The 110720-nt window shown below is 50.7% G+C and overlaps 3 protein-coding genes across 4 annotated transcripts; 2 read left to right on the top strand and 1 right to left on the bottom strand.

The window, feature by feature from the left end:
• Positions 1–5143: 5143 nt before the first annotated feature.
• Positions 5144–75813, bottom strand: ZBTB16 (zinc finger and BTB domain containing 16). 2 transcript variants are annotated; one of them, XM_065738443.1, is made up of 7 exons: positions 75698–75813; positions 73798–75115; positions 40615–40712; positions 29738–29824; positions 10310–10480; positions 6750–6917; positions 5144–6451 (listed from the first exon to the last, which is right to left on the bottom strand). In XM_065738443.1, exons 2-7 carry the CDS (start codon positions 75039–75041, stop codon positions 6222–6224), a joined length of 1998 nt encoding a protein of 665 aa, XP_065594515.1. In that variant the 5' UTR covers positions 75042–75115; positions 75698–75813; the 3' UTR covers positions 5144–6221. The 2 variants fall into 2 exon arrangements, with proteins under 2 accessions (XP_065594515.1, XP_065594514.1); XM_065738442.1 differs by having other exon boundaries at positions 73798–75111.
• Positions 75814–76203: 390 nt separating this feature from the next.
• Positions 76204–101236, top strand: RBM7 (RNA binding motif protein 7). The gene is made up of 6 exons (XM_065738302.1): positions 76204–76351; positions 97931–98046; positions 98636–98798; positions 99360–99453; positions 99934–100027; positions 100452–101236. The coding sequence occupies exons 1-6, from the start codon at positions 76204–76206 to the stop codon at positions 100842–100844; spliced, it is 1008 nt and encodes a 335-aa protein (XP_065594374.1). The 3' UTR covers positions 100845–101236.
• A 354-nt stretch (positions 101237–101590) lies between these two features.
• Positions 101591–107414, top strand: REXO2 (RNA exonuclease 2). The gene is made up of 7 exons (XM_065738441.1): positions 101591–101731; positions 101816–101899; positions 101993–102070; positions 104154–104265; positions 105017–105125; positions 105487–105540; positions 106983–107414. The coding sequence occupies exons 1-7, from the start codon at positions 101612–101614 to the stop codon at positions 107110–107112; spliced, it is 687 nt and encodes a 228-aa protein (XP_065594513.1). The 5' UTR covers positions 101591–101611; the 3' UTR covers positions 107113–107414.
• The last annotated feature ends 3306 nt before the right edge of the window (positions 107415–110720 follow it).

Genomic DNA, 110720 nt, shown 5'->3' with positions numbered 1-110720 from the left:
CTGGGATTTGAGCCAAAGTTGTAAAGAGCTGCTCTGCCCAACACGATACCTGCACGGAGTGTTTGCAAACTGGGGGTAGCGTGTCAGGCAGCTGTGATGTCTGCCAGGAGAGAAAGCCAAACCGATGGCATTTTCAGGGCGGTTCCTGAATCCCTGTGCAGGTACAGACGTGCGCTTCACACTGGTTATTACCTGAGCATCCAGCACAGGCACCATCCTCCAAAGTGCTGGAGATGAAAGCAGGCCCCATGCTGTTGGCTCTGGTAGCTCCTTGGCAGGAACACAGATTTTGCAGTTTCTGGCACCTCTGTGTCCACTCCTGAGCCCACCAACCCCGATCCACAGGCCTGACACCTTCCCAGGCCTTCACATGCAGGAAAACTCCCTGCTAAGTGACAGGAGGGCTGCTGGCCGGGTGGTGTGGGCTCCTGGCAGCCCCGACCGGTGCTAATGTGCTGATGGTCTGTAAGTGGCTGGCTATTGATGAGGTGTCCAGTTAAAGAGTTTGTGAGACACTAAATCAGCCCATTGATCCTACCGAGATCGATGGTGCTACAGACCTGATCACTGCAGCGGGCAATTAACACCCTCTGGAATGAGCTGCCTTCATGTAACATCAAACGCTCCAACAGACAAATCCAATGGGCCCATTGAACCGGGCCTGCCATGCCTCCCCTCCTGCACGAGACCCGGGCTGAGGCCGGTGGGATCTCCACATCGCCTTCCTCAGCCATGCCCCATGGACACCCTCTGTCCCCATGGCTCACCCGTGAGCACTGCAGCTCCCACAGATCCCATGGACAACGCTGAGCTCCGTTCTCTGGCCATGCTGGTCCCAATGCAGCTTGATCCCAGCGCAGAGCTGCCAACTCACCTGCTGCACAGCTCACCACAGGAAAGGAGTTAGCCAGAGGAAGCCTCCAGGTTTTCTCCCTTTCAGATCAGTGCTTTTCCCTCGCACCGCTTTGGGAAGTGTTGCATGCAGGAAAAGTTACAGGCACCTCTCCGAGACGAGCCTGGATTTTTCTCTAAACAACAACAACAAAAAAATCAATAAATCTGAATCTAATCTACTAATAAAGGTTTAATGAGGACATAATGTTGATGGAACAGAACATTGTTGCAGCATAATCACTCCCAGCTGCTGTGTGAATGTGCAGACAAAGGCCCAGTCCTATGACAATTTCCCTGTTATAATAACTCCTTTGTATGAGGCCAAACGCTGCAGCGGGATCTTATCCCTTCCTCCACGAGGAATGGTGCAGACAGCAGGTTGCTGCAGGCAGGACGCCTCGACCAGGGGTGCCCAACACACCTCCAGGAGGGGATGTGCCAAGGGGCAAGCACCCAAGGGCTGCTGCCTCTTGGAGGCTCATCCATCACCTCCACGGGCCGGGAGTCACCGGCGCTGGCTCTGTCCTGCAGCAGAACCCACAGAGCATGGGATGAGGCGCAGCTGTGCTGGGTGAGCTGGAGCCTGTGGGAGCCTTGGGGTGGGCATCACGGGAAGAGCCCACACTCACACCAGTGCATTGCATCCATCACCTGAAAAAATAAATGACACGTTACGTGGAGAGACTGCACCAAGAGTGTGATGGACACGGAACCGCATCCCAACCCCATGGGGGGGCACTAAGGGTGGGAGGGGGCGGCTCGCAGCGCGCCGGGCTGAGTGCTGCATGCCGTACAGCGACATAAAAGGAGTGCAGACTTTGCTGTTAATGTAGTCAGTAAATAAATAAAGGAGGGCTTAAGCTTAGTGTACAGCAATCAGTTTAGAACTACAGGATAATTAACACAGCGGGGGGCCAGACTACTCTGCAGTCAGGTTTAAATGAACGAGTTCACTTTCATTGAGGCAAACTCCCTCCGCTCCACTTTGAGCTGTGCGTGCAGCAGCAGTGCCCGTGCCAGCAGCAGCAAGCGGGGCCGAGGGCTGCACCCCATGCACCCCACAGCAGCAGGGAGCACCCGTGTGGGCTTCCTGCTGTGAATCCTTCTCTTGCTGTTTGCTCCTACATCACCCAGGCAGCTTGCAACCAGCCCTGCCCCTTTGCATTCCCTCCCAAGCAATGCAAATGCACCTGTGCTCACACCACCCTAGTAAGGCAGAACCAACCTTGGGTGGGAATGGCATCCACGTGGGGTGGGAGCAGCCCCTTCTGGCTTCAGAACCCAAGCTGCAGAGCTGTACATGCTGCCGCTTCTCTCCTCAAACAGGAAAAATAAAGGACAGCAGCAAATCACCCTGTCAAGCATCGCACGGCACACGATGAAACGGCCTCCAGGGATGCCAAGGGACTTTAAAACAGGAGGCATGTTTCGTTTTCTGCCACTGTAAGGGCCCTCTCCTATGCCAAAGCACGAAGGGAGCGCTGCATAAATAAGAAGCAAGCTTTTTAGGAGCTCGTGGCTCTTAATGAAAAAGAAATTCTGGAGAGCCATGATCACATACCTCCATTTTCCCTGGAAAAGCACCTTCCAGGCTGCGTGTGCATCCGAAGAAAAGCAGCAGCTCCTGTTTGCTGTGCTACACCCCCAATCCTCCAGGAGTGAAGCGGTGGCAATTGCTCCCCACAGCCCCCTGAGATGGTACCTGGGTCACGGGGTGCACAGGGCCGGGGTCCCCCCATCCACCCACACCTCCAGCAGCGGTCAGGATGCTTGTAAGGATGGGACCAGCACCATGGGAACACCCAATACCACCAGCAGAGCAGCTGGAGGGCTCTGCTGCCAACACATCCTCCTCTTCCTCCTCCCAGGGACGGTGTCTGAGCACAGAACAGTGACAGGAGACGGCAGGCTGAGACAACTGAATTAACTTTATTGTTTCTTCTAACTGCAGATTCAAGGTATACAACTGAACATTGCTATTTTCCTTATGAGACTTATAAATAAAAATACAAAAAATGTCCACTACAAAAAAATCTACTGTTAGTAGGATGTAAAAAATATTCTCTTTGCTATAGAAGGCACGAACTTCACTTAGTGACACATGGAGAGAAAAAAACCTGCAGCAGTATATTCCTTTTTTTTTTTTCCTTTTTTTTTCCTTTTTTTTTTCTCTGTCAGAAACACTGAAGTTTTACAAAGAAATGCATCTGAATCTACACAGAATGAAGGCAGATGCGGAGAGCTGCAACTAGGAGACACCACAACTCGGGACTGTATATATATTTTTTTCTTATTTTATTCATTTTTCAGGAAATTTTAGCTAACTGCATCTGTGGCCAGAGAACAGATAGGACTTGCAAGCAGTACTGCAAAGGAACAAACAGCGAAGAAACAGAATTGTACAAAACAAAACAAAAAATAGTAACCCATACTCTGAAGAAACGAAAACAAAAAATTGGGCACCTTCTAAAATGAGGCTACCAGGAGGTGCTGAGGTAGACGGAACTATAACATCAATTAATTCAAAACACTAGTTTTAATACAGAGCAATCAGACTGGCACTTGGGCTGTCACGACATAAAAGACAAGCGATGAAAGAAAGCCTTAGTTTGCTTGGTCCAGCAGGGCAGTTGGTCCTCAGTGCTATAATATACATATATATACTTATATATATATGGATAGGTGTCATGGAGCTTTACCATGGCTTCGCAGCCTTAGAAGTTCATGCATACGTAACACTATGTGAAACAAATACCAGGATGTGCACTCAAACACTGGTACTGGGCACGGGAGAGGCACGGTGCTGTGCTGCACTGCCCAACACAGGGATGTGCTGGCACGGCACACAGCTCAGCATGGCACGGGCCAGATGCTCACCATGAGCACGGCAGAGGGAAGCTGGGCAACCCATCATCAGGCACAGCCTTGCAGTGACGCTGCTCACGCTGTTTGGGCGCCAATGGGAACCACAGCTCCCACTCTGCACCGTGCTGAGCTCTGAAGCCAAACGATGCCAATGTCTGCACTCAGGGAGGAAGGGGACGGTGAGAGGGAACACTAAAGCAACAAAAACCACGTGAGCTCAGCTGAGCACTCAGCAGTACCATGACACCCACGACCGGCAGTACCAATTCACTGCACAAAGGTACCATATACTCGTGAGGAATTGCAGCAACTGTTTATGCGAAAGAACCGGTGCGTTGTTGTTCTGTTGTTGGATTTGTGTGTGTGTGTGTGTGTGTGTTTTGCTTTTTAGGCACAAAGATTAAACAAGCCATTCTCCAAAGTTACATCCTGGATTGTACTACATCAGCATCCGCCCCGCTTCTCCTCCTCGGCGCGGAGCAGCGCAGGCGCACACGGGGCACTGCTGTAGGGTGCTCCGCGTGGTCAGAACCCCCAGCAGCAGCACCAGGGCTCAGGGCCCCCATCACAGCCCTCTGCCCCCATGAACACCCCCCAGCAAGCCCTGTGCACGGCCAGGGGGCGACGCCCTGCACACGAACCCACCCTGCACGGTGCTCAGACGGAGCTGCACAGCACCCCAGAGCTCATGGAGTCGGTGCCAGCCCTGCAGTGCACCCCAGGCTTTCACATTACGGACGGCGCTCAGCTGCTCCGCTCTCCTATTCAAGTTTCACGCTCCCCTCCCCGCAGCACGGCCGCGCCGTGCCCTGCCCCGCTGTCACACGGCAGCGAATACCCCACATTAAGGCCTTCACGTTTCCGACAGTGAGGGAGCAAGGGGACAGCAGTACAGACACCCTGCTCTCTTCCCTTTACTCCCATCTACGAAACCTTTCCCCAACTCTTCCCCCCACCCCCCCTCCCCAGTTTAATACAAACTCAGCTAAATTACAAAATAATACACTATTGCAAGTAAAGCATGAGATGAAAACCCAAATGGCATCACAAAGCAAACACAAATATTGCAAACTGTGCTTCTGTTCACTGCAAAAAAAAAAAAAAAGAAAAAAAAAAGAAATAAAAATCCAAACACAACAAAAACGAACACAAGAGGTAGCTTTCCGAACCGGCGAGCCAGGCTCCGTCAGGCTGCTCCAAAAAATACCATTTTGGTAAAGAATAATGCACGAGAGGTGGCCAACGGGGCCCGGCACGCGATCCCCTCCCTGGCATCTCTGCATCACCAGCCCCAGCGCGGCCCTCACCCGGCCCCATCACTTCAACACCACCCCATCCCCCCCCAACCCCCCCCCTCCCCCACCCCCAAACCAATAAAAGCTCATGAGGTCACAAAAAAACGAGGTAATTTCAAGTAAAATGTGCTAAACACTGAAAGAGTCAAAACACTTTTAAAAACAAAACAAAAGCGAAATAATAATAATTAAAAAAAAAAAATACACCAACAAACCCAAACCGAACCAGAGCAAAGCCATTCGTTACCGTCCGCTCCACCGCAGACTCCGGGAGTTGAGGGCTGGGCAAAAAAAAATAAGTGTTGGCACGTTCCAAGCACCCGAAAACACAAAGGAATAAAGAGAGAATCTCCTGGCCTAGCATTGCTGGGCCAGGGGCACTGTGGGACAGGAGCTGCGGCCCCAAATGGGGGCAGGGAGCAGCACGCAGCCCCCAGCTTCATCCTCCCACTGAAGGCTTCGTCCTCCCCTCCCGAATCAAAAGAAAAGGAAAAAGAAATGCATAGAAAGGTCTTTGGTCAGGAGGAGGGTCGCGGCCTCACGCAGCCCCTGCAGACTGAAGGTCTTTGCTCCAGGTTTTTTGCCAAAACTGTGGGAGCACCAGCAGCACCCCAGTAGTTCCCAGTAGGGCCCAATGAGTGAGCGTGGCCCCAGGGTGCTGACCCCCGACTGAATGTGGGGCTGAGCCCGAGGGTCACTGCTTCGCCGCAGAGGGGCCCGCGACAGCTCCTCCAAAGGGGTCACCGATGGTGATAGAGGGGAGAAAAAGAAATTAAAGCCTTCCCAAATCGCTGCTCACACGCATGACATCAGGGTGAGGCATGAACCATGCTGTTCATGACCCAGTGCCACCTCTGTGGGGTGGGAAAGCTGCTGGTGATGGGAGCAGGGTCAGGGGACACACATCCCATAGGGTGCCAAGGGGCTGGGGAGGGGAAGGGGCCGTGGGTGGGAAGGGCAGATGGCAGCCCTCCAGCGTTCCCAGCACTTGCCCCCCACACTGTGAGCTCCACTCCAAGCTCCCACACCTCCCCATCCTCAACCCCAGCGAGGGATCCTTCCAGCAACAGCGACAAAGGAAAAGTGGAAACAAAAGGCCATGGACGATGCATTTTTTTTTTTTTGCCCAGTCCTCCACGACTCAGCCCCGCGTCCCCTCCGTGTCCCTCAGACGTAGCAGAGGTAGAGATAGGTCTTCTCTATCCTCCAGTCGGTGGGGATCTCCTCCGGCTTGTGGCCCTTCATGTGCTTCTGCATGGTGGAGAGGCTGGGGCAGTACTCCAGGCAGATGGTGCACTGGTACGGGGAAGCGCCGTTGTGGGTCCGAAGGTGTTTGATCATGGCCGAGTAATCCCGGGAGCGCTGGTGGCACAGCTTGCACTCAAAGGGCTTCTCACCTGCAGGAAACAGGGCGGAGGGATAGGGTCAGTGGGATAGGGTCAGTGGGATAGGGTCAGCATGGCACAGGCTTTCAGCACCGTGCGAGGTAGCGTGGCCCCGCTCGAGCACGGTAATTAACTGCCCAGCGCGCCCAATATCGATACTCACTCCGTGCACAGACACAGCGAATAATGAAGTAATGAACAGCAAAAGTGATCTAACTATTGATCCACTATTTACAATAGCTCCACGCTGACGCATTCAACGATTCCCTCTCCCCAGCAGCCAGCCCGGGCTCTGCTGCCCGGCACCTACCCGTGTGCACGCGGTAGTGGGTCTCCAGCTGGTGCTTCAGGCTGAACTTCTTGCCACAGCCGTTGCACTCGTAGGGTTTCTCCCCGGTGTGGATGCGCTTGTGGCCCTTCAGCGTGCTCTCGTCTCGGAAGCAGCTGCCGCAGAACTCGCACTCGTAGGGGTGGTCACCTGAAAACACGTGTGGGTCAGCCCCACGGTGGGGACGTGGGCAGGGGCACAGCTCAGGACTGCACACCCTCCGCCCACATCAGTCTGCTCAGCACCCTGATAAATGAGCTCGGGTTCAGCACCAAACCCAGAATTATTTGAATGAAAGGTGAGGGCTCCAGCTACTTATTTATTACAGCAGTGAAGGCAAGGACAATAAAGATAGATTGATCGTCCAAGACTTTGTTCATGAATATTTAAATATTACTGATTTGTCTTGTCACTGTAATTACAATTTCTCTGTGCTGCATATCCTACAACCACAGTTTATGGTAAAGAATGGCCAACTGTATTTCACTTGTCCTCCTGCAGATGTGCAGAGCTGCCAAGCGTGTAATGTTCCTCGCATTTCATACATTTTCTTCAGCTGTGAAGGCTTAAGTCATCCACAATGACCTACGTTTTTTCATTATCCCCATGTCAAACTGCACTCGTGCCTGGGCATAAATTGTCCTTCTAGTTATATACTCACATGCCTGTGCTTTCACTTCCTCTTTGCAATGATATTTTACTCTCTGCCTGTTCTTTCCCCAGCCCTGCAGAGAGGTCTGCTGCTCCGTGCACAGCATTGTTTCCCAATGGCTGCAAACCAGCAGCAACCCCACAGGGTGCAAACACCTCCCAGTATGCAACACCCCCCTAAACCAGCACACCCCATGCAGGCTGGAAGTCTGTGTCCATTTTCCACTGGGCTCCTCGTTCCTACAATCAAAGGGACCCACAGAACTGCACGATCCCTTCCAACCCAACCACTCTGTGCTGCAACAGCCAGGTGCCCATTTCGGCACTCCCATTTGCTCAGTAGTTAAGGGAACACCTGCAGATGGGAGCCAGGTGAAGGATTCTCTTGTTTAGCCTCAGCCACCCATGGGAACAGTGATTTTTTTTCCTCCTGCTGCTTCTTTATAGCGCCCTGGTACTTTAAGTGAAGTGTTAAACTCGGGAGCTGGTTTGACAGGATCCGCATGAATTTAATTATCAACCTGATCATGTGGTAAATGAGTTTAAATATGGCATCTCGAGGGCCAGACCCACACCCTCCATACACACACGGTGCCAACATGGGGACACTAATGGGACCCACATCCCTGCAGCAGCTCTGTTCTGGCCGCAGAAGCAGGGGGAAAAAAAAAATGAAATCCAATTTGTGGCATGCTGATTAACTTTGCAGAACCCTTAATGAGCCTAACATTAAATTCAGGACAAAGGGGACTAATTAGATCCCCTCCAGCACCTGTGACCCGCTTCTGCACCACTACCTGGTGCCCTGTGCCATGGAGGCAGAGCAATGGATCCACTGGCTCTGAGGATATCAGTGCAAGGCTTTGGTTTAGAGATAAGCAGCAGAGAAGCCCCAGTGTAACTCTCCTGGTGCAACATCAGCATCTCCTCCTTTCTCTTCTTACCCTGACCCGCCCAGCAGAAAGGGGGAGCTGGCAAAACTGGGATACCCGCAAGGGCTGCAGCCTTTGTCCTTTCCATAGTGAAAAGAGACCCCTCCAATTCCTGCTGCTGTGTTCTCCCAGCTCTGGGACACTGCCATGCAGGGACAGCACAGAGCTGGGCACTGCGTCACGAGCTCTCTGCGGACTCAGCATTGTGCTCCCACTCCGAGAATAACCACGAAGCACAACTAACTACTCAAAGCTCTGAGGATCCTGGTTTATTTTTAAAGCCAAGAGCTAATAAGTTGTCAGGGGCTGGGGGCAGAACCCACGCAGCGTGACCCGCAGCCCAGGTCACTGGATTACTTGCTATGAATAGCTGCTCCACTCAGCATTAATGGGATCGTAAGCACTGAGTGATTCTGGGTTCCCTGGTTGGGAGCACAGATGCAGGACCAACAGGCAGTGGTGATGCAGACCTTCCCGTGATGCTGCCCCTAGCCCCCAAGCACCTGGCACATATGCATGCAGGAAGCTGGTTAAAAAGAGGAAGGAAAAGAGATGCAAACAATCTGCATCTGCCTCCCCCAGCAATCACGCTGCCGTTGGAGCACGAGCCCCACGACTGCTGTAGGAAAAGATGAGAGAGGAGCATTCCCTCCACCCACCTGCAAACCATCCCCGCCTCCCCTCCGCTGCAAAAAGCAATTTCAGTCGCTCTGATTCATAGCTGGGCTGCAAATTACAGAGCAGCCCTCTGCTGCGCGGAGCGGCACAATCCCGCTAATCACTGAGCTGGGCAGGGTCAGCTCCCCACGCTGCTGCACGTGTTGGGTGCTGCGAGGCCCTGGATCCGACCTCACTGCCACGAGTGAGGGGAGAAGCAGCTCCTTCCTGGGGACAGAAGCACAGGAGGACTGCGGGAGGCCATCCCTCATCAGAAGCTTGCAGGGCCATTTCTCCACAGCAAAAAAAATGGTGGAAAACCCTATGGTGTTGCTTGGCTTTCCCAAATGGATACTAAACCTGCTAGGGATCTTGCACTCTCTGCCTTGGAAGGGATGCAATCACACCTCTTTCCTACATATGACCAATAAGAGAGTCATTAAGGTTGGAAAAGTTGACTAGACCCCCAACCCATCTCACCGTGTCCCTCAGTGCCACATCCCCACATTTCCTGAATGCCTCCAGGGACGGTGACCCCACCACCTCAATGGGCAGCTGTGCCAGTTCCCAACCTCACTTTGGGAGTCCTTAACATCCAACCTGAACTTCCCTGGGCACAAAGCGGGGCAGCCTTAGGTTTCGAGGGCTGCTTTCCCTGCACTGCAGCCACACCAGTCACACTGGGAGTGAAGTGCAGTGGGACAGAGCTGCTGTCACACAGGTGGTTTGAGGACACCAAGTAATGCGGTCCAATCCTCGGTTTCATACCCAGCTCTCCTCCAACCCAAAAGCACCTCGGTGGGCGTGCAGTGTAAATACCATATACACGTAGCCCAGGTCACTGTAATCCCATTAGAGCCGAGCACCCTCTGATTATGTGCATCTACTGCATTTAAGCTGATGAAGTGGGGTAAGATCGCACATCCCCTAAGAAGGTCACATGTCACGTTATACCGGATCAACTTATTACACGCAGGGCTTCCCCCCCCCCCGCCTTGTTTTCTTGTTTTTCCTCAGTTGTTGATGGTACCTTCATCGATTATCTTGAGGTTTTTAAGATTAAAAAACGTGATAAAGTGAAGCTTAGCAAAAAGCAGCCCTGTCCCAGCCCTCCTCATGGCTGGAACTCCAGCAAACAACGCTCCCCCAGCTCCCTCCACGGCTCAGCATCAGCCGCCGGGTGCCACCAAGCTGCAAGCCCCAAGCTCTCCTGCACAGAGCTCAGGACCCCAACGGGGGCTCCTTGGACACCAACAGCACCAGGACCTCCCACCCCACAGCTCTCAGTGGCCTCAGCTGTACCTGTGTGGGAGCGCAGGTGCCTCTTGAGGGCAGTGTGGCTGGGGAAGGTGCGGTTGCACTCGCTGCAGATGTAGCTGCGCACCCCGGCGTGCACCTCCATGTGCTGCTGCAGGGCAGTCTGCGTCTGGAAGCGCTTGCCACAAAGCAGGCAGAAGACGGCCATGTCCGTACCTGCAGGAGGGGAGACAGAGAGCTGAGGCAGCGCCCAGGGGTGGTCCTGAGGAAGGGGAACGTAAGGCCCAGTGACCACTCACAGCCTCCAGCTCTCTCGTTACAGACAGCAGCCTGCTCTCTGCACCTGTCCCATGCACCCTGTGTGCTCAGCTGCACGCAGAGCAACCCTGGGTGGAAAGAACCCACAGCCCCCTCCTAGGGGGCAGCAGCAGGGCTGGCACTGGGACTACAGCAACCCCAGCCCTTCCGCGTGGAGGAGGAGTGCAAGAAGAGAGCAGGGGGATTTTATTGCATTGGGCGCAGCTGGCAATCCCTGGTAGGCTTGCATCTCCACACCCCCAACCCAAATGCAAAGCACCTGTTAGGTAACTCCCCACATTCTGGTGGGTGGCTGCATGTGCCCGTACGAGGCAGAGCCCAGAGCTCCCAATGCCAGGTGGAAACAGGACCCAAAGAAATGACAGCTGGATGCCTGAGCACCACGAAAAGCTGCTCTGGGTAGCAGAGGCTGATTGCACGAGGGCCACGTGCACATCCCCAGCATTGCTTGTGACCCTTACCACCAGAAACTTAATCCTATGAGCCACATGCACAATTATAAAATTGGCTGCATCAACAGAAGAGTACATTAAAAAAAAAAAGAAAAAAACCCAACAAACCAGACCAACACAAAGATAGAGATACTTACACGCAGTCAATAAAAATATAAGACTTTTCTGTTATTAAACAATTTGTTTTAGTTTATGCATAGCTGATTGTTCAGAACCTATGAGTCAGTGCAAATTGTATTACGCTGGGAGATTAAGCAAATAAATGCTAGCTTTTTGGAGACATTAAAATGTGAGGACTATGGAAATAAAATTATCTAGAAAATTGTATTAGCAATTCATTAGCGGCAGCAAGATGTTCAAGGTAACCAATACGCAGCACCTTTAAGAAGCAGTGGGGAAAGGGAGGGGTGCTCTTGGCTGTGCCAAAATTAAGCTGAGAGGTGGTGAGCACACGCACACCGGCCATCGGATGCTCCTCCTTGGGCAGGCTGTGATCGATGCTGGCCATCCCCTGGGTGAGGTGTGCACCGTGCGAGCGATGCCAAGAACGTGAAAAGAAACCCAAGCAAAACGGGCATAAATCCACACAGCAGCAAGGCGGCCCCGGTGGCGATGCTGCTGCGGATTTATCCGGGGGGGGACGCGCGCTCGCTCGCAGCTGCAGACAAAACTCTCCCAAGAGCCCAGGAGACACAAAGCCCGTCCGAGCGGGTGGTGCGGAGCAAATCCCGCGCGGTATGCAGCTCGGCCGCGCTCTCACGGTGACAGCAGGACGGGTCAGAGGTCGGCGGGGCCGAGCCCCTGTGCCGCGGCCAGCTGTGCCGTGGGGGCCCCGGCCGGCGGGACGCCAGCCCCCATCAATCCGCCGGGAGCAGCCCCGCTGGGGCCGGGGACAATGGGCTCCTGCGGGGGTGGGGGCAGGACAATGCGGCCGGGCCAGTGCGCAGGCCCGGAACAAATCCTCCCTGGCACCATAGGGCCCTCATTTGTGAAACTAATTGGCCCCCGCTTGAAAAATTGGGCTAAGATGGTCCGCCGTGCTGGAGAGGAGCTGCCTCGTGCGGGGAGCCCGCTGCCCAGTGGGATGTGGCTGTAGGGCTGGGGATGGTTGGATGGGGATGGGTGGCCAAGGATAAGGCAACACGGATGGGGATGAGTGGCGGGGGACAAGCTGCAGCCCACGGCCCATCGCACGCCCAACTGCACTGGGATGGGAACACGTGGGGTTCGTGCAGTGGGTGGCACAGCTCTGCAGCCTCCGTGCACCGTGCCGTCACACAGCACACGGGGACCTCCAAGCGGGACGAGCGAGCAGAGCCCATCACCCGACCATCCCCATCCCCAAAAGCACAGCTGGCAAGGCAGGACCCGGTCGGCACAAGAAAAAAAAGGGTGATGCTGGAAAAGCCCCACCTCCCCACGGCAGCACCCCGTTGGCTTCGGAGCTGTGGGGACGTTTCAATGCGCGGACGTTGAAAGAAAAATCACCCCCGATAAACAAACACCGCCGCCGCCACGTAGGCACAAAAAGGGGAAGACGGATTTATTCATTTCGCTGACGTTTTAATGGTTTCTCTCCTTTTTTTCGGGAAGATGATTACAAATTAAGCAGCATTTAAACGCTTTTTACTGTCAACAATTAAAAGGGGAGAATATGGAACAGAAAGTGCGGTGACCATTCATTTCCAGGGAAACGCGGCTATCAGCGAACACCACGGGGCCTTCCCTGTACTGTACACCGCACAATGGCAAAAAGTATACCATTAATTTTGTAGGACATTCAAAAGCAAATTAAAATATAAAAAGCTCTAGGCACAAAGATAGATACCAAGAGAGAGGGCAGAATAGGTCAAGCTTGTGGAATTAAAGTCTTAGCAACAGTGGAGGTTTAAGCACAGCCCTATTACGCCGCATTCAATAGCCACCTTCTCCCATCTTCCCTTTTTTCTCCTCTAAGAGCCGATGTGCTGTTTGCCTCCAGCCTGCAGCAGTAAACAATTAATACCGCGTGCAGCAGTGCTGCGGGTTTCCAAGGCAGGAGCGACAGGCAGCCATGTGGATGAGATGCTGGATGCAGCATTCACTATCTGGAAGAGAGCACCGCCCGGCCTGCGTGAGGCAGGTTTAAGTAACAGGTGATGGGAGATGTGATTTTTTGCAGGACTGATGTTTGCTCGAGGGAGGAAAAGCCTCAAGAGCTCTGCCGTGCGTGTGGATATCCACGCTTCGCTTTCCAGGCTCCCAAACGAGTGCTTTTCCCGGCGTATTTAAAGGCAAGGGAGATGCATTTCCCACCATTCAGGGACTTTTCTTCCCTTTTCAAACTTCAGGTGAGGAATGCTAAAACTGCCACAGTATGAAACGCAACGCTTCCTGCACACCCCGACTCCGCTCTGGACGGAATTAAAATGAAATCTGCTCGGAGACACGTCGGCATATGGCGGGGAACGTGGGTTTGTTTTGCCTCTTATTTTTAAAAGGCGCCCGGTGCATTTCCGTACCACGAAGTTTAACATGCAGGAGGTACGCCGGAGAAATAAAAGAGACACGTCCCCTTTAAAAGGAAATATAATTTACAGTGTGCAGCCAGGCGGTCCATAGTTTCAATCTCGTTTACTATAGAGAAAACTCTGCTAGCTGTTCTCTATCCCACAAATCCGATTTAATCAGACAAGCCAGCCAGCGTGGCTTGAAGTAAAAACGGATAATTAGTAAACAGAGAGCTACTTCAGTGCTTCATTGGCATTCGAGCCGGGCTAGTGTGTCGCATTTAAAATGCAGTCTGATGAAGTTTACAAAATCAAACCATTTGTTACTCCTATTGAAGAGGCTTCAGGCCACTTGCAATTAAATTGGAATTAGTGCTCAGAATGAGATACAGCAAATTCATACTAAAAAGGGATCTGACTTTGAGACGTTTGACTTCAAGTTTTCCCCTCTGCGTGTGTGTGCGTGTGCAAGAGATGTGGCCACTCCGTCCCAGCTCTCATGTCCAGCCTGCTCCTGCAGCCCCAGCACTGGGACCCGGGTGCAGGACGGTGTCGGTGCTTTGGTGCCCACACGATGACCCCTTGGTGCTTCTGAGCACCTGGAGGAGGCACCTGGACTGCAGAACCAAAATCTCCTCTTCTTGCTGCACCCTAAGTCTGAACCATCCATCGCATTTTCATTGCTTCTGCTGCTTGGCCGTTCTGTCCATCCATCACAGTCATAATTAATAGCATTATAAACCTTTAATCAAAGGCTCCAGCACAACAATGGGCTCTAAGGTGCAAATGCACAGTGAAGGCTACCAGTGGGGCCAGGCATTCCCTGCTGCTTTCATGGTAACACCTCCAGCACTCCCACGATTGTGGAGCATCCCTACAGCCAGCCACGACATCCTACACTGAACAACACCAGCACGATGACGTCAGCATTAACCAGGAGCCACGCAACTAAAAGATGCATTTATATAGATCTACATATGTGCACACAAACACACCAATTCCACCCGGTCAGTGCCTCCAACAAGCCTCAGCCTTCACTCGATCTTCACACTGAACCTCTTAAATTATGTACACGCAATAGAGGCATGCAAGAAAAAAATCATTGTCGCAATCGTCAAGAGTGAAGTGGAAGGCTCCAAAAAATTCTTGGTACGCAAAACAAGAGTCCGGGGATTGTTGGCTCTTGCAAGATTAGATTTCAGAGATGTTTGGAATTTTTTTGTCACTGTCAATGGCTCCTTCACAGCCACCAGCTGCCGGACAATGCAGGCAATGCTGAGTGTGCCTGCATGGAAGCAGAGCTAGTTGTATCAGCCTTGGTATCGGGGTGCTGTGGGTAACCTTCATTCCCAAAGGGCTTTGACTTATGTTGGCCAAGAGCATATGTCCTAGGGGAAGCGAGGTGGACAAGTGACCATAAAATCATAGAATCATTATGGTTGGAAAAGATCTCCAAGATCACCAAGTCCAACCACAACCCATCCCCATTGTGCCCACGTGTCCCCAAGTGCCACCTCTACACATTTCCTCCTCCAGGATGGTGACTCGCCCACCTCCCTGGGCAGCTGTGCCAGTGCCCGAGTGCTCTTACTGAGAATAAATTTTTCCTGACATCCAATGATATTTCCTAAAGATCAACTGCTTCTCAGAACAGCATCAAAGCACAGGACTGAAAGCTACCAGAGCAGAGGGACTTTGACATGTCCCTAAGAGTTCTTCGGCACAGGGATCCTCAGAGATGTGCTGGAGGAGTGCACATCCTGCTGGGATGAGGTGGAGAAAAGGGGAAGGTGATGCAGACATGTACACTGCTGGCCAAGGCAGCAGTGCCCTGGGATTGTGCTTTGTCCCATCTCAGTGTTAGACATGTGCTACTGGTGTAAGGAGATTAACCTAGTTTCGGTATCTCTTTTCCTGATTATGAAAGGAAAAACAACATTTGTAGTTGGCAGCACCGAAGCAAGCCCATACAGAAGAGCCCCACGATGACAGCTCTTTCCTGGAAACCACCTCCTACATACGGAATGCACTGCACGCACAGATACACGCGCTGTGTAGGATGCTGTGCCAACCCATCGTGCCCTCCTCACTGCCCTTCTGCAGGAAACAAAGGCATCACCAACCTGGGAATGCCAACAAGAGATGCCCACCTGGCTACCCCAAAGACAGCGAGGGGAAAACCCATTCTGATAAAGAAATGAGACACTCATTTGGAGCTGGAATCACCAAATCACCCCAGTTTCAACGGCTGCCTCTGGCCTCCACAACTGAGCTTTTGTGCTAATTAACATCTTTATGGAAGGGAAACTCTCTCAAGGGGGCATTTGTTTGATTATTATTATTTACTCAGAGATACTACTGCTTTCTTCCCAAGTTTAACTGACTGAAGGAAATCCATTCTTACAGAGCACAGCCAGCTCCTGTGCTGCTCGCTTCTCCTCCGGGTTGTGTGGCAGGGAGGGATGCCCTGGCACGGAGGATGGGGATACTGCTTTCCATGAGCACGTGCGCCCATTCTCTCTTCTTTCATCCAGCACTGGTTCATCAGACCTGAAGAAGCTCAAAGCGGGCAACGGCTGCGCGGGTGACGTCTTTGTCGGTGCCGTTCTCGCAGCCGGAGAGTGCCGAACAAACGCTGCTACCCGGGAAGCTCGCGCCCGCCGGAGGTGATTTATTCCGAGGGCCATCTGGACAGGGGAACAATGTGGTCCCATATCTGAATGACCCGGCGCATTAGTCACACCCTCCTCGCTCGACCTCTCCGTCCCTAATCTTCACACTTGCTCTCATTCTCCTTTAGTGAGGCAAAATGACCGGATCCGCTTCTCACCTCTCTTTTGGCTAGCGAAGTTCACAGGGCTGGGGGAGACAAAAGGCCCCGCGCCTCGCTGCGTGCCGTGGTCAGCAGCCCGCGTGGAAACCGTGCCAGGGCTCACACCCCATGCCCGTGGGGTCCAGCATTGCCCTGTGTCTGTGCTGGGTACCGGGGCACCTCAGGACATCAGGACCCCCATTTCTGAGCCCTTCATTCCCCATTGGGAAGGTCTACACCAGCACCTCTCCCTCCCCTGCTGCCCTTCATCCTCCCCCTTGGTTTACCTCTTTATTATGCTTCTCTGCGATCTCTCTACCAGGAATTATTACACGGGAGAAAAAAAACAAACAAACAAACCAAAACCAACACCAAGTGACTATTAGCGGCGGTAGCTTTATTGCAACAGGCACAGAACTCATTCGTTTCATGTTTTGCAGAATATAAAAGCACTGAAACATTTTAATTTTAAATTCTTATCATTGAATTTACTGCTTTTCTCTCGCAATGATTTGTGTTGCTTTTTAATTTTTACAGTCTCTACAGAAGCCAGATGCTACTGCCTAGGGCCAAAATAATAAAAACCTACTGCAGTCATGAGTTACAGAACAAAAAAGAAACACACAGTTGACAGAAGTTAATATCTCAATTTAACAGTGCTGCTTTGCTAATGATCCTTTGATATGTGTTTATTTAGAAAGGTCTGATCTTGACCTTGAAAGCAAACTAAACCACAAAGTCTTTATGAGACGAGAGAAAGACTTTATTTATAGAATGGCTTTATGTCAATCACGGCGGCAGCTGGACTCGAGGTGAAAAATTGCTCAGAAGTGAGCGGGTTCGTACCCAAAGAAGGAGCTCATTGCAGTGCGAGTATCTGGGAGGGGGCACTCATTCCAGATGAGGACTATGGCACACCACACTCCCCAAATTATGACACAAAGCCCATAGGGGGGTACACCCCACTGAGCACTGCGTACACCGGGCGCACCGGCACCGCCGAGACAGGTTTTCCTCCTGAGGAAATCCAGGATTGCACAAAGCTTGTGTCTTGACATGAAAATAAGAACGGCTTCGTTATGGGCCAATTACATTTTACTGCACAGTTAAAGATGCTGAGATTTCCCAGTTCCTACTGCTGCATGGGGCTGGGAGTGCACTGGGGAGATTTCACACCAACAGCGCTCTGCGCGTTCAAGCGTAACTCCATGTCTGAGGTCAAACAGTGATTTGAAGACATTTACCAATGCTGAGCCCTCAGCACTGCCTCCTTGTCCTTGCAAAGCCTCGGTGCCCAGACCCTTTTCATCAAGTCTACATCAATGCCATTCAGGTGGCCAAAACTGAGTGCATCAAAGGAGTCAACCTCCACTGTTCAGCACTGAACGCACTCATGAGGCACTGCGGGGCCCATTAGCTTACAGTCACCAAAGGAACTGTAATAACAGGAATATAATCTGCTCCACAGAGACTGGACGGAAGGGCACGAGATGGTGATGTTTCCTTCTGCTGCTAAACAATGCAAATTCGGGGCTGAGGCAGTTACAAAAGACCTCTTTGCATGTTGACTAGAGAAATAAATGCTGCTGTAGAGTCCCATCTGGCCCAGCAGCTGAATGGGGAAAGCTCAGTGAGACAAACGGGTCTACATTTAGACCCAGGCAAGAGACAGCAAAGATATTTCAGCCTTAAACCAGGTGCGAAAGATGGCAAGTACAGCCGTAGCCAAAGCCCAGGGAAACTTTGCCCTGGCTTGGTCTGCTCAATTCCTGGCCCCTATTTTCCAAGGAAAGAAACTTCACTTGATCAAGACACACCCGCCTGCTCTCAGCATCGCACTCAGAGCGGGCATTTCCCCACTGAAGGAGCATTGCTGTGGTGTTTTCTGCCACCACATCGCCGGGGAAGCTGTCATCTTGCTGCTTACTCATCACCACAGCTAAAGCTGCCTGCATTTCTCTTTCCCAAAAGGAATTTCAAATGGAACCAGCTGAAAAAATAACTTGATTCACTGCCGAAAACACATTTTCCCATTGCTTGCTGAATGATGGTTCAATTAATTTGTTCAAAACCACTTGGAGGTCTCCATCCTTACACAAAGAGCCTCAAGGAGGAGATGAAATCCCCACCAGTTAAATGTTGGCCCCTGATGTCTTTCTGGCTGGAGAATCTCTACCTCAAGCATCTTCCAGCTGGAAGTTGTATTTCCACAATCTTGTCTCTTTTTTTCCCTCATTTCTGCTGGAAATGTGTCCTAACTCAGTGACACCTCCGAACCAACACAGGATTCCCATCCCACCCAGCAGCACAGAGCATCCTTCATACATTTCCATGGGACAAGCTGCATTTGTCCGGGCTGTCACCGAGGGGCAGCGAGGAAACACGGGGCAGCCCTGGCTGCCAAACCAGCAAATAAAATTGTCCTTAGGACGCTGTACAGAGGGCTGCTGAGAGACACAAAGCAACGTTTCCTAACGTCCGCTTATTACTCCCAGGGCTCTGTTATTTAATAAAGAAAAAAAACCCAAGTAAAAATGAAAAAGACCTCTCAGTGAACGCTCAAAGATGTGAAATGGGAATGGAAAGAAACACCTCCTCCATTTTTTGTTTTTATATATATTTTTTAAGTGGGGAGGACATGAATCCTGGGACACAAAAGTAACTGTTAAGGTAAGTTAAACCTTGTCAAGATGAACTTTCCTGCTACTTTTAATTAAAAGTTCTTTAGAATTAAAAAGGACACTATTCAGAAAAGACTGAAAAAAAAAATTCATTGACACCAGCCCGCCCCCCTCCCCTTTTTCCCAAGGAAAAGAAAAAGCTGTTTTTGTGTGTCTGCTCACCCAGCCCTCACTGTACAAAAGGAAGCGGATTTGCAGCAAGACACATGAGATGACCCTTTGACCCTAAACTGCTGAAAAGTCCTCAATGGCATAAATACCAGATAATCAATCACATACCAGGAGGGCTGGTCCCCCTGCCCTTACCCCAGTGGCCGAGTTTATGAGAGATGCACTGTAAATGGACACCAGCTTTTTAAGGGAGGCCCCTCTCTGCATTCCTCCGCGGAGCTGGAATATTTTCCTCAGGCTGGGAGACCCTGACCACCTAGTTTTACACATTTCATCACTATCTGATGCAGCCCCGCAGTGCTCCTCGCCGGCACATCCGGCAGCACCAGCACTCACGAGTGCTGCAGCCTCACCCTGTGTGCAGGGGATGAAAAACGTTCACCTCAAATGGATGGGATGCACAACGCTCATCCTGTATGGAGGCAGTGCAAAATACTCACTCCAAACAGAGGGGATGCAAAATGCTCAACCCATATGGAGGCAATGCAAAATGCTTAGCCAATATGGAGGGCAATGTAAAATACCCCATATGGAGGTGATGCAGAGTGCTCACTCCAAATGGAGAGGATGCAAAACGCTCAACCAGTATGGAGGCAACACAAAACCCTCATGCCATATGGAGATGCAAAAAGCTCACCCTAACCGGAGGAGACACAACATGCTCAACCCATATGGAGGCAATGCAAAATGCTCCACCCTGCACGGATTGGAGGTGGTGCAAAATGGTCACCCCAAAAGGAGGCAGTGCAGAACACACCTCGAGGCACACAGCAGCACACTGCAGGCTGTGGGTGCCCTAGCTGCACGTATGGGGAAACTGAGATTAAGAGAGCAGAGAGTGCTCTTTTGTTTCCTGCTCTGGGAGAGTGCAGCACAGGCACCGAAGCTGTGGTGAACAAACCTTAGTGCAGGGCCAGGGCATCACCAGCAGCAGGGCGGGTGCAGGAAGATGTAGGTGTAAATGGCCTCACCTAGAGAGGCCACCACAAGCACTGTTTGTTTGGGGCGGTTTCATTTGGGGTTTTTTTAAATGTGTTTTTGTGTTTTAAACCCTTCATGAGTTCGACACCAACTGTACAGAGTTGTTTTCCCTTATCAGCACTCTGACGACCATCTCCAGCCCGAACAGAGCAGTGTGAACCCTCTGAATGTTCTGAGGGCAACAATAGATTTTTAAAGCTTTAAAGGAAAAGAGGGAAAAAAAATTGCTGAGATACTGAACTGGTTCAGTTAAATGGGGAACCACTTGGCAACTAAATTTGATAATGCTTTTGTTTGAGGGTCAGAGGTTAAATATGTTCACACTAATCCCCTTCATCTAGAATTAAAGGACAAGAAAGATTTTTCTGTAGCTTAGCAAGAGGGCTTTTCTCATTGCAGTTTAAATAGTATTTGCACAGGAAAATTAAACGTAGACCATTGGGCGCTCATTTTAAAGACGAGAGCATAGGTCCACTACCTTTTTTATTTGTTGATTTTAGGCAAACGCGTCCGATCGCAGCAACGCCGCTCTCGTTCCTGCCCGATCTGATCTCCTGACTATAAATTCTCTCGGAAGGGCAGGGAATTTTTGTTTTCGTTTAATTTAAAGGTTAAGAAAAGAAGCGGGTTTGAAAGGCAGCGCGATTCCCGGTTTCAGGAATGTGTGCTCAGACTCAGATTTCAAGCACTGTCACAGAACATTACTGTCAGACAAAGAGGCTCTGTGCTGCGGATCCGTGCAGCTCCACATTGCCACCGCCACAGGTCCGGGCTGGGAGTTGGGTCCCTGATGCATGGAGCAAACCCACAGCACCCAGAGATGCTGCAGGAGCACGGGGTAACGCACCAGCCCTGCATCACCCCTCCAGTGAGAGCTCCCAGCACCCACAGCCTGCAAGCAGGGAACTGTGAATCAAAACGTTGAATGCAGCTGATAGATGCCTTGCCCCAAATAGGGCTGGATGCATTCAGCACCACCAGACTCCAGGTGAGATGGGGATGGAGAAGCATGACAAGGACAGGAGGCCGCCAGTGCTGCATGGAGCTGGAGCACCACGAGGATCCCAAGTTCAAGTCAGGTAACAGCAGCCTGCCACCGTCACGTGGTGCCGCCGAGATATATTTGGATTAGAGGAGCTGCGTCCCAAACCAACCACTACTTTTTTCCAAATGCCTTTTGATGTCCTTCCCAAAGCTAAAAACGCACAAGGCGGCTTTCAGGGAGCGCGTGGTGCTCTGCACAAAGGTCTCTTTCCTTTAACCCTGACTGCTCTGTCAGCAGAGGCTGTTGCAGGGTGTGAGGACCGACACAGCGATGTCTGCGCCCAATTTCACTCAGTTCCCATTATAAACATCGGTGTGTGGCACCAATTAAAAATCTAAAGGGGCTTTTGGAGAGATCTGGGGTATTTCAGGGTGTTGTAACTCCTCTGCCTCCTCAAAAGGGTCCATCCAGATGAAAACTCACTATGCTGAGCCCTGGAAATGGCTCTTGGTGAGCAGGGTCAGAGGGTTACACTGAACCTCCCCAGCTCCACGCACTGATACGCTCAGCTGACACAAGATATCACAACTCCAAAGCAAGCTCCTATCAACATCCAGCAGGGAACGTCCCTTCCAAACAGCAGCATCCGACCCACTGCTGCTGCTGAGCACTGCCCCAAGGCAACAGCAAGAAACAAACTTTTCTGTTTCTTTCTGTGCTAGCAAACATCAGCTCCGGAGCTCTGCAAGGAAGAGGAGACACAGGCAACCTCCAGCACACGGAGAACTTTTGGCTTTGTTGCATTCAACATAATACACATCTCTCTTTTATCGAATGCTTTGCTGGCCAGGGCAGCTCCAGGAGACGTGGGACCTGTTTGCATGGTGAGAATGTCAGGAATGGCATTGCAAGGAGGGAGCCAAGACACACAGCAAAGCGTTTGGGCTGCAAACCCCACAGCTCGGGTTGCAGCAGGACCCTGGGGAGGTGAGCTGAGGACACACTGTTCTCCAGCACCTCTGTCGGGCTGTGGGTGATGGGGACACTCCTTCGGGTACATGGCAGCCCAGTGGCAGCTCCGTGCTCACAGCCGTGGGCCTCTGGGGCTGTTCTGCTGCCACCAGACCCCATGGAAGGAGTGATCACCCCATGCTTATCTGTAAGAGCTGCCTGTTTGTTAAAACTGTCACTGTGAATTACGCTCCTAAATGAAGAAGGCCTTCCAATGGACGTTTCTCTGTCACAGTTGTAGTTTTTGTCGAGTGAACGTTTGCAAAGACACCCCTGTTCCTTGGAAGGCATCAGCTTCCACACACAGAGCTCCTGGGCCAGCAGCAGGGAAGCACAGGAAAAAGCCTTCAGCTGAATGCTGGTGCTCACCCTGCCCTCTGTTTGCACAGTGTTCAGTCCCTTTTGCAAACAAACTTGGGAAGGGCTCTCGCAGCCCTGCATCGCTCAGCAGAAAGCAGAAAGGGGACAAATGCACACCAGGGGAAGGTGCAGAAAGGTAAAGGGGGGACCCTCTGAGGCTGCAGCTTTTGAAAAGGGACACAACTTTCTGCTGTGTTAAAGAGGAGCTCAGGCTGGTGGCAGCTCCCAGCCCCAGGGCAGTGCCTCTGCTCCAGGGCCATGGTTGCTTGCCAAAAGCAGCTCGGGGTTAATAAGATATCAGCCCATCATGATCTGATTAAGACAGATGCTTTGCCTCTTTACGCTCTCGCAGCTGCCATTTTTAGTTTGGAAAGTGTTCTGAAACAAAGCTGCTATTTTTTATTTACGAAACTGGGGAGTTTGCATTTTGGGTGCTACCATCCTATTTCAAACCGTGTTTTTGTCCTCTCTTGGGTCACCTTTTCCATCCCATTCTGCCCCACTCAAACATTTGAGCTAACACATCCCTCCCCCAAGAAACACCCAGGATTGAGCATGGTTGGTATCCCCAACCTGCACTGAAGCACTGCAAGCCTTTCCCTTTTGCTAGAACACCTAAACCCAGTCCAAACACGAGCACGCAGCCCCAAACTCAGCTTTCGGTTTGGTTACCAACATTTCAGAGCCTGAATGTCCACTCGATCCAATCAACTCATCAGAAGACATCACTGTGAGCTTTTGATGTGGATATTGATGGAAGAGTGGAAACAGATGCTGAAGGGAAAAGACAGAGTGGCACAGAGGGCAAAAACATCCACCCAGACACAGCTATGCATTTATCTTCCCCTCCTCCTTAAGCTGTAGGATCGCAGAATCATTAAGATTGAAAAAGACCACTAAGTTCACCAATTCCAACTGTCGACCCATCCCCACCAACCACGTCCCTCAGTTCCACATCTGCACGTTCCTTGAACACCTCCACTGTACTTCCACAGCTGCCTGGATTACTGAAACAGCAAACCCCACGACAGAAGATGGTTTCCCAGCCTGCAATCACTCTCGTTTCATCTCCTGGGCACGTTGGATGCCAGGAGCATCTTCACACCCTCCACACGTGGCAGCTAAAACCTGGGCAAGGAAGGCAGCGTTTTGAGGGATTAATTTGGCAAGCTCAGGGTTTGCAGTTCACCTCCAGAAACGAGCACCCCCATCTCTGCTCCCATCTGTTCCTTAGATGGGGCTGTGTGATGCTCACACCTGGACCAAAGCCCATGTGCCCCCAGCCCAGCCCCATGCACAAAGTCTCCTCAGCACTGCCATACCTGAGTGCTCCAAGCTCTGAAAGAAATATTCCAGCTGTGAAATGCAACAACACCTTTGGAGCCGATGTTTTCTTGCATATTTACAGTTTTTCTCTCTGCGATCCTTTCGGATGTGTTCATAGGACTCCAGGTCCGTGAAGCACTCCAAGAGCTGCCAAAATATCTCAAGACTTGGCAGCGGTGCCTGAAACATTCTTTGCTGGCACACATGGAGCTGCAGAGCAAAACTTGGTTACACTGTGGAAAAATCCACAATTTGTGCACTCTCCAACTTCACTGCTCGGCCTCTCCTCCACCCAATCTTGTCTCACTTGTTATTGGGATCACAGCTGGGGCTCAGCCTCTAGCAGCAGGCTGGAAGACATCACCTCCTGGGCAGTGAGGATGGTTTTCCACCTGTGAAGATCTACATGTGGTCAGAGAGCTCAATTATGATGATGAGTAACACCTTTCCTCTCTTCCTAACAGCTTGGCTCTCACACAGGCCCCTGTCCATGTTCCCAGAAGCTCCTGTGCACGTTCCTAAAGACTCCTGTCCATGTTCCCAAAGGCTCCTACTTACATTCCCCAAGGCTCCTGTCTGTATTCCCAAAAGCTTCTACCCACATTTCCAAAGGCTCCTGTCCCCATTCCCAATGGCTCCTGCCCACATTCCCTTTCCTCACAGCCCGCTCACCCCATTGCAGCACCACGTCCCATCCTCAGCACCCCATGCTGAAGGAAGGAAGCAGCACAATGCTCAGCAGACTCCAGTGTTCACGGAAGTTTTCTCTTCCTGATGAAAAAACAAAGCACTGATCGTTCCCTTGCCTGTACTTGCATCTGAAATTGGAGCTCTTATAGGGCAGGTATGCCAAAGCTTCGCTCAGCCAGGCATCGTACACCAAAGCCTGCAGCATGATTTTAAGTCTGTTTGTTTGCTAGTAGCTAATGCAACACCAGCAATGAAATAAAGAAATGGGACAGCCCCGATCTGAACGGCTCTGGCTGGGCACAGAGGACATGGGGTGGGGGCTGGTGATGCAGCCCCTCTCCTGCACGGACCCCACACAGCCCAACAGGAGCTCCCCAACGCTCTCCTGCTGATGTCTGTGGTGCTGCAGCATCCCCAGAGCACGGAGCTCACTGGGGTCAGTCACCCACCTGCACCCTCACCCATGCCTGCTGCATCCTCTGCTCTCTTCCACTTGGGTTCACACAGCTGAGTACAGGAGGGATAATTATGTGTAAACATACTTAATACTACCGTACGTTATCTCTATCTATGGAGAAAAATGCTATCTGATGGTATTTCCCCCATAAGCCCAATCAAGCAGCTCTGTTAAAACCCTCCAGAGTACCGTGAAACAGTAATAGAAAGCTGCAAGCACGATGGGAGATGCTGCACACGTTGGGCTGGGGAGAGGAGCGGAGCTGCTGGTGGGCCTGGGGGCTGCACCGAGCCCCCCCACCATCTCTGTCTCCTCCCAGTTCCCTGGGACAGGAGCATCCCTCTGCTGGGAGCATCCTGGGGCAGTGCCGGCCCCTCCAGCTCCTCCTCGCCCCATACTCCACTCTCGCACTCAGGGTTTTTTTTCTCTTTGTACCTCCACTTACCACGTTACTGTTTTGAATCTCTAAAATAATGTGACAAGTTAATGATGGCACAATTATCTAAATGTTTAACAGACATGTTATCTAAGTGAATCGGATTGAGATTCCATCCCGCTGACAATAAACATCAATGGGAGAGCAGAAAGTGATAGGCAAATTATCGCAAACCCTGCAATTTCAATGCTATTAAATTTGGAGGAATAACAGCCCTGAGGCCTGTAAACTCTGAATAAAATAGACCCTTGTGTTTGTCCAACTATTAAATCAAAATGCTACCAACATCCCAGGAAAAAAAAAAAAAGAAGGGAGATTTATAGCTTTTCAATTTTCAGTTACACATTGGTTTTATTAACTCCTTTCTGCTGTTCGTGTTTGAAGCGTCTGCTGTGGGTGTGAGAAGAGAGCGACGGCTCCAGCGCTCTGGGAAAGCAGCAGAGAGGAGGAGGAGGGATGGGATGAAGCCTCCTGCTTTTAGGAAACACTATACAAATCACCTCTGATATTTCTGAAAGTCCCTGGCACACCAGCTGAGCCCCAACTCCACTAGTGCCAACACCAGCGACGAGCTACCCGAGCCCCGTGGATGCATGCATTGCTTGGTGCTAGTTGGTTTCCTCCTGAATACATTTACTTTTTCCTCTACATTTGAAGAGCGCAGTAAGTAATTTTCCACACTCTCCCTCCGGCATGGCGCTGGGCTTACGCTGCTATGAAGATGAGCCAGAACAGTTGCTGCTTTTCCTATTGCTGTAGGATGGAGGCCAAAGAAAGTGAACACCCAGAAAGAACCTCTCAGCCCAGAGCCGGCCGGGCCGCAGGGGTAAACATAGGACCATCCCTATGTTTACAAGCAGAAGTGACTCTGTCTTTGAATATGATTTACGCTGCAGCTGAAAGAAGGGCTTAATTTTTTCACCATAAGGGACAGAGACTGTTTTACAGCAGTAACCAGGCAGTAAATTTACACCAAATTGGAATCACAGAATATCCCGAGTTGGAAGGGTCCCATAAGGATTACCGAGTCCGACTCCTCCTGGGTTAATATTTTGCATTGCATTTGGGAAAGGGCACTGAGGACAATGGAAAAACGTGAGAAAAATGGGGTTCCTACACCTGAGCTGTTCACCTAAGAAACATCTCCCCACGTGGAGAAGAAACCAAGAGTCCTTACTCATCCATTTCAGAAAACATCCCGAGCTTCAGAGGACCCAGAAAACCAATGATGGTCAGTTGGCTTTTTGCAAACTGGAGCTGCACCCTCCAATAAAAGCTGCATTTTAGAACAAACCAGGTCTGTTTGGTACATTTGTGCCAAACCAGTCCTCTACGAAGCTTATTTTTTGAACCTCTCCCTGAGAAACATCTGAGCCACCCCTGAAGCCGTCCACCCCAACATCAACCAAAAAAGGGCAGGTTTTTTTTCATATTCTGACAAAGTGTGAACTTCTTCCACTGAGTTGGCCAAGGACGAGAGGACGACGCTCCAAAACCTTTTCTGGGAGATGTCATTATTTAGAAAGCGAGCTAATTATAGCACTGTATTGGAGGAATGTTTCTCATGCCACAGGCAGCGCTATTTGAGTGCCGCCCAACAACAGGAAGCTATTAATTTCAGAGAGTGTGGGCTCCTCTGGCCATGGAGCCCATTTCTGATGTGTAACTGAGATGTGTGTGTTTACAGCTCGTGGAGGTGATGATAAACCTGTTTAACCTGGGTCGCCATGTTCCGCCGGGCTAAGTTTTCATGTCACCCTTTGAGCCTTGGCACGCACACAGCCCACAGCGGTCTGGCCCCGAAGTTTCCCATCAGACCAACGCCGACTCATGCTGAATTGTCAAGGTCACCAGTGACAGCCCATCTCCATGCTGCTCTGCGTGGTTTTCCGGATGGGTTTGGACCAGGCCATTGCCTGTAGGGGTTGCGGAGCCCTGGGAGTGTGATGTTTGGTGGTACCCTTGGATAGTGACACCACATTTGGCCACCAGCAAACCCATGGTCCAGACCGTGCCTCACCAGCCCAGCATGGGGCACGCACCAAAGCCAGCTCCCGTCCGCTCTTCTCCCCTCCCTAACCTACAGCATATACAGTTGCTAAAAAGATTACGGTTTGTAAAGTTCAGCCTCAAGTAGCATGACTTTGAATACAGAGGGCAATCACTTTAAAATTTATTACCTGCTGCTTGGCCAGCAAAGTTTCCAGATCAAATGACATGCTGAGCCTATTCCTGCTCAGTGACGCAGCAATTTATATTACTGATCGGTCATTAAAACCTCTGGCATATAACCAGTCATGTTTTGCATGCCAACATAGCGTCCACACATCGGATTTCAACCTTTGAGTATAAACACAGCCATTAGTGGCATTTATCAGTTTTTTCAGCACTGAAAGGCTAGCTTGCTCTAATTTAAACTGCTCTTAATATAGCACAGAGGGGAGCGGGCTCCTCTCTGCAGTTTTGATTTCAGGAGTTGCTGAAAGACTCCACTTGGGACTGCCTGCTGCAAACTCCTCCATGCCCCATAGCAAACCTACTGTGGGTTGGAAGGGCAGCGTTTACAGTGTGTATCTGTCACCTGGTATCAGGCAGAAGGAGCTCCTCGTGCTCACCCACGGCCAGCTGCATCCAACCCAAAGAGCTAGAAAGCACAATAACAGAAACGTGGCAAAAGCCAACTGTTGATAGCTCTTTGGAAAGGAGCAAGGTTTTCCTCGCACTGGGAGCAGTCGTATTAGGCTGTATTTGCTGCATGATGGTTTCCTACATGCATACTTAAGTGCTTAAGCTATAAAAGCAACAGTGCTTCTGTGAATCACTGCCTCGTGTCTGTGCTGTGCTGGAAGAAGAGCTCGAGCTATCTCACTCTTACAAACCATGAAAGCTAAGACAGTGCTGCAGTGCAAGCTGCCTTGTTTATCACACAATGATTTGCAGGAGGGAATCACGGTGCACTGATGGCTCTTTATCTGCCTGAATGCTATGTGATGTTGGGATAGCAGGTGGGGCTCTGCTTCTGCACAGCTCTGTGCCAAGAAAGGGACCCCAGGGCCCTCCAGGACCTGCTCTCCTCCCACTGAGCATCTCAGCATCCCGCAAGAAGAGACACACAGACCTCATGGCTGCAAGGCAAAACCCGCACAGAGCCCCAGATACAGTGCAATTATTTGTAGAGATGCTTGAAAGCAGGAAGAGAACCATCAGTGTAGGCTGGGATTCTCGGATGATTTATAATGCATCACTCTCAGGCTCCTGACCATCAAAACAATCTTGACAACGTTATTTATCTCTTCGAAAGCTTCTCTTAAAATCTGAAATGGTGGCCAAGTGCCATCGCACTGGTCAAACTCAGTAAAAGTTTGATGAGTGTTACACCTGAACTTTAGAGCAGTGTTCCCAGCATCAGGAGAGCAACAAACCAAGTGTGTGGAAGGAACCTGCAACCCCGTTAGCAACTGCTGCCAACAGCAACACTTCCATACTTCCATATCTCTGCTTCTGGGGACGGGGCAAGAGCAGGGCTGGTTCCATGCTCCCAGCACCTCTTAAAGCCAATATCCTCTGGAAATGGGCGAGTTTGCACTGTGGCCAGTCCTCTGGTGTACAGAGCAAGGGTGGCCATCCAGCAGCACAAAGACACTCTGAGCTGAGCCACAGGGACAGGCTGTGCTGCTCCTTCCACCAGTACCCACCAGGAACTCCACTGGGGACATTTCCCTTTTGAGAGTCCCAAATTTTAATGCAAATAGAAAAGTATTTCCAAGGGGTCAACAAAAACCAGGCCAACTTACCTTCATAGGATTAATTTCAAGATTGAAAATGGACTTGGGGAGGTCAGAAGGCAGAACTGCCGAGGGTTAATGTTGGGGTTTGGGAAGAACTTGCAAGGGAAGCCTGAATACCTGACTTCGTTCTAAGTGGTGTTTGATAATGAGGAGCTTAGAGAAAGTGCCATTCCCCAACAAACAAACCAACCCCACTGGGCTGAAACCAGCACCACAACCTCACCTGGAGCACAGCAATGCACTCCCCAGGACAGCCTGACTCTGAGCATCCCTGAAGGAAATGGCTGCAAGGGTCACTGCTTAGGGACAGAATGGGGCAAGATGAAGCAGGGCAGTGGAACACAGGATCCCTCCATCGGACATAAGGGCTCAATGGGGAGAGGTAACAGAGCTGGGAGAGGGCTCCCCTAGAAAGAGTGTCTGCCTGGGGCGGAGGCAGCACACACAGTGCTTCCTTCTGCACTGTTTGTTTGGAGAAGGAGTTAAGCAAAAAAAAAAAAAGAAAAGTCAACATACCAGTATGTGTCTGCCTGTGTGTCTCCAGGGCATCTTCTTTTGAGAACTGCGCACCGCACTGATCACAGACAAATGCTTTGGCACCCGCTGGAAAGACAAAGAGGAGAAGGAGCATTATTCAGAGAGCACGCACAGCGAAGAGCTACAGCAGAAAGAGAGGTTGGAAATCATTGTGGCAAAGAGTACTGTGGAGGGGATGGGGTGGGCACAGCTGGGCACCCCCAGCACTGAAGCCATGCACGGGGACAGGGCTTGGATGGAGCAACTCAACAACAGGCATCCAAAATCAAAGCTCCTACATCAAAGCTCCTAACCTGTGCCTGATGGGAGGATTTATCCATTCCAACACACGCGGGCAGAGTGAAGGCGATACGAAGAGGACTCCTCTAGGAGCACGTGTGTTTTTAAGGCCATTCACTTCTTAAAACAGAATCTGTTCGATAGAGGGACGTGCTATTTTATAGCCCACAAAGAGCAGCAAAAAGCAGCCACCCTCCTCTGTCCCATTGCTCCACGAGTTCCAAATTACAGCACCATGCACAGATACTATCGACGCTGCACTGGTCTTTCACTGTAAGGAGTTGCTTGCCAAGAAGAAATTAAATATTTGTTTTCAAAAAATCACTAAACATCAATGAGTTTCATTAGAGTGGCAGCTGATCTAACTTTAATTGGTTTCCTGCCCCTTCCTATTGTAGCGTCGTTACCCGTATCAGAGGATGGGAGGGAAGCGAAGGCAGAACCATCTGATAAGCGACACGGCAGAAACAACACCATTCAGTGAGAAGCACAGATACCCCTTTGGCTGTGAGAGAGATGTGGTGTTTGGGGGAATTCTGAGAAAATCACTATCAACATGAGCCGCGTGCGGCGGGTCAGAGGTGCTGGTGAGAACAAGGAAAAAAAACAGGATGTCTAACAGCAGATAAGTCACTTCCAGATAAAACCAGATTAACAATGCACACTATCTCCAGTGCATACGCTGCCAGGACAAAGCTGTGAACAATGCACACTATCTCCAGTGCATACGCTGCCAGGACAAAGCTGTGAACGCGGCCGTGAGATCGTGAAGCAGAGCTGCAGGGACCCACGCGTGGGGTGGAGCGTGGAGGGGCAGCTCAGACAGGGGCACAGAGCTGCTCCCCATGCCCGCATCCACACTCAGGAACCAACCCTGGGACACACGGGGCAAGGAAACAAAAGGAGAGACGGAGGTACCACCAAATCCATTACCAGGAGAATTCCTTTGCCTTTAAATTGTCTTAGTAACGGCTGGCTCACAGGCAGAAATATTTGGCAGCAGTGAAATTAAAAGTGATAAATTTTCTCGCCAAGCTTTGATCGATAATAGAGGTCTCATCTGTTAATCAATAAGACAGTCTGCCTGTTTACTGTGCATATGTTGTTCTCTGCTGCCTTCCCTATGATGTCAAGTTTGCATTCAAAACAACTCAAGTGTGCATAAACCACATGGCTGCTTGCAAAGAAATAAATAGGAAGGTGCATTTCGGTGACATCACGGCGCGGCCGCAGCCCCGCTCCCCTGTGCTGGGGGACATAGGGACGTGGGGACACAGCCCAGTGCCAGCTGCCCCCTCCCTTTGCCCAAGGACGACTTTAATAACGAGCTGGGCTCTATTACCAGCATAATTAGAGAGGTCACTGCTGCTCAGGAGCCATCATGCCGGAGCCTGCTTGGGATGTTTTGTTCCCAGATCAGTGACCCAAAAGGCCAGCGGGGCCCTGCCATGGTTTCTCTGTTGGGTTTGTTGTTTTTTTTTCCCCCTGTAATTTCATTTCTCCCCAGAAGCACATGCTGCATGTGACACCCAGGGCTGAATGACACGGGGGGCATGGGGCATTGTCCACGTGGGGACGACACTGCATCCACCCACTGGTAAATGATGGGCACTTGGAAGCACACAAGCCATCCCGCCGAGCCAAACCACGCACAGGAGCAATGTGGTGAGGTGCAGAGGGGCAGCTCCCTGCCTGGCAGCAGGGACAGGCACTGGGAGTGCAGCACTGGGGCAGCCTTCCCAGGCACCCATGGGACCCTGATCAATAGGGCAGCGCCGCCTGCCCCCTCCCCATCAGCCTCCAGCGCAGCTGATGTACAGCAGGCAGTTGCCAAGGCAATGCCTCTCCATCACCACTTCGAGCTCTCCGAGACCCACTGCTGTGAAGCGTAATCCACGAGGTTACATCAACCTGATGCAGCAACAAGTTGGCCCCACATCAAGGGGGCAAACTGCGTGGGGCCGGGACCCCCCCAGCATCACCACCACTGCAGCAGGGACGTAGGGGGGGACAGCACAGAGCTGCAACCCCCAGCTCTGACACGGTCCCCAGCTCTGACACGGTCCCCAGCTCTGACACGGTCCTCAGCTCCAGCACAGTGCTGTCCCATGCAGAGGGGAAGGTGGGCACAAGCACGGGGTGCAGGTGGGGGGAGACGAGGAGGCACAGAGACCACTGCACAGCCCAGAGAAAAGCAAAGCACGAGGCACCCGCCAGCAGCTGAGCGGGGTGGAGGGGGGGAAGGGGGAGGAGGGCAGGGGGACAGCAAAATTCCTTGAGATTTTAAAATAAACAGGGTGAATGTTCTGATGAGATATGCATGCCGGGTTACATAAGGAAGTACAGAGTGTACCAAAACAGCATACCCAAAAAAAGCATAAGCTGTCAGAACAATGAGTACAGACACGGGGCATTTTACAACAGGCTATGCTGTACAGTTTTATTTACAGTACCTCTTATCAGTCAGGGAACAGCACGCTGCCTGCCAATTTCCAAAGGCCAGGACTGTGTGTTCTTTCACTCAAGTAGATGTGTACTCCAGGCAGGGAATTTTTATTTTTTTTTAATCAACAAAACAAAAACTGATCCGGAGCCAGAATTCCTGTAATGTACACACGCTCAGAGGAGAAGGGGGGAGGAGAGAGTACGGCGATTGAATATGTAAATAGTTCAAGGTTAATTTTACTATGTGAGTCACCAGGAAAAATGTCATCCAACATCTGAGCTTATTATAACAGGGCTTAGAAAAAAACAGTTAGATGTTTATTAGAGGGAGCATGACATATTTGAAAGCAGTACATTGGGAGGCTGTGTCAGGGCTTTTTTTTTTTGTTTTTTTTTTTGTTGGTGTTGGCTTTTTCTCCCCCTCCCCCCCCCCTACTGTTTTATTTTTATTTATTTATTTATTCCATTTTTCTTCTTTTAAATAACACCCATAGAAACCATTAGCCCATTAAAATGTAAACAGAAGTTTTTGGGAGGGTATTTTTAGCGAGCGGCTTGTGTTGCCTACAGTACATAGATATCTTCAGATGATCTTCCCAAGGGGATGGGACTTAACGTGCTGCCAAGTATCGGCTGTGTTTTGGAGCATGCCTTGTAATTGGCACACAAGCCTCCACCGAACATTTATATCTGTACGAGCAAATTTATAGCTGCTGCCTAATAAAGGTCCTCACGGCAGCAGGTTGGCAAAAACACGGCGAGGAGCGGCTCGCTCAGTGCCCGGCACGCAGCGGGATGGGGTCAGCATGCGCTTTTTGTGCTTTTTGGCCCTTTTCTTCCTTGCTGGACAGGTTTTTTTTTCCTCCCTGCGGGGCTAAGGCTGCTCGTGCCGTGACATGGGGATGAATGATGCTTGCTTTAATGACACGGCGTGAGCGATGTGCTCGGCTTCTTGGAAATTAGATCCCACAAACGGCAAGCTCGAGCATTGGTCCCGAGTGGGATGGATGTGGAGCCTGGGGCTCCCAGCTCAGGGTTCTGCCACCACTGACTACTTACTGGGCAGCTGCAGATGCCACTCATGCAGTGCTGCCATTCGACCCCATTTCCACACCTTTTTCCCCCCGAATTCCCAGGCTGCACAGCTGCCCTAGCACTAGGACCAAGCATCACCTCCTTGGCCACGCCAAGCCACTGTGAGAAGGTGGAGGGCACCCCCACCACTGTGCCAAGGGCACCTGGAGCCACCGACATCAATTTTAACTCATTTAAAAGAAAGAACAGTTTCCTTTCAGACTCCCACAGGCATCTACTCTGTGAAACGTGGGGACAACTGATCAACTTTTCCCATGGACTACAGCAAATTATGAGCTGTAGTGCTGGACTGCATCTCCTGCAAAGCATCCCGCGTCTCAACAGCTCATCCTGGCACAGGAGTGCCTTGGGATGGCTCTGACCTGTAAGGAAAGGGCTCTCTGGATCTGAAAACAGAGCTTTCCTATTTTTAGTCCCTATCAGCCCTAATAATACTTCCCAACGCCCATTCAGCTTAATTACTTTATTGAGGACAAGGAGTAGGCTCTCTAGGTTTAACGCTTGTGATGTTAGGAAGTAGTAAAATGTTCTAACTGGTTAAAAATGACACTCGTCCGCCTGCCTTTGGTGTTCCCAAGCCCATAATTGCAGCACAGGCAGCAGGTCTGAAGCTGCTGGGCTGCTCCAAAGCTTTGATTTCCCCCTCCTGCACCGTAATTGCAGTGTTGCATTACAAAAAGTGCAGCGGTGGTCTTTCCAGAGTTAGGATAAAAACGAACAGATAGGGATAGACAGACCTTGTGAGGGTCACAGAGGTGGCAGTGGGGACACCTTCGCAAGATGCTCTGCTACCTCCACAAACCTGCTCTCCTCCAGCAGATGAGCCATGCCTCGTTAACCTTCCCAACTAATTTTACAATTTACTAAACCACTGTTTTCCTGTGCCCATTTAACTGTCCCTGACTGTGATAAACTTTTATGGGGCCGGTGTCCACGAGAAAGCTGAAAGGAGGCTGAGGCAATAAGGGGAAGAGGTACTTAAAAATATAAATGGTAACTCATGTGCCTCAAAAAGACAGAAGGAAAAAGAATCACAGAATCATAAGATGGGTTGGAAGGGAACTTAAAGACCATGGAACCGTAGAACTGTAGAATGGGTTGGGTTGGAAGGGACCTTACAGAGCACGGAGCCACAGACAGTGGGAAGGGACCTCAAAGACCATCCCGTTCCAACCCCAGCCCTTGGCTGGCTGCCACCCACCAGATCAGGCTGCCCAGGGCCCCAACCATAGCAGGGAGCAGCCAGCAGGACCAGGGCCATCGTGGGACATCTGCTCATGGCCTCATCCTTCTGCCCAGCCTTGCGACAGCCTCACTCGAAATGCATGACACAGCCAAAAGATGGGCACAAAGGGGCTCTCAACCCACACAGACGCAAACGGGCTGCTATTTTGAGGTAGAAAAAGCAGTTTTTTGCCTGTGCTGCGTCCTGAGGAGGGTCCTGAGGCAGGGCTACATGCCAACAGAATGCCCAGACCCTGCCTAACTGCAACGTGTGCTCCAAAGTGACGGCCCTGCGAGCGTGATACCACACTGACTTCAGTCCCCTCCCTCAAGCACAAGGGATTAATAAAAATTTGGGATTATATATTATTAAAATGCTGTAATCGGCAAGAAGGTGGAGAGAGGGAAAAATATGGATTAAAAAGAAGTGCCAAGTAAATTTATGCACTGTCGTCGCTTTACTACCCTAATTAATTCAGTAATTTCAAAAACAATTTTATTTATGTTCCATTTACCACATCAAAAGTGCAAAGTAAAAAAAAAGAGAAAAAAAAAACAAACCACAGTGATGCTAAAATAATACCTCAAGGCATCTATTTTTAATCAGTAAAAAAAAAAAAGAGAAAGAAAGAAAGAAAGAAAGAAAAAATCCGAGCCCTGGTTTCTATACAATCTCTCTTGGGCAGACCACCAACTCTAAGAGAGAGAAAACAGCCGAGCCCTCTGTGAGTGCCTTCCTGGCTGCCGAAAACAGAGCTTGTCAAAAAAAAAAACAAATCCATAATGGCCTGAGGCTCCTCTCCAATCTATTTTCTGCTCAGCTGGTTTTAAATGAAGTTATTATGAGTCATTAAAACACCCGCAAGCCTGTGGAAGTCAGCCAATTACAATTTTAAATTTAGCCTGTTCTCTACCCCATTCTCTTGTTTTCTTCTTTTGCTCACATAAAGCTGCTTTTTATTATTATTATTATTGTTATTATTATTATTATTATTATTATTTCCCTTCTCCCCTATTTCACCCAAGTGGAAGAGACAGTTAGGAAAATCTCCAGTACTTTCCACTAAAAGCATAAAAGACACCTAAGAAGAGCCTGAAAATATCAAGCTGCAAACCAGGCTTGGATTTAGAGAGAGACATGAAAAGGGTTTTCTTTTCATCCTCCTCTCTAAACTGTCGTAAAAATGCAATAATTAAATATAAAAATAATATCAAAAAAGAAACAAAACAAAACATGGAAAGTGTGGGTTTTATAAAAGCTAAAGGCTTCTGAACTGAGCGTGAACCTCGGCCCCAAAGGATCAGCTCACCCTCAGTGCTATCAGGGTACTTTGTAGTGCTGCCTTAACGGGGAAATGGCAGACAGCAGCCCCAGGAAGCACAGAAGAAAGGTGTAAACCCAAGTATTTCCTATCTGCTCTTTCCAGCTTGTCAGCAAAGAGCAACCAAATGTGCCCAAGTGGTGCTCTAATGGGATGCACAGTGCAACCCTTCCCCCACGGCTGCCTTCAAGCTGCAGAACTATGGGTCTCCACCCCAAAGAGCGGGGCATGAGTGATGTTCAAGGGGAAGCCTGCCAGCAGGGGACAAACCATGTGGGCTCTGGGGTTGCTCATTTTGGCACCCAAGCTGTTGGCTTGGCCAGGCAGCAGTGGTTGCACCACGCTGGGCACGGGGACGGGGTGAAGGCTGTCCCTCGCTGGGGACTTTGCCCACTGCTGTGCCACATCACCTGACATGGGAAGGCAGCACCTCCCTTGCACACCACCCAACAACAAGGGGCCGGGAGGGATGCACCAAAGGTGGGGAGAGCATCCACCAGCATCACCATCTCAACTTCATCAGCCAGCTATGCTAACTGGAGTGCTGCTTGGGGACAAGGGGAGAAGTAAGGGGGAGAAGGGGATACTATCAGGTTTAAAATAATAATAATAATAATTTCAGCTTAGCAACAATAAAAAAGGTTATTACATAATTTCCACTTTTCCTCCACCCTTAAAGTAATGTTCTATCTGACAGCCTCCTCTCAGAGGGGAAAAAATGACAAATCCAATCCAAAATTCAACAGCCTGTGTTCTGTTCAGAAAGCACACAGTGTACTATACAGCCCATAAAACTCCAAACAGCCTCCAGACACTTCTGCAATCGTCCTCCATCAAAACACTTTGTCTTGCATACAAAAATAAGATACAGTGCTGAACGGAATACGAAATCAGCCCATTACAGTACAGGGAGGCTGCTACTTAGCAACAAGGGGGCTTTAAAGCCGCGATGCTCTACAGGAAACAAAATCTGTCAAGCCTGTTGGGCAAATGATAAACATTAGCAGTATTAAAAAACACAAAAGCCATGTAAATGGATTGTGTGCGGCGCGGGGAGGGCCGGGCAGGCGCGGCGATGGGGCAGGGGATGGCTCCCAGCCATGGGGAGAGGTCCCAGCCCCAACCCCCCCCCCCCCCACCACCCTGGTGGCTCCAGCACAGTGCCCTGTATTGAACTTCCATAACTTTCCCATCTAGCATGCACGACCAGGAACCTGGAAGGCGACGGGCTGCGCCGCGATGATCACATATATTTCGCGGTATTAATGTAGACAGATGTGCGTAAGATTTATTTGCTACAGAGAGCACTATGGTGTAATGGGTCCTGGCATCGCGCTCCGCATAATGCGGCGCGGAACACCTTAAATAACAAAGAGCAGCCAAAAAGCGGGGAGAGAGGAGAAGCGGTGACGGGTGAAAAATAAATATATTTCATCAGGTAAGGGGGAAAAAATAAGCTGGCTCTGAATCAGCAGCCGGGTCTAGGAACGGAGCCAAAACAGGAGCTAAAAAGCAAACCATATTCTTCTGGTCTCAGCTCAGACTCCCGAGGCAGAAAGGATTGGGGGGGTGGGGGGAGGTGAGGGGGGGGGGGGGGAGAGAGAAATGTATTTTTCATCAGCCAGTGTATAATTTATAAACAGCATTAAACAGTTTTTGTTTTCTTTCTTCCTCTCTCCTGTGTGTGCGGGTTGGCCGGCAGTCAAGCCTGCATTAATTTCTGCTGTGGGTACAGTGTGTTCTTGGATGCACATCTGCGGATGATCATAAACGCAGGAATGCTGGCAGAACATCCAGACCTGCCGGCAGGCCGCTGACATCACTCGGGGACCGAGCGCGGGACGGCGGCCAGGCGGGGCGGGGGGGGCCGGGAAAAATCCCCGCCGAGCCTTCAGAGCTTCCCTTCCTGCTCCCTTCCACCGAACAATGCCGGGCAGGGAGGGAGGAGCGTGGCGAGGGGCTATCGCCTCCATCTCTGATCAAACATCTTCAGCGGGAGATAGCCACCAAGGAAGGGAAGTTCACCAGAAACACGCAATGAGGCCGTCCCGCCGGACCGTGGCAGGATGAGCCCCTCCAGTTGCCCGCCGTGGGATGCCCACCCGTGGGACTGCAGCAGGGTCGGGGCCGCATCCTGCTCCCAGCACCTTGCTGCTCCTCCGTCCCTCCGCAGCCCCTCAGGGCGGTGCAGGTGCTGCAGGAGGGCACGGTGCTGCCCACACATGGCAGCAGCCAGCACACGTGGCCTTGCCCGCTTTTGTCCCCATCTGCAGTGCTGACCAGCAGCAAGCAGCAGGGAAGGAGTGAATCCCTCTGCTTTTCCCTGGCAATGAGTTTATTCGGTCCTTCTCCGAATGCAATCTTTAAAGCTTTTGCAAGCACATCCTGGTTAGGAGCAGGCGGTGATAATGCAGCCGCGCACGCACCAACGCTTTGCACTTCATGAAGGGTAAGCCTATATTGCAATGTAAACATTTGGCAGAGTATTTATCATGCACCTGAAAGCTGCTGAGATAAGAGCGATGAATAACCCCCGCGTCACACCGCGCACCACAAAGCCCCCACAGGGATGGCTTGGACATTCATAAGGATTGGGACTATTACATTTACTTACGTTGGAATCACTTATCCACCCTCCCCCCCATCCCCCTCCAACCCCAAACCAAAATGCCTTTCCATGACACACACATGCCAACAAGCTCAGAGCACCGAGGCAACACTGATGCATGGATGGCAGTGGCCCCTTCCCACCTCCTCTCCCTATAGGACCGCTCCTCCCCTGCTCCCCTCTCCTTTATTCCGGGGCACAGGGAAGTCCTAAGGCACGGGCTCGAGCAGGTTGAGTTTGGAAGGTGATCAATAACATAAAACATGCTCCTGCAGTTTTATGCCCTTCTGTGCTGGAGCATTTCAGCTCGAGAAGAAGGTCATTGCTTCTTCAGTCCCACTATGGGAAGAGTTTGGTCAAAAAGACAAAACGGGATCACTGGGATGACAGAGGACATACACAGCACTTTGAGAACCAAAGCTCCATGACACCTCTTGTGGCTATGACCCCATGCCAGGGGATGAGGTCTGTGCCCCCTGCCCTGCAGCTCTGGGGTGATGGGGATGGGCTCCCTAAAATCTGCCCATTAGCTGCAGTGCACCTTCATTGTCAGGTGTCTCCCCAGAGCACACCCTTAGGTATGTCTGAAATGCAAACCACAACCAAACCTCACGTTCACTGCCCTCAGCCTTTGGAGGTGGCAGTGGTGGTGGAAGGGCACCCACCTCCTTTGGGGCACGTTCCCACTTCAATCATCAGCTTGTGTATGAGGCAAGCTGAACGGGAAAACAAACCGACCCCGCAGAGCCGAGCTCCATCCCAGCTGGGGGGGAGGCGAGGGGAGAGGTGCAAAGGTCTCCTGCTTTAATAAATAACAGCGCTGGAATCCGCTGCGGCTGTTTTCGAGCGCTGGGAGAGCTCGCCCTGCCCGCTTTCCCCCCCCCCCCCCCGCCTTCCTAACCCTTGCCAGATTAGAGAAAAAAATTAATCCTGTGCGATGACAAACTTGGCTCGGCGCGCACTGTACATACTGTACCCGCACGGCTGGCAGCCGGCCAGCGATGGGACGCGAGCCAGAGCGGCGCTAACAAACACGAGCTGCGCACGCCAGCGCCGCGGGAGCCGTGGGGGGGGGGGGGGACACATCCGTGCCCTGCAGCCCCTGGGTAATGCTACCCCCCCCCCCCCCCCAACCCCATGCAGAGTGGGATTTTGCTTCGTAGAGCAACCAGGCTCACCACCACCCCGGAGCATCGCTCGCCAGCATCATCCCCCCCAGAGAGACGGCAGCGTGCGGCACCGCTCCCCTTGGAGCATCCCACCACACCTCTGCTAACAGGCCCGGTGGCCACCTGCACTTTTTTCTTTTCATTTTAATTAAATAAAACCCCTAGCCGTACATGGGGATGCATGCCCAACAGGAACATCAGGCTAAATTGACTTGCAGAAGCCTCCTCACCAGCGCAGCGCTCCAGCCTTCCTATATCTATTTAATTAAAGGGCCTGCATAATTTGAACCCGATAGTTAGATTCATTAGACAGAGAATACCTAATTCTGCAACGGTTTTGCTAATGAAGCCACACCGGGTATCTGTACGTGAGGATCAGCGTGCACTGCCCAGCACGCGGGAGCAAAGACGCTGCCTGAGCCCTCTGGCAGCAGCACGGAGCACTGAGAGCTACACGGAGTTTGTTATTGCTGCTTAGCACGGAAAATATTTCCCCAATTACAGAATCGAAAACAAACTTTAAAAACAAGGTGAAAAAAAAACCCAATCAGAAAACGAAAAACACACACCAAAGATGTCCCATCTCGAGGGATGGGTGCTGGATAAAGTGTTCTCCATTTGCTGCTGCAAAGGGGATGAGGCCACACCTGGGTGCAACGCATGCAGCAGGTGGGCACTGGGTGCATCCCTGCCAGCACCCTGCTCCCGACCCACCTGAGTGTGCCAGTAAGTGCATTCGCAGCCGCAAGCTGTCCAGAAACCGCTTCCCACACAGCTCGCATCCGTACGTCTTCATACCGCTGTGCAGCTTCCTAGGGGAAAACACAGATGGGTTAGTGCTGCTGGGGGGCCTGGGGAGAAGGCACAGTGCAAGGGGGGACTGTGCTCCAAATGTTAACCCTGAGAACATCCCAAATATCGCATGAAATCTATGCGTTTTACGCAGGGGTGCAGGCAGGGGCCAGCAGAAGTTGGTTCAAGTTTAAAAGGTGCCTTAGGAAAGGTTCTCATGGGAGCTGACATGTCAGTTGTCGTCCAGAGAAGCTGTGGGCACCCCATCCTTGCAAGTGCTCAGGCAACCTGAAGGGTGGGTGCACCCAGCCCATGGCAGGGGCAGGGGGGCTGTACGGTCCGTTCCAAGCCAACCATTCGATGCTTCTATGCTCTTTAAGGACCTTCTCAACCCAATCACTTTATGGTTATATCATCTCTAAAGACCTTCCCAAGCCAACCATTCGATGCTTCTGTGCTCTCCAGGGATCTTCCCAACCCAACCATTCTGCAATTCAGTGATTCTGCAATCTTTAAGGCCCCATCCAATCCAATCCAATCCATTCCACAATTCCACGGCTCCATGATCTTTAAGGGCCTTTCCGAGCCAAGCCATGCTGTGTACGATCCCACGTTTCTCAGCATTGAATGTGGGATTTGTGAGATATGTGTTTTCATCCATCAGTCATTCCTGACATCTACATACAGTATATTTTGGTAAACTCCTTCCCATATGTTGTGCCCTTTATGACAAAGTGGTGTAACTTCAAGAGGCTCCTTGGACACATCTGTTATCAAATCTCAATTTCTACTCAGATGCAGCCTCAGTCAACAAAAAATTAACCATCAGCCAGACAACGAGAAGTGTGCCCCTCACCACTTCTTGGTGTATAAAACAACACCCACCTCTGCCCAATTGCACAACCAGAAGTGCAACCTACAACACCACGTGCCCCACACTGCACTATTGATAAGCTCATGCTTTTGCAAACGAGTCCAGCTTTGCAACTGACAGAAGCATTAAAAAATATCATCCCCAAGTAACCAACCCTTCCAGCCAAGTTTGTTGGCTTTTGCCTAAGGGACACACCTCACTTAACACAAACTTTTCATACCGATGGCACGGAAGAGTTTGTGATAGCAGCAGCAGATGCAACATTTCAAAATCAGATTCCGTAAACAGAGAAGCATTTGTGTGTGCTGGAGAAGTACCACACCAAACAGCTACACGCCGACCTCTGATCAAATCCACCATTTATCACTGCTTTGCAATAAGACAAGTATATTTTTACTGTGCTGTTGCCAGCCACAAAACAGAAATGGTCTTGTATGGGTCTGCATGGTGAATGCTGGCCACAGCCTGGCTCCGAGCAGTGTGTGTTGTGCCCAGCTTTGTCCTCACCTCCATGCCCAATGGTCTGGGTGTCAGAATTGCACCCACGGTCAAAGGCATCGGTGAAAGATTTGGGGTGGAGTCTCTCCCTGCCTCCTTGTTTTTTTTTGCTTGCTCAAAGAACTCAATCATTGCATTTGCCTGCAGAATGAAACTATTTTGCATTTCTCAATGCAAAATGATTGCATCTAAATATTTGTCAACATTACAGATGCTTAATCTGTTAAGAAGGCCAAAAGAAATTAAATATCTTAAAGCACCACTCTTAGAGAGAGGCTTTTTTTTTATCAAATCAGAACAATGTCATTGGTTTGTCTTAGAAATTAATGAAAACCACGTCACTAAGGAGCCCTGAGATGTGCTTCCCAAACTTGCACCGGGAAGGAAAGCCTGTGACTTGCTTCAAGATAACACAGCAGTGCAATGCACTCTGCAAGAAAGCCATTTCCCATCGTGGCTGTCACGGATGGCTCCTCCAGGTAGCGTGCAAGGCAGCCAGCCCCACATCTGCACCGTAACTAGGTCTGAGGATGCTGAACCGTGGCACTGGGAATGCTGAGCAGCAGAGAGACCCAGCACTGAGCAAACTCTCCCAAAGAAAGACAAGACAGCAAAAAGCTGAAGAGCAAGTTTGTTTCAACCCTCAACTTTGCTGTAGAATATAATTATTAATCAAGCTTGTCCTGAATTCACTGTGTCATAGCAGAGGATTAAGAGTCATGCACGAATTCAGGCCAAGGCACTTTAGAATCCAAAGGATTTATCTGCCTTGCAAAAATAAATAAAACACAAGCCTCCTGACAGACTTCTACTGCCAAGAAGTCAGCTAAATAAGTGACAATCTTCTAATTTTGCATTTTTAATTACGGACATGACTGTCACACTTCTGCAGTTCAGGCTAAGCAGAGTTCTGCACCTACAGCTTCAAACCTTTTTGTTGGGGAGGGCACAGCCAAAGCTGCAGCACTCACCTCTCTGGGGCGAGAAGGCACTCTCGGTAAATAAAAACGTAGTTGGTTAATTAGTTCAAGTAAAATTTTGGTGTTTGTTTGTTAGTTTTTAAGTGGGTCTTAAGAAATACATTGCCCTGGTTTGATTTTTTTAATTTTTTTTCTCAAGCCATCCTGAGAATAACAAATAAAATATTATATCTAGTGACGCTGACGGCATCCAGGCAAGTTGTTTACAGTGAGGTGAGGCACTGGCACAGTCACACAGCCAAGGTCAGGCTGGACGGGGCTCTGAGCACTGATGGAGCTGTGGGTGTCCCTGAGCACCCCAGGGAGCGGCACCACGCGGCCTTTGGGGGTCCCTTCCACCTCCAACCATTCTGTGATTCTACTTCAAGGACACAGTGTCCATTTTCTACTGTTGCTTTTCTATGGGTGTTCCTCTAGAAGTGAGGACAAACTCCTGCCAGACCTCACCGACTGTGTCTCCCCAGCCCTGCACTGTCCCCTCGCCCCCCACCATTGCCCCTGCTCATCCATAGGGGCCAACACCAGCACAGAGACACGGGCAACGTTTTCTGCTGAACGCTGCGAGAGAGAGCTCCTTATCTTCAACGTGCACAAAAGCGAGAAGCAAGAACCAACAAAAAACCAACCCAGCAAAACACCGACCAACAGAAAGAGCCATCAAACTTTTTGGTTTTTGGCCAACAGAAATATTTCCTTCTGGTTTTCTGGAACGGAAAGTCCAGATGGGAGGAGCTGCATGCGCACTGCACCAACACACAGTGGGACCCTCTTTGGAGGTGGCCACGCTCAGAGCAGGTCTGGAGGTGAGGGGACATGGGCTGAGCAGGGTGGGACAGCAGGGATGCACATGGATCCCCACAGCCTGCACTGCTCCTCCTCCATGAAGGCACCGAAGGGCGCTGCGTGGATCCCCACCGTGCTCAGCACCCATCCCACCACGGCACAGACAACAACGTCCAGGGCCAAACTCAGCCCTCACCAAGCACTCGTAACTAAGACATCCATCCCACCTCCTCCAGCAAGAGCAGAGAGAAACAGCGGGGCCAACAAAAGAGCCCATTAATCTCACGGGTGCCACAGCTCCTGGAAATCTGCATCTGCCATCGAACTTCGGCGCTGATTTTTCCCGTCGTTACATAACCTGCTTATTGTTTTAAAGCGCTCAACTTCTCGCCGAGTAATTTATTTTCAATATCTTTATCAACAAATTTCAGCGGGAACAAAAGTTTTTCATTTGGCGGCTGCTTATAGGACGATCTTATCGCTCGCAATCTCACACAGGCTCTTTTCAACAAGGTCTTAAAGCGCTTTATCTGCCGGGTTCCTGGTAGCAAAATATGATTGAAATGTTCTATTTATGCTCACTGGATTAAGGAGATGTTGCAAAACTGCACACACACACACACACAAAAAAAACCTGGCAGATGTAAGCAAGGTATTACAGCTGCTCAGGCTGTTAAGATCTGAGGGGAAAGATCAATATGTGTTTGTGCAGTTTTACTGAAGTTGTGCCTAAAAGAAGGAGGGGGGGGGTGGGGGTGGAAAGTATATTGAAGTGCACCGCTGAGAAGCGACGCCCGAACTCAAGTACAGAAAGATAAACTACACTTTATTATTGATGCCGAAATTTTATTCTGCCTGCTCCCAAGCATATTACCCAGGAGGATGCTCATGGGAATGAGAGCAACGAGAAGTGGGAAAAGCTCTTTTCTTATTTTTGTTTTTCCCCTTTAATGGAAAAGGAGCCCGGCACCTCCGCACCACCTGCCCTCGCAGGGCGTTGTTTCAAAGCTTTTCTTTCTAGGATTGCTTTCTCTTTAATTGCCGCTAAGAGAAATTGTGGAAGCTGCAGTCTGCAGGTGAGGAGGTGACGCTGGATGATGCAGGGGATGGCAGGAGGCAGTGGGGCCGCCCCACGCGCAGCCGCGTGCCAAGGGGCAGCGGGACCTCCCCCCCCCGGGGAGCGCGGCCGGACAAAAGCTGGGATGCAGGCAGGTCCCTCGCAAGCTGCAGGCAATTAAAAAGGCCCGTAAATGCCCCGCAAAAAGCACTTCAAAGGGACAGTAATTCCAGGCTCGGTCAGTCGAGACCGTGCGGTGTAAAAATTATGAGTTTTCCCCACGGGGTGCTTTGTGTGAAAAGGATGGGGCTGGTGGCAAAGGGAACACGGGGCAGCCTGCGTCCCCATCCCACCATGGCACCGCTACATAAAACCCATCCCCTTCCATTTCGCTTTGATAACATCCCTTCCCCAGCACCCCCGCCCTCCAGCTCCCCCAAAAGCTGCCCCCTCCCCACAAAACCCAATCCAGGGAAAGCTCTCCCACACCCCACAGCTCCCTCCCCTCCCTCTCGGAGCAAGATGCATGGATTTGGGACATTTGATTACTTTTAAGTATATATTTTTCCCTCAAATAGACTGAATACAATGGTTAGGAAATTTGACAGAAAACTATTCTGAGCCATTTACTGCCTTAATACGCACCTTTGTCCAACAGGCAGTTTTGACAAGAGCGATAAATTCCAAATTTATGTCAACAGAGCATATGTTGAACACCTCATTTCTGAGCTAAAGCGGCATGCTGCCCCATAAATCACAGTTCTGTTTGAAATGAAAGTAGATTACAGGCCTGTGTTATTGAGCAGTTAGAGCTATAGTCATATAAATCAGAACTTTTAACTCTAGGCGATCCGTTGTGCAATTAACTAAAGGGTACTTTGTCATTTCAAGGCTTGTGCACAGACTTGGCAGGACGCGTGGCTACTGGGGAAAGGCAGGGAAGAAGGGGGAAAGGAAAAAAAAAGCCTCGTTGGCAAGGAAAGGCTGTACCAGTGTGGAGTTCTGCTCAATACCTGTTGAACGGAGAGCAAAGCTCCAGCCCCAACCTGGTGACACGCAGCCAGGGCTCCTGGGGTCACCTCCAGGATGGAAATAGACACACGCACCCAGCGGCACAAACACAGCTCTGGCACGGGGCTCTGCGGAGCGCCAGGAAATGCTGCTGGAGCCTGGCTAATAAATAAAGGCGAGGTGACACGCACAGCAAGGTTAAGCGCTCGCTTCCCATTCTGCAGGGTGCACAGCCTTGCCCCGACCTGCTGCCAGAAGGAGCAGCCCCAGTGGCCGTGCGTCCCCTCTGCTATCTGTGCGCGGAGCTTTCCATCACGCCTGACTCTCCATGAGGAAAACCAGCATGGAATGAGGGCAAAACCCTTGGTTTGGGGTCTTCTTGATTCTAGGGCTGCACCTGGAGACTTCCCCGGTAAAACCCGTGGTCCAGGATTGATTGCTCCAGCAACCTTGCCAGCGTCCCTCTGCAATGAAAAGCTGCATCGGTTTCCTCCATCCCGGCCACGGCAGAGGTCAACTGGCAACAATAACTTCTCAGCAATAAACACTGCGCCAGGCGCACGCGCTCTGCAGGAGCAGGTTGGCTGCTGTGCCTTGTGCTGGGCAGAGAAGGTAGAAAATGGGGAAAAACAGAAGGAGACGGCAGCATCTGGCAGCTTCTCCCCATTCATGTTCCTGGGCTGAGCAAAACACACGTGATGCTGTGCACAGAGCCCCTGATGGGGCGGCTAGCTCATTGAAAATCGTATGAACTCTATGAAATCATGGGATCACAGAACTGCAGGAGTCGGAAGGGACCTACAGAGATCGTCGAGTCCAACCCCCCTGCCAAAGCAGCTCCCTACACCAGGTTGCACAGGTAGGCTCACGAAGGTAGGAGAAGACCTCTCAGATCACCCAGTCCAACCATCCCCAGTACCGTCACTGAACCATGTCCCCCAGTGACACACCTCCACGGTTCCTGAACGCCTCTAGGGATGGTGACCCAACCTGTCCCAACGACCACTCTTGCAGAGAAGTTTTCCCTAATATCCCACCCGAACCTCCCCTTGGTGCAACTTGAGGCCATTCCCTCTCATCTCGTTGCTGTAAACACAACGGGGGAAATCAGGATGCATCAGTGAGATCTCAGAGCCCTACTACATTAAAAGCAAGATAAAAATACACATTAACACAGCGTTAAGAGTCTTGCACTAACTTGAAAGAAAAAAAAAAAAAACACTGAAAGAAATCCATCCTTCTGCAATTCACAGATGCTCCTTACGCTTCCGCTGTGCAACAGCCAGAAATCCCGGTGTCGTGCCCAAAGCACTGAACCTCAGCACCCCGTGCATTTCCCTGGTGCTCAGTGCACGTGTCCAGACCAGAGCACAGCAGCAGCATCTCGTGGCCCCGTGCACGGCACTGTGAGAGGCGGAGGAGCTGCTGCAATTGCGCGTGAGAGCTGGAAGGTTACCACCCTTGTAAGTAGCAGCACTATAAAAAGATTCAGACACTAAGTATTTCCTTTCCTATAAAATATTCATTGCCGTATGTGAGAGCCAAGCAGCAGAAACCTCAAGCATTTCTAACTTTGTACTGCAGTAATAACAGAGTTTTATAGGAACCTTCTGATTTTATTTATACCAGGCTATAAATACGTTGTTCCATCAGATGCGGAACCGTCGGCTGCTGTGTTCCCCCCGTGCTGCAAACAGCACGCATAAAGCACAAGGTGGACCGACCAGGACCGGCACAGCTCCGCATCCCAAACGAAACCAGCTTAAATCATTCGGAGGGGGAAAAAAAAAACACCCACCCAACCAACAAAAGCTGCCAATTCCATAACAGGTTCACTCGCGTTCCTCCGCGCTCCTCGCCGACAGCACCAGCAATATCTGTGCGGGGTGAGCTCACTTATCCTAATAACACCAATCACCTGTCAGCGTGCACGCAGCTGAGCGCGCAGCGTGCCGGCGCCAGATGCGCCTCCTGGCCCCAAATTCCCCCTTTGCTTCTGAGCACTGATCCTGCCCCACAGCCCCATCGCATCCCCGCGAGCACCAGGCGATGGCATCGGCGCACGGTGCCATTAGGGGACGCTCGGCTTTCACCCACACCCCCTTCTCGCCCCGGCAAATCAATATGAAAATCAATTAATCTGCTGATATATTTTATCAAGGTACACGCGGCGATGCCACATCTCATTTACAGCGGGGACCTCGTGGAGAACCAAGGTCACCAGGTGGAAAGCGGGCGACAAAACCCACGTTCTATATTGGCTGCAAATAGAAAAGTGGAATTGGGAGCAGAGATAAGGAAGGAGCCTGGGGATGCAACAATTACCGCGTGGGGAAAGCATGGCGCCAGCTCGGCTCGCCAAGCTTGCCTAAATAGAAAGCAATTTGGGGAGGACGGGGGCACCCAGCATTGCCCCCAGCCCAGGGGCACCCACCCATGGGCAGGAGCGATGCAGAAGAGGAGGCAGCACCCAATGGCTGCTTGCAGCTGGTGATGAGGAGAAAGCAAGTGCATGCAACTTAGATCAGAGTGTTATATCTGCAGCTCATCTCAATGACATCCAACCGCGTGCTGGCTGGAGCCGATGGCACCGCTGCAGCACTGCCAGGGCCTTCGTCGCCAAACACAGCAGACTAAAATAGCAGGAAGAGCTATTAAGGGTGTAAGGGAAAGGGGGGAAGGGAGCAGAGCCCTTCCTTTTGGTTTAACAGATTTAAAAAGGAAAAAAAAAAAAAAGTTGCCCTCAAACCGCCACTGCACTTCGAAATAAAACCTCGTAGGAGCGGGAAATAAAGATTTCTGAATTAAAAAGAGAAAAAGAAAGGGAGGCAGAGGGGATAGCTATCAATGCAGGGCACTAAAACCCAGTGCCCATGTGATATCTGTGATGAAGAAGCTCATCATTGCAGCTTCAAGAGGATGCTGACATCATTACACCAAGACGCTGACACTTCCCCTTCTTTTTAAAGAAGTTGAGAAACGGATCCCTCCTGTTTTGCCTCATCTTACATGAAAAAAAAAACCAGCACACAACCAACCGAACAAACCAAAAGACACTAAAAGCATGCTGCCTGCCTTTGTTCTTAAATCCTGCACGAACGAAAGTGCTGCGAAAGAGAAGTGACCGTCCCAGCTGTGCGCCCGAGGACAGCACACGCAGCAGCACCTTCGTTCAGCCCGCTGCCTCCTGGGGACCGTCAGCTTCCAGGCCTACGGACACACACCAGAGGACAAAGAAAAACTGGCAGGAGCGTGGAGGGCTGAAGAGATGTCAGGTGTTTTCTGCCGTGCTCTGGAACGACGCTTTGGATGTGACTCTTGTGCGTCATCGAGGGTCTGAAAGCTACATAGAATCATAGGATCGCTCCGGTTGGAAAAGACCTTCAAGACCATCGAGTCCAGCCAGGACCTAACCACACTGCCTGAACTCTAACAGCCCTCCACATCCCTGAGCACCACATCCAAACAGTCTTTAAACACATCCAGGGATGGTGGCTCCACCACCTCCCTGCAGAGCCCATTCCAGTCCCTAACAACCCTTTCTGTACAGAAGTGTTTCCTGATATCCAACCTAAACTTACCCTGTCACAACTTAAGGCAGTTTCTCCTCATCCTGTCACTGTCAGCAGTGAGAAGAGACCAACCTTGCTCTCACTGTGAGCACCTTTCAGATATTGGAAGAGAGCAATAACCGAGCAACACCACCTGCAGGGACGTGCTTAGTGGGCATGGTGGGAATGGGGTGGGGTTAGACGTGATGATCTTAGAGGTGTTTTCCAACCATAATGACTGAATGATCTCTGTTGTGCCACTCTGACAGCACTTCAGAGCAACGCCAACATCTTAGAAAACCAAGTCTCCATCCAACTGCTGAAGGATTCTGAAATTGGAGATCAACCCCACTTGAGCTCTCAGTACTTTTCCATGCTCGCGTTAGCTGTACTTGGCACTTCGTAATATTCACCTTGAAAATCCAATACCTCCCCGCTCCTGGGTTTTACAAACTGATGGAATTATACCAACACCAGCAGCTCTGTGCAGAGAACTGCTGTGGGACATCCACGGCCAGGCCCACCACCTGCCCACGGCCACCACAGCCAAGCCCTGGGCTGCGGACATCAGGCAGTGCCTCAGCACCACTGGGTCATGTCACGAGACCGAATGTGCAAGCACCAAGGGGTTAATGCATTCTGATTCACGCAGCCCTGCTTAGAATAGCCAGCACTAATTTGGCACTCCAGAATCATCGTCCATATTCTTCGGGCATCTAGTGACACTGATGTATTGAAAAATAAAAGAATAGTGTTTGCTTTCATGGGTTACACTGACCCTGCAGCGCTGCGCTTGGCATAACACTTGTTTTGACTAGGAAGTTGAGCAAACATGACATGGATGTCAGAGATGTCAAAGAGAGAAGCAGAGGAACTTATTTTGAAAAATACAAAATTTCAACAAAAAAGCAAAGTGACCTTAAAGCCGAATACATCTGCTGCAGCAATGGAGTGATTATTCATGTGTTTTGATTCCTAATTCAGAAATAATAAGTGGTTCATGGATTCCAAGTTTAAAAATATATTCATCATCTGGTTTCCCTAGCAGCACAGATCCCATTGGAGCAGTCCACAAATTGTGAAGTGCTAGGTTTGTCCTTTCATTACTTTCAACCACGAGTGGTGGGGCACAGGGACACGCTGAGCAAGGCCACTCCAAGGGGTGCTGCCCTTTGGGGCCAGGCTGCAGCTGACACAAGCGCTGGAGGTGCTGCACCATGTTGTCAAGGCACTAATGACCCCACTGAGCTAATGAGCTGCCCACTGTTGGCACTCAGCTCTGCTCTGCTCTCTCCCTTTGCCCCACAAACTGCCTTTCCCCACTGGCCAGGGGGGAAGCTCTGGACATTTGGAGGCAGAGGCTGGAAGCCCAGCTCGTACGCGAAGGCTGCACGTACTTCAGAATTTGGCAAAGCGGTCAGGAGAGCGCAGGGCTCCTTACATAAAAACCCCGCAGCTCCTAATTGCCCAGATGTCCCACTTCGGAGGCAGAAGGTAATGGTTCTGGCATGACTTCAGATGCTTAGTGCCATTAATTATACACAAGAGCTTGTCCTGCTTGTGCGATGCACACAGACCGGTCCTGGGATGCCCAAAGGCACAGAGCTGGGATCCTCCTCCCAACTGATGCCGAAGGGATCCCCTGGGATCCATCCACCCCAGTGCCCAGGGATGAGATGGCCCAACTCCATAGAGAACCAAAAACAGGACGGAAAGGGAGAGTGGAGAAAACAAGAGGATGCTGAGCATGGCCAAAACAAAGGGCAGACTTAACCCAAGAGTGGGATGTGAGGGGCGGGGGATGTTTCTTATGGCTCCATTCCCCGTGCAGATGGCACAGTCACCAGACCTGACCCATGGGGACACGGTTGGCAGCATATCAGCACTGGGGGTACCCCACTTCTTGCCCCATCTCCCACCCCATCAGCCCACGGCAGCGCTCGTGGCCCCTTCCCCACTGCCAGCTCCTCTGGGTCAATCGTGCTGGATGAAATAAATCCATCACAAGCTCAGCTGTTCCAGTGCGACAGGGAGATGCGCGTTTCCCAGCAGCTCGCCTCGGTGCAAAGATGCTGATGTCCTCCCGAGCCTCCGTCCCTCCCCAGTGCATCCCATGTAATTGTTTTGTGCCCCCTGCTCCCCTCCCTCGGCAGCAGCCAGGCTGCTAACCTCACACATTTACTGTAGACACACAGAAATTACAGGGAAACGCGTTCTTTCAAACGCATGGCCCAGATCCTGGGGATTTTTATAAGGTAATCAAATATGCAATAGATTCAACAAACTAATTTCAAGAACACACCTGGGGTCCTCTGATAATGTCAGTTGTGTCTATACAGCGCAAGGATTAAAATTTCATAGAGTCATGATTTCATCAGTCACTAAACTACAAAGGATTAATTAACAGCAAGGGAAGAGCTCATGGGTTGAAAATACAGTCTTAAGGAAAATATCTATCTCTGCTCTCCAGATGTCAGCACATATACGAACAAAGCACTTTGATGAAAACACTTTGTTATTATTAGGGACTCCAAAACCATTTTTTTTTAAATTTCTGCAGCCAGAAGGAAAGATGCTGAAATTTCCTTCCTTTAAAACACTCTTCAGCCACCCACCCAAGCACTTGTGGGTGCACATCAAACCTTTCCCCCACGGGGGAGTTGCTTCTGCAAAGAAGCAGATCCCTCCATTTATTTACAGGGCTGTTTCACAGGTGCAGGGGCCAATGTGTAACACTCGAGTCTGTGGAAAACCACCCGAAGCACAGGGGCTAAACTTCAAAAACAAACCCATCCACTCAGCCACACAGCACCGAGCACGGCAATTGCTGAAGTTCTGCAGCAATAGATAGCAGCAGGTTCCCCCCCCCCCCCCCCTTCCCTAGGAAGATGAATTAGCGAGCTGTCAGCAAAGGACAGCCAAAGCAGTTGTGTTTCTGTAAAGGGGCAGTGGAAGTGTCTTTGATTAATGAAACCTTAATACTTGGCTGTTATACAGCCTTTCTTCAGACAGTCCCGAAGAGATAGATACCTTCAGACAGACTTAAAACACAGAGACCTGCAAGGATTCCCCAGCACGGCTCCTCTCAACCGCAGTTCGGGATGAATTAATTTTTTCTTCCCTGTTCTTTTGTGGCGTGCCTTCGAACAAGAGGAGGGAGGTGACACCACAATTCCTGCCAGAAGAAGGAGGGCTGGTAGCATCCCTCTGCAGAGCGCTCACTGGTGCTGAGTCCAGGCATGGTGGGGGGGGGGAACCCAAAGCTTTCGGAGTTCTTGCTCGTGTTCCTCTTGCTCCATAGAGATCCACGTTTTCCAGCAGATCGGTTATGCAGACTCTGAAGTGGGGAACGCTGCACTGTGTGTCCATGCAAGAAAACCCCACAGCCCAACCGCAACGCACTGAACTTAACTTTCCACATCTGCTTAAGGAATCTGGGCTGGAAATACTCTGTCTGCACAGTCCAACAGAAGCGGGATCACAAATTGTTCCAAAATGCCACAAAACCGGAACCACAATTCCCAGTCCTTATTTAAATGATCAGAGCAAAGTTGATCTATGAAGCAACCAGAGTTACTCCTGTATGAAAAAAGCCAGAGTTCATACTTATATGGGAAATAAGTAGTCAAGATCTGCTGACCTTGCCTGACAGATCCTGGAGCAGGAAGGCAAAAAGCAAAAGGGAGGCACACCGGGGCATGGGCAGCCCCATGGGACAGCACAGCCCCCTGCTGCCCTCCCCACTGCTGCCTTCACCTGTGTCCCCTTCATCACCTCACAAGTTCGAAAGGCTGACAAAGAGCTAATTATGTCCAATTAGAAGCCAGGCGATGAGCTAGTAAATTAATGCTCCTGAACTGCGCTTGGCTGGCGAGAGCCTGAACTGCCCGGAGCAAGGGGGGAGCAGCAGGAGGGGCCAAGAGGCGACGTGGGGCACCACCCTGGCTGGCATGGTGCACTGGGTGCCCACCTATGGCCAAGTACATCGCTGCCCTACACAACCCCCAGTCACCCAACCCAAATCCCAGTGACACTGCCCCAACTCCAGGCCACCCAAGCCAACTCCCAGCCACGACTGGGAGAAGCCCAAGCCCCGCATGCAGCTTGCAGCCAGCTTTGTATCCTTAGCTCCTTCTGTTTGAAGGAGATATCAGCTGTTCTCCACGCGTGAGAGCATAAGCTAGAAACATATTCCAACATTTTCGGGACCAGATGCCCGAAACAGAAGTGCTGTGCAGAAATTTGCTCCATCCCTCCTCTTTAAAACGCCGAGGGTCCCCCCAGGTAGCAGCCAGTGAGCGCTCCAAGACAGCAAACACGAGGATGGCCAGGAGCGCCAGGCTGGAGAGAGAACGGAGAACAACGCGCACTTTTATCGGGGCTGTTTGGGCAAGATCTGCGGCCACGAACCTCACGTTTTTCCAAACCAGCTCCCGGGGTGGAAGAACAAAATGCGTATTATCAGCATTTCGTAAGCGTGATTTCTGAAAATATTTTTCCTACGGTGGAAAGAAAAAAAAAAATAGAAGAGAGGCGCGTGCGGCGCGGGAGAGAAAGGCGCATTGTTGGTGCAGGGCAGCGGCCGTGACTGACAGCGGGGATGAATGGGAACGCGAGTGCTTGGAACGAGTCCATCAGAGTCCATCTGATAGCGAAACTCTCCTAAGGAAAACATACTTTTTGGGTACGACTATCAAATCCGGAGGTGTCGGAAGAGCTCGTATAAACCAAGCCCCGGAGGAGCCGTCAATGTTGCGTGGCACACGGTGGTCTCTGTATCTCATTCATAATGTTTGGTTTGGCCCCGGTTCCAAAACCACAGAAACATCTGTACAGAAGGAAGCGAGCGATCCAGTGAAATCATTCTGGAAACTTTTAGCATATTTCGAGTAATCTCACGGAGGAGCAATGCGGGCAGATGTCACTCACTGGAAGAACACTGCGGTCAGCAGCTCACGCCAGGGCAGTGCACGTGGGGATGGGGACAGCGAAGAGGGGGACAAGAACAAGTCAGCGATTCTTCCTTTTTTCCCCCCAATTTTTGGGTGGAACTGGAGGAACCTCCTCTCCCCGCATCCTGGCACCAGTTCTACCCCTGCTACTCCAGCACCGACAGCATCGCCTTCAGCTCTCGGTGTAATGAGTTTTACTTAGCTGAAAAGATGTTCCGCTTAAAAATAAACACATATCTTCCACGTTCGCCAGGAGATGACACAGCTCTCTGCAGCCAAGAGCACATGGTGTGCTCCGCCGGGACGGCACCGCTGCCCTTGTGCTCCGTGACCTCTCGGATGAGGCTTTCTCACCATTAATTAATTTATGAACGGTTCCCCCCCTTCCCCAACATGCACAACAGGTTCCATGCAAATTCTGGAGCTTTTAAATTATACTGTTAATGAAAGCAAATAAAGGCAGTTAAAAGGCAATTTGCTCAATTGGTGTTAATATTTAAGCACAGCGTGTGTAAAAACGAGATGGCAGGATTCAGTTTTTTTCCTACGGAAAACTTTTAGTCCCGCTTTTCCTTCAGGAAGGATGGAACGCACCCGGAGCGCTCCGTACGCCGCTCGCTTTGCTTTCACAGCCCCTCAGCACCGGGTAATGAGGCTTTTTATTAAGTAAATTTTTCACATTAGACTCATCCGTTCCTATCGCAGAGAAATTTCAATCTGTAAAACGAAATCAGCTCAGTCGCAGCGAGATCAGAACCCACGTCCTGGGGGCAGAGGGAGCAGCACGCTGCCTCCCCCCGCACACAGCCCCAGTGAGGGGACACGGGTTTTTAAAAGCCTCCCTGTCCCCACCTGGCATGCTCAGTTCTCCCTGCGTCCACGTTTGGCAAGGATGCCTCCAAGCCAGACAGAATTTCCCCAAGCCCTCTGTGCTGGGTGACAGCCCCCAGGACTACTGCTCTGCCCTTTCCCTGACGGGGTCTTGGGGTGCCCACACGCCGTGCTTTGCTCCCCACAAGCGGCACACATCCCACTGTGCTCATTTTATCCTACAGTCCCATCTCTACAAAGGAAACCAGACGGTGCCAATGCTTGCCCTTGCCACAGTCACTGAGAAACAAGGCAGAGCGCTATGCGTTTCGCTCCTCACCACGATTAAAGTGTCGGCACGAAGCCCTGAGCTCCGTCATTTTTATGCCTTCATCTCCTCTTCACTCCCCATGAGCTGCACCTATGGACAGCATCCAAGGGCACAGGAGGGATGGGCCAACATCCTGCCCACGAGCAGCCCTACAGGTAACCAACCAACGGGCCCAAATCCTTCTTGGTGCAGGGCAGAGGGATGCCAGAACCTCGGCACTGCCGCGAGCTGGGAAATGAGAAAACGCTGCTGGTGGGTTTAAGGAAAGCACGAGGTGATCCAGCACGAAAACAACACACAAAACCCACAATCCTTCTGATTTCCTTCCGTAAAACATAACACTAAGAGGGAAAGCAGAGGGGCTTGTACAACACAAAGGCAGGCAGCTAACAGAAACGCTCAAGTTTCTGGAGCACAGCAATAAACAACGAAGTACGGTGAGCATTTGCCTATTAATTAAGCCTGACTCCTGGAAACACCCCGTCCTCGAGTTATGACGCTCTTGCATAAATTCACTTTCAAAACAGGCGCTGCCAGTGAATAAGAACTTGATTTCTAATGGTTGGAAATATTTTGTACACTCTGCTGCTCCCTCTGTACCCCTTTGTCGGGGCCAAGGTCTCCGAGCTAAAGCGTGTACCAAAAGACCATCTGTAGCTACCGTCTTTACAGAGAAGTTTAAATAGAAGGATGAATGAACACAGGAATTAATGAATGATAAAGCCGTATGGTCTCAGTCAGCCTCCTACGCTTGTATGTGGTATTCAAACCCTCCCAGCCTTCTGCCACAAAGAGAGGTTTCTAAGCTACAAAAAAAAAAAAGGGGGGGGGGGGGTATGTGTGTGCGTGCAGCTTTTTAAAAACAAACCCAGCAAGTTGCTCCAAAGTTCCCACAAGATTTTTCCTTCCTGGATTCGTGGAATAAAAAAAAAGCACATGTTAATCCAAAGGAGAGGAAAAAAAAAACCCAAAAAAGCAAAACAAATGGGTGCTGCATCAAGAATTAAAAAAACACCCTTTGATATCACGAGGAGCCCAATACACGGGGGTTTATCAGTGGATGCAGCGGCCCTGGGGGGGGCAGGCAGGCTGCAGGCTCTGCTTCGGGCAGATTTCTCCTTGTGTAAGGAAACCAGGCAGTCAGAAGTGAAACGTGAATCATTCGGGAAGCAAAAATTGTCACGCACACGACGCAGGCACGTCGCCTTGAAGAGGTCTCCCCACGAAGCCTCCGTGCTAAAGAAGATCCTTTCGGATAAGGAGATCTTCAAGCAGCAGCGCTAATTCACGGACTCAAGGCACTGCTTTAATCATCTCAGAAGGCCAATGTGGATCTCATTAAGCAGCTGACCCGGCTCCTCGGAGCACAAGATGTTGCCAAGTGTCAGCCACGAGTGGGGAACCACCACCAGCCCCGGCTCCAAGTGACCCAGGGCTGTCCATAAAGCAGAATGCACGGACATGCTGCTTAAATTCAGGCTCTGCTTGGACTCATAGCCATGCAACAGCAGGGACAGCACCCAAGGATGCAGTGCAATGGCTGAAAGGTTCTGCAGCAGTTGTGGTTCAGCAGGATGCATGGACGGAGCTGCCTTCCCCATTGCCTGCCCTCCGTGCTCCCCCTCTCCCCCTGCCCCCAACCCATTTGGTACACATTAAACATGTCCATTAAAAGCTAACAAACCTTAAAAGGCCCTAATGGGTATTTTAAGCGAGGGGTCGTGGCAAGGGTGTGCTCAGGAGCGCATCCATTATAAAACAACTCCATAAGAACAACAAAATGATAACAATTAAAGATACACTGTCAGCATGGAGCAGAGGGATGCAGGCCTGAGATTTCCTCCAGGAGCTCCACAGTGGCCGGTGACACACGGCTGGAGGTTGCATTTGCTCTGCACAGTGAATGCTAACAACATCGGGCCGGCGGATCCCTTCCTCACCACGAGAGCTTGGGAGGATGCTCTCGAAGCAAGAGTTGCTCCCCAAGGGGACACTGATGGACTGCAACCCATGCACTTGTCCTCCTGCATGCCCAGGACACGGCATAGCAGCGTCAGCATTGTGAAAGCTGGGGCCGAGGTGCAAGGACTGCAATAGGGTTTCTCATCTTGCTTCCCTACCCCTCTTCCCCTCTACCCTGAGATCTTTTGTAAGCGATGCAAAAGCACTTGCTCTGGTGCTCGGGCCGCAGAAGAAAAGATGATATGGCTCATTATGCTGTTTGTGGGAGATTAAAAGGTGACATTCAGGGAAAGACAAAGAACCAGATGGAATCACCTACTGTTTGCTAAAGGGGAGCTCCTGCCAGTCCAGAAATATTAACAAGGTAAACTGAGGATCAAAAGCTCACCATCTCTCTGGTTCCTATTCAAGACCCCCTTTTGTTCCAGGGGCTGTTGGGGGGATCTCTCCTTTCTCAAATAATCTGCTGCTGCAAAGGTTAATGCGGACCCGTAAAAAGCCCGGCGCAATATCAGAACGCTACTTTTATTTTAAAAGCCATCATGTGTAAAGCATTAGCGTTTTTGAAATTGCATTCTTCAGTTAATTAAATGGACAATCTTTTATACATAAAAAGTGAAAGAAAGCAATTAAAAACTAAACGAAGAGAAACTGCCTTTTCATAGCCGCGCCGGCACTACCCCGCTCCCTTTGTATTAACTTCTCCCGAACGCACGTCTCAATGGTGCCACTGTCCAAACGTGCTGTTTATAGCACCCTTGGCGACAGTTTGAGCAGTGTTTGTCTTCCTTCTAAGTTTACCTACGAGATTTAACATAACAAAAAGCCTCACTTGGCCAGCGACAAACAAACAAGGAAGGCACTGAGCTCTGCAGCAGCTCCGGGTGGTTACTGCAGGCCATGAGCCCTGCTGGTCCTAGTGCCATGCGTCCCCATGGGTTGTCCCATGGGTGCCCAGTGCTGCCCACATGCAGCATTCCCTGTCTCCTTACGACTCCGTAGGTATCCTATCACCACCCGCAATAACGAGCTACATCCATCACGACTGCATTACAGCTATTTAGAAGCAAATCTGCGGTTCCTTTCCTTGAGGAGGGGCGACGAGATGGATAACGTATAACTTCCCCATAATAAATGACAGCAGACGAATTTCCATGCACCGCCTCTGTTTGCCAATATTTAAGTCTGACAGTATACCCGGCTGCTCTTAACTTCACAAACACTGGCTGTGCTCCAGCTCGTGCAGGCGGAGGAGCATTGCACCGCGCCGGCCCAGAGCCGACCTTCTCCCGACCAATGCCGGGAAGCACGCGGGGAGGGAAAGGAGCGATGCTTCCAGCTTCCCCTCTGCCAAATGCTGTATCCGAAATGGAGCGCAGTAAGGAATGGCCGGCAGCCAGGAGCTCTGCTTTTCAGGATTTTTTGATCGCTATTACAGCGACGGGTTCGCTAAGGAGTCTAACTCTGCATGCTGAGGACAACTGCTCGCGCTGTAAAATAACGAGAGGGCAAGAACGTCGAGAGAAGGAAGAGGCAGAAACCTTCCCTTCTGCCATCGCCCTAATTGCTCGCAGCGATGCTAACCAGAGACCTCATTTTTCCCTAGTGAGAGGAGCCACAAGTCAACTTCCAGGAGCACACAGCTCCGTTCCCCCTCCCGATACCCCAACCCCCATGGGAATCGCACACACTCATTTCATAGATTTGCTACGAAAAGAGACATTTACTGCTAGCAATGGTGGGAAAACCAGCAGTCGCTATCTTTACTGCAGTAAAAACCTGACCTTCAGTTTTAGGAAGGAGGTAAAGTTCACTATTGATTAGACCCACCGTAAGCTGTTTATAATTACTATTATCTCTGACTTAATCTTGTAAGAGGTCAACAGTTTTACAAAAATCTTGCAAGTCGTGCCTTTTACCTCCCAACTTCATATCTGGGTCAAAAGGTCAATTACTTCAGCTTGCTAACTTTAGATTAAAAAAAAAAAAAGTGAGTCATGCAGGCAGATTTCCCTCTTAATTCCTGTGTTGTTTTTTTTTTTTCTTCCTCTTTCTGCACTTCTGGCTTTTCAAATGAATGCACCAATGAGAGCGGGGGCACTGATTTTGTTCCATCACTGCTGCAATGGGTGATCGTGGGTATTCCTCATGGTGATGTTCGTGTTGGCCATTCTTCTCCCTCCAGGACTGATTTCTCACCTGGAAGGAGCCTTGCAGGAAGCATCTGGTGATGTGCAGCATCCCTGCTCAGGGCTTAAAGCCAGTCCCCAATGCTGGCTCCCATCACACATGGGAGATGCTTAGGACCTCTGAATTCAACGGAAGGAGATTCCTGCACTTCCATAGTGACGATGTAAGCCCAGAAACCTGGTAATGGCTGAGTCCCAACTGGATGGAAGGGGCTCGTGGCACGAGGCTGTCCTGCACCAAGACCCGGGGACAGATCCCCTATGAAGCTTCCTCACATCACTAGACATCAGCATCTCCCACGGTGCACCACACAGCCACCTCCCTTCCCAGGCAAGTTACAGGATCATTCAAAACCAGGAGCAGGGGCCAAGGAGCAGCCCTGGAGACAACGGAGGCCGTGTCCCAACCCCTCATCCCACACAATCCAACAGCATCACTCATGTTATTTTACCACTCGCCTCTCCCCCGTGATGGGAGGCAGCGGGTGGCTGTCAGGCAGCCCTGTTCCACGCATGTAACACCGCACTGAGGGAGCGAAAATCAATAGCTGCTGTTGCACCTTCTCCTGTAAGATCATGACTCTGTTTCAGGAGGATACGAGCCTCCGAAGCGCAGCCTTGGCAAACAGAACATTGCTCAACTGTTCTGCAGGCAGGTGTCATAAACAAGCAGGCACATGGCAAACATATTGATTTCCCGGACCTTATCGCGCAGCAACCAGTGCTCAGTTACCAGGCTACTTTAATATGTAATTTACTGCAAGAAGGGAGAGCGAGACTGAGGGTGTCTGAAATATTTACTGTAGAATCGACGGGAAGGTTGGATGCGTGCGGGCTGCAGGCAAATGGAGGCGAGGCACACGTCGCGGCCGTCAGTATTACCAACTCTCCAAAAAGCTCCTCTCCACCGCGACGAACTGTTTACACAGATGCTATTAATCTTCTTCTGCAACTGTTTACGCTATGAAAATATAGTCTCAGCTGCCCGGGCTTTCCATCTACTTCATTTAAATTCAGATGCTTAATTTCTGTCAAAACAGAACCCATCGAAATCACCGCCATCCATTTCTCGCGCTCGGCTCGCCTTGCGATCCCAGAGCTCACCCGACAAAGCAGGAGGAGACCACGGGAAGGGGGAAGGTGCTGGGTTTGGATGCCCTTTCTGACCTGTTCCAGCCTACCTTGGAAGAGCCATGAAAGCAAAGACCAAGAGCGCCCATTTTTACAGATGCTGGAGTGCTCGGTCCCCACTGTGTCCTCCTCCTCACATTTCTCCACCAGACTGGCACTAAACTTCACCACTGTACCCCAACTTGGAGAAGCTGTTCCGCTGCGGTGTCACAACCATCACCACCTGCACCATGTTAATCAGGGCTGTCACCCATCAGGGTCTGAAAGTAAAGCTCTTCAGTGCTGCCGAGCAAACACGAGAAGATAACGTAACGTGCAATGAAACCCTCGCTGCTGGAGGAGCTCATGGAATCCAGCATCAGGCGCAAGAGATCGTAACAGACGTGTGGGCACAGTAAAATTAAGAAGAATTAACATGTTTTCACAGAGCAAGGCTCTTAGTGGAAACAACCCTGTTAAAGACCTTGACCGTACTTAGCATGGCATTACACTCTGACAGGCAAACGAATACAGGACAGCCCCCACGACGTGCACTGGGCTTTGGGTCGGACCCACAGACGGCACCAATGGCTCTCTCAACATAGGGACGGAGTCAGAGCCTCCAACAGGACAGCATTACTACACCAGCAAGAGCGGGCTGCAGGAGGAGTGCACCTGGAGACAGTTACTTTCAATTAAATAAAAACACAACCGCCTGCAGATAGCTACTAGTATAGCTTTAATAGTATGAAAGCCAGCAGGGCTGCCTCCCAGCCCACAGAGCTACAGCAGGAGGAGGGATGCTTCCCTCTCTGCACCGACCTTTGGGCAATTCTGTATTTAAGAGCCATTTGCAAACGCAGTAGTGGCAGTGGATCCTTCGGTCGTGTCCATTTGATGCTGGCATTTTCATAGCACAAACTTTTAAAAGATCCGTTTTACGCAGCGTCTTTAAGTAGATCTTTTGGAATTTACAAGATAAATACTGGTAATTTGATTCTTATCTTCTTCAAATCCAATTCTAAGCCAATTCTGTGTAAAGGACACTAATTATAGCCTGCAGGGAAAGAAAAGGTAACCCATCAGTGAGAATACACTTGAAACATTTAAAAGGGTATGGGACATTGAAAAGTTAAATAGATTTCAAAGCTGCTCTTGCAAGAACAATAATTTGTTATGTGAGAATTCCTCTCCGCACGATTTCTCTCCCTCGTACAGGATTTTTTTGTGATCATCTCAGCGCTGCACTGAAAATTACTGCAGTTGGTTTTGCATCTAGTTTGGGAGCACTTTGTTTGCAGATCTTAAGACAGTCCAATCTTTCTGAGAGCAAAGTTAAGTACGGATAACAGCAAGAACAATCAAATCTTTATGCAAAGACAGACGCATTAATTTTTACCCCTCTTGGCACTCTTCAGAATAGTCTCAAATGAGGGACTATTTTGCCTTAAAGAAAAATATTTTTCAGAGCTATTGCTCCAGCAATACGTGCAGCGTTTCAGACAAATGTTTACAGCACACTGCTTAGAAAACTGCTACCATGCAATTGCAAGGTAATGTTTTACCCTGGTTGCTCTGCAATGAACGGCACAGTGCAATGCAAACAGACATCTTCAACCAGCCCAAGGAGGAATGCTTTGTGGTTACAACACTGTGCTTAAAACTCCATGCTCCTCTGCAGACCCTTTCTTCCTGATGGTATTATGCCCGTCCCCATAGTGGAACATGACACACGTGGTTAGTGGATATGGTGGCGATGGGTTGGTGGTTGGACTTGATGATCTTAGAGGTCTGTTCCAATCTTAATGATTCTATGATGGAAAGGTCTGAGTTTATGCAGGGCTCTGGGAGCTGAGCTGCTCCCCGTGCTGCTGAAGTGCACCCAGCCAAGAAGCATGCCGGAAGAGCTCATCAGCAACCTCTGCACAGTGTTATTTGACTGTTACAGCACCTATAAAATAATAAAACCCCGCCCCACAGCGCATGTCTAGGATGTGGAATATGTTGCAGGAGGAAATAAAGGGAATGGGCCGCCCAAGCAGCACGGCGCTGGGCGGTGCTGTGGCCCTAACTTCAGCCCTGCAGGCACTCAGTGACTGCACCCAGAGGTGGCAGCTCTGGGCACAAGGTCTGGTCCCCATCCTCATTGAATCATTAGTGCTGGAAAAGACCTCTAAGGTCATCAAGTCCAACCCTAACCCACCCCACCGTGCACACTGACTGTCCCTCAGTGCCACGTCTCTGTGGTTTTCTTGAACACCTCCAGGGATGGTGACCCCCCAACCCCCCCACATCCCTGGGCAGCCTGCTCCAGTGCCCAACCACTCCCTGGAGAAGAAGCTGTTGCTAACATCCAACCTGAACCTCCCTCGGTGCAGCGTGAGGCCATCACCTCCCGTGCTATCATTCAGTGCCCAAATGCTCACCGTCCAATTCTTACTTTGTTCACAGCTCTGGAAGGCTGCAGGTGGGGATGTTCCCAGTATGAGATAACAGCCTTTCCATTTCCCACCCCAGTGGAACCCCGCAGCCATCCCTGCAGCTCACGAAGCAGGTTTTTCTCTTTTCTTTCTTACTTTCTTCCCAAAATCATCTATGCAAACATCTCCCATTTCTCTGCTTCCACGATTCAGTAATTCGAGCTTAAGCAATAAGAAGTGTGGTAATCCACATATTTGTGTGAAATAATAGTAAATTCGTGCCTTCAGTGACTTTGGAGTGCTCTGTTATTAGGACATTTTCCTTTTCTCACATTGAAGGCAAAATACGGTTATTTCAAGGCAGCGAAAGAATCAGCTCATTAGTTAATAACGAGGAAAATGAAGCCTACCAAGGGAGAGCACAGTGGCTGGAGAGTCATGCAAGAACTGAGCCGACATGCGTAAAGGAAATAAAAACCAAGCCGTGTACAACATGTTGCTTGCTGCCTTTAAATACCTGAATCCAGCAGGAGGGTGGGGGGGACATGGGCACAGTTCATGCCTTCGGTTTGGATCTTTTCAAACAGCTCCATCACAGCGTTAACAGGCGCCTTCCAAAGGTAAATGTATTTGGATGGCGAGGAGATGCCAGCAGCAGCCTGGATTTATCACCAAGCTAATGGACGGAAAAGCAGCCAAAAAAGACAATACCGTGCCAATGGCTCATCAATAAGAGAACCCCAACCCCCTGGCACTGAATATCGGGTCCTTCTCTGCTCACTCCAGGTTTCATGCAGGGGATCGGACCCCCAGGCCCCAGCATTCACAGCCTGAACACAACCGAAATTTCAGCCAACCAAAGGGCAAAAAGCACAGCACGCTGAACCCGTGAGACCCATGCTACAAGCAGTGCTACGTGGGGTTTGTTTTGTTTTCTTGCTTTGTAATTCTGGCAGGAAGAAAGTCTCCATTACTCGCTTTAGGTCAGTGATTCTTATCAGTCCCCACCAACTGCATTTGTGGGTAGCACCGACCATCCAAGCAAATGAAGGTGGGGGGAGAGGGGGGAGGAGAGAAAAACAAACAGCGTTTGCCTCTTGTCCTTGGCCTGTGCTACCTGACCATTGTCACGAGGTGAGCAAACAGGCTGCGGTGCATTAATACCTGTGGCTGCACAATGAGGCATTGTGCAAGCTTTTTATGACCCCCTCCCCGACACACGGATCACTATCGGGAAGCCGGCCACGCACGGCCGTTCCGTTCACTTAGCAACCAAGGTGCTAATCAGGGAGCTGCTGGTGGAGGATGCTGCCCGTGGCAGGGCTGGATGGGGATGCTGGTACCAGGATGGAGATGTCGCTACTGGGATGCTGATACCCCCACCCTGACCATGCACTGAACCCCACGCTTCGAGCTGCCCAGCTCTGCTCTTTTGCTGTCTTCTCCTGCTTTTGCTGGATGAATCCCACCTGGAACCACGAGGTCGGGCTGGTGCCCCCATCCTGTGCAAAGCAGAGGTCCTGCAGCCCTCTCCCCACGCACATCCCAGCACCTGCTCCGGGGCAGCCCATCTCAGCTCCCACCCCGATAAATAATGCATCGGCCAACCCTAATTAACGCAAGAGAAGGATGATATACATTTCTTCGTTGCTTTAAGTTACATTCGGTTAGACACTGAGGGAAGAGCTGCCTCTAGCTAAAGGGTCAGATAAGCCAGAAATCAATACCGGCGACTGCTCCTGCATCCTTAAAATCCCACACCCCAAGCTGCAAGCACAGTGCTGGGGAGCTAAAGGTGTCCCACTCCCCACGGGGACCTCGACCCCCAAAATGCACACAAAGACTTTAAAACCAGTGAAAACACATCCGTTGTGCAAGTTCAAGTGAATCAAAATGCCTGAGGACAGCAAGGTGAAATAAAAACATGCCCTCCATCCCTGCCCTGCCAGAAGAGACAAAGAGCCCCCAAAATAGGCTCCTGTGTAAAAATAACAGCGAGTTATCACTTCTTTCTCCCAGTGAGAAAGTCCTGGAGGTAAAATCTTTCCAATAAAGATCCCTTTGGGAGGGAAGTGGAGCTCCCAAAGCCAGGAGATGACCACAGGTGGATGCTCTGCACACAGAAAGCCCCCCAGCAGCCCCTCTCCTTCACAGAAGCACTCTCTCGCCACTCTGGATATTTTCTAAGAAAAAGGAGGAAGGAAGAAAGAAAAGAGGAAGTCACTTTTCTACTGGCAAAAAAAAAAAAAAATATATATATATATTAGAAAAACCCAACAAAGCAGAGCGCCAAATAGGAAAGTAAAAAAGGGGTTTAGCTGTGAACGCTTCATCTTTTCGCAGAAAGAGGCCCCGGGGCCGGAGGATGCGCTCCGTGCCCGCACCCCAGCGCGGGGCTGGTGAGCTGAGCCCAAACCCAGCGCTGCATGGGCGCTCCCACGCACGGCCCCGGTGCTGCACGGTGCTCAGCAACCGCAGCCCGTGCCCAGCCCGAGATAAGGAGCCCGGCCCCGCTGCGAGATGCAGCTCCGCCTCACGGAGCGATCCCGGAGGTGGGGGATTGTGGCACGACTTTGCCTCGAGGTGCTGTGTGAGTGTCACCTTCCGACGCTGATAGCGGATACTGAAAGCGGGGCGATAGTGAAAGCTAGAGGGGAGCGCGAGGTTTGCAGAGCAAGACCTGCTGACAGAGACCGCAGCATCGATCCCTCAGATCCCCCGTGACCAACCCCAGCCCACCCCACCGTGCTCACCGAACGCACCCGGGGATGGTCACCCCCCCACCTCCTTGGGCAGCTGTGCCAACGATCACTCTCCCAGAGAAGAAATGTTTCCTAACATCCAACCCAAACCCTCTGTGGCACAACTTAAGGCCATCACCTCCCAACATGAAGGTAGCAGCGGTGGCACAGGGCTCACGTCCACCCTGAACTAGCACAGCCACAGAAAGCAAGGGGGAGGGGAGGGGGGGCTCCCAATGCTACCCCCTTCCACACCACGCAGAGTCCCAGCTGACCCATGAGAACCTCAGACCTGCTAACCGTGGGATGCAGTGAGATCTGGAAAGCCCTTAGCTGTTCTGAAAGCCTTTTGCTCTCGTGTGTGTGTGCTTCCAAGAAGCCCGGGTGGGTTCTGTGGCATCTGTTTTAACGTGCATTACGTGCTGTGGTTCAGTCTAATTTCTTCGATTCATGGTATTCAAGGGTTGCACGCTCCAAAATTAGTACAACCTGCCTTTAAATACCATAATAAAGAACTCATAGTAAGCACTTTGCCTTTATTCATGCCATCAATGGTTTCAAGGAGAATGAATCACGCTTCCTCCTTCACACTCCCTTCTAATATCATTTACTATAAATAATGCACAGAGAAAAGAACGAGGGATGGTAACAGAGGGCAAAGTGCACCGAGCTCACTGCTAGCATGCTGCCCCCAAACCTGGTGGCACAACATCACTTCCAATGGCAGCACTGACCCTGCAACCAGAGTGTGTGTGTTGTACAGTGTGTCAACACAGACCTTAAAACGGGATTAAATGCTAAGCCATGGTTATCTAGTTTTGTGTATGTGTGCATAAATACACATAGATGTGTATATATATACACACACACATAGATGTGTATATTGATATATATGCACACACACTGAGATATATGCGTACATAGGTACACATACCCACAAAAACTGAATTACATCACATGTCTAAAAATGACCAGAGAGGTGACTAAAAATCAAGCAGAGGCTCCAGCTTACTTCTTCTCTTTCCGTCCTTCTTGGTAAGCAGGTAATGGAAATGCTCTGGTGTTTGGGGTTTCGAGCTTTTTTAGTTTCTTTCTGTGTTTTGTTTTTTTCCACTTGTTCCATTTCTGACTGCTTTATAGGTCACCCACAGAGGTTCCTACCACGGCACAGCACCACGTCCCCTCCGAGCAGTGCTGGATGTGCACCCTAAGCCCTCCCCTCTGCCCTGGGCACCACGTGGGCACCCCACACCAGTCCCTGTGAGCAGAGCACGAGGTCATCAACTCTGTGATGCACACAGATAACCACCACTGCCGTGCTGACACAGGTAACAGGGCCCCACGTTCAACGGCGATTTACCACATGCAACTCAAATTGCAACTGCATTTGCCCCTCTTGCTTAAACAGAGAAATATTTCCTAAATTGCATATTGCTGCCTTGTTTGTTCAACATCACGCCAACAAAAACAGCGACAAGATTATGAAAGTCAATGGAAAACTAAACTAGCACAGTGGGGCACGTATCCAGCCGTAATCTACTTAAAATCAGCTAAGAACACTGCAGTGAAAATGATGGAGGCTGTGCTGGCTGCCGTCCAGAGCCCGACACCGTGGGTCCCACCACCCCACGTAGGAGCGGGGTGCAGAGCAAAGCTCCCCAGCACCCTTCAGTTGGAAAAGGGTCGGAAAGAGGAAGGAAACATCTTTATCCGTGAACAACCGGTGGTCGAGCAGCAGCTGTTATCCCTGTGAAGGTATCTCTGCACATGAGCAGCGGAAGCGATCCGAAATGCTGCCAGTGCAAACCGGTGTTCCAGAATGATAACGACTGTTTCAGAATCACCGCGGTGCTGATAAAGATTATCTGGAACGAATAACGAGGCTGTGCTTCCCAGTGCCCCCCAGCAGAGCTTTACCATCAGGCTCAGGGCTCAGAACAGAAATTGGTGTCATGAAGAGACGGAAAGTAAGCGAGCCCAAATTCGTGGTCCCCAACCTTCCCCACTGCCTTATTTGCATTGACTCATCGCTACGATGCAGAAAGCTCTCTCTGTTCCTCGGATGACACAAATCTCTTCTGTCTTAATTTCTGCTACGTGCAACGCTCTGGGAGCCCATTGCACGGACACTTCTCAATTCCTAATCTTCACTGTAGCCACGGAGAAAGCAAATCTCTGGGCAGAGCAGCGTGACCCGCCACGTGCATCCCTCAAACAAACCACCGCAGTGCTGTGTGAGATGGGGCTGTCTCATCACTCTCTTGGGCCACGCAACCCCACGAACACAACAGCCACCCAAAGCCACGCAGGGGCAGCAGGACGGTGGTGGGCTTTGTCGCAAAGGAGAAAGTTGGGGGAGAGGGGACAGACCCCAGCCCATGCATCTGGACACTGCCTCGCTGCTAAGGTGATGCCAAACGAAGAATTAAACCCACTATAAAGCACTTAGCTGCCTAACACCAGGCCGGAGAGAGAGAGAGAAAAAAAGAAAATGGCAAGAAGAATGACACAATCCAGGGCTGCCCAGAAAGAAAGAATGAATGGAATAGGCTAATTTACACAGGAAGTGAGCACTTACCAGACCCTTCATCCTAACACACAAAACCCTCTGCCATATCTGGAAGCAATTACACCCAGTTAACATGATCTGCCTGCCACTAAAATTAACTGCAAACAGAAATATTTTTCACTTTTGCAACAGGAGATGCCATGGCCCCGTGTTTGGCTGCCGGGAAATATTTAGTAATTACTCATTTAAAGTCTCTCTTGAAGACGTCAAGGGGAGAGGTTGGGGGGGGAAGTGGGGTAAAAAGAAAATTCGTGCTAATTATGAGCAAAAAAGAAAATGCTGATCTTCGTACCATGCAGATATAGGCAGCAGTGTTAGGGAACGGGCAACATCGCGGCGCAGCAGGCAAGGCTGCACAGGGATGCAAACCTGTGCCTCTCACAGCACTTCCATGCGTTCAAAGGGGGGAAAAAAAAAAACAAAAAAAGCCAACCAAAAAGATTTGCTGCTGTCACCCCGAAGCTGAGCATCCCCTCCGTGCGGCCAAAAAATGCCCTTCTAACGAACAGCGCTTGGCAAATTCTAACGAGAGCCCAAAGCTCCGTCACTCCCACGTGCCGCCCCAGCAGCCACGAGAGCTGCTGCCCATTGCTGGGCAAAGGGGGCAAAACCAACGTGGTGTTTTCTGACGGCTCCACTCGCAGAGGCACTGTCACAGCACCAAAAACAGACGCGATAATCGACCGCGCAGCGCCGAACCGCAGAGAGCCGCTCCCCCTCCGCGCTCCGAGCGGTGCATGGAAATGGTTAAGTCCCCCACCGAATAAATCAAAAGTTCAAGGCTGCAACATACCACAACGTATTCCCTCTTTCCTTATGACAAGAACCAGAGAAAGCCCGAAATCCCAAGCATCCTGCGCGGGGTCTCGGCTGGCACTCACAGGTTACACGCTCGGGGTCAGCGCCGCGGACCTCGGCTGCAACATTCATTTCCTGAGCGGGGCAGGTCCCCCTGCCCATAAAGCTAATAAGAGCTTCCTCGCATGGCAGCCCCACACTGACAGAGCTACTTGTCAGCGGCCACGCAGTGGGGGAACGCTGGTTTCCATTAGGCAGTTATGATGCCAGGTGCCACTAATAAGGCCCATCAGCGAGAAACAAGAGCTGCCAAGTTGTCTTCGAACTCTGGAAATAATCACGGGCAGAGTTTGGGGGGCTGCTTTTTTGTTATTTATTCCTTTTTTTTTTGTCTTTGCCCCTTCTTTTCCCCCCCCCCCCTATCTCCTCTTTCTTTCTGAAGTTTCGATCGCAGACGACTTTCAGCGGAACGTAAATCGCCGAATGCTTAAAATGAAATAAAAAACAACTACTGTACCCAGCTACCAAAATTAACACTAATAACATCTCGCGAAGCACTTGGGATCTGATTTATCACGTTTATTGCTTTAATGGTACACTGCATCTGTTTCTCACTGTGACATGTTGAGCGGTGCCAACGTGCCTAATGGCATTAGTATTACAACGCTCAGCTAATCCACTCGAAGACAAATGGAGGTGAGGTTGGCAAGCGGAGAGCCAAAAGCAGCAATATTTCCCTATGCAGACACTTCAGATTTGCTTCGGCACCACTGCTCCACGCAGACGGATCCGCTGGAGGTGTCCCAGCTCCTGGTGCACGCGGTGACGAGCAGAGGGTCCATTCAAACACGGGTCTTTGTTAGGGACCCGCGGATTGTTCCACCCCACTGCACTGCATCAAGGAGTGCGGGGACGGCGTAGAGTGGCTCGTGTGTTTTGGGGAGGCAGCAGAGCCCGACTGGCAAGGCACCGGGCAAAGAGCTGCTGCTCCTCTGCGCCCCAGAAGCAGAAATAGGGCGAAGGTTTGGGGTTCAAGGCAGAGCTAACCTTCAAATCATCCACCCGAGCACGTGTCTGAGAGATGGCAGCTCAGCTGTGACACGTTCCAACCCACGCAAAAAGCAGACGCGGGGATTTAAAGAGAGGTTTCCCAAAGTATGCACTAACACAGACTTAAGGGCAGAGGAGCAGGCCCCTTCCAGCCAAAACAGCACCAACGGGAGCACGCCGTGGCACCGGTTACGATTTGCCTCAGATAACTTGGGCATCAAGCAATTTCATTTTCCAGCTGGGCATCTCCATGTCACACAGGGACACGTGGGCACACAGCACTGCTCAGGGTCACCCCACAGGACCATGCTGTGGGTTTGGATGCTCTGTCCTTCAAACCCTTTCCCAGCAGAGGGGAAGGATGATGCACCAAAGAAAAAATGGAGAACTGTGCCACTCACGGTCATCATTGAATCACATCTCCCCCGACAGCTTTCTCTGCTGCTTTTGACATGAAAAAACACAGAAATGAAACACTCATTTTATAAAGTCTGAATGTACTTAACCTCATGATGACAAATTGCCCCAGATTCAGGCAGCAGCTCAGCACAGCCCTTCAGAAGCAAAGATTTTTCTTCATACAAACAAAACCGGAAAAGGGCCACTGAACTACAGCTTTTTGGTCTGCAATTAGAAGCGGCAATCAATACTAACATTAGATTAAGTTTGAACTTTGCTGATCCTAGAAGGAAATCTTTTATAAAGGGGAAAGGAAAAAAAAATAGAAAAAAAAAATTCAAGAGTCACCAATTCAATACGCACACAATCAGTCAAAATCATAAGCTTGGTCAATAAGAAAAAGGGATTGTAAACTGGCCAAGAGGCACAGGGCAGCAGTGGGGCTGCTCCTGGGGGATCGGGGACCCGATGGGGACCCACAGCACACCCAAACCACAGCCCCTCCAGGGCCTGGGGGAAGCACTGTGCTGTTTTCCCCCCTCCTTGCGTACATATTTCCCACACTAGTGAAGGTAGGAGCAACACTCAGAAGGTTCTCAGACTCTAAACATATATATTTATACGCATCTAGGCGCGTGTGTGTAAACAAACATACACACCATATGCATTCACTCGTGTAACATAAACAGGCACCGTACGTGTTGGGATGCTCTTGGCTCATTAAGTGCTCTGCTTTGGTCTCTCCTCTCCCTTCTGGGACTCCGACACACAAAAGCCACCGAACCCAGAGCTCAGGCAGCGCCAGCAGCACTGGAAGTGCTGCATCTGCCCATCGCTCCAGCACCCTGAAAGCATGGGACTGGAACAAACGGATGGGCAGAGCAACACTCATCCAGCAGGAGACAGAGCCCGGGGACGGGAGCAGCAGGCATCCAGCTGCAGCCTGGAACACAGCTGGGGACAGGGCTGCTTTTCTGCACCCAGGGCAGGGTTAAGAGCAAAACCACACCAACAGGCGCCCAGCAGAAAGAGGTCACCCAGAGCAGTGGCTCCGTGGTGACACTGCTGCTGCTTGGCACACCCTGGGAGCAAAGCAGCAGCGTGGTGCAGCTGCCACCACCTGCACAACTGCTCCAGCAGAGAGTTATAGATCCCAGCGTAGCGTGGATGCTGTTTAACAGCTCCATAAATACAATGGGATCCCACAAATCCTCTCGAAATGGTAATTTTCACCACATATCAGAAAGCAAACACCATAAAAAAGCCACATGAAACCTTGTCTACGCACAAACTGCCTTGGATTTCCATTTCCCCCCCAACCCCTCCCTCTTTTAAAGTTCATTCGACTGTTGCCCAACACCTTTCAACACAGACCATCTTACAAATCAGTTTAAAAATGGCTCAAAGGATTTGGCTCGCTCTGAAAAGTTTACCAGCACGCGGCCTGAAAGCAGGAACGCACCAAGTTCAGCACTGCCTCAAACCATCAGTCCAGGGCTACGTTTTTAGCCCAAGCCGCTCTGCTCTGTGTTACATCAGCCCCAAACCTCAGCAGAGCACAAGGTCCATACAGCGCGGGGCAGCAGCAGCCCTGGCATGATCTCAGGATTCTGAACCGGTTCCAGCGGTACACACAGCGGCATCGGTCACTGCTCTGCGCTCAGGGAAGATGCTGGAGAGCGTGGCAGAAGCCACGTTAAAATTCTCACTGAGCGTTCACTGCAGCTCTCCCTCGGTGACGTTCAGCCTGCATCACCCTACGGCAAGCACGGCCGGATCCTCATCCGAGCAAAAAGCTTCGGGCAGGATTCATCTGCCCCCTGCACGCACGCACACAAACCCCAGCTCTCCTGCTTGCAGCGCAGGGGAACAAAGCAGAACCCTGCTGCACAAAGCAGGAGGAACCCTCCGGGGCACGGGGATGGCTGTCAGCGGGCTCTGCGCGGCAGCAGCAGCACTGTGAGCCGCGATGCACCGTGAGCTCACGGAGCTCCGCAGGGCTGAGCGCTGCAGCACCGGAGATGCAGTGGTTGTTGCCCCCACGGGCTGGAGCTGCCCCTGCTAGCAGCACCCACACTGCCCCTGCGTGTGCACGACGCTGTGCACATCGAGACTGATTAACTTGTTGATCCATTAATATTCAGAGATGATGCTCAGTTCAGGCACTTAGGGGATGCTGTGAGGAACTCTGGCAGTGTGCATCTGATAGCAGCATGTATCTGATAGCAGCACGCGCTGGGAGCAGCGGCACACAGCCCCCCCAAGGCACCGAGCACCTCGGTCCCCTCCAGCACACACCCACCCACAGCCACCCCCACTGGAGGTTAAACGCTGGACCTGGTGATAGGGCGATCCCAGCCTGACCTACCTGTTACTTTGGGCAAAGTGCAAATATTTCAGAAACCGTGGGGCTGAGCAACATCACCAAGCTGGTGTTAAACTACGAGAGCGGCAAGCCGTGCGACGCAGCAGTCCCCAACGTCAGCTGTGCAGCAGGACAGGAGCACGCAGCAGGTCTCTACCTCCCGTGCAGAAACAAACCCTGCAGAGCACCGGGCACTCACAGCGGGCTCAGGGGCTCAGCACAGGGTGGGAGGATCTGCAGAGTGTGGGGTCTGCAGCACAGATCCCTAAACTCAAACGGCAGCGACCCTATGGGGCTCTGCAGACAGCAGGCAGGGCACCTACAACACCTCGAGCCTCCTCTGGGCTACGCACCCCACCCAGCACTCGGTGGAAGGAAGCTTCTGGTAGGGCTGGCAGCCCTGAGAAAGTTACAGCAGCAGTCCCTCCACGCGAGGCTGGCAGCGTGCACGCTGCTCCACGTCCTCATCTGGGGCTCACAGCGGGAATTTGACGCTAAGCCCCGAGCACACCCAGTCAGAAAACAAAAGCCGCTATAAAGATCACACCCGAGCGTCGCGTTCACTTTGAGAGCAAAATACAGCAATAAACAGAGGAAAACACCTCGGCAATAGCGGAACAAGGCACGCGCGGGGCCGCACACGGCGAGGACTCACCGGTGCTGTTCGACGGTCTCGTTGTCCGGCAGCTCTGCCCCGCACACGCTGCACTGCTCGCCCACGGCTCTGCTCTCCGTTTTCATGCCGGCTGCCAACTCCCCGAGCTTACTGAACAGCTCCCTCTGAATAAAGCCCTGGGGCAGGAGCCCTCCGTAAGCGCTGAAGTCCATGGACACGGCCAGGGCTGGCTGCATGTGAAGGGTGGATGTCATGGAGGGCGGCATGCTGAGCACAGAGTCACTTTTGTGGTTGGGGAGCACGGAGTAGACGGCCAAAGGCTTCTCGCTCACAGCTGCAGACTGCTCCGGCCCCACCAGCATCCCCTGGGCGGCCTCGGGAGCTTGCTCCGCGCTCTCATCGCGGACGTAGTGCAGTTCGCGGGCGCTCGTGATAACGCTGCTGCGGGTCGGGGTGCCGGGGTCTTCCTTGCTCTTGTCATCAGATTTCTCCCCGCTGGAAGCACCCGACTCTGTCGGCCGCGGGCTCTCATGGCTGGAGCCGTCTTCTACCTGCATCACTTCGGTTTTGACCTCACTGGGGCCGGGGTGGTGGCCGGCAGCGTGTGGCTCCTCAGGGACGTTGTGCTGCAGGGCACCCTGCAGCAGTGACTGCCCGATGCTCATCAGGCTGTCCACCGCTGCCTTGGTGGGGCTCATGGCGGAGAGGCCGAAGGACGTGGAGACAGAGGGGCTCTGCTCTACCACGGTGCCCGGCCCGCTCTGCCCAGCCGTGCTGGCGTAGCCGCTCTCCTCGCTGGAATGCTTGGAGATGAAGAGCCCCTTGATGTACCTCGATTTCCTGTCCTCCTCTTCATCGGCACCTCCATCCGTCATGGTGACTTCGGCATCGTTGTCATCAGATGCCTGGATGGTCTCCAAGATCTTCAGGCACTGCTCTTCTAGATACTCTATTTCTAGGATCTCAGCTGCGTAGAGCAGGTCATCCAAGTCTTCAACCTTTGCCTGGAGGGTGGCTGTGTAAGCATACTCCAGAATCTGCTGGAAAGTCTTTGGTGAAAGGAAGTCCAGGGTGTAATGCTGACTGTTGCGGTGGAAGAGGATCTCAAACATTTTACTAGTGCAAGCTAACACTGTCCTGTGAGCGTGGAACTCCTGGCTGTCCACCATGATGACCACGTCGCACAGCGTCCCCGCCAGGCGCATCTGGTTGGCTTTGTGCAGCAGCCCCGTGGGGTGGCAGGGGTTCTGGAGCTGTATCATGCCCATCTTAGTCAAATCCATAGCGCTCCCGAGGTTCACTCATTAGGGTGCCTTGTCGTCGCTCAAATCTGGGACTAGCTTTGTGTGCCGACTATCTGCGAAAACAAAAGACAGAGGGGGGGAAGAGGAGGAAAAAAAAAAAAAAAAAAAAGAGGAGGGACGGGGGGAGGAGAGAAGGAGAGGGTGGTTAGCCCGAGCTCGGCGGCGAGTCGCGATGCACTGAAAAGTTTGTGCGCTCGGCTCGGGGCCGGAGAACGCAGCGCTCCGCAGCGCCGGGAACCGCGGTCCCGCTGGATGCTGCTCGGGGAGGAGAGCGGCGGCGGTGGGAGCGCATCGCCGCGCATCGCCCGGTGCGCGGAGCCGGCGAGCACGCCCAGTCGGGCACGGCACGGCACGGCTCGGCACGGCACGGCACGGCTCGGCATGCAGGCAGCGGCGGCCGCCCCGTCCCGCCCGCGGGGCTCGGACCCGGCGCAGCGTTCATCAGGTGCAGAGCGAGAGCCGCCGCGCCCGGCACAGCCCCGTCCGCAGAGGCACCGGAGCGCCCGCAGAGCCGCAGCCGCGCATCGCGGCGGGGGTGAGGAGCGAGGGAAGGAGAAGGAGAAGGAGGAGAAGGAGGAGGATGAGGAATAAGAGGACGGCAGCCCCGCGCCCGCCCGCCCGCTGCCCGCACTCACGGCGGCCGGCGGCTGCTCCGGCAGTTCGCACTGCCCGCTCTCATCGCCGCCGCCGCCGCTCGCCGCGCCGCGCAGCAAATCACCGCGGCGCCGGCCCACGGGCCGCCCCGCGCCCACGTCAGGCCGCCCCCACCCCCGACGCCGCCGCCCGCACCATCTTGACTGCTGGCGCCGCCGCTCCCCCCCCCCACCCCCCGGCCCCGCCCCGGCCCGCCCCGACGGGGGCCCCGCGCATCCCGCGCGGCCCCGCGTGCGCCGCTCTGCGGGCAGCTCCGCCGCCTGCACGTCCTCCGCGCACCGCCCGCTCCCTCGGGGCCGCGGTCCCCCCTCTCCCTCCCGGCCCCGCGGGGGCACCTTGCGGCTCGGCTCGGACCCGCCCCGGCGCCCGGCTGCGGGGCTCGAGTGCGCGGGGCCGGGGCGGGAGAGCCTCGGCTGCTGGACAGCGCTTGGCTCCGCCGGCCGCTGCCAACAACAAACATGGAGGAGCCGGCGGCCTCGGGGAGCCAATGAACCGGAGCCGGCGGCGGCGAGCGGCACCCAACCGCGGGGGCTGCCCGGTTCCGCTGCCCCCAGCCCGCCCCGCCGAGCTGCACCGCGATACGTGCGAGAGATGCCCGCCCCTCGACGGCCACGCGGAGCCGCCCCTCCGGACGGGTACCCGCCAGCCCCGGCTCCGAACAAAAGCACTCGCGGGGAGCGGAGCCTGCTGCCCGGCTCTCGGAGCCCGCGGTGGTCGCGCGGAAGCGATAGGGACGGTCCCAAAAATCCGAGTTAGGGGCCCGACGCCAGCGCTCGGCTGGAAGGCAAAACGTCACGCTGCACGCGCATCGCTTCGGTAAAGCTACGGTTGTCCGAACCCCATCCCCGAGCGGCGGTGGGTTCCGATAGGGAGCAGGAAATGGCCAACGTGCCCGCACCGACCGCAGAAATGGGGTCCCGCAGCGCTGGGGGATGTCGGCACGCTGCACATCGGCAGTGCCCGCAGTGGGGACCCGTGGGGCAGGGGAGCACAGACCACTGCTGCCAGCGCTGCCCGCAGCCCTGCCTTGTCAGCTAACATAACAAATAAGGACGGCATTAGTACAAAAATCCCCTTGGGGTAAAGCAGTGCAAATGTAATCTAAGGAGAACGTTATAGGGAAGTGTGTTTATAATTATAATGGGATTTAATGTACTTTGGGACCAGATGATAGCAGTCATTTAACAAGAACGGCCTAATAACCGAGGGCCCACGATGCAGGCAGTGGTGCTGGGGTTATTGGGTTATTAGATCCAGTGCAATGCTTAAGGATAAGCCATCAGCCTGCCCAGTTTTTCAGGGGTTGTAACTCTGCCCTTTCACTCGGCAGAAAGTTCAGAACGCAGGCAGTGTGGGAGCAGTATGTTTTTTTCTTTTTTAATTGCTTGCCTGCGTCCCCCCCTCCCCCCCTTCCACTTAAAGACACCAAAATGACTGAAAGGGGGAGAATAGCAAGATGGCGTGGTTTCAGGTGTTTGTTTACCCTCCTCCAACTTTTAAAAGGCTCCATTTCAGGACTGAAATTTGAAAGACAGTTAGGGGTATGTTTTTAGTGTAGCTCGCATGAAATTAAGCTGCATGAGTCCCATTAGCCATAATGGAAATCCCACGGCTAAATTCCCAGGCAGCATCCTGAAAATTAACCCCCCAGTCCTTCCAGTGAACTGGCACGTTGCACTTTTTGTTGCTCTTTTTAAATTATTTATTTAATATATATAGTACGAACTGCTGAGTTGTTTAAGATACTTGCTTCCCATGGCTCCTGTTTTCTCCCCCAAAAGGAGCTGGTCTGGCAGTCCTCGGAGCAGAAATCTCACACTTCTCCTAGGGGCAGGTGCACAACCCCCCAAAAGCGACGAGCCTCTCTCCAAAAGCTGATATTTGGGGTTAAAACCAAGAGGGGAACAACAGCAGTTGGGTCTGAGCTCAGCTGCTGCTTTGTGGCTTCATGCCCCACACATGGGAAAAGCTCACTCTGAATGCAGTACCCTGGTGCTTTGGAGACCTCCATGGAGAGCTCAGGGTTTGAATTTGGAGGCTGCTCTGCTTCGAGCTGAAAGATGAAGCAGCACACAAGAGCTGGTCGGACAGCTCATCAGAGCATCTTTCCACAGTTTGCGTTTGTCAGCCACAACCCAAGCAAGCCCCTTCTCTTGGGGATTTTTGCTTCGCAGTGCACTGAATGAAAGCAAATGCTGAAAACCCCTCATCCTCCCCAGACCACAGCACAGGGCTCTCCCCCACCCCATGGCTCAGCACACCGGGCGCTGCTGACTCGTCCTGCTCTCTGAGACTGTTTCAGGGACAGAATGAGTCAGGCAGCTCCACTCATCCTTTCTGTGCAAAGCATCCAGTGACAGCTTCAGCCTGTGTGCCACACGGTCAGGGCAGGCTCGTGCCTTTCCCCTCCATCACCTCCTCACACACACAGGAATAGTTTTCAACAGCCTACATGCAAAGTGCAACAAGTTTTTTTTTTTTTCTCAGGGGGATTTATGCTGCCTCCTTCCCCACTCTGAGCACTCCACTCACCTGTGTGCTCAGAGCAGGGAGAGCCCTTGCTAGCAAGGAGGTGGACTGATCATAACGTGCACAAAGCAGGAAAAAAAAAGCCCAAATCTCTCAGCCATGACTTTAAGCACAGCCTCATGCTCTCCAACCAATGGCTCCCACACGTTACACAGAGGAAATACTAGGAAAAAAACCTATAAAAACTCACACCTGCATCCCCCTCCCACCCCCGAAAACACCAGACCCTAACTCAGAAAGCCCCAGCATTGGCCTGCAGGGCCGTTCCCAGCACCCCAGCATGAGAGTTAATCGGCTGTCTCTCCCCCCCAGGATGTTCCATTTCGCTCCCATCTCTCCCCATCAGTTTCCAATTTATTTACTTTTCTCAACTTAATCCCCACCTTGTAGTGTAACATGTTTATTAGAAAGGAACCAGCACGCTAAATGAAGCCAAGCTGGGTTCTTGTGTTAAATAGCAGTCACGCCCAAGTGGCTCTCCATGTGCCATTACTCCAAGTGATTGAGGCAATTTCTTCCTCTGCCACGAGTTTAAGTTGTAAATCTCTCAACCAGATACGGAGGCAATGATGTGCTGCCTATTGCGATTATTATTAACCTCTGGCATTAAACTCGTGAGACTTCCACCATTTCTCTGGAAGGTCTTCACGTGAATGGACCGCACAGAGTACCTCTATCCTCCCCAGGAACTGCAGCAGAGCAACTCAGAGTCTCAAGCCACCTGCTGCTACAAGTCTCCAAAATGACCGTAAAAAGGAGAAAAGCATCCTTATTTGGGATGTTCAGCTCAGAAAAGCAGAGGCAGAAGGGCTCCCCACCAGCTGGCTCCACTCTGTGCCCCCAAACCCTCACTCAGACAGCTGCTCCATCTCCTTCACTGGGGAAGTGCCCTTTGCAGTCACAGAGCAACGCAGCACAGACTCCTTATCTCCAACTTCACACTCCAGAGACGGATGCAAGGCAATGTCTCCTACTTCTCCCACTCACCAGGCACTAAAGCCCACGGAGGCAACACAAGCTGAACCTCTGTAGCCCCATGCCTTAATTCATCCTCCCAGTATGAGGCTGCTGCACGCCTGAGTTGCATGCAGAGTGAGGATGCAGTAACTTTCCTCATCCAGAACCTGTTGGTTTTCCTACAGCTGCTTTTGCTTCCGTTGGCTTTTGAAGGGTTTCCCCGTCCCACTGAGCTACGAAACACCAGGACAAAGATTCCAAGCATTGCTCAACATGTGAGAGGGGAAGAACCACCAACTAAGAGCTGTTTGAACTTAAATCAGAACTGCACGGCTTTCCTTGAGGATGCAAACTGGTTTGGGGTATTACTCTGCACTTTGGGGGGCTCTTATGGCTCCTGTGTGCACAAGCAGTGCGTGCAGGAGCACTGCAGCACGCTGTCAGGCACATTAGCACTGCTCTGAGATGGGGTGCAGCGCTTCCACACGCGAGACGAGCTGACAGCTCATGAAAAGATGATTAAACCTGTTAGACTTGAAGAAAAATACATAGACAGAGCTGTTTGTGAGGAGGAGGGAAGCAAACTGCCGCGGGCCCCTGGAAGGCTGCTCAGCGTGCAGCCACGGCACGTTAAGCTTCTTGTGAAACCCATTGATTAGCACAAGGATCCATCTGAGCCGTTCAGATATCGGACCCGGGCGCATTGTGGCTGCACGGAGGAGCGGCCAACAGTCTTTTTATTGTGCTAGGAGAGGTGGCACAAAGGGAACCTGAGAGTTGCTGAGAGGATGCAGCTGGTCTGGGGGGCTCTGGTGGGAGGCAGGGGACGCGGCCCTGCCTGCTGCTGCTGTGCAAAGGGATGCTCATGTGCTTTCCTGAAAGTTATCTGCGTTACACTCTATGTCAGAGCAGGGCTGCAGCCCAGCACCACTGGCAGATTTGCTCCAGGAAAAGGGAATCTGAAATCTGACCGTTGCCCTTTCCCTGTGCTCCTGCATTCTCCTGACGCTTGCGGCCCCGAGCTCTGAGAGGGATGGCATCGAGCAAACAGGTCAGCACGTGCAGAGGGCACGGCAGCAGATACAGATAACTGCATCACCCACTCACAACCACAGCAGCGGTGTGTGCAGCCTCACACACCTGAGCGGGGCTGCTGCACTCACATGCAGTGGTGCACCACCAGCACTCAGGCCGACCAGCTCTCCATCTCTTCTCTTTCCCCCCCTGTGGCTGCAGTGGGAGTGGGGTGATGCCTTTACAGCACAGCAGTGGGATGGGTTCTCCTCTGGAATCGTGCACGATGGGCTGTAGGATACCAAAACACCATCGGCAGGAGAAGAGAAACTGCCATTTGCCCCTTGTGTGCTTTTCCATTTGCACAATCATTTCCTCAGCTTGTACATTTTCATTCCTCGGTCCCCGTCCTCAACCACCCCCCCCCGCTCCCCCTTTGTCCAGGTTATTTATACTGTGAAGCCTGTAAGACAATAGGGCTAATTAGTGGCTTATGGCCCTAAGCCTGCAAATACTGCGAGGATCATTGTGAGCTGTGACTCAGGACGGTGGCAGCCCAGCCCAGCCTTCCTGCATTCCTCCGTTAAATCCCCCGGCACAAAAGGGAATTTATCCACAGTGACTCAGCGAAGGAGCACCAACTTTACAGCGCTGCAAAGCAAGCAGCCGGGCTTTGAACTGGTGTGTTTATGTATTCCCCCCCCCACCCCCCCATCAACGCGCAGCCTAGTTAGTAATTAAATAAAATGTCTCCCTCTAGCAGGCTATGACCTAATCATTTGTACAGTACCTATTTTTAGCATTACCCTTTGTGAGGATTTGAGATAGCTCAGTCCAGAAGCAGCAACTTTTTGAAGTCTTAATAAGCAAGGGGGGGCTGGCTTTGTTCAATTCACTGCGTAATTATTTTCCCTCTTTTCCCCTTCTCTTAACCTAAAGTGTTTGACATCCTGCATGGGACCGAGAGGAAGATGTGCCAGGGCTTTAAATGTCAGCCCCAACCGTACACTGCTGAGGAGACTGCACGCCCGCTCGGTAAAGTTCATCCTGGAAAAAAACCACTTCAATACAGCAGAATCGACACTGGAGCCTCACCAAAGCACTGCTGGGTTGGCTCACTCCGGCCCTGGAAATATTTGATGGTCTAATAAGGTTTGTTCCAGCTTCCATCCTCTTTATTCTCCATCTCGCTAACCTCAGTGTGACTTTCGGTTCTCCTTAGAATTAATTCAAGGCAGGCATCATCTTCACTGCCCCCAGAAACACGGCGTGGAATCCTGCCTTAGGACAGCAGCCCCAGACCCTAAGGGGATGTTCGTTCTCTAGGGATCATGGCCAGGCTCAGGTCGGTTAGGGATCTATCACACACTGTTCTGAGCACAGGATCAACATACCATTAACATGACTTAAAGCACTCATCGCCTTTAAATAGTACAATTTTCTAGAGCCTCCGACTTGGGAGGTTAGATCCCACTTTTGGAACTCAGTCGGGAATACCAATAGCATTCGGCTGTCGTATGCAAAGCACTGAATAGTGCTGAGATACTGAGGTGATTTGCTCAGTTTTGTGCTATGGGAGCAAGCCAAATATCAGATCCTGGTCACCAAGCAGACACCTTTACCCTTAATTTCATCTTTCTATCAAGGGCAAAGCACCATATCCCATTTCCAGCTGCATGAGTCATCTGTTCCCCTTTCCAAAGCGATCTCTGCCTGTGTGTGCATGCCAGCATGTGTGCAGGGCGCACTGCCACTTCTGACAGTGCAAACAAAAGCCCACGCTTATGGAAGCCTTTCTCCTCCCTTTTCTTAACATATCCAAGTGCTAAAGATTCACACTCGATGCCTACACAGCTGGGGAAACTTCTGTCAGGTGGGCTCCTCCTAGGTTTTTTTGTGGTTGAATCACACAGATCCCGTTCCTTAAATGCTCCTGAGATGTTCTGGCTGCGTAACAAAGGTCTCTCCACCTCCAATGGAACTCCTGATCATCACTTCAATCATCCCTAAGACCACTCTAAAATTTAGCCGACCCCAGGTCTCGCAGGCGGGGGCAGAACGAAGCCTGAAGCCAAACACTCCAGTCTTAGGTTCAAGGTTAGTTATTAACTGATTTTATTTTCTTAATAATTGTCAGGAGATGCAATAAACCCTCAGTATCTTATCTACTCCAAAATTCCTCAGTGACTGAAGCCTCGGATAACGTTTGTGCATTGAAACAATTTGCAAATGACCCTTTTTGGGAGATATTTACGAACCTCTTGTGAAGGTTGGGAGAAGCAATGCATTCCCCACCACTCACTGCAGCACTTGTTTCAGAGGTGCTGCAGCACCCCCAGCCATCGTGGTGTGCATGCAGGAGGAAGGCTGGCACGGTCTGTGCTCTCCCCAAAAGCATTCCCTGCTGGGAAGGGCCCCCTCTGAAGGGTGGAAGCAAACAGTGTCGCAAAGCTGCTCCTGGATAAGAGCTATCTGCTGGGGGCCAGAGGTTCCAAAGCATTGCTGCAAGCAGCTAAGGATGCTGATGGGTTGGGATAGCAAGGCAGCCCACGGCCATCACAGCGGCCGCAAGAGCCCCAGATTCCCCTAAAGGATCTTTTCAACCCCAGCTTGCTGTTTTTCACCAGTGAGCCTCTCCACCTCCATTGCTGGTGCATCAGACGTTTTAATTGTAACACAAAATGCTGATTCCACCACAAAGGGATCAGAATTTCATTTCTTTCCCACCTTAAATACGTTCCAGTTGCATCCAGTGCCAGCTGGAGAATGGGAACATGGCCCTGGCTGGGGCTGCAGCCCAGACCCTTAAAGGGACCCGTTATCAAAACATCCCCTTCAGGGTAACCAGAGGGGAAAAAATAATAATAATCACAGCTCTCATGAAAAAAAAAAAAAAAAAGTAATTACCTCTAAGAAGTGTGAAATGGAATAAAGAAAAATTTGAAAAGCCTAAAAGCGAAAGGGTTAGCATGAATAATGCAGAACACTAACATCTCATTTTATAGCCGTTTCAGAACGCATCACCATCACCACCTCACTAACCCTCCACCAGGGCTGCAGAACTGTCTCCTTTGCAGCCAGGCCAAGCACGGTTAACCTGTGCCAAGGCAGCAGGGGCTGGCCAGAGCCCAACCAGTGGGGACACAATGTGCTCAGTGACAGTGAGATTTGCTGCCTCTAAAAGGGGCACTGAGGTCGGCATAAAGGGAATTTTAAAATGACCATCTGGGGGCACAGAGCTTAACCCTGGTTGTGGATTAGATATCAGGGGCAAAGGAACGGCTCAAAGTTTTGGAAACAGGATACAGAAAAGCAATTTTCACTCCCATCAGCATAATGCTACAGAGCAAAGTTCTGATCCTCCACCATGCGTCAGAGACAGGTACTGCTCCAGCCCAGCACCGGGAAGGATGGCTCAGCCAAATCCCACAGCGACTCATGCAGATGAAGGGAAGGCCAAAGTTGGGACACTCGACTCTCCTGCATGCCACAGGCTGCAATAAAGGATATAAAACTCATGGGCTCCCTAAAAAAATGTCTTTCTTTCAGACATAAAGAGGTCCTACATTGGCCAGAAGGTAAATTCCTCCACCAGCGTTGCTGAAGAGAACAGAGAAGGTGACCACATCTGCCTCCACCCATGGGATGGCATCAGGTGGGTGACAGAGGCTGCCATGGGGATCATAGTGCAACCAAAAACCCTGATTTCATCTGTGTTGTCACCATGGCTCTTTTTTTAATTTGCATTTCATCATGATCATCTGTTATGTGTTCTTGCCTACTTGTTTGCCCCACAGTATCAGAGATGAGCCAACACAAGGCTGTCAGCTTCAGTGCCACCCCCACCTCCTAATCCTGCTGGAAACAGAACCTGTGTGGGACTGTGTGCTGTGTAACACCCCTGTCTTGCTCTTCCCCTAAGCCCACTGAGGAACTCCAGGGCTGAGACTGTACTCTTTCTAGAGTCACTGCACCACGCTTCACATTCTGCTATTGATTCGCTCTTTCCACTGGCAGAACTTCACCCCTTATGGGTTATCCTGCAGTGTAAAAATCCACACTGTGTAAACATGCCAGCATCCAAAGTGCTTTGATGTACCTCAACTGTTTCTGCAGGGATGCAGCCCCAGTGATGACAAATCTCAGCTATCAATTGCATCCTCCAGGAACTGAAGATACCACTCAAAGAGCGGTGCAAACAACAATCCAAGATCTGCAACACTGGACATCGAGCTGCAAGAACTCCTTCTCCTGGCAGGTTTTTGGCCACAGACAAGCCAAGAGATCACCCACGTACCTAATCTCCAAGTTGTTGGGATGAACAACAAGGGGAAAAAAAAAAAAAAATCAAACACTTCCAAGAGGAAAAAGCTTTCTGCTTTTGCCTAGAACTGACAATTTACTCTTTTTCTCATCAAAATGAAGCAAAGCTGCCACGGTTCTCCAGGAGGAGAAGCAGAAGGCTGAGGCAGAGCTTTGCCAAGGAGCACTGAACTCCTGGATGCATCCAGGCAGCACCCAGCCTGCCGTGCCAGGGACTGTGCAGGTCCTCCTCCATCGTTCCTCCCAAAAACGTTTGTGCTCAGGGAGGAGAGAAGTGGGGAAAGGAAAGGGAATGAGTGAGAGCACTGCCTACTGCAAATATTGACAGAACCATTATGGGCATGTATAAAACTCCCATTTGTGTTATGTGAGCATTATATTCTTTGAATACTTCTGTCTTGAGGAATTCTTTATTTTGCTATAGAAGAAAAATGTTTTCATATTCTCTCCTGCCGTTCAGACCTGCAACCCAGTGAGCCCTTTTGCCCTTGAGAGCCATAACATTATTTGTTAACATTTTTATGATGCCAAATGGTCTGTGCTAGAATGGGTGCCATTCTTTAGCTGGGAAACCATATGGCATGCCGAGTAATAAATAAGGTATTGTGATAGTTAATGAACCTAATTGCTAGCAAAGGCTTTAATACAGAGAATGTGCTGCTGAGAATTTAGCACCACATTAGAGATGCAGCAGAGCTCCTCTGACTTCTGAGGCTTAATTTAAGTTCTATATTGCAAACTCCAGAAAATAATTCCAAACCCTCCTGCTGGAAAAGCAACCTGCTGGTAGACTGTGATTATACTGAATTACTAAAATCGCAATCAATTTTATACACTCAGTTAACCCTTGCTGGGGAACTCTCCTCTCAATTTGATAGGAAGCCACTTCAAGATGTATTGGAGCCAAATGACTGTAAGCATTATGGTCATCATCAGAACAGTTTCTCTCCCTGGCATCTCCCTCTTCTGGGAAGGAGCATTTTAAAGCCTCTCTGTACACCAGTCGAGCAAAGCAGGGAGTCAAAGCCGTGATTATGGACGGTCACTGCTACTTTACGCCGTGACCAACTTATTAACTGCTGCCATCAAATCACAGCAACAAAGCACAGGCACTGCCTCTGCCCCACAGCCTCCCGTGAAGCACTCCCCAACTTTGCAAGAGTAGCTTAAGGAAACTTGCAAAAGGAGTTTTGCTTTATTTCTGGCTTCTTCAGCTGTGGAGAACAGGGGAACCCTGAGCAATGGGGTCTTAGAACCACAGAGTGGCTTGGGTTGGAAGAGACCTCAAAAATCACCTAAATCCAACCCCTGTGCTGAGGGCAGCTCTGCCAACTGTTAGATCAAGCACTAAATCGGGTTGCCCAGGGTCTCGATCTGCCTGGGCTTGAACACCTCCCCGAAATTGCAGTAGAACACATTTTAATGTGAAATCTTTCAGCCCAGAAAACATTCAGATGGCCACCGTGCCTGCAGAGGAGGACTTGCAATTCCCAAAATGCTGTCTGTGCAAGCCCACTATTGCACAGCCACTGTCCCTGCCACCTTGCACAAGGGCTTTGTAAAGAAGCCAGCTGAAGTCCAGGACACCAAACATTCTCTGTTCAGCCTAACACAAAGTACACGAAAGCCCACATGAAGATATGGAGGGTTATGGAATGCTGATTTGAAAGGACTGCAGGCAAGAACAACGACCTGCTATGTGCTGAATGGATGCCACGCAGTCAGGCCCCCTCCTGCTTCAGCACTGCCAAGCCCTGGCAGACAAGAAGCAGAGCAGGTACACTGGTTATACAGCGACCCCAGAGAGTGAAGTGCTGCTGGTGCTTGCTCCCACCAAGCAGCAGTGGAGGCAGCAGCTTCCCCCTTGGGCTCCAGGCAACGCCAGCACCTTGCACAAGCTCAGAGCTCCAGCAGCCACACCAGAAAAAAAATGCAAAGCCCCTCTCTGTGTCCGTACTGTGGAATTTGGGCAAGCAGTGCAAATTGTGCTTGCTGCTGCTGGAGCAAGGCGTTGCTGCAGAGGCAGAAGGTGGCTGGGGCCAGAGCCTGACTGTAGCATCCAATGAGGAAAGTGCCAAGATAAAGAGTCGCAGAGTGTGGATTTAATACTGTACATAAATACACTTTACAATCTCAGGAAGGCTCTGTGCTAAGAGGAAACCATTGGAATATTTTATAGTGATGCAGATCGAGTGAAAAGACTGTGAATAAATAAAAGGGAAGATAATTATTTGATGGAGTTCTCTTAGGATATGCCACAGCAGGGAATACTTACGGAGAATACATATTACTAGAGAGACACAGCTATTCAAGCATCAAACTAACCTATAAATTGTCACAGGAGAAAATTGGAGGAGAGGAATGGATGGGGTTTTGGGCACCGCTCTCATTATTAACGTCGGGTTTCGCTTTCTACCTTTCTCATCACAATTCCCTGTGCCCAAGGAGTCACAGTCTCTGAAAAAGGGAAGGCTGTGTCCAATAAATGTCTTGTAGGAATTACGGCCAAACTACTACAGTAACGAGATGGCGTCATTTATGTCCCCGCCATCTGTGCCCGCTCCCTGCACACACCCCACGCCCACCCGACTTCCCACTGCAGTGTGGCAATATGGGGACTGCAGAAGGAGATGTACCCAAACACTCTCTTCCTACCCAAGCCCAGAGCAGGGATGGGTTTCTGGCTGCTGCTCAGGGCCGTGCATTTCCCCTTCTGCTAGCTGGTAACTAACTACAGAAATCACAGCCTTCCCTGTGCCGTGGCACCCTCTGGGTGCAGCTGTCTCCACTGCCAGCCTTCCCACCCAAGGGTGCACCACGTGCACTCGTCAGCAGCGCTCAGAGTCCTGCTCTGCCCTGTCTTGGGTTTGTCTGGAGCCAGAGTGCTTCCTACAGGCAGCACTGGAAAGAGCCCGCAGTGGCACGCGCCGCCGGGCTCCCATTTATAGGCTCAGGTCTCTGAGTTAATAATTAATGTAATCACCCAACTGACTTTACTCACCGATATCCTTAATGGCCCGCTTGCAGCTTTAAATAAGCCACACAAAAGAAAAAAAATCTGGATTGTAAAATGAAAAATAAATAAATGATAGAAACTACAAGCAGTTGCAACGGGTATTATACATTCACCTGTCAGTTACCGAGCATTGATCTGGAGGGCTCCATGAGCACGCTGGGGACACAGCACTGCCTTGTTATGGAGCCGGCCAGTCCCACCATAAATACGGCCGTGATAATCACAGGCAGGCTGGTAATTAATAAAACAGCCATTCTCCTTTTCACGTGCTGAATTGAAGCCTTGTTGCGGCACGCGGACCCCAAACTTTGCTCGTATATGTGCATTTATTTTCCTCGGGAGCAGAAAGATTTAAAGTCCCGGTTCTTGTCAGGGGGAGACCTGACATGGCCTGGAGTACAAATGTGGCCGTGGTATTTCTAAGAGAGTTTAATGAATGTAACAGTAACACAGCAGGTGTTCATTAACCTTTCCCCTCCCAGACGAGTCACGAGCTGAAAATATAATCCCTGTAGCATTGCTACTATGGGAAAATCCTAACTGGATGTCCAAAATACGATATGACTTCTCCAAAGCCTAACTTGGGGATCCTATAAAAACAGCACATACAAAATGGAAACCACACAGATAGATCCCCGTAGGTAACAACAGTTTGTTTTACAGCTTATTAACTGAGCACCGTTGCTCTGTTTTCTCCTTTCTGAAGCATTCTGGCACTTCACCTTTCCACGCACACCTCTCCTGTCCTCATTTCTGGGTGGGACAAACCCAGTCCTGATGGCGTTCCAGGTGCGGCTGCGACAAACCCCAAACACTATCAGGCTCTTCAAGACTTGGGGGAAACCTCTGATTCTCCTATGGGAGAGGTACATCAGACACCTCGTACTGCACCCAGGCAACCCAGCACAACCAACAGAGACTCTCATCATTTTAAGACAAGATTTGCCACTGCTTCCAAAAACCCATGCAAGAGCAAAGTCAATGCAGGATCCCTTTAAGACTAGCTCAGACAATGGAATAAAGGCAGTCTGATCACAACAGGTCTCCCTCTCCTCCTCCGCCAGAAGGGAATTGCTCCATCACCTGCACCCAGAATAGGACTTGGTATCCGCTGCCGTCATTAATTCATTCCCTGTGAATCCCTGCAAATTAGTGAGACCCCAGAGATGCACATAGCCCACCTGTTCTCATTGTCTGCATCCCCACTCCTGGCTTTGACATTTGGAGGCTTGGTAGCAGATCTCGGCACCGTCAAATGGGGCCATAAACCATCTGATAATGCGATACCTGCCAGCCCCAGCCCTCCTGTGTGGGGAAGCAGAGCCCAGGCAGCCAGCCCCAGGCTGCAGGCAGGGAGCTGGGAGCTCAGAGTCCAGGACAGCTGCTTTGAGCAATGCTGTTGTGGAGATGCTCAAAGGAATGGGTTATTTTGAGGTGGTTGTCTACAGGACACAGCAGGAATTTCAAGCATAGCAAATCCCTGGAATCTTCATAGAAACAGACAGTATCTGAAGGGGGGATGTAAGAAAGGACAGGCACTTCAGCAGTCTGTTGTGATATGAAAAGGGAAAACTGCTTCAAACGAAAAGGGAGATTCAGACTGGATATAAGGAAGCAGGTTTGACACTAAGGGTGGTGAGGCACTGGCACAGGTTGCCCAGAGAGGCGGTGCTGCCCCGTCCCTGCACACAGCCAAGGTCAGGCTGGACGGGGCTCTGAGCACTGATGGAGCTGTGGGTCTTCATCACAGGGAGTGCCACCACACGGCCTCTGAGGGTCCCTTCCAACTCCAACCATTCTGTGATTCTATGGCAGAAACCTCTTATTGCTCTCTCTGAAATAAAACCTGCAGCATCCTATGGTGAGGCCACACGTCCAGTCCATAGGAAATGCCATCTCATTACTTCTGCCTCTTCACTTGAGCCTCACACACATCCTGGGAGCAGACAATGGTCAGATTCATTCATAATCAAGTAAAACTAAAGGGCTTTCAAAAAGAAATATCAACGCTACAGAGAACTTCCCAGCTAAGTGACACAGACAGCTCAACTCACCGACTACAGCTGCAGTTGCCCTGTTGACTTCAGGGCTGATTGGTGCCCACCAGGGACTGGGCACTAAGAATATCCGTTTGTTAGACTGCATCTGTCCCTGCATCAGCCCCTGTACAGCACGTTTTGCTCCCATGCATCCCCTACTATCCAGTCAGAGGTTACTGCCTCTCTAACGAGCATTGCTCTGCTGCCAGTGAGGAGGAAGCGAGATGTGAATTCACTCCCAAGCCATTCCCAATGCACGTTCCTGACTGCCATGCAGATCTGTATTGACTTATTGTGCTGGGAAGGAGGAAGGGGTGAATCCTGACAAACAAAGCAAAAGGGCACGCTGAAACTTCCTGGAGAGGCCGTGCTGCGGAGCAGTACAACCAAGTGTGGTCATGCTGCTGATTCCAGATCTCTGAGGAGCAGGATAAATATTTTTACAGAGCTCAGTGTGCCCGAGGTGATGCTGTGAGATGGGGTTGAAGATGGGGGTGAGATGAGGTGATGATGTGAATGGGGAAGGCTCGGCAGCCTTCATGCCCAAGTCTGGACAGCCCAAAGCAACCCCTGCACTGAAATCCTGCAGCCCTCTGCCAATCCCAACAGCTTCCCAAACACCAGATGCATCTTAGGGCATTAATAAACCCAGCCAAGCAGCCTTCCACTGCCCCAGCTCTCTGAGCTCTGCACCAAGCAGAGGCTGAGGTGTGATATGAATCACGCCGGGATTCCTCGGCAAAGCCCCATTAATGAAACTGCTCAGAGCCATTACAGTTCTTAGCAAGCACTGTAGAGATGAAAGCCTTATTTATGAGTAAGATATATCTGCAGAGGGAGCAATAAACCGCAAAGCAAAGTATGAAGGTTTGCAGCAAATGTAGTAAAGTTTTATACTCCTGGAAACTAGGAATAAAAGATAGAAGCATTTAAAACAAAGTGGATGGAAAGGGTTTCCACAGGACTGTAAAACACTCCTACAATAGCTAATTGCTAGCTCCCTGTTACAGCACAGAAACTTCAACCAGAAAAAGAGCTGCTTAAATCTGTCAGTGAGTAAGAGAGGAAACAAGGGTGAGAGGTAACAAGCACGCAGGGCGGGGTTGGGACAGTGTAAGGGGCGAGACCCAAACTTGCTCTCAATAGAGCCACCAGCTTTTGTGTGTGCAACTCCAGCCATACACATGAGAGAAAGCATCAGCACTGCAGCAAGGCAGGGGCTGGCTGGAAACTTAAGTTCCAGAAAATAAATTCATTTTGTCTTTTAAGAATATGATTGTCTCCTTTCCTCTCCCCCCTCCCATCCAAATAACCCGTTCTCAACGAATAGTTGCTCCCCTTCTCTCAAATTACCTGAGACTGGAAACATTCGCTTTTGAGGCACTTGCTTTATGCATTATTCTGCAAATATAACAGAGGAGGGCATCTAATTTCATTGCATTTAAAATCACATAAAACAGAGAAGAGTTCTTTTGCTTTAAGGCTCCCAAAACCGAGGTCCATATTATCACCCAATTACCAGCCATGCTGGAGGTGGGCATCCACTGTCACCTTGCCCAGCAGGGATCCCTCTCTTTGACCCCGACTGAGGAACGCTCTGATGGTGGCACAGGGAATGCAATGCTGTAAAGGTGCCACTGACACCGAGTAGCAGCTCTGTGCCACACGATGCTGCACCTACCTGGCTCCCATGGGCAAGGGTCCGTCTGCACAGGGGGGGGGGGGGGCATCGCAGGCATGCTGCACCAGGTTTGGCATTGCAGGGCTTGGATCAGCCCCAGCAGCTGCTGAAGCTCAAAGCCAGCCCTCAGATATAGCCTGGGCCTGATCCTGCACGCATAACATGAGCTAGCTCAGTTCCCAGCTGGCTGTGACATCACAGCAGGAAGCTCCACGTATAGTCCAAACCACCAGAGCCCATAGACACTGCAGGATTCCCACCTCCCACACACCTTTTATCACCTCCCCAGTGCTGCTACACCTAGGGCTGCAGGTGCTCCTTATGATGCCGATGTAGTCAGGATGAGGCACAGCACTGTCCTATCAGCCTTCCCTTCTTCCCCTCCCTACACCATTTCTGCAGGAACTTTTTTTTTCCTTCTCAATTTTTCCTCCCTTTAGTGGGAGATATTGTGCATTATTTGGTAAAGTAACTGGAGAAACACATTCCACTCACCACAGCGTAAATATCGAAATGCTGTTTATATCAATCAGAGAAGCACTTAGGTAGAGATGACAATGGAGCCCACAGAGCCCTAATCACATACTTTGATTGAACTAAAAGTACCAGGGAAAATGGAAATCAGATGTCTAGCATCGAGATTTCAATAGAGATGGAAAGTGGGGAGGCAGGAAAGCTCGGGGAGGCTGCAGACAGCTGCACAGGAGCTGTGATGGTGAAGGGCACCAGCAGTGAACTGAAGGAGCAGGAGCTGCCTCTGGCCAATCACAGTCCAGTCTTACAGATCTCAGCCCAATATCTTAAAAGATGATAAATTTAAACTCTGGGTGAGTTCACAGGCACTTAGAGCTAGCTTTGTTCTCTGAGACCTGCTGCGAGCCCACAGCTGGCAGGGCAATGTTAGTGCTCATCCACATCCTCACTGCTCTCCTTAGGGCCACAGCCTGAAGCACCACTGGATTTTCATTTTCAGTATTGGCTTTTCTTGCTGGCATCTTTTCTCTGGTGAGAGCATTCCCCTTGCAGAATGGCACGTGTACCTGGGGGGGGGGGGGGGGGGGGGGGGGGGGGGGGTGAGGCAGGGTGGCTGCACCTTGGCAAAGCACTTTCAATCTTTCCTTGAGCACCCAGAATTGAACAAGAGGCAGAAATCCTCCTTCTGGGAACCATTCCTAAGCCCAGGACAGGCAGGGGATCGCTCTGTTCTGCAGCAGCTCAGCCTGAACCCAGGCCCTGGGGCTGCTGCTCGGGCACAGAAATGCCTTGAGTAGCCCTAGGCTCAGCAGCCTGCAGCTCACAGCAGGGACAGGTACATATGGGCACCGAGCTAAGGTCTGTGTGCTATAAAAGCATGCACCTCCCTCTGTTCCCATTTCAGACAGCAGGGACAAAACCCACGTGTCACCACGATTTATCCTAGAGCACCGTGGCCTGTGTTTGATGGCAAGGAGGGAATGCTTACGGTGTGCTGCATGGGTACATCCCAGTGGAAAGAAGCCCCGAGGGTCAGGAGGGGCTCTTTAGAGACCTCTCAGCTGTGGGCTCCGGATGATGGAGCAGCTCATTTAGCACATTCATTGTCCGAGCTGGCATCATTTTAACTCTCATAGCTTTGGCACCTGGTTTCGCATCAGCAGCGATATGGGAAGCAGGGTTTATGGGGCAAAGTCACCTCGGGATTCTCCAGCTTGAGAGCCCCCAGGCATCTCTGCATCGCAAAGCCGAGCACCGGAGCGGGGCGATGCTGACACCGCGCGGCCGCAACAGCGAACAGCGCGGGGTGCGGGGACGGGAGGCTCGGGTTGGACGTTAGGACCGATTTCTTCACTGTAAGAGCGATCGGGCATTGGAACAGGCTGCCCAGGGAGGTGGTGGGGTCATCGTGACTCGAGGTATTCTGGAAATACGGGAATGTGCCACTCAGGGCCGTGGTCAGCGGGTACGGTGGGGGTGGACGTGGGGATGTGAGGGGTCTTTTCCAACTCTGTTGATTCTTTGATTCTGGGAAGTGATTCCTCCTCCTTCCTGCAGCAAAGAATACAGCAGCCCTCTGCCACGGGTTTAAAACTTCCTTATAATCTTATGTGTCTTAACTCTGCTGTTAAGACATACTCAAACTGGATGCTCTGATGCTGTTTATAAAGCTGTTGGACCCGGCTGCGCTCACTCACGCTGTACTGCTTTATTGCTGTTGATTGGCAGCTCTAGCTTTTATCATCACGTATGGATCCTGCTATCAGAGCCTGCAAGTATCAGTCCCCCATGGTTTTATAAGATGGGCAGTTCCTTGATATTTCATTAGTGATTCTGGGGGACCTTTGTCAGTTCTTCCTATACAGCCCAAATATCTAGCCCAATAAATATCTGAAACAGTGATCCATGCAAAGGAGACTTTATCACTCTCTACAACCTCTTCTCCCAGGTAACAATGATGGGATGAGAGGTGATGGACGAAGTTACACCAGGGAGGTTCAGGTTGGAAATCAGGGAAACATTCTTCTCTGGAAGAGTGGTCACACTGGCACAGGCTGCCCGGGGAGGTGGTGGAGCCACTGTCCCTGGAGGTGCTGAAGAACCATAGAGCTGTGACACTGAGAGACATGGGCAGTGGGCATGGCGTGGTGAGGGGGGGATTGGGGTTGGACTAGGTGATCTTCGAGGTCTTTTCCAGCCTTAATTCTGTGATCATTGTGAAGCCATGGACACACAGCGTGTTCCCAGGGATTGTCATTAATTTGTGAAGGGGACTGTGTGGCTCAGGGTCTGCAATATGGAAGAAATAAACCAGCTCGGGGGGGGGGGGGGGGGGGGGGGGAAGAAGGAAAAGGAGAGAGCAACAGAAACACATATAGGGATATTGGTCATGGGGGGATATTTTTTGTGAATGAGTGAAATGCAGCAAGTTTATTTATTGAGAGGAGAACTGGGCTGAGAAAGAGAAGCTGTGGAAGAAAGCGACACAGGTTCTGAGAATGTTCTCATTGTATCTGTACAAAGAGGGACCCTTCTCAGATCTGTTTCTGCCAGAATAACCTGGTGTGAAATAAGAGTGACAGCACATGGAGATGGGTGAAAGGCTGAAATGAGTCAAGGATTGCAAGTATCGTAAGAGCTTCATGTGACACAACAACATCAGGGAGGAAATAGAGGGTTTTGTCCACCTCTGCTGGGTTTCCTCTCATTTTCTTGGTAAGAACTTCACAAAAAGCCCCAGAGGAGCTCCTAAGGGCTGTGCTGTGATGTTTGCACCAGTGCAGACTTTGTGCTGTGCTGGAGAGCGCAGAACCTCTCTGACACTCAGTGCTTAATGCTGAGCATAACATAATTGCTTCTATAAAGACCTTTGTGGCTGTCACAGAGGCACAGTAAACCCAGGGATCCAGCAGCTGCTGCCATGTTCTCTGGAAATAACATGCCCAGGTCTTGTAGTGCGGGTGCCTTTAATCGCTGTTTAACTGTTCGAACATCAGCATCGCTGGAGATTTTATGGTCTGTTTAAAAAGCACAATGATTCCCTTCATGGGGAAGTTTGTAGCTACAATTACCCTTCTGTTGCAACCTGTCAGGAGTAATTGAAAGTCTTTCCCAGCCAGCAGGCTCGGGCATCCTGCTTGTCTTTTGCTCTCTCTGGCAAAAAGCTCAGCACCAGCGGCTGGAGCATCCACAGCAGGCACTGGTGGAAGCAGCATGGGCAGTTCCAGGCTGAGCATGGCACTGCCGGTGTAAAAAGATGAGGATGCTGAAAATGGTGGCAGCCTGGCTTCAGCTCAGTTTATTCAGGTAGTAGCTGCTCTTCTTTCTGCTTCTCGCCCTCTCTTTGTACATGTGTCAGTCACAGGTGCTCAGTGGCCCTAATGAAAATTGCACATAGGGATGAGGTGTGCTGTTATTGCATTAGCTGGTGTGACCCATTCTTCTAGGCTCTCCAGTGGAAGAATTGTCATCTGCAATGGCTTTGTCTGACTGATCTCTCTATCATTTGGCGTAATTACAGGCACCTGTTTTCTGGCAGGATAGCAGGGCGTGGAGAATTTTCAAGCATCCACTTTCAATTGAGCAGCCCCATTACCACAGCAGTGAAAAAAAAGATTGTCATCTGCACGGAGAAGTCATCGAGGCAGCTGAATAACCCGAGGAGTGCGTGCAATCAGGCGGGAAGGAAGGAGCTGCCAACGTGCAATCAGCTCTGAGGCTGCAGTGCAGACACGGGACAGACCATGGGACTGTGGACTGTCTGACACTGCTGCAGTCCTGTGTCCCACTGGAAGGGAGGCTCAGGGATCTGTAACAGAGAAGCAGCAATCCATAAGGCAGGGCAGTAAGCAGCCATGCTCCTTTTTTCAGCATGTGAGCTGGGAAAAGGGGATGACATCGTCCATGAGCAAAAGCAGTGATCTGAAAGCTACCTGTTCTTCTTGCCCCCGTGGCATGAGTGCTGCTTTCCCAAGTAGCTGTGTCAGGCAATGGGGGGCAAGGCTGCAAACAGTGCTAAGACAGAGGTGCAAAATCTAAAACAGTTTCCCTCATAAGGCATTTTTTCAAGTATGGGCCGTGCGAGACTGCCACGAGCAAGCAGGAGTCCATCACCACATCCCACAGCTCTCTCTGAATTTGGGAGGTTGAGCATGGCACACTGTGCAAAACCACAGCACCCATTTGGAGATGGCCAGCCCACATGTAGAAAGCCAACAATGGCAAAGCTGTCAAACAATTCCAGCCAAACCCAAGGGAAGGAAAAAGAAAAAAAACAACAACAACAACAACAAAAAAAATCAACAGAAGAAAGTAAATGAGGCTCCAGGAAATTAAGCCAAAGTGGAAGTCCTGGCAGAGTAGGGTAATAATTTCCTTTCTGAATGAGTAACTGTTTAGAATTTAACCAGGCGAACACGATTAAACCAAATGAATATAAATTCTAGGTGCGGCAGTAAGTAATGAACTGAAGAAAATGAACAGGGTCTAATTAACAAGAAAATAGGATATGCCATAACACATTGAAATCTAATGAAAAATGAAAGTAGAACTTCTCCTTTTCAAGTTTTTTTTTGTGTTTTTTTTTCCAGATGGAAAATATCCTTGTTGTACATCAAGCACATTCTAAAATATTCAGGGGATTGCAGTTGCTGAGAACTGGACTCCCCGTATCATCAGACAACATGGGAAAAGGGAGCTATTCTGCAAAACACTGGAGAAGTACATTAGTTGAAAGATAACTGTCCAGAACTCTGCTCAGACATAAAACCAGAAGTTCCATCTTCACATTGAAGTGTAATGCAGCTGCTTAAAGGAGGAATACAAAGCAGCCTGCCTGGGTTAGTGTCATTACAAGAGGCAGTACTTGGGATGGTAGAGCTGATCAGACTCATTTATTGCAGTATTGCAGCAATAAAACAGAATGAACAAATAAAGTGCTCAATTCTCCAATCCATGTTGTGGAGTTCTTTTGTTTCTTTTATTATTATTAAAAAAACAACAACCACCAACTATCCTCCATCCTGGAGCCCTGGCTTCACAACAGCTATTTGTAGTCACACTCAAAAGTTCTCACCCTACTGCTTGCAGCTGAGCTCTCAAAGTAGCAGCCTATCAAAAGAGAAGGTTGAGAACCTAAGGACAAGACACATAAAGCTTGCCATCACAATTTCTCAACTCTCCAGGAATCAAAGAGTCATTTCAAACGTTCCCCCAGCTGGATGCCACCCATTTAGTTAACTTTTAAAAATCTGTATTCCAGTTTTTAAACCAGATGCTTGATCAGAACCATTTGGCAATTATTTGAGGGCTCCTTATATTAGCTTGGAAATGATCTGCTGTGCAGCATTGTCAATCTTCATGCTGTAGTCACCTCAAGCATGCTCAAGCCACAACCTGCTGGTTGTGCTGAGCTGCAGTTGCTGCCTAAAGGGAGGGCTCCAGCAGCCCCCCCTACTGCTCTGAGCACTTTCACTAATTGCACTGCCCACTCCTAATGTTGCAGCTCATGCAGCTAGGCCACAGCCACTGCTCATAAAATAGAGAACAAGCTCCTACCTAGAAGGGTTTGGCTTTAAGGTCCTTTCAGAGCCCCTACAGCCCCACCTCCTGCTGCAGAATCATTACCGCCCACCAACTCAGGCTGCCCAGGGTCCCATCCCACTTGGCCTTGAGTGTCATCAGCACCCACAGCTCTCTGAGCAGCAGTGCCAGCGCCTCACTGCCCTCTGAAGACAGGATTTCCTCCTTACATCTAACCTAAACCTCCCCTCTTTCAGCTGAAACACATTCCTCCTTATCCTAGCTTTATCCGCCTGAGCGAAAAGCCGCTCTGCTCCTGCTCAGCGGCTCCCTTCAAGCACCAGAAGCCCACGACGAGGCCTTCTCTTCTCCAGGCTGAACAACCACAACTCTCACAGCCTTTCTTCGTGAGAGCCGCTTCAGCCCACAGGGATTCACCAGCCCACAGCTACCCGGGCCCTGGCGGGGCCGCGAGCTCCCGACGCGGAGCTGCGCTGCTCCTGACAAACCAACGAGCGCCCAACACCGCGCTCCCACAGCCGCACCCCGACCCGCTCCTTCCGCCCGGCCCACCGGAAGTAGGCGGCGGGCACATCGCGCCCGTCACGTGACCTCGCCCCGTTCGGCGCCTGCGCAGGAGTTGAGTGGCGGCCCCGTTGAGCGCGGGCGGCTCGGCCCCGGGATGGGGGGAACGGCCGCGAAGCGGATCGGACGCTGTTCGTAGGGAACCTGGACCACAAAGTCACCGAGGAGCTGATCTTCGAGCTGTTCCATCAGGTAGCGGCTGCCGCCCGCCGCGCTTTATGCTCGGCCGGGCGGGGTGGGGCCGGACCATTGGCCTCCCGGCGCCATTGCGGGGCGGACCCGCGCTGTGTATGGCGGCTGCGGGAGGACAAACTTCCGCCGAACGCGGAGCGGCGCCCCCGCGTGGGCTCTGCGCTTCGCGTACGGCCCCAGACGTCACCTGGGCGCCCCGAAACACCGCCCCTCGGTAGTTTGTTGGTGACACCGAGCTGAGCGGTGCAAAGAGGGGACATCATCCAGACGGATGCCAGAACAGAGCAGCGAGGTGCTGCCACTGCTGCCCAGAGAGCTGTGGATGATACATCCCTGGGGAACTCAGGGCCATGTGGGATGGGGCTTTGGGCAGCCTGAGCTGGTGGGGGCAGCTCTGCCCATGGTTGGGGGTTGGGACCAGACGATCTTGCAGGTCCCCTCCAACCTGAGCTACTCTGAGTGTCAGATGTCACCTGGTGCATCGGTGGGGTCCCTCCTGCTGCTCCGTTACGTGCTGCTTGGTTTAGATTTTCCTTTTCGGGGAGCTGCTTGATTTGTCCTTTAACATCACTTGCTTTCTGATTCACAGGCAGGTCCAGTAATTAAGGTTAAGATCCCTAAAGATAAAGATGGTAAACAAAAGCATTTTGCATTTGTGAATTTCAAGCATGAAGAATCTGTCCCCTATGGAATGAGTCTGCTAAACGGGATCAAGCTCTATGGACGGCCCATCAACATTCAGTTCCGCTCAGGTACTCAGAGGGGTACTCCACTCAGGTATTCAGCAACCCCGTTACTAGAAAGAAAACTGCCACCTCATTCCTCCCCCCCCCCCACCCCCATATCTGGCAGAGTTACAGTCGTGGCTTTTGTTTGTGTTTCTATCACAGTGTTGCTCACCTGCTCCCTGGTGATGCTGCAGAGCAGTGCGATCACACAGAGTTGTGCTTTCATCCTTGTGCTTTGGCAGAGGACCTGTCTGCCAGTTTGGGGCATGAGCAGTGCCCGAGCTGAGACTTTTCTTTGATTTTGTTTGATTATTTGTGAAAGCACCGTGCTAGTGCTAAACACTGCATTTGAGTCCAGTAAAGTGAGGTGTGTTGGCCAGAACTTTGCAGCCTGGTTGAAGCTTCCCCAGCTGGGCGTTAAAGCAGTTGCAGTATCTTGTTTTAGAAACTGGGCTGTGTACTTCTTCAGATCGCTGATGAAACTTGAGAGCTAATTAAGCATGTGGAAACTGTTAGCATCTTACAAGTTCATTTCATATCCAAGTTGCTCCAACTTGTGTTTGCGGATCTCACATTTCTCCTCAGGGAGCAGCCACGCGTCTCAGGACAGTAATTTGTCATGTTTACCACACGGAGCAGCCAGCCTGGGCCCATCTGGCACACCACATCCAGCCAGCAGGTATGAGGCTGCACCAGAGGTATGCATGCATTGTCCAAGCTGGGAAATATATTCACACGCTTAGCTTTCCTGATTCTCATTCCAAGCACAATTCAGCCTTTCTTCCCTATGGATTAAGTACTTGCATTATTATTACCCTCGGTACCCTACATTCTCGATACCTAAAAACCTACTGCAAAAAGGAACAGTATCATCCTGAATGTGGTTTTTTCAGATCTGTCTCTCCAGTGCTTCCAGCCCAAGTTACGTTTCTCATTAAAAGGTGTTTTCATACAAGCATAGATGTGGTGATGTGAAGCAAGTGCTGCCACACACCCCATGCAAGCCTGTCTGCACTAGTTTCTCACAGTGGTTGTGAGTTAAGGGTAATGCTTGTCCATTTTTCCTAATGGTAGCATCGTGACTGTGCTGCAAATGCCCCTTAGACTGGCAATAGTTAGAAAAATTTAAGACTAACTTTCCTAATCTTTTTTTCTGCAGACACGACAGGAGTACAGATAGTATGGGAGCAGCAGGGGTCTCATCTATGCAGAGGTCTCTGCCATCTCATGACAACCTTCAGAGACAAGCAGGGGTAAGCTGTGCTCTGTTCATGGTGTCTAACCCTGCAGTCACTCAGAGCTGATGGATGATGACATGTGAAGGAGTTGTTGCTGATTTTCAGTATTTACATGTTTCCTGTAATCACTGTATTAAATCACAGGAACCTGCTTTTGGAGTGTTGAACTGACAGTTCCAGAAGATAGATGGTTCCATCTGCTGAGCTGCTTAACGTTGGGGCAGTCTTTGAACTTCACAAGTTGAGCTATAGATAAAGCAGTCGGTAGCAGCCAGCCTGCATTCAGTCTCTTTTTGTTGGTACATCTCCATTTTCCCTTGCATTTGCAGCTTGATTCATGTGGAACTTTGAGGCCGACAACGGAGTTTGAACAGTCTGAGCACACCACCAGCTGGAAAACACACTGAGTCCACCGAGCCTTTCTCCTTCTGTCTTTCAGATGCACGGTGCTGCGTGGCAGCAGTCTCAGCCAGGCTTTGCTGTGCCTGGGTACCAGCACGGACACTCACTCGCTCACCCAGCAGCCTCCCTCGTGCCACGACGTCCAGACATTGCGGTGCTGCGCAAGAGCAGGATGGGCTCCCACCCCTATTACCCAGACAGCAGGCATATGGGCCGAGAACAGCGTGCTGGGGACCGGGGGCCTGACTATGGCAGGGGCAAAAGGGATGACTACGGCTTCGAAGACAGAGGGCACATCTCTGACCACCACTACCGGGTGAGCAGAGATGACTTGTTCTACGACGACAGGGATCGCAATGCGTGGAGCCACGATTATGACAGCAGAAGAGAGAGCTGCAGAGAGGGCAACTGGCGCTTGACGCGGCACTGACACGTGCAGCGGGCTTGAAAGAACTTTATGCAAAAGAAAGAGAAATCAAAGTTCCCTTTTAATGTTTGTAACGTCGTAACCCTCCAAAATTAGCAGCTTGATTTTTAACGTGTGAACCGTACACCTCAGGGCTTTATGCAAGAAAACAAATGTGCCACAGTTGAAGAGAAAGCATCGTGTATTATAAAGAGTCTGTGTATTTTTGTAGAGCAGCTGAGGGAGGCACTCTGTACCAGGTGTAGCCACACATCTTTTTAAACAGATTTTAAGTGGTACGATGCCTTGTGGCATCCGAAGCGTGTTTTGATACAGAAATGATTCCTTTTGTATACCCCTTGTCTCGGAGAAGAATGCTACCAAGTCTCCCTGTGGATAAACCGTACTGATTTTAATGCCGTGTCGGTGTGGCTTTGTTCATTCAAATCACCCACTTAGCTTTGGGAGTGACGTTCCTTCGCTAAAAGTCCCCGTGCCGGCCGAGCTGGGTTGTTTTCAGTGCAGCCAGCCGCAGTCTCGCGCATTTCCCCTTCCCTAAGACCAGAAACGAACAAAACCTTCATTAGCACAACCTCGCAGCACAGCCCCGAAGGCGGCATCCCTCAGGCGGTTCCACGTCCCGCCCCGCCCGCCGCTCCCGGCGCCCCCCGCGCCCCGAACTACGCCTCCCAGCAGCCCCCGCGCCCTCCCCCCGCTCTCGCCCTGGGGCCGCCGCCGCGGGGCATGCTGGGAAATGTAGTGCGGCGGCGGCGCTTTGCGGCCTGGCGGCGATGCTCGGCGGCAGCCGCGGTGGCCTCGGTCGCCTGCGGAGCTGCGCCGGGCGGCTGCGGCGGGCGGCCATGGCCGGAGGAGGCGGCATGGGGCAGCGCATGGTCTGGGTGGACCTGGAGGTGCGGGGCGATGGGTAGAGGGGTCGGGGGGAGGGGGAGGGGAGAGATGCGGGGGGAGGCCGCGATGACGGTGCCGCTCCGCAGATGACGGGCCTGGACGTGGAGAAGGACCAGATCCTAGAGATGGCCTGCCTCATCACCGACTCCGACCTCAACGTGCTGGCCGAGGTGAGCCGCGGCTGACCCGGCCCTCTGTGAGCCGAGCTTGGTGACGATCGTGGCCGAGGGCTGCGGTGACCGCTGCCGTTTTGCTCCCCGCAGGGCCCCAACCTGATCATCAAGCAGCCCGACGAGCTGCTGGACGGCATGTCCGAGTGGTGCAAGGAGCACCACGGCAAGGTACGGCCTGCGTGTGGGCGAACTTCGGAGCCGTTGCTCGCAGAGGGATAAAAAGTCCCATGGAGGATGCAGGAAAGGGGAACGGGAGGTGCTGTCGCGTTCTGCAGCGCACAGCTGTGCTATAGAGCAGTACCCGAAGTCCCACGTGTCATCCAGGGCTTGCTGCAGCTCGTGTCTGTGTCTCTGTAACAGGAAGAGTGTGGGGTTGGTTAAAGAAAGGGACGGTGTCTTTACTGGGGTCTGTTGTGTCAGGACAAGGGGAAATGGCTTCTGACTGGAAGAGGGGAGATTCAGACTGGCTATAAGGAAGAAGGTTTGACACTGAGGGCGGTGAGGCACTGGCACAGGTTGCCCAGAGAGGCGGTGCTGCCCCGTCCCTGCACACAGCCAAGGTCAGGCTGGACGGGGCTCTGAGCACTGATGGAGCTGTGGGTGTCCCTGAGCACTGCAGGGAGCGGCACCACGCGGCCTTTGGGGGTCCCTTCCAACTCCAACCATTCTGCAATTATAAATCTGAATAGCACTCGAAGTTGCTTTCTAACTTGAAAACCATCAGCAAAAGGCAGCAGGCAGTGAATGGGCCCAGGACTGGGACAGAGCTACAGCACACAGAAAGCTGCAGCCAGAGTGAGACAAGCCTGGGTGGCTCTGAGAAGAGGATCCAGGGCTCTGATACCTGCCTCTGATTGCCACCTTCAGAGCTGGATGTCAGCACTGTGCCCCTCAGCCCTCAGAGATTAAAAAATTGGGTTCAGTTCCCTGACACTCCTCAGTCAGGTCATCCAGTCAGACCTGCTCTGTGTGGCATGAAATAATACAAAAAAACCAATTCTTACAGAGAAGAGCAAGACCTGGTGTAAAGCCCTGGCTAAGATAGCCACAAAGTTGGCATAGAGTAGTCCAGAGCTGGCAAAAAGCAAACTTACCACTGAAAATTAAGGCACCTGTAGAACTAAACAGACTGATTTACTCTATCTTTGCCTGTCCCCTTCAGCATTGTAAGCCTAGTTTTATTTTTTTTTTCCTCTGAAAACTTAACTTTTGCAAGAATAGATTATTTTTGGTTCTTTTAGTCACCAAGGAAAACTTCCTCCTTGCCCTTAGCAAGAAAGTGAATGGATTTTCAAATCCTTGATTACAAATTTAAATTCAAGGCGTTTTTCAATTAAGTGCTGAAGTTTTAAGACACTCACAACCCCTCCCTCCTCCCCCCTTTAGCATCTTACTCTCCCTAGGAAGGATTAGCAAGAGTTTGGAAAATGAATATTAATTTACTGTGATGGGAGCTTTTTCCCTTCTGCAGTTGAGGACACAAACTCAACTTCAGTTCACAAGTGAATTGAAGATGGTAGTGTACGTTATCACTGCTCCTGAGGAGCTACTTATTTTTAATTGACTAAGAAAAGAGAAGCAATTAGAATATAGATGAAAATACAGCCACATAATGAATTTTTTAACCACCACTTGGATCTGTCAAGTAGATTTTTGCGGCACAGTCACGGAAATATATAGCATAGCCAGATGGAAATAAATCACTGAGAACACTTAGAGCAGATTTGACATTTAACTATTGAAAAAAAAAAAAGAAGAAGAAGGAAGGAGCTTTTCTGATTTATAGGAATCTTGATAAACACTTAAGCCAGGATTCTGATTATTTCTGTTTATTTATACATACTACTCTATGCTGGGGAGGCAAATGCCTCTCGTTAGACAGAAATATAATACTCTCCTGGATCATGTACATGCAGGTGTGTAAATGAGGCTTGCATAATGTCTCAGTAATTGAGAATAACACCCCAGAAAGTTCAGCAACAGAGAGGAAACTCAGGAATGTCGTTGGGAATACTCTGTGGTCGCCTTCACTTGTGCTGGTTTGTACATCTTGAAGATAGCCAGAGTGAACAAAGGCAATGGATCTCCCAGAATATTACCAAACATAAAGTGGATTTGTCCTCTTACCTCATCCAGGCATGCTGGGGAGCAAGCAGCACACGTCTGCTTTGTCTTTTGCTGTTGAGCATTTCTAGAAATATCTTTGAAGATAATGTCTGTCTGCTTTCTGACGGATGGCTCTTTCTTGCAGTCTGGCCTTACTAAGGCTGTGAAGGAGAGTAAAATTTCATTGCAGCAGGCGGAGTATGAGTTTCTGTCCTTTGTAAGACAACAGACACCCCCTGGTCTCTGTCCTCTCGCAGGTAAAATGGGCTCTTTCTTAATAATAATAATAATGTCATCCCTCCTGCAGTTCCCAGCTGGATGCTGAAAGGCCAGTTGATGCACATGGCAGGGATGCTTTAGTTTTCTGCGCAGAGATCTAGCATGCAAATCAAAACCTGCAAGCAGAGAAAGGTTTAGTAATGGCATCATCTATTCTATTGATTCCCTAAAGCAGATGTCACACGTTGCTGCTGCAGGAAGCTGTGGTTCTTTTGAGCATTCATGTTTCATTGTACAATTATAATTGGGAAGGGCAACTGAAGTGCTGATGGCAGTCGGTGGCTGTAGAAGTCTGAACTGTAAACTGAACAGCACCTTTCCTTCAAAGGAAGCATCAAACACAATCGTCCCATTACCTGGGACTGCACCTGGGATGTCCACGTACAGCCTTAGGATTATGGCTAAATGAAATTAATACTGATGCCTCTTTTCACTCAGTGGAAAGCCCAGTTCTTGTGTAATGCTTTGATACTTATCTGTGCGACAGAAATTGTAGTAACCGAAGAATTAATATAGGGATTATGTATTTAAACCATGTGTGATCCTGAAATGAGAATCTGACAAACCTTTACAATCATATTTGCTAGAAAATGAGATATATGAGCTGCTTGTGAATAGCTTTTCGTAGCCTATGATCTTTCCCAAGCTTGCTCAGCCTGTTTCTAGTTTAGATGCTCATAGTAGTTTTGCAATGCCTTTGAAGAAATGTCTTGTTCTGCGTCTTTGTAGGTAACTCTGTTCATGCAGATAAGAAGTTTCTTGACAAATACATGCCTCAGTTCATGCGGCATCTCCATTACAGGATCATTGATGTGAGCACCGTCAAAGAACTTTGCAGGTAAATATTCTCCAAATTGAATATCTGTATAAAAGATAATATAGGGAAGCCTGTTAACGTGGCACTGAGCGGCTCCTTTTTAAAACAAGGCTGCAGGCTGCTGGCAGACAGCTGTGCATGGCCATCTCATTCTTTCATATCCTCCTCTCTTCTATTCAGGCTGATGGACAGAATGAGCCGTAAAGAACTGAGGGAGCGGTGTCCTCAGGTGTTTGCAGCACTTGGGTTCATAGGGTTGCACCTTCTCTGTGTGCTAGTTTAACTGAACTTCTTTCACCAATTGTAACAAACCCAAAGCAGCCACTGGGCATGTTACTGAGTCCCAGTTTCCTTTTCAAATGGGGTTTCTTTCCACTTACAGACGCTGGTATCCAGAAGAATATGAATTTGCACCAAAGAAAGCAGCTTCTCACAGGTGAGGTTCCTACTTTCATCTATAACAAAGCATGGCTTGTCACGCAGGAGCCATGCACCTCACGAGCAGGATCTGGAGCTGTGTGCTTCCTTTGATTTCCAGTCATGTTTGTTCTAATGAAAAAGACAGCAGAGGTGGTACGATTCTGCACCCTGTCACATAGTTTGTATTCTCCAGCCAGAAGCCTGGGTAGAGTAAGGAAAGGAATTACAAAAATACAGAGAATCAGAAACGTCCTTATCTGTTCTGATTCCATGTGTTTACTATTCAAGCCACAATGCTTGTTTGGCAATGTAGGTACATCTATCACTTCTTAGGCATCGCAGTGAGAAACCACATGAAAAAGCTAGCTGAACAGGGCTTTTTTTTCTGTCCTTGAATTGGGCAAAAGTCGTTCATAGACACTCTAAAATTGGAAGACTGCACATAGGGAGATAAGAGTTCCGTTCCTGGCTATTTCCTGAGTTTGTAATATGTCAGAGAGCTTGTTCTCCTTTCTGTGAAAAGGTTTCATTTCGAGTTATGCTCCCGCCAGCATCTGAGGCATCCTTAAAAGTTGAGCTTGCTTTGAGGTTTCTGAAGAAAATACGCTATGTGATATTAACACTCAACTTCTAGAAAGCTACGTTTGCTAATATTGTAAGCTCTTCTGAACAGAGGAGACTGTGGGTCTTGTGTAAAACTTGGGATCCATAGGATGAGTCCGTGTGCACAATGAGTGTATCCATTCTGCTCTTCTGCTCAGACTAAATTTGCACACCCGTGCAACTAAACGCCTACATTGGGCTTTCTGTAGGTGTTACTTGCTACGTACAGCTCTGACTCTCCTGAATGGCAGTAACTGCATCTTTACCTCTTTGTTTTGACGTGGCTTCGCTAGGCAGGAGAGTAGGCTGTGGTGTAAAAAGAGAAGGAACAGCGATTGTAGAGCTCTTGATGGAAATCACACAGTGATTTCCTGCACGGTGAAAATGTGCAGGAAGATTACTGCTACTGCACAGACCTCACAGTCAGAGCAGGGTAACAAAAGGTACTGGGTCCAAACAAATCAGTCACCAGTGCTGATGGAGAAAGTAGATGACTGGCCAAAGCAGGAGCTGCAGACAGGTCTCTTGAGCCCTTGTCTTTGTCGTCTTGGATCGATAGTGAATAGCTTTTAATAGTTGAAGCTGTAGAACCTGCTGGCTTTTGAGAGCTTCCATGGCCCACAGTGACACAAACTAATAAGCTGCACATTACTCTCTGGTATGTCAGTGTTGGTGGACTTTTATTGCTTTCCAAGTACCTAAGAACAGCGAGGCTTGTGTTTATTTCTGACAGATTTGTGATCCATGCATGTCAGAGCTTTATTTCTTTATTTCCTGCCTGGAATTTTTTAGAAACATTCGATGTAGCTGGAGACGTGTGCAGGCATTTTGAACCTCTCCTTAATTCTCTTTCAGAGCGCTTGATGACATCAGGGAAAGCATCAAAGAACTTCAGTTCTACAGAGATAGCATCTTCAAGAGGAAAACGGATGAAAAGAAAAGGAAACTAATAGAGAATGGAGAAAGTGATAAAACTGCCAGCTGATTTCTCACCTCACCAAGCCATCCCACAGCATATACTAGATGTATCTCCAGGTTCCTTCTGTTTGCCAGTCTTTGGAGATGCTGCACCCTTATGCTACCTTGTTTCTTAACAGTTGATCAAATGCAGATGGAAGTTCAAGTCACTGCTTCTTTTCTGTTCGAGCAAGAAATCTATACACAAATCACAGCAGCTTCTTTGTTTATACGTAATAGGTAAAATCTGCTGTTTGATATTCCTCTTTTCTCTGGTTTTAGATGCAGTCTTTCACTACACCAATAAAAACAGTTCTGTTGGAAGATGAAATTTTCATACAGTCTTTCTTTTTCAGATGTATGTTCTTGATATACTGTGTTCTGTAACAGAACTGCAGTGCTTAACAGCAGTGTGCAAAGCACGTGGCAAGGTGCGTCAATGCGTGTAGCAGGGACAACAGTCATATCCCACAATGCAAAGACAAGAAGCATTGAGACTGAAGGGAAAAAAATCTATTACTGATTATTGGGCAAAACCACAAAAGTAATTGAATCTTTCTGTGTCTGCACGTCCCTGATGTTTGCTGCACTGGTAATTACTTCAGTGTAGCAAGCTTCTGAGGAGAAGGTACTGCAGAGCTTTACCAACATTAAGCTCTTTGCTAATGAAAATAGCAGTGGGGAAGGGTCTGAAGTGCCAGCCCAGAACTGCAGTGATGACTGAATCTGTCCCCTGCTAGCTTGTCGATTCATGAGAAGCATATTCATTTTCTTTGATCCCACGTTCACGGGCTGTGATTATGGGCTGTCTTTGCTCTGAATTAAATCCAGTTCCACAGCAAGTAAAGATAGGAGTTGTTCAATATGAGAGATCAAAGTATTTAAGTGTTAAAGGCAAAAGAAACAATAAATATTGCAACGTTTAACAGTAGCGTGGTTGTGCCACGTGTAAAAGCAGCAACGTGGAACTGCTTTTTCTGTGCTGGGTGCTTCCCTCAGAATCGATTCGAGTCTTTCTCAGTTTCTGGCTTCTACTTCCAAAATTCATTTCAAGTTTTCAAACCTGTATTAGAACACACTGCTGTACCTGGCCCAGAAGCTCTCTGTCGTGCAGCTAAATCTCGAGTCAGTCGCAGATGTGCGCTGGGCAGCACTGGGGCACACGGTGATGCCATTCCTCTGCAGGTCCACGTCAACAGTTCTCATCAGTGCTTGCTGAGACCCTCAGAGCAGGGGCTGGTGGGGCTTCTTAAAGTCCCACTGAGAGATCAGATGGCTCTCCTGCTTTTTCATCACCGGTGATGTTTTGCTACCCAGTGAGTTCCTCAGCCTCCCAGGACATCTCATGTGGCTGCACCTCCGTATGCCCTTGTGCTGATTTCTCATTTCCTGATGTATTTTCCTTGCTTTTCCTCTTTTCAGTTCCATTTACAGTGCCTAATATTTCCATGACTCCCTTGGCAGTATGAATGAATAGGTTAAAAGCTTACTAAACAGCGTTCAGGCTTCACTTGAAGTGCATGAGGAGTCACACTGATTTAATGGGAGTGTTATGCGCTCATTGAACCATTTTGTGCATTCGTTTTTTAGGATGGAGCTCTAATTGATGGGGAGGAACACCCCCAGCACAGCGTGTTACAGTACTGCTGTGAGTGCCACTCAGTCAGCTCAAACCAGCAGAACCTGTTTGTTTTCAAATAAAAACAGTCTTTAAGTTTTGAAAAGGTCTCCATGATCACCGAGTCCAACCCCAACCCAACCCCACTGTCCCCAAGTGCTCCATCTCCACGGTCCCAGAGCACTCCCAAGCACAGTGACTCCAAATGCATATTCCACTCTCCTGTTCTACACGGACTCGACACATACAGAAAGGGCAGCCCACAAACCCTTCGTCCTACGTGGGCTTACAATGACAGGGGCTGGTGCTTGGAAGGAGCACCAGGTGCTGTGATCCACCCCACACAGTTCACACTGCTTTCACTCCCACCATCCACATCAGTGCAGCTTTTTTGCAGCATCGCAGCTGTTGGCCAAATCCTAATTGAGGAGCCATTATCAGCACCAAGCAAGCAAGGCACATCCCAGAGTCAGCCCGCAGGGCTGGCCAGGAGGAAAACCACGCACTGTGCAAACGGAGCGTGTTTGAGCTAAATGCACTGCAGAAAGCAGGAGGCATGCAGCCCCACGCTGATTCTGGAGTGGTTTTTCAGAGATCTTCATTTCGCTGTTGCAGCGTGCCCCAGTGTGCTGATAGGCTGCTACCCCAAAGAGTACAAGAGGGGAAGATTATCACATTTCCTTTCCCACACAGAATGAAAACCTGTTGCTTTTCTGCTCCCACTGTACGAGCAGCGCATGTTTTACATATTGGCTTTGTATGACAAGATCACATCTTGAGTCATCTGAATGTATGAATGTCCTTTCATACGTTGTAGACCTACGTATAACAACACAAAGATCTCCCATGCATAGGGCAAACACGTCACGGCGCTGCAGAGATGTACTCCTCACTTGAATTAAATACAACCGTCTGCTGATTCCACACTGATACTCCTTCAGGACTCATTAATATTAACAGGGTTTCCTTGGTTGCTGTTCCCACGGGGTGGGCACTCTGGAAGTGTCCACAGCAGCTCCTGAAAACCCTTTGTACGTCCCAAGACTGCATCCCTGCTCCTCCTATACATCACAAGGCTGTATCCTTGCTTAACCCATATACCACAAGGCTGTATCCCTGCTCCTGCTCTCCCCCAGCACCAATGGGGCAGAGGGCAGCTCCAGAGGTGCCAGCAGTGCCCTTTCTCCTGCACCAAACTGGAACGTGGAACAGAGCTAAATGCAGACAGGCAGTGAACTGGTTCACCAGTCTGCTGGGTGCTGACACTCCTTATTTTTCCCTCTGTTGACTTATTTGCTCAACTTAAAGGCAGAGAGAAAAAAAATAGGAAAAAGAAAAAGAGAAAGCTATTCTTGCCGGTTTTCCTGCAGGGACTCTAATCCTGCTCCTGGTGGCAACAAACCACACAAAATGCTGATTCTCAGCAAAGAAAAAGAGTCTCTCCTCACATCCAATACCTCCGCAGCTTTGAGGTGCTGCTGCAGCCGCCGGCTTCAACAGGGAGGAATTTAACCTGAAGCTACAATTCAGAAATAAAACACCTTCAATAAACAGCATGAAAACCCTCCAAAAGCAGCAACCCACAGCGATGCTCTGCCCTGAGAAGCATTATGTGCCTGGAGAGAGGAGCTCGGGGCTGGGAGGTGGGGTGGGCATGCAGCATCCCAGCCCCACTGCGGTGATCCAGGTTCCCCAGCCCATCGCCCCACATCTCCCTAGCTGCCCACCAGCATAAAGGTCCTCCGTGGGGCTGCGAGAGCAAAGGACAAACCACCACTCTGCCCTCATCAAACACAGCTGACTTAAAAGCACAAGATCTGCTGCTAAAGCCTTTGATTCAGCAAGAAATGTAGCCTTAAGTGTGAATGAATAAATAGCAGCTCGAGAACCAGAGCTGCCATTTTCCCTTGTAGAGCCTAAGGGTGAGATTAGAGCGAGGTCCCAACCTTGCTGGGTCGGAGGCTGTGCCTCCTTCCTGGCCCGATCCGACTCCCACCAGAGCCAGTGACACAATCCAT

The sequence above is a fragment of the Cyrtonyx montezumae genome, unplaced genomic scaffold, assembly GCF_038088225.1.
Source record: "Cyrtonyx montezumae isolate F1298 unplaced genomic scaffold, pur_monq_1.0 scaffold_22, whole genome shotgun sequence".
In the NCBI taxonomy this organism is placed as follows: Eukaryota; Metazoa; Chordata; class Aves; order Galliformes; family Odontophoridae; genus Cyrtonyx; species Cyrtonyx montezumae.
This window is presented reverse-complemented; position numbering and strand designations above follow the sequence as displayed.

Coding starts and splice junctions, on each gene's coding strand:
- ZBTB16 (XM_065738443.1), bottom strand. CDS start 75,041: ATGGATTTGACTAAGATGGGCATGATACAGCTCCAGAACCCCTGCCAC. Junction 29,825..40,614: donor GCACTTACTGGCACACTCAG/GTGGGTCGGGAG, acceptor TTGTCTTTCCAG/CGGGTGCCAAAGCATTTGTC. Junction 6,452..6,749: donor CCACTACCGCGTGCACACGG/GTAGGTGCCGGG, acceptor TGTTTCCTGCAG/GTGAGAAGCCCTTTGAGTGC.
- RBM7 (XM_065738302.1), top strand. CDS start 76,204: ATGAACCGGAGCCGGCGGCGGCGAGCGGCACCCAACCGCGGGGGCTGC. Junction 98,047..98,635: donor TCTTCGAGCTGTTCCATCAG/GTAGCGGCTGCC, acceptor TCTGATTCACAG/GCAGGTCCAGTAATTAAGGT. Junction 99,454..99,933: donor ACACCACATCCAGCCAGCAG/GTATGAGGCTGC, acceptor TTTTTTCTGCAG/ACACGACAGGAGTACAGATA.
- REXO2 (XM_065738441.1), top strand. CDS start 101,612: ATGCTCGGCGGCAGCCGCGGTGGCCTCGGTCGCCTGCGGAGCTGCGCC. Junction 102,071..104,153: donor GCAAGGAGCACCACGGCAAG/GTACGGCCTGCG, acceptor TCTTTCTTGCAG/TCTGGCCTTACTAAGGCTGT. Junction 105,541..106,982: donor AAGAAAGCAGCTTCTCACAG/GTGAGGTTCCTA, acceptor ATTCTCTTTCAG/AGCGCTTGATGACATCAGGG.